Source organism: Mirounga angustirostris, unplaced genomic scaffold (genome assembly GCF_029215605.1).
Source record: "Mirounga angustirostris isolate CCGP_5_RB_7025 unplaced genomic scaffold, mMirAng1.0.hap1 SCAF_15, whole genome shotgun sequence".
Taxonomy (NCBI): Eukaryota; Metazoa; Chordata; class Mammalia; order Carnivora; family Phocidae; genus Mirounga; species Mirounga angustirostris.
The window spans coordinates 66789488-66912208 of NW_026991723.1; the positions used below are offsets into that span (position 1 = coordinate 66789488).

At 37.1% G+C, this 122721-nt stretch overlaps 4 protein-coding genes and 2 pseudogenes across 4 annotated transcripts; 4 read left to right on the forward strand and 2 right to left on the reverse strand.

Annotated features, from left to right (window-relative positions):
* Positions 1–2556: 2556 nt before the first annotated feature.
* On the reverse strand, positions 2557–3497 carry LOC123849863 (olfactory receptor 13C7-like; annotated as a pseudogene).
* A 14926-nt stretch (positions 3498–18423) lies between these two features.
* LOC123849862 (olfactory receptor 13D1-like) lies at positions 18424–19367 on the forward strand. Its single transcript, XM_045882815.1, is given in 2 exon segments — positions 18424–18730; positions 18733–19367. Coding segments are annotated over 2 exon segments (942 nt in total).
* Positions 19368–43457: 24090 nt separating this feature from the next.
* On the forward strand, positions 43458–44408 carry LOC123849860 (olfactory receptor 13D1-like; annotated as a pseudogene).
* A 22217-nt stretch (positions 44409–66625) lies between these two features.
* LOC135362689 (protein NipSnap homolog 3A) lies at positions 66626–81164 on the forward strand. Its single transcript, XM_064579301.1, has 6 exons — positions 66626–66843; positions 70288–70498; positions 72500–72658; positions 74172–74321; positions 80141–80227; positions 80320–81164. Exons 1-6 carry the CDS (start codon positions 66784–66786, stop codon positions 80394–80396), a joined length of 744 nt encoding a protein of 247 aa, XP_064435371.1. The 5' UTR covers positions 66626–66783; the 3' UTR covers positions 80397–81164.
* An 8182-nt stretch (positions 81165–89346) lies between these two features.
* On the reverse strand, positions 89347–109477 carry LOC135362690 (phospholipid-transporting ATPase ABCA1-like). Its single transcript, XM_064579303.1, has 5 exons — positions 109059–109477; positions 98302–98390; positions 97995–98095; positions 91973–92121; positions 89347–90510 (listed from the first exon to the last, which is right to left on the reverse strand). The coding sequence occupies exons 3-5, from the start codon at positions 98032–98034 to the stop codon at positions 90184–90186; spliced, it is 516 nt and encodes a 171-aa protein (XP_064435373.1). The 5' UTR covers positions 98035–98095; positions 98302–98390; positions 109059–109477; the 3' UTR covers positions 89347–90183.
* LOC123849864 (protein NipSnap homolog 3A) lies at positions 109470–121429 on the forward strand. Its single transcript, XM_045882816.2, has 6 exons — positions 109470–109713; positions 112443–112653; positions 114397–114552; positions 116759–116908; positions 120202–120288; positions 120381–121429. The coding sequence occupies exons 1-6, from the start codon at positions 109654–109656 to the stop codon at positions 120455–120457; spliced, it is 741 nt and encodes a 246-aa protein (XP_045738772.1). The 5' UTR covers positions 109470–109653; the 3' UTR covers positions 120458–121429.
* Positions 121430–122721: the final 1292 nt, after the last annotated feature.

Consider the following 122721-nt stretch of genomic DNA (forward strand, 5'->3'; position numbering starts at 1 on the left):
TTATCATTTTCTAATACTTTAAAGTCTCCAACATAAATGATCTTCACATAAATGAGTTCATTGGCTAGCCATCTCACATTGACCAACTGATCCATTGAAGTTGGATTTCAATAATTATGAAACTAAGGTTCCAGGGAATAAGTGGATTCAGAGATTGTTGAAGGCCATATACTATTTAACTCCAGGTCTCTTTGCAATGGCCTTTACATTGTCATATATGAAATATTTACAAGCACAAATGAATACATGTAAAGCAATGTGAGTTTAGAAGAAAGGAATTTAGAAGAAAGGAACAGAAACATATAGAAAGAATGAGGGAAGAAGCTTGCATTGAGGAGTCAAATTGGCTCTTTGCACCACATGAAGTATTTAATACCATTCTCAAACAATATAGAGCAAAATAGACATTGGTGCATGATTAGAGGCATTATTCTTTCAGACTTAAGGGCTGGGAAGATTTTCCACTGAGGAAAAAGATCTAACTCCTTGGAATGTACTCATCTGTGTGGAGCCCTGATGTACCCTCCTGGGTTCCAGAAAAAGGTGATCACTTCAAACCTATCGAAATATTGAATTCTCATCTTAGTATCTGAAGCCCCCACAATTTGGCTTTCCAATCCTCTCCCCTGTCACTAAGCAACAATACAACCCAAGTTCCAACTAACCTAAACTCTTAGTGGTAGTGCACATCTTGCCACATGCTGTATTCTCTGTCTGAAATATTCTTCTGCACAAGACTAAGAGAATTGTTTTTCCCAGTTCAGCCAAGGAGAAAGCCCTTTCTCTTCCTAGGACGGCCCCTTCTAGAGGAATTTTACACATCCTCCAATAATAGAACTTAACACACATTATAATTGTGACCCACTTAAGTTAACCAATCTTTTTTTTTAATAGATTTTATTTATTTATTTGAGAGAGAATGAGAGACAGAGAGCATGAGAGGGAGGAGGGTCAGAGGGAGAAGCAGACTCCCTGCCGAGCAGGGAGCCCGATGCGGGACTCGATCCCGGGACTCCAGGATCATGACCTGAGCCAAAGGCAGTCGCTTAACCAACTGAGCCACCCAGGCGCCCAAGTTAACCAATCTTAATAGCTAATCTCAGCATGGAGAGATTACAAAAGAAATGGAATCCATCACTAAATGTCTTAAAGAATACTGCATATCTTTACTGAAATTTCCAGGAGAGAGACACACTGAGGGTCACAGAACACCAGCATCAAAGCTTCCTATTTAGTCTTTTTTTTCCTTTTCTCTGATTATATTTTTATGGTATCTATTTAAATATCTCCTATATCTATCTTCCAAATCTCTAGTATGCACTACTTTCTTCCTCATTGCATTATCCCTTCTTTCTCATTGTCTTCTCTTATTTCTTTCCTAGAGCTGGTCCAAGTCATATATGAAGATCACTTTATCCCATTTAAACTACTCCAAGTCCACTCATTACTCTGTTCAGCCCAATAAAGATCTAATATATTATGAATGAAAATGAAGGATCCAGCTTAGAAAGTAAGGGGAAGGGAAAAGCTGTGAATAGTCCTTAATATTTTTGTCCTCAATTTAAGTGTCAGTCTGTATTCCACAGGACTGTGTACTCCTTGATCATGTTTTGGGTTTTGTCTCAATGTATTTAGTTTTTTGATATTACCAATAGTTAACATAATGTCTGAGACAAAATAGCTATTCAGTAAATACTGGTTGCTTGAATAATTGAATGAAGGAATATATGAATGATTAGAAAGTTCATATTCTACAGGAAATTCATGTAACTGCAAAAATACCTAATTTGTGACACTCTAAACCAATTATTACCATGTTCTCAAAGAATTATGCAAACAAGTTCCTTAGAAACTAATTTTTTGAGTCATTTAACAGTAACAATGGTATTCACTCAAAGATGCCACTGCTCATCTATTGAAACCTACAATAAGCCAAATCTCCCCATCAGCTGAGGTGTCTGCACAATGACTCACATTGCCTCAGACACTTCTGCACAGAAGTGTGCCTGCCAGTTTGCAGCTAAAAGGAAATCAGCCCTAAGAAAAATAGCTTCATTTTACTACTCTGGTTTCTCTTTGGCATAAACACAGGCTAGGTACCTAACACCCTAAAATGCCCATTCTTTTCCTTTATATGATCAAAGACTACCCCATTAGAAATTTTTTTTGTTGAGTTCTACTTTATCTTCCTAAAAAAGATAAGAGACTAGAAAACCAATGCACATTGAAGATAAGAAGTTAAGCCAGTAAAATGGCATTTCCTTTCACATAAGATTACAGAATTCATTATTCCAGACTTAAACTAAATTCAGTTATCCATGAGAAGGTGGATGATTTGGATGAGATCCTTTTACCCATAAACTGCGGTCCCAATTCTCCTTAATCCAGTCATGAAGGAAAATGGTAGGCTCTAAATTTCTCTCACATTTAAATATCAAGAACAGAAAAATGAGAATTTCAGGAATTAATGGTACCACCAACCCTTATATTTACTGTGGAACCTCTAGGTGAGAACTAGTCCTGCATTCAGAGTAAAGGAATTTCTTTAAAAAGCATTCACATTCCCTCTGAGGAGCATTTCTGACACAATACATTCTTCACAGCTTCCTTCACATCTTTGTTCCTCAAACTATAGATGAAGGGATTGAGCATAGGTGCCACAACTCCATAGAAGAGAGATGATTTTGTTTTTGCCTGCACTAGAAGAGTCTTTAGCCTTGGGTTTTGCATACAGGAAGAGGATGGTTCCATAGAATATAATCACCACTGTTAAGTGGGCGGAACAAGTGAAGTCTTTGTGCTTCCCCTCCGCAGAAGGAATCTTCAGGATGGTGGAGAGAATGAAAGCATAGGAAACAAAAACGAAAAGTACTGGGACCACAAGAAAAATTATATTAGCAATACCCATGCTAATCACATTTATAGAGATATCAGCATAGGCCAATTTTAAGACAGCCAAGATTTCACAAGTAAAATGATTAATGACATTATCAGAAAGGAAGCTGCATTGCAAGAGAGGTGTGCAACACAGAATTGACAGCCCCTGCAATCCAGGACCCAGCAGCCATGGGCACATATGAAGTCTTGCTCATAATAATGGAGTATCTCAGAGGGTTACAGAAGGCCACGTAGCGGTCAAATGCCAGCATGCTTAGAAGGACATACTCTGTGGCTCCTATAGCGAAGGAGAGAAACATTTGCACTCCACATCCAGAGAAGAAAATGGTTTTCTTTGAAGTTAAGAAACTGCTGAGAAATAGGAGAATAGAAGAACTGGTATAGCAAATATCCAAGAATGATAAGTTACTTAGGAAAAAGTACATGGGAGTGTGCAGGTGGGTGTCACAGACACTTACAATGATGATGACTCCATTTCCCAGCAGAATCACCAGGTACATACATAGGACCAGCACAAAATAAATGACCTCAAGTTCTGGATAGCCAGAAAGTCCCAAAAGGATAAATTCTGTCACAGAGGACTGATTGGTCTTTCCCATGTTAATATTTTCTTTCACTAAAATGAATTCTGTAGCAGCCAGAATACATGTGGATCTGTTACAGCAGTGTTTGCAAGAGTTGCTTCCATCCTTATGTGGCTTCCTTTATGGGTAACATGGACTTATAAATGGATACACAGCATAAGAATATGTTACAATCCTCTAAACTCAGAATTTTAGATCTCATGGAGACTAGCTCAAAAAAAAAAGAAAGTCCTTGTTAGAAAAGGGATTCAGAACACATACAACTGGGTTAGAATTATGTATCTCACTTACATTATGAATTTGAAATTATTTTGAATGCAACGTCATCGTAACATTTTGACCAAACAATCCAGAACACAACTAATATGTTACCATCAACAAAAATCACTGTTCTTCAGTTACTAAAACAAAATGGTGTATATAAGTCCTGCTTCAATGGTAATTTCATCTCAATTTCAGAATTTTGTGGCTAGAAAAACAAGCTGAAAAGATACATTTTTAGAAAAAGAACTTTTGGTTAATTCAAATCTGGGGGGAAATATATACCTGTAATATCCTAAAAATATTAACTATAGACATTACTAATGGTTGTAAAAGAAAAAGGAAAACATTTTTAGATAAAATTATTCTTGTCTTTTTCAGTACAAATTGGGATGTCTATTGTCCTGCCTAATATATATATAATGAATTACAAGTAGATTTCAGAAAAACTCCAGTGCACATGTCTCAATCTACAAACCATAATAAAGGTATAAACTGAGAAATTTAAGTGATGGGAGATTTACTCTTTTACTTGCAGGTATCAGAAAATACATATTATTTTTTCCCTGCACAGAAAGCTTCTGCTCAAACAGCTGCTCTGCCAATCTTTTTCTCACTGCATATTCAGAATACCCATAATAAAGAGGGATAGGTCATTCAAAATATTCTTAAGCATTAGTAATATGTTATAATTATTTATATCTCCACTTCACTAGAAATACAATGTTTCTATATTAAAATGCCGGAAACAGAAGTCCTACTTTTTTGTGAGATTGCTAGTCTCATAAATTCCACCTCAACAAGTTCAAATATATAACTAAAAAAACTATCTGCTTCTCAGTTTTCATTAATACCAAGTAGCTGTCATTGCTACAGTAAAAAAAAAAAAAAAAAAATTAACCAGTAGAAAAACAGAACTGACTTCCAGTAAAAGTAAAACTTGGGTCTCTTTATAGTCACTTCACTAGTAGAGGAGCCTTTAAAGGACCAGCCAAGAGACACCTGGGTGGCTCAGTTGGTTAAGTGTCTGCCTTCAGCTCAGGTCATGATCCCAGGGTCCTGAGCCCTGCCATGGGCTGCCTGCTCAGTGGGGAGCCTGCTTCTCCCTCTCCCTCTGCCTGCCGCTCCCCCGTTTGTGTGCTCTCTCTCCCTCTCTCTCCCTCTCTCTCTCTCCCTTTCTGTCTGTCAAACAAATAAATAAAATATTTTAAAAAAAAAAAGGACCAGCCAATGGAGCACCAAAGCAACTTAAAGTCTTGGCTGCTTTAAGGATCTTTCTAATCCCAAAAGTAATTTAAAGTTTGCAATGTGGATTAGTTAGAATTTAGGAACTCTCCAGTACTTTTGGGATGAAGTCCCCTAGAAGCAATTAAAACAAAGTTGCTAATATAATTAAACTTAAGTGTAACTCACACCACACACAAAAAATTCTTCTGTCTTTACACCCTCTGAGAGCAAATTTAGAACTACTACCCAAGTAAAATGGTCAAGACATGGACATTAGAATTGACTATTTCTGATAGAGAATATCCCATTAGAATAATTGGGATCCCAGAAGAAGAAGAAAGAGACAGAGGGGCAGAAGGTATATTGGAGCAAATTAGAGCAAAGAACTTCCCTAATTTGGGGAAGGAAACAGGCATCAAAATCCAGGAGGCACAGAAAACCCCCCTCAAAATCAATAAAAATAGGTCAATACCCCATCTAATAGTAAAACTTACGAGTCTCAGAGACAAAGAGAAAATCCTGAAAGCTTGGGACAAGAGATCTGTAACCTACAAGGGTAGAAACATTAGACTGGCAACAGACCTATCCACAGAGACCTGGCAGGCCAGAAAGGACTGGCAGGATATATTCAGAGCACTAAATGAGAAAAATATGCAGCCAAGAATACTCTATCCAGCTAGGCTGTCACTGAAAATTGAAGGAGAGATAAAAAGCTTCCAGGACAAACAAAAACTAAAGGAATTTGCAAACACGAAACCAGCCCTACAAGAAATCTTGAAAGGGGTCCTCTAAGCAAAGAGAGAGCCTAAAAGTAACATAGACCAGAAAGGAACATAGACAATATACAGTAACAGTCACCTTACAGGCAATACAATGGCACTAAATTCCTATCTTTCAATAGTTACCCTGAGTGTAAATGGGCTAAATGCCCCAATCAAAAGACACAGGCTATCAGATTGGATTAGAAAACAAGACTCATCGATATGCTGTCTGCAAGAGACTCATTTTAGAACCAAAGATACCCCCAGATTGAAAGTGAGGGGGTGGAAAACCATTTACCATGCTAATGGACACCAAAAGAAAGCTGGGGTGGCAATCCTTATATCAGACAAATTAGATTTTAAACAAAAGACTATAATAAGAGATGAGGAAGGACACTATATCATACTCAAAGGGTCTATCCAACAAGAAGATCTAACAATTGTAAATATCTATGCCCCTAACATGGGCAATTATATAAGCCAATTAATAACAAAATCAAAGAAATACATCAACAACAATACAATAATAGTGGGGGACTTTAACACCCTCCTCATGAAATGGACAGATCATCTAAACAAAAGATCGACAAGGAAATAAAGACTTTAAATGACATGGTGGACCAAATGGACTTCACAAATATATTGAGAACATTCCATCCCAAAGCAACAGAATACACATTCTTCTCCAGTGCCCATGGAACATTCTCCAGAATAGGTCACATCCTAGGTCACAAATCCGGTCTCAACCAGTATCAAAAGACTGGGATCATTCCCTGCCTATTTTCAGACCACAATGCTTTGAAACTAGAACTCAATCACAAGAGGAAAGTTGGAAAGAACTCAAATACATGGAGGCTAAAGAGCATCCTACTAAAGAATGAATGGGTCAACCAGGAAATTAAAGAAGAATTAAAAAAATTCATGGAAACAAATGAAAATGAAAACACAACAGTTCAAAATCTTTGGGATGCAGCAAAGGCAGTCCTAAGAGGAAAGTATATAGCAATACAAGCCTTTCTCAACAAACAAGGAAGGTCTCAAATACACAACCTAACCCTACACCTAAAGGAGATGGAGAAAGAACAGCAAATAAAGCCTAAACCCAGCAAGAGAAGAGAAATAATAAAGAACAGAGCAGAAATCAATGAAATAGAAACCAAAAGAACAGTAGAACAGATCAATGAAACAAGGAGCTGGTTCTTTGAAAGAATTAACAAGATTGATAAACCCCTGGCCAGACTTATCAAAAAGAAAAGAGAAAGGACCCAAATAAATAAAATCATGAATGAAAGAGAAGAGATCACAACCAACACCAAAGAAATACAAACAATTAGAAGAACATATTATGAGCAACTCTATGCCAGCAAATTAGATAACCTGGAAGAAGTGGATGCATTCCTAGAGATGTATCAACTACCAAAACTGAACCAGGAAGAAATAGAAAACCTGAACAGACCTATAACCACTAAGGAAATGGAAGCAGTCATCAAAAATCTCCCAACAAACAAAAGCCCAGGGCCAGATGGCTTCCCAGGGGAATTCTACCAAACATTTCAAGAAGAATTAATGCCTATTCTTCTGAAACTGTTGCAAAAAATAGAAATGGAAGGAAAACTTCCAAACTCGTTTTATGAGGCCTCCATTACCTTGATCCCCAAACCAGACAAAGTCCCCATCAAAAAAGATAATTACATACCAATATCCCTGATGAACATGGATGCATAAATTCTCACCAAAATACTAGCCAATAGGAACCAACAGTACATTAAAAGGATTATTCACCACGACCAATTGGGATTTATTCCTGGGCTGCAAGTTTGGTTCAACATCAGCAAATCAATCAATGTGATACAATCCATTAACAAAAGAAAGAACAAGAACCATATGATCCTCTCAATAGATGCAGAAAAAGCATTTGACAAAGTACAGCATCCTTTCTTGATCACAACTCTTCAGAGTATAGGCATAGAGGGTACATACCTCAATATCATAAAAGCCATCTATGAAAAACCTACAGCGAATATCATTCTCAATGGGGAAAAACTGAGAGCTTTCCCCCTAAGGTCAGGAACGTGGCAGGGATGTCCACTATCACTACTGCTATTCAACATAGTATTAGAAGCCCTAGCCACAGCAATCAGACAATAGAAATAAAAGGCATCCAAATCAGCAAAGAAGAAGTCAAACTCTCACTCTTTGCAGATGATATGATACTTTATGTGGAAAACCCCAAAGATTCCACCCCAAAACTGCTAGAACTCATACAGGAATTCAGTAAAGTGGCAGGATAGAAAATCAGTGCACAGAAATCAGTGGCATTCCTATACACCAACAACAAGACAGAAGAAAGAGACGTTAAGGAGCCGATCCCATTTACAATTGCACCCAAAACCATAAGATACTTAGGAATAAATCTAACCAAGGAGGCAAAGAATCTGTACTCAGAAAACTATAAAATACTCATCAAGAAATTGAGGAAGATACAAAGAAATGGAAAAATGTTCCATGCTCATGGATTGGAAGAACAAATATTGTGAAGATGTCAATGCTACCTAGAGCAATCTGCACATTCAATGCAATCCCTATCAAAATACCATCCACTTTTTCCAAAGAAATGGAACAAATAATCCTCAAATATGTATGGAACCAGAAAAGACCCCGAATAGCCAGAGGAATATTGAAAGAAAAGCAAAGCTGGTGGCATCACAATTCCGGACATCAAGCTGTATTACAAAGTTGTCATCATCAAGACAGTACGGTACTGGCACAAAAACAGACACATACATCAATGGTACAGAGTAGAGTGCCCAGAAATGGACCCTCAACTCTATGGCCAACTAATCTTCGACTAAGTAGGAAAGAATGCAGGCAGCAACCTCTTTGACCTCAGCCGCAGCAATATCTTCCTAGAAACATCACCAAAGGCAAGGGAAGCAAGGGCAAAAATGAACTATTGGGACCTCATCAAGATAAAAAGCTTTTGCACAGCAAAAGAAACAGTCAACAAAACCAAAAAACAACTGACAGAATGGGAGAAGATATTTGCAAATGACATATCAGATAAAGGGCTAGTATACAAAATCTATAAAGAACTTCTTAAACTCAACACCCAAGGAACAAATGATCCAATCAAGAAAGGGGCAGAAGACATGAACAGACATTTTTCCAAAGAAGACATCCAAATGGCCAACAGACACATGAAAAGGTGCTCAACATTGCTCGGCATCAGGGAAATCCAAATCAAAACCTCAATGAGATACCACCTCACACCAGTCAGAATGGCTAAAATTAACAAGTGAGGAAATGACAGATGTTGGCAGGGATGCAGAGAAAGGGGAACCCTCCTACACTGTTGTTGGGAATGCAAGCTGGTGCAGCCACTCTGGAAAACAGTATGGAGGTTCCTCAAAAAGTTGAAAATAGAGCTACCATATGGTCCAGCAATTGCACTACTGGGTATTTACCTGAAAGATACAAATGTAGTGATCCAAAGGGGTACGTGCACCCTGATGTTTATAGCAGCAATGTCCACAATAGCCAAACTATGGAAAGAGCCAAGATGCCTATCGACAGATGAATGGATAAAGAAGATGTGGTGTATATATATGCAATGGAATATTATGCAGCCATCAAAAGGAGATTAAGATTTTTCTTGTGCTTTTTTTGTTTGTTCCCATTGGTGTTTCCAAGTTTTAGGCTTATCTCGCACTCAGTCTGGGATATATAGAAGGCAAAAAGAAAACAGGAAACTCACCACACTTTTTGATTCCTGAGATCCTAAAGTTCCTAGCTGGTCTTTTTCTCTCCACCTTTCAGAGTCTTCTTATGCTTTCTTTATACACAATGTCCAGAGTTTTAGCTGTATTTAACAAAATAGGGAGAAGTGTCTATTCCATCTTGTCTGGAACTAAAAAACTCTATAACCATTTCAAAAGTCAATCATTATTATAATCTTCCCTAGAAAATACTCCAGCCAAAATGATCTCAAGAAGAATTATTTCACTCTTTTAAGGAAGAGGTAAATTAAATTTTACACAATCTATTCACAGATAGAAAACTCCCTTAATTCATTTTATGAGGCCAGCATAAACTTGATACCAAAATCTAACAAGGACATGGTTAAAAAGAAAAATTAAGAACCTAGTTCTCATGAACACAGTTGGAAAAAAATCCTAAAAAATAATTAGAACATTGAATAAAGTGTTACATAAAAAGAACAATAGATTACAGTTAAGTGGAGTTAATTCTACAAATGTAAGAGTGGTTTAACATTCAAAAACCAAATAATAAGATTATAATATTACTAAAAAAGATATATCACATAGCAACATTTATAGAAGCATAAAATTATTGTTCTGTGTTTTTAAACCTATGGAACAAGTTTCATTTTGCCTTTTCTTCTGTTCATGTAATTAGCTACTTGAAAGCACTCCCTTGCCTTTTTCATCTCTGTATTGCCCTACAATGTTAACATCAAGTGAAAGGTCTTTCATATAATTGGATCTCAAATAGGAATAAATTTAAAGAAATAGAACAAACGTCTATAATGTTATTAAAGTGTTGTTGGCTATTACTTTTTTAAAATTGTATTTGATATACAATGTTACATTAGTTTCGGGTGTACAACATAATGATTCAACAAGTCTATAGGTTAGGCTATGCTCACCACAAGTGTAGCTCCCACCAGCCGCCATTCAACACTATTAAAATACCATTAACTATATTCCCTGTGCTGTAACTTTTCTTCCATTGACTAACTTTTCTTCCAATGACTTATTCATTCATAACTAGAAGCTTGTATCTCCCACTCCCCTACACCCATTTTGCCCATCCCCACCCCCACCCCTCCAGCAACCATCAGTTTGTTCTCTGTATTTCTGGGTCTGTTTCTGCTTTTTGTTTGTTAGCATTTGTTTGTTTTTTAGATTCCATACATAAGTAAAATCATATGGTATTTGTCTTCCTATCCAACTTTTTCACTTAGCATAATACCCTCTAGATCCTTACCACATCTTCTTTATCCATTCATCTATAGATGGACACTTGGGTTGCTTCCGTATCTCAGCTATTGTAAATAACATCGCAATAAAGATAGGGGTGCATATCTTTTCAAATTAGTGTTTTCATTTTCTTTGGGTAAATACCCAGGAGTGGAATTGCTGAATTGTATGGTATTTCTATTTTTAATTTTTTGAGGAGCCTCCATACTGTTTTCCACAATCTGCATTCCCACCAACAGTGGATGAGGGTTCCTTTTTCTCCACATCCTCATCATTTTTTGTTTCTTGTCTTTGATTTTAGCCATTCTGACAGGTGTGAGGTGGTATCTCACTGTAGTTTTGATTTGTATTTCCCTGATGATTAGTGATGTTGAGCACCTTTTCATGTGCCTGTTGGCGATCTGTATGTCTTCTTTGGATAAATATCTATTCAGGTACTCTGTCCATTTTTTAATCAAATCATTTGTGGGTTTTTTGGTGTTGAGTTGTATAAATTCTTTATATATTTTGGATATTAACTCTTTATGGTATATATCATTTGCGAATATCTTCTCCCATTCAGTAGGTTGCCTTTTTGTTTTGTTGGTTTCTTCCATGTCAAAAGCTTTTTAGTTTGATGCAGTCCCAATAGTTTATTTCTGTTTTTGTTTCCTTTGTGTTGGCTATTACTTTTTAAAAAAATATTCATTCTATCTCCTTGCTTCATAGTTTATCTATTACAATGAGTCTCCTCATTAAAGTCATATCCCTCTTACTAATAAATGTACTCTAGAGGTGGTAGTGTAATGTAAATGTGAATGAAGTTAAAATAATAAGATCTAGAACCATCATAGCAGGGCCAGAGAGCCAGTTGAGTTAGAGGAGTTAGAGGAAACAGTTGGGAAGCCATGAAAATAGTGTAATGGAGTTAAAGGGGGTAGTTGGGAAGCAATGGAAATAGTGTATTGGCCATTCCCATGAGGCTGGGCACCATTAGCTTTGGTATCGCATCCTTGTGTTTTTCCAGCCACCAAGGAAAAATGTACTACACTGACTTTTCCATTCTATAAAAGGGGAATCTTAAGAAGCTCTATGAGGGGACTGAGGCTTTACTCATTAAAAATAGGGAATGAAGAGAATTTCTGATCCCAGTCTTTCTCCGTTGTCATTACTCTGAAAAGTCAAAGATAAGTGGAAAATTACTGTTTCACTCTCTATTTACTTTTCATTTCCTATTTTCCATTTACAAGTATTTTGACAACAGTTACAATTGCCTTAAAAAATGACACAGGATAATTCAAAATATACAATTATTTTTAAAAAGTAGGTTAAAAAGTCAGAACTGCACTATGCTCTTATGTTTACATGTAGTACATGTATATGAATATATTAAAATATTAATAGTTACTACAACTGAAATTACGGATGAATTTTTCTTTCTTTGCACTTTTCCAAGTTTCCCAGCTTTTCTGTGATAAGTATATATTCTTTATTTAATCAGGAAATTTTTAATTTATTAAAAAATAATTTCTTGCTTAATAGGCTATACTATAATTAGGTCTTTGAGACAATATCCCTAAAGCTTTAAGAGCTACTACTACCTCACACACAGTTTAAAGATACTCTTTAAATCACTTCTGGGATTACAAGGTTCCTTAGAGGAAAAGAAAGAAGTACTTAAATCGGCTACCAGAGCCATGGATAGGTCCTTTGGACATTTTTAGGGCCCAGAGATTAGAGAACACATATTTATTTACTGTTGATACAAATTCAAGACAGAACATTTGAGTAGGGATGACAGCCTTACCTTTGGTCTGCTCCCCTTGACACTACCCACAGTAATCTGAAATGGTGGTGTTCTTAACAGTGGGCCCCATAGCTCAAAAAGAAGAGAGCAAAGATGTCAGCTAGTTTAAGGAAGGGCAACAATGAATCTATCATCTGGACACAAAGAAGTTGGTAAAATACTAGAAAAAGGAATGATTTATAGGGATGAATGTGCCTGTGTCTAAAACTACAAGCTTTTTTAGAAACTGAAGTCTCAACAAGCCATGACACCTACTTATATGGGGAGAAGGTAAGAATCCTACACTAAGAACTGAATAGGAAGCATTGCACAGTTGTAAAGACTTGTTCCAGAAAGAGAAGGAGAAATGGAAATGATAAATCATAAGTAATTTATGTTTTATATTTTTAAATTTTTTCTTTCAAACTGATTTTAAACTTTCAGAAAAGTTACAAAATTGGTTCAAAGAGTTCCCTTATATATCTCACCTAACCTCAAATGTTAACATCTTACAGAACCATAGTACAATTATCAAGAATAAGAAATTAACATTGGTACATTATATTGACTATGGACTTTATTCAAATTTCACAAATTTTCCACTGTCTTTTCCTATTCCAGGATCCTCCTCAGGATCCCACATTGTATATACTTGTTCTTTCTCCCTTGTCTCTTCCATTCCAATTTATAACTATTCCTCAATCTTTTTTTTTACTAATTTGAAAAGTTCCAAATTAAAAAAATATGGACAAAAAGAATTATTAAATCAAGGAAGTATCTTGACTATCTATGAACATAATTTTAAATTATTCAATTCTCCTTAGGATGAAAAAGGGGGGAAAATGTCAACCTGAGAGACTGGATTAAATTAACATGTGTCGTATTCTTATTCTGTGCCAAGGATTATTACATATCACATATAATCTTCAAAACAATTCTATAAAATAGGTGCTATTATGCTAAAATTACAGATGACACATCATGTTCAGGCAAGTTAAGTGTCTTACCCAAGATCTATACAGTTATGAAGACACAGAGCAGAGACTGAACTGGACGTTTGCTGACTCCAAGTCAATTGTTCCTTCCTTTAAGACATGGTGTTGTTTCACAAATAAATCTTATCAGTGGTCCCGACAAAGGGATAAAGGGATTAGGGCACAGCAGACTTCCATAGCACAGCCTTAGAGATGGTCAGAGCATGCAAGGTGAGTTAAGGTGGATCAGTTCCAGGAGTGAGACTATTGCTCAGATAGAAGTTCCCACCAGATAAGAGCTAAACACTTTTGCTGTGTTTCCAGGAACAAAACAAACAAACAAAACCCAAAAAACTGCACTTGGTTTCCACAGTGAAGAAAAGCAAAAACCAACAACAGGATAATTCTCAATACCATGTAGAAAGAGGAGAAAAGGCCTTTGCTTTTTGTCTTTGCCTTTGTTCATTCCACCTCATCCATTATTATTTTCTTTTGAGGCATATAGGGCTTATTTATTCAGACAAGCACTGGGGATCTCCTGTGAGGGATGTTTCATATTGTGAGGAACAAAGTTGCTTTATAAACAATAGGGGACACTACGTCTAGAACTAGAATTCAATACCCAGTGCTAAGAATTTTCTCCTGAGGATGCTTTCTAGGATAGCTGTCATGTAGCCTGATATAAAAGGCTCATGGGGCAAAATATGAAATCCTGGCTGAATTTATATACTTTATAGACAAGCTTCTGTTGACAGATACAGATAGAAGACAGTAGATGCACATGATCCATGAGTTTCAGAATTTTCTTTCCTTCCATAGGTGGTGCCCAATGGTGAAAAATAATCTAAGGACAGGCCCTTTGGGGGAGATGAACAAAGCTCAGGGAGCCATGAAATTGAAACTTCACCTTTTTATGGACAAAGAGAAAGAAGCAAAAGTAACAGAAGCCCCCACTATTTCCCCATGGTCTTGTGTTTCAGGAAGGTATCTCCTCTTTCCTTTTACTACATGATACTGTTACTGCACCCTGTCTGTGTTGCTAACCTTGGTTACATTCCAAATAGTGGGTTCTAGCATCCCTTTGCAAAAACTGGGCTGTGTCAGTATGTCTTCTCAGAGTGGATATATTTGCGAGATTGACTGTTTGAAATTAGAATGTTAAAAGGCATTAATTAGTGTATGTAATAAAGCACCAGAACATCTCAAGTCAATTTCCAATCCATTGACTGTTCTTTTCCCTTCTTGGGTTTTAGAGGAAGCTGGGGCCAACAAATTCCTGGACCTTTTGGCTTCTTCAGTAATCTAATCATTTGAAAGAATACAAAGATATCAATCTTTGCCCCAGGGCAGTTCCCTGTTAAGAATTTAATTCTTTTTTTATTACTTCTACAATCAGAAATATAGTTTTATTAAAGAAAATATGAAAAATATGTAAAAGTTAAGAAAATTTTAAATACCTCAAAACCAAATCTGACAAAGAAAACCGTAGTTAATATTTTGATGCAGTTTCTTTCAGCGATACGTATACAAAATTTATATTTATGATAATTTATACTGTGTGAGACTTGTTTTTATCTGATAATATCATATCATGAGCATTTTTCCTTGTCCTTAACTGTTCTTCAAGACTGCAATTTTCCTTTTTTTTTTAAGATTTTATTTATTTATTTGAGAGAGAGAGAGAGCATGAGTGGGGGAGAAGTAGAAGGGGAGGGAGAGAGAGAATCTCTCAAGCAGACTTGTGCTGAGCACAGAGCCTGACACAGGGCTCAACTCACTGACCCTGAGCTCATGACCTGAGCCAAAAAGTCAGAGATGCTCAACTGACTGAACCACCCAGGTGCCCAGCAAGATTGAAATTTTCGATGGTATAACAAATGAAGGTATGCTTTCTCACATATTATAATATGTCCCACCACCACATACCAGATTTTCAGAATCCTTTTTAAAACTTTTTTTTAAAGATTTTATTTATTTATCTGAGAGAGAGAAAGAGAGAGAGAGATCTTGAGCAGGGGGGAAGGGCAGAGGGAGAAGCAGACTCTCACTGAGTGGGGAGCCCGATGTGGGACTCGATCCCAGGACCCTGGGATCATGACCTGAGCTGAAAGCAGATGTTTAAAAAACTGAGCCACTTAGGCGCCCAATTTTCAGAATCCTTAAAAAAAAAATTATGACTATCTATTGGTTGGATATTTCAGGAAAATAATTATTAAATGATGATGATGATGATGATGAAGATGATAAAAGTAATCATTGGATGACTTTTAGGGAAATACCTGCAGTTTCATCATTTAAAATCAAGTTGGCTGTCTAAATTTTTATTAAGAAAGAAAACTGAATTCCATCAAATGATTTTTTATTATCTATTGGGTGATCACATAGGGTTTTTTATTTACCTATTTGTTTGCCATATGATATTGATTGATTTCTAAATATTAATTTGGAATGCCTTGAATTTATGAAATTATTATTCAGTTGATTTGGTTTTATATTTATTTATGATTTTTACATGTATATTCAAATGAGATTAAACCATAGTTTTATTCTGTCTTTGACACTGGGGTATAAAAGTTATTTTAGCTTGATAAAATAATTTGAAAGCTGTTCCATAATTTTTTGGACATTAAACTCTTTATGTAGCACAGAAATTATTTGTTTCTTAAAAGCGTAACCTCTTTCCTAAGTAATCTGTGTCCAGTGTCAAAATGAGGATCAGTGTCTATCTTTATCCCAGTTGGATTTCTGATAATACTACAGTATCTACTATGCTAAAAATTGAATAAATGAAAGTTTCTATGAGAGAAGTCAGCACAGTTCTGTGAAAGCACTCAAAATGGGAACCCTACCCAAACTAGTTCACAAAGGTTTCCTAGAAAAAGGTGATAACAGGGAGGGGCCTTTCCAGTTTAAGATGAGAGCTTATACAAAAGCATGAAGAAGAATGAGAATGATGTTCAGGGTAAACTGTGAGGAGTTCAGTATGGCTATAACAGAGCATAAGGAAGAAGGGTCAATAGTAGCTCCAGAAGTTCTATATTAGCAACACTTAGGGGTGACAATCTGGTTGCAGGAGAGTCTTCTTCAAAGTACTATATCAGACAAATACAAAACAACTGGAGCACAGCTGAGTTTTCATACAGTATTAACATTGTATATCATAGGAACTTATACATGGAAAGATGAATGTGGGCTAGAAAAAAACAAGGCAAGAATGTTTAATTTCAACAGACCTGAGGACCATGTAGTATTTTCAGAGATAAAAAAGAGGATCTGTGATAGGTACTATAGTGTTGTGATAGGAAGGCTGATTCTTGATCTAGACTACCAGGTATTAAATCCTGGTTCTAGCTACAAGATGTTGGGGAAGCTATTTAACTTCCATTTATCTGTTTCCTCCTCTGTAAAACAGGGATAATAGTAGTATCTCATACTGCTATTATATAAATTACTTACCTCATAGGTTTGCAATGAATATTAAATGAGTTAATAGGGTAAAGTGCTTATAACAGTGACTTGCACAGACTTAGTTCTCAATAAATATTAGCTAGCTATTATTGGGCCAGCCATATGAATACTTACCAACATTCATAAAACCTTTGTTCCAGGAACTGTTATAAGCACATTTTATATATTCATTATCAGAAGGTTTCTTGCTATGAAAGAAAAATAATATAGAAGACACAGAGATAGGGGCACCTGGGTGGCTCACTTGGTTAAGCGCCTGCCTTCAGCTCAGGTCATGATCCCAGGGCACTGGGATTGAGCACCACATCAGGCTCCCTGCTCAACAGGGAGTCTGCTTCTCCCTCTCCCTCTGCTGCTCCCCCTGCTTGTGCTCTCTCTCTCTCTCTCTCTAATAAATAAATAAATGAAATCTTTAAACAAAGAAGAAGAAGAAAAAGACAGAGATACATTCCAACATAGTATATATAAAGATTAAGAGGAAAAAAAATACTTATCATTAAATACTAGTATTTTAGTATATTAACTTGCCTGAAAAAAAAAACATAAAATTTGCATCAAGGATTTTGGTGACAAAAAAGGAAGAGAATGATTACAAAATTTAAAGGAATACATGTGTTAGGAAGTGTTAGGAATACAAGTGACCTATACTGACAGAGGAGAAAGCCAGGTTCTGAAAAAATTGTACTTATGTGGACCCAGGCCACTTAACCCCTGGATGCTCCTTGCAATCAATCTCAAATACTTCTAGATTAACTCTAGACTGGTCCTTGAAAGAAGAATAGATACATGTCCATCTGAGAAGAGAAAATATTCAAAGTCTGTCCATTAGGACCTCAAACTTTAGTGGCATCACCTTAAACATGCTACACAAATTTTTCTGAGTCAGTCAAGAGACTTAATAATTATAATAAATGATATAATTATAAAAGTATTATAATTACATATATGGTGTTTTAACCATGTTATAATAGGCACTTCAGATATTTTATGTAATTTAATACTCACAACAAATTGCTAGAGTTATTTCTTTCCCACATCTTACCATGAACCAACTGAGGCTCAGAAAGTCACAACAAGGCTAAATGGCATGGTGTTAACTGTACATGATGTATTATTTTAAAAATAGAACCAGCTTCCTTTTTAAAAGATCTTATTTCAAAATATTCATTAATAATGAGATTTATACGTACATTTAGAATTACGCTGTCCCTATTACTTTATTAGAGGCCTGACACTTCACAGCACAATTCTTGGGGTTATTGGTCGCTTTTCCTCTCCTACTGCATGGCCATACAAAGTACTGAATCTCTCAGCGCTTCACTTTTGTCATCAATAAAGTTAAAATTGTATCCATGCCTTTCCTGATTCCCAGAGCTGAATGAAAAATCAAAATATTGCAGGTAAAAGTGATGTTTTAAACTAAATTATAAAATTAAATTTCCTGAAGTCATATACTTATCTGAACTGTGCCCGCGACATGGACACATGGAGATGGGGAATTACTCAGTGGTGACCGAATTCTTTCTGGTGGGACTTTCCAAATACCCAGTGCTCCAGCTTTTTCTGTTCATATTCTGCCTCATCATGTATGTGATAATCCTCCTGGGAAACAGTCTCCTCATTATCATTAGCATACTGGATTCTCACCTCCACACCCCCATGTACTTCTTCCTTGGGAACCTCTCATTCCTGGACATCTGTTACACATCCTCTTTCATTCCTATGATGCTCATCATATTTAGCTCTTAGACAAAATCCATCTCCTTCATTGGCTGTGCTCTGCAGATGGCTGTCTCCTTGGGTTGGGTTGCACTGAGTGTGTCCTCTTGGCTATGATGGCCTATGATCGGTATGTGGCCATCTGCAACCCACTGAGGTACCCCATCATCATGAACAGAGTGCTTTATGTGCACATGGCTGCTTGGTCCTGGATCATAGGCTGTCTGAATTCCTTAGTGCAAACAGTCCTAATAATGGTGTTGCCTTTCTGTGGGAATAATGTCATTGACCATCTTATCTGTGAGGTACTGCCCCTTCTTAAACTCATCTGCTCAGATATCACCGTCAACGTGCTTATTATGACAATGGCAAGTATTGTTTTCTTAGTGATTCTACTACTGTTAATTTTTATTCCCTATGTTTTCATTCTCTCTACCATCCTGAGACTTAACTCTGCTGAGCAGAGAAAGAAAGCCTTTTCAACCTGTTCAGCCCACCTTGCTGTAGTAGTTTTATTCTATGATTTAGCCCTTTTTATGTACATGAAGCCTAAGTCAAAGGACACAAAGACATTTGATGAGATCATTGGGTTAACTTATGGAGTGGTAACCCCAATGTTGAATCCCATCATCTACAGCCTGAGGAATAAGGAGGTGAAAGGGGCTGTGAAGAAAGTCTTGAGTAGATACTTACACTCAAGGAAAATATGAACGTGCTTAGGACATATGAACACATTTGGGGAGAAGATATATTTTTTGTAGTCACAGATGAAGTTGCAGAACTCAGTATAACGAGAACATTGTGTTTGTAAAGTCAAATATGGAATTCTCATTTTTACAACAGAGAATGTCCATGTAAATCTGTTCATATAATAGCTTTGCAGCTGTCCTTCTAGTTATATGGAACTATGCCTCTTGATCCCATAGAGGTCATGATGGATGCTGTTTATGATGAATATCTCTCTGTCACTATGTATTACCTTCTCTCTCTCCTCTTTTCTCCTTTTTTCTTCTTTTACCTTTCTCTTTCTTTGCTCTCTTCTTTATCTTCTTTCTCAGTCTCCTCAAGTACAGATGTATATATTGTTTTGGTCTGCCCAGCATCCTCTCATCTTGTAAAAGAACACATCTTTTTATTTTAAGGAATCATCTGTCTCCCACTCTCAGTCCATATTTGGCTGAGGCTGACCACACTCTCTGGATCAAATGATAAGCATGAAACACAGACTGGGGCCATGAAAAATGAACATCCCCTAGCCACAGTGATTTATTCAGGGTAGTCTGTGACCTAAGCCATGCTAATCACACTTAATTGCCAAAATGTTGCTTGAGTGTCAAAGAAGAATCACTCTTTTTTTCAAAGGTCTCTAACAGGTAGAACATATGCCCAGATCTTCTCCTGGCCATCTTTGTCAATATATGGGGAGAGCCAGACTGAAAATGAAATCACCAAAGAGGAAGGTAGAGCTGAGGGAGGAACTTAGGGTGTGCTTGATGTCATTATTAACTCCTGGTTCAAGGTGGGTCTAAAAATATTAATGCTTGGACTTTTCAGTTATGTGAGCCAATAAAGTTCCTTTAAAATAGATTGAATTAATTTCCACTGCTTATAACCATATAAATCCTTTTTAATGCATTTTTAATTCCAAAGGTAGAATTTAGTGATTCATCAGTTGCATATAACACCCACTGCTCATTACTTCAAATGCCCTCCTTAATGCCCATCACTCAGTTACCCCATCCCCCACCCACCTCCCCTCCAGCAACCCTCAGTTTGTTTCCTATAGTTAAAAGTCTCTTATGGTTTGCCTCCCTCTCTGTTTTCCTCTTATTTTATTTTTCCTTCCCTTCCCCTATGTTCATCTGTTTTCTTTCTTAAATTCCACATATGAGTGAAATCATATGGTATTTGTCTTTCTCTGACTGACTTATTTCACTTAGCATAATACCCTCTAGCTCCATTCATGTCATTGCAAATTGCAAGATTTCATTCTTTTTGATGGCTGAGTAATATTCCATTGCATATATATATATATATATATATATATATATATATATATACACCACATCTTCTTTATCCATTCATCTGTTGATGGACGTCTGGGCTCTTTCCATAGTTTGGCTATTGTGGACAATGCTGCTATAAACACTGGAGTGCACGTACCCCTTTAGATCCCTACATTTGCCAGAGGAATGTTGAAAAAGAAAAGCAAAGCTGGTGGCATCAGAATTCTGGACCTCAAGTTCTATTACAAAGCTGTCATCATCAAGACAGTATGGTACTGGCACAAAAACAGACACATAGATCATGGAACAGAATAGAGAACCCAGAAATGGACCCTAAACTCTATGGTCAACTCATCTTTGACAAAGCAGGGAAGAATATCCAATGGAAAAAAGACTCCTGGACTCCTGGAATGAAACTGGACCACTTTCTTACACCATACACACACAAAAAAAACTCAAAATGGATGAAAGGCCTAAATGTGAGAAAGGAGTCCATCAAAATCCTAGAGGAGAGGGGCACCTGGGTGGCTCAGTTGGTTAAGCATCTACCTTCAGCTCAGGTCATGATCCCAGGGTCCTGGAATTGAGCCCCACATTGGGCTCCCTGCTCAGCAGGGATTCTGCTTCTCCTTCTTCTTCTGCCCCCCCCCTTGCTTGTGTTCTCTCTCTCTCTCAAGTAATAAGTAAAATCTTTAAAAAAAAAAAATCCTAGAGGAAAATATAGGCAGCAACCTCTTTGACTTTGGCTGCAGCAACTTCCTGCAAGATATATCTCCAAAGCCAAGGAAAACAAAAACAAAAATGAACTATTGGGACTTCATCAAGATAAAATGTGTTTTCTTATATTACCTCATCCTCTCCCTCTCCCTCACTAGCTCCTAGCTCTAACTTTTCCTCTGTATATCCCTTTTTCCTGATTCTTTAGAAAACTGTTTGTGTCTCTCCCTCTCAGTCATTTTGTGATTCTCTTTCTGTTTCCATCTCTTTCTCACTCTTGCTCTTTCATCCTCTCTGTCTCAAAAACTTGTCATTTTTAAGAATCACTGTTGTTCCCAAATTCACCAGCACTCAGGAGTCACCTCTTCCTTTAGTACCAATTACAATAATACAATAATTACAATAATATAACCTTTATGTTGCATGAATGCACATAATTTATCTCCCCTTGCAAATATTGCTGAGGACTTTTTACATTTTCCTAGTTCTTGGTCAATTTTTCTACAGACAGCTCTACTATGCTTCTCCATCACTTTTCTGATTATCTTACAATATTTTTCATTGTATTTAAGCTCTCTACAGCCCATTTCACACCCCAAAGAGTATATACAAAACACGTACATTCAAGAGGTTGTCACATTTAACAGACTTATAAAATAAAGTGATGCAGAAAAAAAACTCCACCTCATTACTGAATATCACTGCTTCTATATCTACTAGACATACTTCCTCACAAGGGCCTCTTTTTTTCCCCCCAGATTTTATTTATTTATTTATTTGACAGAGACACAGTGAGAGAGGGAACACAAGCAGGGGGAATGGGAGAGGGAGGAGCAGGCTCCCCGCAGAGCAGGGAGCCCGATGTGAGGCTCGATCCTTGGTCCCCGGGATCACGACCTGAGCTGAAGGCAGACGCTTAATGACTAAGCCACCCAGGTGCCCCTCACAAGGGCCTCTTAAAGCTCCTGGCTAATCACCTTCTGTTTTCTCTACAAGCATTATGCTTAACCCAATAAAAACATATGGATAGACAACTAAAAGCACTCCTCCTTGTGGCCCTTCTCAAAGGAGTAAGTCTACCCCCAAAACAGATGGCAGCTTCTACTCTTTTAACTACAGAAAAGTTCAGGCACTTTTAAAAACAATGTGTCTTCAGGGTGCCTGGGTGGCTCAATCCTTGGGGCACCTGGGTGGCTTAGTCGGTTGGATGTCCAACTCTTGATTTTGGCTCAGGTCATGATCTCAGGGTTGTGAGATCAAGCCCCGCGTTGGTCTCCACACTCAGCATGGAATCTGCTTGAGATTCTCTCTCTCCCTCTCCCTTTGCCCCTACCCCCACTTGTGCTCTCTAGATAAAAAAATAAATAAATAAAATCTTAAAAAAAAAAAAAACTATGTGTCCCTACTATCATACCAGTAATTTAGAAATATTGGAGCCCTGCACCTTGAAGAGTGTAGATTTCATTCATTTCAAGAATAACAAACATGTGGGACACCTGGGTGGCTCAGTTGGTTAAGTGTCTGCCTTTGGCTCAGGTCATGATCCCAGGGTCCTGGGATCAAGCCCCGCATCGGGTTCCTTGCTCAGTGGGGAGCCTGCATCTCCCTCTGCCTGCTTATGCTCTCTCTCTCTGAAAATAAATAAAATCTTTTAAAAAAAAAAGCAAGAATAACAAACATGTAATAATAAAAAGATACTTTATCATCTTTACCCATCTAATGAAATAAAAGATTTTGTGGTGAAAAAAAAATTTCTTCAGGCAAACCTCTGAGACATACTATCAAATAAAACAGGCTATCTCCTCACTGTCACCAAAAATGATCTTGACTCCAATTATTTGTAGGACTTCACATACAATTACTAGATATAATATCAGATATCAAGTATGATAACCTCAGAGGGAAATAAGTTTCTAATCTACCAAATAATATTTAAAGGTCAGTTAACACAACAGTCAAATCTCACAGAATTAAAAGCACCTAGCTCAACACTTTAGGCTTGACTATCCTCTACCACATCCATAATTGGTGGTTATCCATGCTTTCTTGCACACCTCTAATAATGGGAATCTCACCACCTACTGAGAGACTGTAGTCATAGTTATTAGAAACATCTTCTTATATGAAGCCAAAATCTGTCTTTTATATTTTCTACTTTTTATTCTTAGTTGTATACTTTAGGAAAATATCACTTGAGTTTATTTTTAGAACTAGAATTAGTTTATATTTTAGAGTAGGCTACTAGTTCTTAGAATTCATAGAGTTCAATTCACTCATTCATTCAACAAATATATGAATATCTACACTCTTCTAGATAAGGGCAAACAATATGAACATTAGTGTCTGAGATGGAGTTTGAACACAGATCTGTTTATTCTGAAGTCCATTTCATACCTTTTGTTCCCCGCTACTATCCTGTGATTATAGTTTGGACAACCTTTCAGCTCGGATATTATAATAATGTTCTAAGTGGTTTCACAGTCTCTGAATTTTTCCTAATTTTAAGTAGTCTGTCTACTTTCCAGATTAATCTTTCTAATTCAAGGTGTTCATCATCACTAACTACTCAAAAACTTAGTCTGGTTTTCCAAGTAAAATGCAAACACACTGACATGATATTAATGTCCCTCCACAAAATGGTCACCACCTAAAATTCTAGTATTATCTCCTAGAGCAAACTCACCCATTCTTATTGTTTCAATGAATCACCAATAAAATGATGAATCCAAATCTACAGGTACATCCCACATTTCTCTCTGGGGGATTTTACAGTGTTATCTCATCTAAATGCAATAAATAAAACACATTTCTTTCATTCATCATGTTATCTTATACCATATTGTCTTACTGCCATTTTCCCATTACAAAATGCTTCCTGCTCTTTTGATAATTTCCAAAATTCTTAAAACGAAAGCATGACATCAGCAAGATGGCAAAATAGAAGGTCCCCAGTTCTAGTCCCCACACAGAAACACTATTTGGTAACCATCCATAGGGCAAAGTGTCTTTGTGCAAGCTTCAGGATCCAGTTAAGAGGATGCAACATATCAGTGGAGCCCACGAATGAGGGAAGTTATTTGAGAAAGCAGGCCAACACCCCAGTAGCAGGACCATCAACTGTGGACCTGGCAGACCCAGAAGCAGCCCAATCCACCTGTGGACTTAGCTCCAGCACTGCATGTTCTTGGACCTGCCACCAACCCTGCTCTTAAGCAGACCTGGCAGGAACCACACCCAAATGGCTTCCACTAATAGTCCCCACCCCAACCACAGTCTGACTGTGGACCTGGAAGCAGCCCCTTGTTTGAACACCAGTCCCATCCACCCAGGGACCCAGCATGAGCCACATATGCACAAATCCCTAGTAATAAGCTCACCCACCGCAAACCCAACTACAGACACAGAAGCAGCCCTGTGACCCAGCTCCAGCCCCACTTGACAGAGATCCCAGAGGTAATCCTGTCTGTCTGGAGATCCATCAGGAGAAGGTCATTACCTGCCAAAATCAGTCTGTAAAGACTGGAAGAGGTTAATGGCCCTTCAAATGCACAGACACCTACACAACGGTTACAAGGATAATGAAAAATCAGACAAAAATGATACAAAAAACAAAAAGGGAAAGAGAAAACTTTTGGAGGTGATAGATAAGTTTATGGTATTGATAGTGATGATGGTTTTACAGGTGTGTAGTTATCTCCAAATAGACCAAGTTGTACAAATTAAATATCTAGAGCTCTTGGTATATCAATCATACTTTAATAAAACTAGTTAAAGAATTCTTAAAATGACCTGAAAATTTGCCCAAGATCTAGATTCTTTGTAACTCTTCAGCTTATCTTTCACCCCTGTTTATCTCTCCCCACTGTTCTGCACCCTGTGTTCCAGCTGGATTTCTCTTAATTCTTAGAACTATCACTTCTTCTGTCTCTCTCTCTCCCTCTTACCCTCTCTCTCCCTCTCTCCCTCTCTCCCTCTCTCTCTCTCCCTCTCTCTCTCTCTCTCTCTCTCTCTCTCTCACACACACACACACACACACACACACACTTCTATCTTGATGAAGCTCTTTTTATCTCAAAATCTAAGTGCTTGGACTCCAGTCAATGTACTCTGCCATAATCCATACTAGTTTATTTGTTTTGTTTTTGCTGATAAAGAAAATAATGATTAATATAATTCCACTGCTAGAGTCACATCTTGATTGGAGTCCAAGCTAGAAGTCAGTTTCCAATTTCACACTGATATACTACTTACTGTGTTACACAGTTTGACACCCTAAGAGAAAAAATTGGGATCACATCATTTACTAATGTAATAACTAAAGAAATATATGATACGCTATGTTTGCAAAACTAGAAGTTAAAATCATTTTACCACTCTGTCCAGTGGCAAAACAGTCCCAGAGGATTCAAGAAATTTAAATTGTGACATACTGGTAGGAATTTTTGACTTGTGATCACAAATATTTCTGACAAAAATTTTTTAAAGGTTATACTCTATATAAAGAAACCATCCAATGTCTCATGATTATAAAAATAAATAAGTAAATGGTGGTAAATACTAAAGTTCTGAAATACTGTATCAATATGATTAGATAATTGGGTAACTTTTCAAGACATTTAAATGAAAATAAAGAAGTGTGTCATTGAGGAAGAAGCTAGTTTATGTTTCCTTTTTTGAGGAAACAAGGCAGCATTTTGTGTGACTAATAGAAGGTTCAAATATCTAAATGTATAAAATAAATAAAATAAAACAAAATAGAGGATTTTTTTTCACATCACCGAGAGTATTCTTTATTAAATCAGTCTGTACATTTCCTGAAATAGAAGATTTTTTTCCAATACTAAAAATGTATATCTTTTAAATTCACAGGAAACTTGTCAAGTTAAATGTGTGATGCAAAACAGACTCTAATGGAGGCAAGAGTGACAAATGAATTTTTTAAAAGTGTCATTATAAATGTCCTTACACTTCAGAAAAAAAGTTATCCTATTTAAAATGAAAAACTTTTTAATAGATTGTTTACAACTCCAACAAGGGAGTAATGAAAAATAAATTTTAATGGTCCCTTTGAAACTTAGTTTCCTATACTGAACAGTTAACAGTTAACAATGTTTCATTGTTATTCCTGGGGGATAGGAAGAACCAGAGAGGGAAGCAAGTTAAAATATCAGATGATTAAGCAAATTTAAACTCTAAGTAATGAGGAGAAAGTTATAAATAAACTTCTGTCACATAATATGTTTTCTTCTAAAGTCTTCCATCTGTTTTTAGCTATTTCTACAGGAACTACTGGTTCCTGTGACATGTGACATTGAATAGACCACAGCAAAATGATCTTTGTTATTCCTACGATATTTTTCTGCAGTCTCACATTCAATACCCACCCACAAAGCCATGAAGATACTTTTGATAATGCCATTCCTCTACATTCAAATGATAATCACCTATATAGCTTGCAATGTTGTTCTTCAAACAACTAAATTATATAATTACTAACATTTCTCAGGACCTATTCTAATACAGAACTGTAATGAGAACTAAGGTTTTGAAGTTCAACCCAAAGAAATAAAACTCTATGAATGAAAGAAGGAACTCTTTCTCTATGTTACTCATATTCTTACACAGATATGGGATTTAAAATGATTAAATTATGATATACTATTGATTAGAGACTATCTAAATTAATAGTAGTTACATCGTGACAATGACTGATACAGGATATCAGTATTAATATGTACATTATTGGTTTGTTAAAGAAAAAACTAGGACTTCGGCCAATATAATTAACACTACTGCAATTAGTGAGAAAGCTATTAAATATAAATTTTATGCTTCAAATCTAAAAGATTTAATTTTCAAAGGATTTTGAATGGTACAATAAACTGTTGCCTCAATGTTCAGAGCAGTGATGAAAGAAATTATTGAAGTAGACTAACAAGACTATACTATACAAAAGACTGTCATTTATGACAAACAGAATATTTATCATATTAATCTTTGTTAAAAATGAAATTCTGTCTTCATGGCAAATAGTTTTTAATCAAAACAAAGGCCAGCATACTATTTGAGATTAAAATCCATGAACATGAAGCAAAAGCAAATTATAGAAGAGAAGAGAGATAAGCGACAAAAATAATCATGTAAAAGAAGACAAAATTTTAAGAAAGTTCTTATGCTCTGTTTTTGCTAGTGTCAGGTTAAGGTAGGGAATTTCACTGCCTTGTCTTACCAGCTATGTTAAGTCCAATGATGAAATAAATCATAATAAATTCTAAGCATAATGATACAAGAGTATGGTGTGCACAGAGTTACATTTTCTTTCAATAAGTATATAACTTGTTAGTATTTTCCCTTAATATCATCTCTGTTTTCAAAACATAAAATACAGAATTTTCTTTCACTTGCCTTTTACAAAATAAAGAGCATGAACCCTAGACTATGGTTCTTTGTATAGTTGCTACAGAAGACCTCTTCCTGCTTTTTCTTTTGTGTGTACCATACATACATATCATATCTATACCTTATTTTATGACTTGGCAGGAACACTAACACTTCACATTTTAAAACATAAAGTTTTTCATCAATATTAAATAAATGAGCACTAATATTTATAATAAAGCAAAATATGTTAGCAAAGCTAATACCAGTAATAAAACATGGAAGTGGGTCTAAAAAGAAGTATTATTTTACACAAAGAGCATTTACTATAGTTTTTAAAACAGGAAGCACAGTCTGCTTTTAATAATAAGCGATCCTATTATATTTTAAGAGTGCTTTGTTATATGCATCAATGAATAAAATAGAAATGGAATCAAGAAAATAGAATTCAGATGATAATGGAATCATATTTTCAAATTTCTGAAGCAAAATGACTGTAAACTATAAAGTAGCTAAATTATCTTTCAGGACTAAAGACAAATAACTTTCCAGAAATTTTTTTTTTATCATCCATAGAAGTTATTGAATGAACTATTTTTTTAAGATTTATTTATTTATTTGAGAGAGAGAGCACATGTGAGCAGTGAGGAGGCACAGAGGGAGAGACAGAATCCTGAAGCAGACTCCCCATTGAGCGCAGAGCCCACACAGGGCTTGATCCCATGACCCCAAAGTCATGACCTGAGCCAAAATCAAGAGTTTGATGCTTAACCAACTGGGCCACCCAGACGCCCCGACTAAGTAAACTATTAAAGAATGTACCTAAGAAAGAAAAAAAATTCAATCTAGATGGAAAGAGTGGAATAAAAAAAAAAGGCAATAGTCAACAAAGAATTAATAAATATATGAATTTATAAAATTACTGCCTTTACTTTAAAAAGGCAAAAAATGTAAATTTAAAAACAAGGTCATGGAAATAAAATTCTAGAATGCAAAATACAGAAGATGATAAGAGAGGTTGGCAATCAGAAGTAAATGTTCTAAGATCCTTGTGGTTGTTCAGGAAAACTAAAGTATGTTAGTTACGTTTAGACTTTGCGATGTTAAGCAAACATCTTTAAAAATAAGTGTCAAGGTGCTTGGGTGGCTCAGCTGGTTGAGCACCTGACTCTTGGTTTCAGCTCAGGTCATAATCTCAGGGTGGTGAGATAGAGCCCCACGTCCAGCCCCATATAAGGCTCTGTGCTGTCTGCCCACCCCCTGCTCGTGTGCTCTCTCTCTCCCAAATAAATAAATTAAATATTTTCAAAATAAAACAATAAAAATAAGGGTTAATACAAAACAACAGAAACAAGATATCAAATTTTCAGGCCAGTCAAGAAAATAAAGAAAAGTTCACAATCTAACAGAAGTCAGGAAAGTTGGAAGAAAAAGCAGCAAATAAAAAAGTATAATAGAAAACAACAAATAAGGAAAATAAGATTAAAGATATATATTTGAACACATTAGTATCCATCACAATAGTTATAATTATGTTAAACATACCAATTAAAAGACAAAGATTCTCAGATTGGATTCTCATTAATCCCACTGTATTTTATTTATAAGGAAAGCATCTAAAACTTGACAAAAGGAGGTTGGAAGCAATGGAGTGGAAAAAGTCATCCAGACAAACACCAACCAAAAGAAAGTTATTGGCTTAGAGTAGACAAAATAGGCCTTGAAGCAAAAATCATAATAGCAGAAAGACCAGAAAGAAAAAATAATCTTCAACCTAGTCATACAAACAGCTTTGAAATAAAGAAAACAAAAATCCCCAGAATTAAAGACACAAATTTTGTAAAGACACTAAGTAAAAGTAAGTGATTTTAATACACACCTCTCTCAAACTGATAGGTATAAAAATGTGAAAATAGAAGATCTGAATTCCATAGTTATTAAGATTAATTAAAATATATAAACAGGAAGATATATATTCTAATATATAAATAGATAATATGTTAAGATCTATACAATTCTATATTCAAACACTACACAACACACATTGGTAATACAAAGCAACTCTTAATGAATATTAAAAAATTAAAAACACTCATCCATAATTTCTAGTTAACACACAATAGAATTAATTATTAGTAACAAAAAAATAAACCCCAAATATTTTATATTTAGAAATTTTGAAATGTGCCTCTAAATAATTCATTGGCTAAAAAAGAAATTATGATGGAAATTACAAAATATTTAGAACCTGACAATAAAATTACCATCAAAACCAGTTAATGCAATTTAACTCTAGAAGGAAATATATAGGCATAAAATAAATTGGTATTTCAGTCTTCAATATAAACATGAAAATAAAGATTGAAAATTAATGCACTAAGCATTCAATTCAAACATTACAAAAAAATGAAGAACAGAAAAAAATACTAAAGACAAGGAAGTATTGAAATAGTTGCTTAGAAAGATGCCAGGACATCATCATTTGGTTTCACTTATTTGTGGAACATAAGGAATAGCATGGAGGACATTAGGAGGAGGAAGGGAAAAATGAAGGCGGGGAAATCAGAGGGAGAGATGAACCATGAGAGACTATGGACTCTGAGAAACAAACTGAGGATTATAGAGGGGAGGGGGGTGGGGGGATGGGTTAGCCCGTAATGGGTATTAAGGAGGGCACGTACCGCATGGAGCACTGGGTGTTATACAAAAACAATGAACCGTGGATCACTACATCAAAAACTAATGATGTATTATATGGTGACTAACATAACATAACAAAATAAAATTTAAAAAAAGAAAGAAAGAAAGATGCCAGACCAAATAGTTTCCCTATAAAATTCTAATAAATTTTTTAAAACAGAAAAACTATCAAATCCATTTGTTTCAGAAAATTGGCTCATTTGGCTCAGTTGGTTAAGCCTCTGCCTTTGGTTCAGGTCATGATCTCAGGGTCCTGGGATCAAGCCCCACATCAGGCTCCCTGTTCAGCGGGGCGTCTGCTTCTCCCTCTCCCTCTGCCGCTCCCCCACCCCGACTCTCGTGCTCTCTCTCTCTTTCTCTCTCTCTCTCAAATAAATAAAATCTTTAAAAAAAAGAAAATAAAAAAAGAAGATCTTCACAAACTAATAGTTTGAGCCTAGTATAAGGTGAAACAAAAACTGCACAAAAACAATAAAAGAAAGAAAAATATATGTCACTCTACTACAAACATTGATATAAAAATCCTATATAACATACTAACAACATAAGCCAGCAATGTATAAAATAGTTAAAAATCCTAAATAATATATTAACAACATAACCCAGCAATGTATAAAATAGTAATACGTAATGTCCAAGTAAGATTTATCCCAGTGATCCAAGGAAGTTTTAACATAATAAAACATGGTAATGTAACTCACAATATCAATTAAAGGAAAAAAAAAAAAAGCATGCCCATTTCAGTAAATGCAGAAAAAGCATTTGATAAATTCAATATGCATTTATAATTTTAAAAAAATCTTAGCAAATTAGAACAGAAGGGAACTTCTTCAACCTGATAAATGATACCTATCAAAACCTCACAGCAAATATCACAGTTAATGAGGAAATATTAAACATATTACTTTTAATGTTCAAAATGAGATTTTAAAATGCCTTTTTTGCCTCTTCTATCAACACTGGACCAGAGTTCAACTTTAAAAAGAGTAAAAAATAGAATATATAAGGTTTACAAAGGAAGAAATGAAGTTATCACTTTCCTAGACAACGTAATTGTCTAATAGAAAATGAAGAAAAGTTACAAACAAATTATTTGAATTAACAATGGGGTTGCTGAGTCTAAAGCTCAATATTTAGAAAATCAATTGTGTTCCTTGTACCAATCACAATTCTATATTTTATACAGAGAAGTTAAATCACTATGGTGTACACCTGAAAATAATGTAACATTGCATGTCAATTATACTCAAAATTTTTTTAAATCATAATTAAAAATTTTAAATACATATTTTAAAAAGAATCTCACAATAACGACATATATGTCAAGTGCCTATGAATAAATCTAAGAAAAACATCACAAGTACTTATGAGGGAACTTATAAATCTTTATTAAAAAATAAAATAGAAATGGGGCACCTGACTCTTGATTTCAGCTCTTGAGATCATGATCTCAGGGTCATGAAATCGAGCACCATGTAGGGCTCTGCACTCAGTGGAGAGTCTGCTTAATATTCTCTTTCTCCCTCTCCCTCTGCCCCTCACCCGGCTCATGCTTTCTCTCTCTCAAATAAATCTTTTAAAAAAATAGGAAGCCTAAATAAACAGGGAGCTATATTTTATACATAGTTATGAAATTCAAAAATATTTATCCCAAATATTCTCTCTAAATTTAATAATATAATTCTATCAAAAGTCTAATGGAGGGGCACCTGGGTGGCTCAGTCTTTAAGCGTCTGCCTTCGGCTCAGGTCATGATCCCAGGGTCCTGGGATCGGGCCCTACACTGGGCTCCCTCCTCAGCGGGAAGCCTGCTTCTCCCTTTCCCACTCCCCCTTCTTGTGTTCCCTCTCTCGCTGTGTCTCTGTCAAATAAATAAATAAAATCTTAAAAAAAAAAAAAGTTTAATGGAATGAGTTTCTTTCCCCTCTTTGGATATTGTTAAGTTGATCCTAAAATTTACATAAATGAATAAAAGATCTAGAGTTTATTGCAAGAACAATATTGCAAGAAAATATTGCAGAATAAGAGTAAGAAGATGGTAGCTAATATATTACATATCAAGACTGATTATAAAGTTGTAGGTATTTAGATAATGTAGTATTGGTGAAGACAGAAAGACAACAAATCAATAGAATAGAGTAGAAAATCCAGAAATATCCCAGGCATCTCTAAGAGTTTGACAACAGATATCATCAGAGGGCTTGATAACTGATAAGGCATTGTAAATCAGTACATAGCAAACAGACTATTTGATAAATCATGTTCGGTTATTGCTTATTCATACTGACAAAAAAGATAACTATATAGATGCCTACCTTATACTATACCACATATAAATTCAAAAAAGATTTAATAGCCAAATGCTAAAAAGCAAAATTTTAGAATGTCTATAGGAAATTATGAAAGAATATTTTTATGACATACAAGCAGTAAAAGTATTTGTTAAACAAGCTAAAAAACAAAAAGAGAAAATGAGACATTCAGCCTCCTTGAAATTAAATGTTCTATATGACAAAAGACACCATTAAGAAGGTTTGAAAATTAGACATATATGGGAGACTTTATCTGTAGTACACAAAAACAAAAAAGGATTAGAGCCCAGAATATGTTTCTAAAAAACACAGACATCCAATTAAAAATATAGCAAATTCTACACCCAAAGTTCTACAACCAATATCAATAAAAATATGAAAGGATAATCAAATCAGAGAAATGAAATATTTATAAATGTGACATTGCCCACCTAAAACACAGTTAAATACAAAATTATGAAAATAATATGGAGAAACACAAAATCTAATTCATTGCAACTGGGAGTATGAATTAACGTTTTGAAGAGCAAACAAGCGAGACCAGTGGAGGTGATCCCATAATTCCACTTACAGGTTTGTACACAAAGGATGAAGAAAAAGCTAGTCTGTGCCACCATCTAGTGGCCTCAGAATATAATAGAAAATATGATTCCTTCAGCAATGTTTACAAAGAACTCTTGAAAGTACCTGCACAGGGGGGCGCCTGGGTGGCTCACTTGGTTAAGCGACTGCCTTCGGCTCAGGTCATGATCCTGGAGTCCCGGGATCGAGTCCTGCATTGGGCTCCCTGCTCGGTGGGGAGTCTGCTTCTCCCTCTGACCCTCCCCCCTCTCATGCTCTCTCTATCTCATTCTCTGTCTCAAATAAATAAAATCTTTAAAATAAAAAAATAAAAATAAAAAAAAAAGAAAGTACCTGCACAGGGATGCACCAACAACTTACAAACATGTAGAGTTTATACATGTAGTTAATGCCCCCACTACTCTATTGGGCCAACATTTGGCTCCACCTATTTGCTTCCTTCTACAGATTTGCATGAACCTAATCTCGCAACAAAACCAAACAGAGAAATCTTCAGGCAATGTTTCATATCTACCCCATATAATTTCCAAAACCCTTCAAATAATATCTACTTTATGTGAGGCTTAAAGAATGCTTCTCCAAATGAATCAGGCTGGATTGTTAATAATTCAAAAATTGGCCAATACTAAGTATTGACAAGAACATTGTGCAAAAGGAGCTCTCATACACTTCTATTAGGGTACAAAATTGGAAAGTTAGTAAAGATTAATGTATATCCCAAAATAAAAGAAACCATTAAACTTTTAAAAACTGTTAAAAACTAAACATTACAAAAAAAGAAAAGATGAATATGTGTATACACTATGACACAGAAATTCCTCTCCTATGTACACTCTCTAGCAGTGGTTCCTAACCCCATAGGATACCTATGAATAAAATTCAAGGGGACTGGTAACTTAGATGGGAAAAATATATATATTTTCATTAACCTCTAAATGAAATTTAGTAGTTCCTGGGGACAGTTTTACATAGAGTTTACCAAACTTTCAAGCTACAGATAGTCGTCATTTTATTCAAGTTATTTAGCAAAAACCAGAGCAAAACCTACCCCATCCTTTTATTTTTATCTCAAAACCAGATAAAGACAGTACAAGAAAATATAACTTTTTATTTTATTTCATTTATAACATAGATGTGTAAATAATACATAAAATATGAAATAGAATGTTCTAATAATGACAACAATTGGATCAACCATAAACTCTAGGCAAAAAAAAAATTTTACAACTTCCTGAAACCAGGATCTCAAAGAGATATTTGATTCCCCATGTTCATTGCAGCATTATTCACAATAGCCAAGATGATGGAACAACCTAAATGTCAATGGATGGATGAATGGTTAAAGAAAATGTGGTATATATACACAATGGAATATTAATCAGCCTTAAAAATGAAGGAAATCTTGCCACATGTGACAACACGGATAAAGTTTGAGGACCTTACGCTAAGTGAAATAAACCAGTCATAAAGGACAAATACTCTCTGATTCCATGATGAATCTAAAATAGTCAAACTCATAGAAGCAGAGTAGAATGGTGGTTGCCAGGGGCTGATGGGAGGAGTAAATGGGGAGTTATTATTCCACAGATATAAAGTTTCCGATATTCAAAATGAGTAAGTTCTAGAGATCTGTGGTACAACATTGTTCCTATAGCTAACAATATGGTGTTGTGGACTTAGAAATTTGTCAAGAAGGGTTAGATCTCATGTTAAATGTTCTTACTACAATAATGAAGATGTGGTATATATATAGTGTGCGCGCACACACACACACACACAATGGAATATTACTCGGCCATAAAAAAATGAAATCTTCAGTGGAGCTAGAGAGTATTATGCTAAGTGAAATCAGTCAGAGAAGGACAAATACCCTGTGATTTCACTCAGATGTGGAATTTAAGAAACAAAACAAATGAGCATGGGGGAAAAGAGAGAGGAAAACCAAGAAACAGACTCTTAACTATAGAGAACAAACTGATGGTTACCAGAGGGGAGGTGGGTGGGAGGATGGGTGAAATAGGTGATGGAGATTAAGGAGTGCACTTGTGATAAGCACTGGGTGTTATATATAAGTGTTGAATCACTAAATTGTACACCTGAAATTAATATTATACTGTATGTTAACTAACAGGAATTCAAATAAAAAAAATTAAAGATTTAAAAAAAAAAAATAAAACAAAACAAAACAAAAAAATACCTTCCTGAAGTGGCCAACAGCATCCAGACAATGAATGGGGCAGTCAACACTTGTAAGAAGGAACAGCACTAGGTGAGTTTCCCTTTTAGTGGTTTTAAGATAAGGGAAGGACAAAGTCCTTCTACAGGGTAACTAAAATTCAGATGGAAAATGCAATCTCATTGACTTGAAGAAACAGAGGAGAGTTTGGGAAGATCATAGAAGTTAAAAATTCAGAAGAAGAAAAAAACACACAGAAAAAAGAGCGAAAGAATGGGAGCCCCAGATTTCTGTATAACCTCTGCCTAAATACTGGCTAATCCCTAAACTACACATAAGCATAGCTAAACCTAAAATACCTGAGCAGAGATTTCAGTGGCTGCCCACCTCAGAGAAGACAAGTTTGAAATTTGAGCCCTGCCAAATTACTACTGCATATATATTTATAACATGATGTTTTTCCCTCTCCCTCATCACTACTAATAGTTGTGTGTGATTATGGAATACTCAACATAGGTTTTAGTTGGCTTTAGCTCTAAAAGGAAAACTAAGAAGTCAGTTCATTGAGGAGGAGCAGCAAATTGTCACAAAAAGTTGGTGAAACACTGATGAAAAACAAAGGAGAATGTTTTCCTTGCTTTGAAAACTGATATCACAATTAGCCATGCTATCTACTGTAGATCGAGAAGATGAAAATCCTATACTTAAGATTTAATGGGGAACATTAGGACAAGGTGAGAAGAGGTATTTCCAGAAAGGAAAAGATGAATGGGAACTGGGAATTATGAATAATTTATTTTATTTTAAAAGTGCTGAATAAGTGCAAAAATTAAGGAATTACTGGGTGAAGAAAATATCATGGATATACATGAACATCATAGATGTCACTTCCCCTTATCATGGAAAATGAAAGAATACCATCCCAGGGGCACCTGGGTGGCTCAGTTGGTTAAGCGACTGCCTTCGGCTCAGGTCATGATCCTGGAGTCCCGGGATTGAGTCCCACATCGGGCTCCCTGCTCAGCAGGGAGTCTGCTTCTCCCTCTGACCCTCCTCCCTCTCCTGCTCTCTGTCTCTCATTCTCTGTCTCTCAAATAAATAAATAAAATCTTTAAAAAAAAAAAAAAAAGAATACCATCCCAGGCATTCAGATTAACGAACATGTGCTATGCATTCAGTCTATGCCAGTGACTTTCAAATACGTCACATTAATCCTCAAAACAACTCTAAAAATAGGTATCATCACCCCATTTTAAATGACACATCATGCTGTGAGATAATGTTTTGCACAAGATTTATAGAGCCAATATGCCAAAGAGCCAAGATTGAAGTTTAGGTCCTTCAAGCCAAGTGCTTTCCAATAAGACACAGTGTGTCTCTTTAGCAGCAGCTAAGGGGACACAGGAGTAAGAGGACTGGGACATAGTAGGCTTCCAGAGACAGAGGGCTATGCACTGTACTATATAGCTCTACAGATGGTCAGAGCATGAAGAGGACGAGCTGGGTGAATTGATCCCAGCAGCGAGCCTAGCTCGTTGAAGCTCCCAGCAACAAAGACGTGTTCTTTGTTTCCACACAGAAATGAAAATGAGAAAACCCAGGATAATTCTCAACACCATGTAAGAAATGAAAAGAAGCCTTGCTCTAACTAGAACACTATTGCTCATTATCAGCAATCTTGGGGCTGCTATTTATTTGGACAAGCACTGGAGATCTAGCACATCAGGGATGTCTGATACCATGAAGAATATGTTGTTTCATAAACAGGAGGGGAAACTAGCTGAAGCAGGAGCTGGACGCAATAGTGCATTTTGTTTCCTTCTGAGGGGAACGAGGCACAGCCTGTTTCAAGAGGTTCCTCAGGTTAAAATCAGGAAGTCTGGGTGAGTACATGTGCTTTACAAACTTCTACTCTTTTTTCTTGGTAAACATGGGGAGAAAGGTGAATGCTTCATGATCCAAGTCCTCAAGCAGGGTTTGCTTTCCTTCTACAGGTAATCTCCGAAGATGAGTATCAATCTAAGGACAGACACTTTGGAGAGAGATTGACAAAAAACAACCAGGAAAGAAACTGAAACTTTACCTCTTTTGGCAGAAATAAAGAAGCTGCGGTAATAGTAATCACTAATATCCCACACACTCCTCACGTTGGGTCTCTCCTCTGCCTTATCTTTTTACTGTGTGATATACTTGCGTGCCTCATAAGGTACATCTTATCTATACTGCCCACCTGGACCATTCTAACTGGTGACCTCTAGAATCCTATTCCAAGAATTGGAATTGTTTCAGTGAGTCTGCTCAGAGTGCATATATTTGTGAATTGCTTGAAATCAAAACATTAAATGGCCTTAAGTCAGTCTGTGTAATAAATCAACAGAAAACTTCTCTCCAATATCCATTAACTGTTCTTACCCTTTCTTGGGTTTTAATGAAAAACTGAGGACAGATTTCCTTAAATCCTTGCCACGGTTTCCTTAAAAGGAATACTTTAAAATACTTCTGATTTTTAATTAAGTTTTTATTTTAATTCCAGTATGCTTAACATAGTGTTCTATTAGTTTCAGGGGTGCAATATAGTGAGTCAACAATTCTACACATTACACATTACTCAGTGCTCATGATAGTAAGTGTACTCTTTTATCCCCATCACCTGTGTCACCCACCCCTCCACCCACCTCCCTTCTGATAACCACCAATTTGTTCTCTATAGTCTGTATCTTGGTTTTTCTCTTTTATTTTCCTTTGCTCATTTGTTTTGTTGCTTAAGTTCCACATATGAGTGAGATCATGTGGGATTTGTCTTTCTCTGACTTATTTCACTTAGCACTATATAGCTCTATCTATGTTGTTGCAAATGGCAAGATTTAATTCTTTTTTGACTGAATAATATTCCATTGTGTGTGTGTATATATTTATATTGATGGTATATAATCATGTGGTATATATACATAAATATTCATTATATATATATACCACATCTTCTTTATCCATTCATCTATCAATGGACCCTTGGGCTACTTCCACAATTTGGCTATTGTAAATAATGCTGCAGTAAACATAGGAGGGCACGTATCCCTTTGAATTAATATTTTTGTATTCTGGGGGTAAATGCCCAGTAGTGTGATTACTGGATTGTAGGATGGTTCTATATTTAATTTTTTAAGGAAGCTCTTACTGTTTTCTGCAGTGGATGTACCAGTTTGCATTCCCACCAACAGTACATGAGGGTTCATTTTTCTCCAATCCTTCCCAACACTTCTTATTTCTTGTGTTTTTGATTTTAGCCAACCTGACTGGTATGAGGTAATATCTCATTGTGATTTAGATTTGCATTTCCCTCCTGATGAGTGATGTTGAGCATCTTTTCATGTGTCTGTTGGCTATCTGGATGTCTTCTTTGGAGAAATGTCTGTTCATGTCTTCTCATTTTTAAATTGGATTATTTTTTGGGGTGCTGAGTTGTATAGGTTCTTTATATATTTTGGATATTAACCCTTTATTAGATATGCCATTTCCAAATATCTTCGCCCATTTGGTAGGTTTTCATTTAGTTTTGCTGATTGCTTCCTTCACTGTGGAGAAGCTTTTGATTTTGATGTAGTCCCAAATGTTTGTTTTTGTTTTTATTTCCCTTGCCTCAGGAGACATATTTAGAAATATGTTGCTACAGCTGATGTCACAGAAATTACTGCCTGTTCTCTCTTCTAGAATTTTTATGGTTTTATGTCTCACATTTAGATTTTTAATCTATTTTGAGGTTATTTTCATGTATGCTGTAAAAAAAAAAAAAGGTAGTCCAATTTCATTCTTTTGCATGTAGCTGTCCAGTTTTCCCAACTGAACTTTGGTTAAGTTTATTCCATTTGTTGAAGAGACTTTTTCCCATTGCATATTCTTTCATGTTTTGTCAAAGACTGATTAACCATATATTTGTGGGTGCACTTCTGGGTTTTCTGTTCTGTTCTATTGATCTATGTATCTGTTTTTGTGCCAGTACCGTACTGTCTTGATGAATACAGCCTATAATAAATAACTGGAAGTCCGGAATTGTGATGCCTCTGGCTTTGCTTTTTTTTTTTTTTTTTTTTTTTTTCAATGTTGCTTTGGCTATTCAAGGTCTTTTGTGGTTCCATACAAATTTTAGGATTGTTTGTTCTAGCTCTGTGAAAAATGCTGCTGGTATTTGATAGGGATTGCATTAAATGTGTAGATACCTTTGGGTAGTATAAACATTTTAACAATATTTGTTCTTCCAATCCATGAGCATGGAATATCTTCCCATTCCTTGTGTCATCTTCAGTTTCTTTCATCAGTGTTTTATAGTTTTCAGAGTATAGGTCTTTCACCTCTTTGGTTAAGTTTATTCCTAGGTACTTTATTATTTTTGGTGGAATTGTAAATGGGATTGTTTTCTTAAATTCTCTTTCTGGTTCTTCATTATTGGTATATAGAAATGCAACAGATCTCTGTATATTGATTTTGTATCCTGTGACTTTACTGAATTCATTTATCAATTCTAGTAGTTTTTGGTAGTCTTTAGGGTTTTCTGTATATGGTATCATGTCATCTGCAAAAAGTGGAAGATTTACTTCCCCTTTACCAATTTGAATGCCTTTTATTTTTTGTTGTGTAATTGCCTTGGCTAGGATTTCCAGTACCGTGTTGAATAAAAATGATGACAGTGTACATTCTTGTCTTGTTCCTGATCTTAGGGGAAAAGCTTTCAGTTTTTCCCCATTAAGGATGATGTTAGCTGTGGGTTTTTCATAAGTAGCCATTATTATGTTGAGATATGTTCCCTCTACACCTACTTTGCTGAGGGTTTTTATCATGAATGGATGTTTACTAAGTCAAGTGCTTTTTCTACATCTGCTGAAATGATCATATGGTTTTTATCCTTTCTTGTATTGATGTGATGTATCACATTGATTGTTTTGTGAATATTGAAACACCCTTGCATACTGGGAATAAATTCCACTTGATTGTGGTGAATTATTTTTTTAATGTATTGTTGGATTCAGTTTGCTAGTATATTATTGAAGATTTTTAAAATACTTTTACAGTCATAAAATATATATGCTTCATGTTTTGAAAATTTGGGGAAATGAAGAAAAATTAAGAATATTAATAATGCTTCCAAATGCATTTCAGAGAAAGCTAGTTAACATTTTGCTGTGGCTTTTTTTCAGCCACATATATACAAATTGTAATCATTTATACTGCTATATGCTTCCTATTTTAATGTAACATTATACCATGAGCATCTTCCCTTCCCTTTACTCTTCTCCAAGATTACAATTTTTATTGGTTGTATAACATATGAAGGTATGTCATCTCATGAATATAGAATGACCCATGATCAACACAAACCAGACTTCCAGCAACCTAAAAGAAAAATTGCTGCAACTGTTCAAATCCTGATCAAATTTGAAACATGAAAGGACATGCAATAAAATATCAATAAATAAATATCATTTATTTCTCTTATTATTTCTATTTGGTGGATCATTCAGAAGAAAAACTGTTGAATAATAATGATAGTGCTAATACCAATCTTTGACGACTTTTACAAATACACTCCAGAGTTTCACCATTTTGAATTATGTGGCCCAATGATTTGAAAGAGATGATCTTTATTATATTAATTATGTATCATCCCATATCTAGATTTCTAAGAGATTTTACTGAGTATGGTATTTTATCAAATGCTTTCTGGCATCTTATTAGGTGAACATGTGTTTTGGTTTTTTGCCTAATTGTTTAGTGTATTATATTGATAGATTTTCAAGTATTAATTTGGACTTTCACTAATTCATGAAATAAATTATATCACTTTAGTATACAGTTTGGATGTACTTTATTGATGATTCTTAAATATATGCATAAGTAATACTGATCATAGTTTTCTTCTATCCTTGACAATTTGGAATAACAGGCTATTTTAGTTTGATAAATTGTTTTTGTAAAATATTCCATATTTTTTCACATTGAAACATGTCATATAGCACAGACATTGTTTCTTGAAAAAGAAACAATTTTTAACAATATTTTCAGCTTGAAATAAGCTTAAAATAACTCATAAGCATTCTGCATCCAGCTCCATTTTGAAAACCAAGTTCTCATAATGGGATCTCTATTACCTACGATAGTACATAATGCAGAGTAGGAGCTGTGTAGATGAATAAACAAAGGATTCTATGAGAGACATTACGTACAGAGTGCTGTGACAGTACTTACAAGGGGCATCCTCCTCACAAGAGGAGGTGAGATTGTTCTCCTAGGAAAGGTGAAGTCTAAGTTAGGAGGGGTTAAGAAAGCAACATGTACAAATGCATAAGAGGGGAGCCTAGGTGGCTCAGCCCGTTAAGCGTCTGCCTTTGGCTCAGGTCATAATCCGGGGATCCTGGGATCGAGGCCCTAGCCTGCTTCTCCCTCTTCCTCTACCCCTTCCCCCACTCATGCTATCTCTCACGTGCTCTCTCTCAAATAAATAAATAAAATCTTTAAATTAAAAAATGCATAAAGAGTATAGTATTATGGGGAGACTGAAAGAAATAGCATGGCCTCTGCAGAGCATTTAGGGTGTTAGTGGTGCCTCCAAAATTTCTACAGAAGAATCAAGGGGTAACAATGTGATTGGTGGAGAAGCTAGAGGACTTTTCTTGAAGTTGTGTTGCATAGGAAGCACATTATTTTACATGGATTATATTTTCCTATTAAAATATTTTTTGTGAGGGGCGCCTGGGTGGCTCAGTTGGTTAAGCCACTGCCTTCGGCTCAGGTCATGATCCTGGAGTCCCGGGATCGAGTCCCGCATTGGGCTCCCTGCTGGGCCGGGAGTCTGCTTCTCCCTCTGACCCTCCTCCCTCTCATGCTCTCTGTCTCTCATTCTCTCTCTCTCAAATAAATAAATAAAATCTTTAAAAAATAAAAAAATTAAAAAATTAAAAAAAATAAAATATTTTTTGTGCAGCTGCTGATGAAGATCATGAGGAAACAAAACCTCCCTTGACACCACCATAGCAGAAGAAATGGCAAAAGTGAAAGCAAAGGTAACTGAAGAAGTTCAGATAGGCCCACCTGACGGGTTGATTTGGTGTTTCTGGTAAACTTACTGTTTCCGTTTTCTCTTGTTTTGACCTAAATTCTGGTAAGAGGCTTCCTTCATCTGGGACCTTTTTTGAACACAGAGAAAGACATTGCTCTTTCATCTTTGTGTGTATATATGTATTATGTAATATACTATATTACATAGAGCAAATATAGTTATATATTATATATATGCCATGTTGGAACCACCCATTGTTGTAGGTGCCTAACATTTTATCTAAGTAGATTCTAATGACAACTTAACTAATAATTATTGCTTTTTCCCAGTTTACTATGAGCTAAGACCCTGAAAAAATAAACAGTTTACTAAAGTTACACCCAGGTTAAATGATATGGTGCTAGATCTACATAATCTTTTTTTTTTATTTTTTTTATTTTATTATGTTATGTCACCATACATAATTAGTTTTTGATGTAGTGATCCACGTTTCATTGTTTTCGTATAACACCCAGTCTACATAATCTTTTAAATAGAGACCAGCTTCATCAGAACAGTTTTAATTTAAAATTTTCCATTAATAAAGACATCCTTATATATCTACATTTGAAAGCAGTTTGTCCTAAATTTTATTTGGCACTTTCCAGGAGAATTTTTGGCCTTGACTATGTTGCTGTGTAGTCCTCAGATGTTCTGGGTTTCTCCAAAGCCTTACTACCATCCATCATGAATAAAATAAATATCATATCCCTCCTCTTTTGATTCCTAGGAGTGTTTCAAGATGAATCAAATGCAATATTGGAAGTGAAGGTGTACTAAAAATCTACATTATAAATTTAAATTTCCCTGAGTCTTCTCCTTTTCTAAACACTGAAAGTGACATGGAACTCATGAAGATGGGGAATTACTCGCCTGTGACCGAATTCATTCTGGTGGGACTTTCCCAATACCCAGTGCTCCAGTTTTTCCTTTTCATGCTCTGCCTCATCATGTATGTGATAATTCTGCTGGGAAATAGCCTCCTCATTATTATCAGCATACTGGATTCTCATCTCCACACCCCCATGTACTTCTTCCTTGGAAACCTCTCATTCCTGGACATCTGTTATACATCATCATCCATTCCTCCGATGCTCATCATATTTAGCTCTGAGATAAAATCCATCTCCTTCATTGGCTGTGCTCTACAGATGGTTGTCTCCTTGGGTTGGGTTGCACTGAATGTGTCTTCTTGGCTGTGATAGCCTATGATCAGTATGTGGCCATTTGCAACCCACTGAGGTACCCCATCATCATGAGCAGAGTGCTTTATGTGCACATGGCTGCATGGTCCTGGATCATAGGCTGTCTGAATTCCTTAGTGCAAATAGTCCTGACAATGGTGTTGCCTTTCTGTGGGAATAATGTCATCGACCATCTTTACTGTGAGATCCTGGCCCTTCTTAAACTCATCTGCTCAGATATTTCCATGAATGTGCTTATCATGACAGTGGCAAGTACTGTTTTATTGGTGATTCCTCTGCTGTTAATTTTCATCTCCTATGTTTTTATCCTCCATTCCATCCTTAGAATTAATTCTGCTAAGGGGAGAAAGAAAGCTTTTTCTACCTGCTCAGCCCACCTGACTGTGGTTATCTTATTCTATGGTTCAGCCCTTTTTATGTACATGAAGCCCAAGTCAAAGGACACCAAAGTATCTGATGAAATCATTGGACTGTCTTATGGAGTGGTAACCCCGATGTAGATTCCTCATCTACAGCTTGAGGAATAAGGAGGTGAAAGAGGCTGTGAAGAAAGTCCTGAGCAGATATCTGCATCTGTGGAAAATATAAAAGGTCTTCAGGCATGTGATATCCTCAGTGTGAAACCAGGTCAGATCTTTTGTGTTCACAGATGAAGTCACTGAACCCAGTGTTAAGAGAATTTATCTGCTCGTAAGTCCAAATACAGGACTTAACATTCTTTTCAACACAGAATTCTCATGTAAGCCTTCTGAATAGTGTCAAGTCTGCAGTTTCTAGTTGTATGCAGCTCTGCCATTTGGTCCCATACAGGGCACATGGCTTTTCCTCAAAATAAACCTCTCTTTCCTTTCTCTCTCTCTCTTGTTTTTCTCTCTTTTCTTCCCCATTTCCTCCTCCTTCTTTTCCTTTCCCCTTCTCCATCTACTTTGTTTCTCTACCTTCCTTCTGTTTTCCCGGTCTCCTTTCTCAGTCAGTTTGAACTGAACATCTATTATTTTGTTGTCTAGTATCCCCTATTCTGGTAAAAGAATACACTTTTTCTTTTGACATTCAACAGTGCCACTCACTGAGTCCATGTGTGCTGGATGGGGCTGACCATACCCTCTAGAAATAGTGGTACAGCTTGAAACAAAAGCAAATCCCTCTAGTTACAGTGATTCATTTAGCGTAGCAGGTGAGGTCTGCCAGGCTAATCAAACTCAATCCAAGAATGCTGTCTCAATCTAAGAGGCACTCTTCCTGCTGAGATTGCTAAACTGGTAAAATGTGAACCTGGGCCAATCTCTGTAAGAGCAGGGAGCCTATCTGAGAGGCAAAGAGGTGTTGAGAGAAGGAGGAGAGTGTGTTGTGTGATCCTACTATTTTTAGTCCTTGATCCAGCTGTACCTAATGTCAGCTCACAATTATTCTTTTTAGCTATAAAAATAAATTACCCTTTTATAAAAAACTAATTTTGAGTTGAATTTTCATCACTTACAATCATATAGTCTTAACTAAAGCATTTCTTTGTACTCCCTCTTTCCACTCATATTTTTGAGGCTAAATACTGAGGATATGTTCCCTAAGTGGTCCCAAGTTCTCCAGCCTTCAGGGGCTCTCTCCTTCCTTTAACAACTAAATAATCTAATTTCTATTCTGTGTGCCTACAGGCATTCCAGTCACCTACCCAATAATTTCTGAGGAGTGTTTACATTTTCCTAGTTTGTGGTTTTCATTTTATGTCAGACTATTCCAAATTTCTTTATCATTCCTCTCTGATAATTTTGCATACCTCTGTGTTGTTTAAGCTCTCAACAATACATTTTGCCCACAAAGAATAAACATAAATCTCCTAAATACCCACATTCAAAAGACCACTATGTTTAACACCTTTATTTAGGCTTGAAAATAACATAAAGGGACCATGATCACTATGAAAAATAAATCAGTATTAAATATTACTGTTCTTGGTATCTATTAGCCATCCCCCTTCACATGGGCCCTCTAAAGTCCATTTTCGTCTTTAGCTCCTGTCCTGCTACAAGATTGATAGTTTCTATTCATTTCCTTCCTCCATAAGAATCAGCACTTCTCTCAATAAAAATGAATGGATAGGTAACTCAAAGCACTCCTCAGCATGGTCCTTCTCAAAATGGAGAGTGAGCTTACCCCAAAAGCTTACCCCAGTAGACTGCAGCTTCTACTCTTAGAGCTACAGGAAAGAACTTCAGGAAATTTTTTTTAAAAACAGTGCTTCCTCACCAGCAATGATTTAGAAATACTGAAGCCCAATATACAACCACCTTGAATGATATGTTCTGTTTGTGAAAATACATCAATACACTTCCAATAAAAAGCCAAAGAAAGAAAGAATCCAACCATTGCCTGCCCTCAATTATTAGTATTAGAAGTATTATTACAACCTGGAATCCACATAGTTCATTCTTAACAAAGAAACAGAATCCAACAATCTAAAGGTGATGGGTATTAAAGAGGGCACGTTCTGCATGGAGCACTGGGTGCTATGCACAAACTGAATCATGGAACACTACATCAAAAACTAATGATGTAATGTATGGTGATTAACATAATAAAAAAAATAAAATAAAATGCTTACCAAAAAAAAAGGCAGCAGAACCTGTGTGTTATTTGTCTTACTAGTCCCACAAATATTAACAGAGTGGGCTTCAATCAATACACTAATAATTTGGATTTTGCTTTTTGTATAAAGTCTATTAGTTTTTAAAATAGAGTTTTCATACAATATGGGCAGTATACTGTTATATGTGACACATACAACTAACAATAATCCTGGTTAAAATAATATTCCATCTGTCATATATATGGTTTTGTTCATTCTAGGCATCAGAAGTTTGATTGTAATAAATCACACAGAGTCCATGTAACCACTGTACATACATATAATTCCTTAATTAGTTTAATGAGCTTATAGCTTGATAATGACAAAATTAAAAGATACTGATATACAGAATACTGACTCCTACATATGTCCTGAGATCTAATCTAATAAGCATTTCAAATATAGTATGTCCAAAACAGAAATCTTGGTTTTTCCCATCCCCAAACTATTTCTCCTCATCCTCCCCATCTCAGGAACTGGCAATGCCATACACTCACATCCAATCCACCACCAAATCCTACCAACTCTATCTTCAAAATTTACTCTGAATCTGACCACATCTATTGCTACCACTCTAGTTCAAACTACCATCATCTCATCTAAGCTACTACAGTGGCTTTCTGAATCACATCCCTGTTCTTCTTTGGTTTTCCTACAATCTATTCTCTGCACAGCAGCCACAGTGTTGTTTCTAGAAAAGTATATACTGAAGTTCTAGAACAGGTAAAAATTAATCAGTGGTATTTTTAAAATCAGAACAGTGGCTGCCTATGTGGGAGAGGGATTAAGCTGAGTATCTACTGGGTCGGGGCATGAGAGAACTTTTCTAAGGTTATGTTTATGTTCTATGTCTTGATAGGAATTTGAGTGACAGGCATGCATATGTCAAAACTATGAATATCACATTAATCATTATATCATGATTTTAATGTATGTAAATTTTAAATTAAAAGAGAACTGTAAACACATATAAGTTTAAACTCTAGCTAATGATACACGTGCTGAAGTATTTAGGGAAAAAGGTAATGACGTCTACAGTTTATTCTGAAAGGCATCCAAAAATGACACTGATTTAATGGGGGAACAGAAAGATGAACAGACACTTAGATATTAGATTTATTAACACTTAGATTTATTAACAAATTTAATAAAATGTTGGTGGTAAAATCTAGTTAGTAAATGTATGATGTTCAAAGTAAAATTGTTTCAGTTTTGCTTTATGTTTGAAATTTTTCATAATTCAATGGTGGAAAAAAATTATACAAAGCCTGTTAGAATACAGCTCTTGAATACATGTATCAGTGAATGAGGCAAGGGTAGAAACTGGATAAAAAATAGTACTATTATAGGGGCACCTGGGTGGCTTAGTCGTTAAGCGTCTGCCTTCGGCTCAGGTCACAATCCCAGGGTCCTGGGATCAAGCCCCGCATTGGGCTCTTTGCTCCGCGGGAAGCCTGCTTCTCCCTCTCCCACTTCCCCTGCTTGTGTTCCCTCTCTCGCTGTCTCTGTCTTTGTCAAATAAATAAATAAAATCTTTAAAAAAAAAATAGTACTATTATAAATTCTCTTAAAATTAATGTAGGAAAAAGTTCCACTATTTTAAAAAGGCAAAACTTTTAGTAAGTTATTTACAACTATTACAAGAGAGAAATTAAAAATAAATTTTAATGGTCTCTGTGAAATTTAATTTTCCATACTGAACTCTTAGGGTTTCAGTTGCAATTCTTGGGGGATGGATGCAAGGAGAGGAGAAAGAAAGGGAAGAAAAGAAATATATCAGAAGATTTACCAGAATGAGGCCCTAAGGCAATAAGGAAAAAGGAAACAGCAAACATTTCTGGCATGATGTGTTATTGCCATATTCCTTCATGTGTTTTTGGCTATTTCTGAGGGGACTACTAATTCCTTGAGAATGTCAGATTGCACAGACCTTAGCAAAAGAAATTTAGTTCTTTCTACACCATTTATTCTGCAATTACACCTTTTCAATATGATTAAGGCCATAAAGTTTTAAATGCCATTCCTATATATTCACCTAATAATCACCTATATATCTTGTAACATCACTATTCTTAAAATGATCAAGGTACATAATCACTTACATTTCCCAGGGTATTTTTTTGAAATGAAACTTTACTAAAAATTAAGAAGTTGAAGTTCATTCAAACAATGACAAACTATTTCTTTTCTATGCTGCTCATATTCATACCAGATATGAGACAAACATTGACCATAAATGTGAGGTACTGTATGTTAAAGACAACATACATTAATAGTGGTTGTATTATAATAATGATTCTGGTGATTACAGAATATAAATGTTAATGTGTATGCTATAATGCATAAGATTATTTAAAAATGGAAAATTAGACATAACTCGATGTAATACACACTATTGGTATTAGTGATAAAAGGAATATTGAAAATAAATTTTATACTTCTCAACAAAAGGTTTAAATTTCATAGCATTTTGAAAGATAGTGTAAGTGCACCAGTCAGTGCCTGAACAAATGAAAGAAACTATTGAAGTGAACCAGTTAAAACAACTACAAGGACTATGTATCATACTGATCTTGGTTCAGAATGAAATTATGTTTTCATAAAGAAATAAATGCCTGTAAATTTAGATATCTTTGTGTTTAATGTCCTTAATTTTTCATACAGTACATTAAAATTCAGGAACATAAGTCAAAAAACTTAAAAACTTCCAGTGAAAAAGAGACAAATACCAAAATAATTATATAAAGGCACAAGGCAAAATAGATTTTAAGGGAGTACTTGTATCGCTTCTCGGCCTTTTGGCTAAGATCATGTGTAAGGGAGTACTTGTGCTCTATATTTCTTAGGTTTATACTAGCCTAGGAAATTTTACATTTTAAAACTACTTGTCTTACTATAATGGTGAAATCATTAGAAGTCCTAAGAATGTGCAGATGTATACAGTATGTGCAAAACTGCATTATGTTTCAGTAGGTATGACATTAGTATTTGCCTTAAATTCCTTCTCTAAGATGTCAAATTAGGAAATCCAAAATGTACTTCTTTCTTTTCACAGTACAAAAAGAGAAATGATAATCCCTAGAATAAGGTTCTCTGTAAAGATGCTGCAAAAGATATCTTCCTCTCTGTTCTTTCATGTGTATAATATAGTTTAGATTTTTATAGTATGACTCACAAGATGCACTTAAATTTCAAAATCTAAAACTTATGAAAAGTTATTTTGAATTAGTATTTTTAAAATGTGTGATATTTACAAGAAAGGAAATCACTTTCTAAAAATAATATACAATAAATGTATAAGCATGTTTATAATTAGGCACGATATGAGTAAAATGAGTGCTAGAAAGGAATTATGGAAATTGGTCTAAGAATGTCATGATGCTTTCCACATAGAATATTTATTTAAGTTTTTCAAGAATGAAACAGTCTGTTTTTTAATGATGATCTTATTATATCATAATGTCATAAAACATATATTTTTCTCAAATGCTTCAAAATTAAGAATAGACTAAAGCTGACATCAGTGAGAATAGAGGCCCAAAGTCGATGAAATATATCTTCAAATTGTTCAAGCAAAATAACTGAAAACCCAGAATTTTGTATTAAGCTATCTTTTGAGAGGCAAAATAAAGACAGTTTTAGAAAAAATGAAGAGATTTTTCCAAAGACAAGCAAGAAAGAAATTGTCCCTAGATGAAAGAAATGGAATGAAAAAAACAACAGCTAATAAAGAAATTGGTAAAAACATGAGTGAATCCAAACTGCCACTGTAAAAGAGAGTGAAAGAGAGAGAACGAGACAGCACTTGCAATTGGGGGGACTTAAAAACAAGGTAAAAATGAAACAAATAATGTGGAAGATGATGGGAGGGATTAGAAATAAAAAATCAACATTTTAAGGTCCTCAGTATTATTCAGGAGGATTGTAGAGATATTAAGTAGAGATTATGTTAAGTTAAACATACATCTTAAAAAGTTACGGTAATCATACAAGTGTGCCTGTGTGTGTCACTCTGCACTCAAACAGTAGAGAATGTTTTTAAATATAATAAAATATGTTTATAAAGCTTATGATGCATTATAAAAAGAACCTAGTCTCAACAAATACAAGACAATTAATATCATTCAATCTATGGCCATAATGCAACATTAGAAATCAATATCGAAAAAAGAAAAGCAAAGCTGGAGATATCACAATTCCAGACTTCAAGTTCTACTACAAAGCTGTAGTTAATCAAAATAGTATGGTACTGGCACAAAAACAGACATACAAATCAATGGGACAGAAGAGAAAAGCTAGAAATAAACCCACAATTATATGGTCAATTAATCTTCAACAAAGGAGGAAAGAATATGCATTTGGAAGACAGTCTCTTCAACAAATGGTGTTGGGAAAACTGGACAGCTACATGCAAAAGAATGAAACTGAACCACTTTCTTAGACCATACACAAAAATAAACTCAAAATGGATTAAAAACCTAAATGTGAGACTTGAAACCATAAAAATTCTAGAAGAGAGCATAGGCAGGAATTTCTCTGACATTGGCCATAACAACATCTTTCTAGATATGTCTCCTGAGGTAAGGGAAACAAAAGCAAAAATAAACTATTGGGACTACATAAAAATAAAAATCATCTGCACAGCAAGGGAGACAATCAACAAAACTAAATGACAACCTACTGAATGGGAGAGGATATTTGCAAATGACATATCCAATAAAGGGTTAGTATCCAAAATATATAAAGAACCTACACAACACCCAAAAAAACCCAAATAATCCAATTTTAAAATGAGCAGAAGAAATGAACAAACATTTCTCCAAAGAAGACATACAGATGGCCAAAAGACACATGAAAAGATGCTCATCATCAGGGCATGCAAATCAAAACCATAATGAGGTACTACCTCACACTGGGCAGAATGGCTAAAATCAAAAACACAAGAAACAACAAATGTTGGCAAGAATGTGGAGGAAAAGGAACCATTGTCCATTCTTGGTGGGAATGCAAACTGGTGCAGCCAATGTGGTACTATGGAGGTTCCTCAAAAAGTTAAAAATAGAACTACCCTACAATCTAGTATTCGCACTACTGGGTATTTACCCCCAAAAAATACAAAAACATGAATTCAAAGGGATACATGCACCCTGTTTATGGCAGTATCATTTACAACAGCCAAACAATGGAAGCAGCCCAAGTGTCTATTGATAAATGAATGGATAAAGAAGATGTGGTGTGTGTGTGTGTATATGTATATATATATATATACAGGAGTATTATTCATCCATAAAAAAGAACATAATAAAAAAATAAAAAAGAATGAAATCTTGCCATTTGCAATGACATGGATGGAACTAAGAGTATAATGCTAAGTGAAATAAGTCAGTCAGTGAAAGACAAATACCATATGATTTCATTCATATGTAAAATTTAAGAAAAAAAAAAAAACAAGCAAAGGGAAAAAAAGAGACAGACAGACAAACCAAGAAACAGATTCAACTATAGAGAACAAACTGACGGTTACCAGAGGAGAGGAGAGGAGAGGAGAGGAGGGTGGAGGGATAGGTGAAATAGGTGATGGGGATTAAGGAGTGCACTTGTTGTGATAGCACCAGGTGATGTATGGAATTGTCGAATCACTATATTGTACACATGAAACTCACTGTATGTTAACTAAGTCTAAATGAGAGGAAAGGAGAGGAGATGAAATAAAATAAAATAAAATAAATCAATATTGAAAAGAGAAACCCAAAAAATGTCTTTTAAATGTGGAAACATTGAAACATACTTTCAAATAATTGATAGGTCAAAAAAATCATGACAGAAACTTCAACATATTTATAACTTTATGATAATAATATGATTATCAAAATTGGTGGAATGAAGGGATATACAGTCTTACATACATGTGCTGGAAAATAAGAAAGATTGAAAATTAATACACTAAGAATCCAATTCAAAGAGTTATAAAAAGAGGAAATGGAACAATCTAAAGATAGGTGAAGACTGAATCAGTAGTTTAAAATTTTACCAGGCCCAAACAATTTCACTGGTTAGTTCTAATACATTTTCCAAGAACAGTAACCCCTACCATAAAAAAATTATTTCATAAAATATAAAAAGGTGGTTGGGAGGTCCTCTAACTCTTTTTATAAGCTTGATAAAACACTGAAACAGGGCGCCTGGGTGGCTCAGTCATTAAGTGTCTGCCTTCAGCTCAGGTCATGATCCCAGGGTCCCGGGATCGAGTCCCACGTCGGGCTCCCTGCTTGGCAGGAAGCCTGCTTCTCCCTCTCCCACTCCCCAGCTTGTGTTCCTGCTCTCGCTATCTCTCTCTCTGTCAAATAAATAAAATCTTAAAAAAAAAAAAAGAAAAACACTAAAACATAAACTGAACAAGGACAGTATAAGAAAGAAAAAAAATTATCAGCCAATCTCACTTATGAACATAAACAGAAAAATTATAAATAAAATAGTAGCAAACAGAATATAACAATGTACAAAATAATAATGCTGAACATCCAAGTAGGGTTTATCTCAGGAATGCAAGGATGTCTTAACATTAGAAAATATTTTAATGTAATTCATCACAACAGCAATTAAGGGATAAAAACAAATGATTATTTTAGTAAATGCAGGAAAAGCTTTTGATCAAATTCAAAAGGCATTCATATATTTTTTAGAAAACTTAGCAAACTAGAAACAGAAGAAAACTTCTTTAACTTGATAAAGGGTATTTATCAAAAACTTATAACTAACAAGTTCCCTTTTCCCTTTAAAGTTCCAAACTCAACATCGTACAAAAATCCTATGCAACACAATACAGAGAGAGGGAAAGAGAAGAGGAAGTGAGGAAGGGAGAAGAAGGGAGGAAGAGGGAGAGGAGGAAAAGGAGAGGAGAGAGAAAGGAAAGAAGGAAAGGAAAGAAAAATAAGGAAGGAAAGAAGAAAGGAAAATAGGAAGGAAAGAAATAAGAAAGGGAAAGAGGAAGAGGAATGTGGGAGGAAAAATTGTCCTCAACCCTTCAAAGGTTCTTCCAGCTGGTCTGAGAATTAAACTGACATGAAACAGATTAATAAAAGAAAAGAAAATTTAATTTCATACATATAGGAACTCCACACATATGAGAAGTTCAAAGACAGAAAAATAAAATTAGGTATATATGCCATTCTGAGCTGGGGAATGGGATAGGGGTCTGGGGCTTCAAAGGTGAAGAGGGCAATAAGAAGGGGAGATGTTTGGTAATTAGATGTTTGCCCTGCCATACAGATAAGTTACTCAGATAAAATTCATCTCTGGTAATAATTCTTGTTCTGGGAAAGACTCCCAATCTAGATTCTTCTACATAGTTAAGAGAGGGGCAAAATGTTCTCTTGAGCCCTCAGGGTCTCAAATACCTTCAACTCAAAATTGTCCATATGCCAAAGTGGCACATTTTGGGGAGACTTGTTCTGAACCCCTTCAGGAGGAAGGAAAGGAGAAGAGGTGTAAAGATTGGAAAAGGAGAAACAAAATTATCATTATTGTCTGAAAATAAGGTTGTTTACACAGGAAGTGAGAAAAAAAATTATTTAAAAAAAAACACCTTAAAATTTAAACAGGCTATAGCAAGTCCACTAAATACATGATCAACATATAAAATTCAAAAGTATTTTTTACAGCAGTTACAACTGTTTAGAAAATGCACTTTAAAAAGCATCTCACAATAACCAGCAAAAGTATGAAGTGCCCAGGAATAAATCTATAAAAGCTGTATAAGGCATTTGTGAAGAATCTTCACTAAAGCACCTAGAACAACACTTCACACAAACTGGGGAGCTGCATTTTGTTCATATTATGAAATTCAAAAATAAGTATGTTAATTCACCCCAAATTTCTCTATAAATTTAGTGTAAATTTCAATCAAAATGAAATTGGAATTTTTTTTAATTTCTGAAGTTTACCCCCAAATTCAAATTGAATAGTAAAAGCCAAGAGTAGCCAAAATGATGTTAAAATAAGAATGATGTATTTACTTACCAAATGTCAAGATGGATGACAAAGCTATAGTAATTCAGATAGCACAGTATTGGTTCAGAAAAAGATAAATATATCAATGAAATAGGGTAGAGAATTCAGAAACAGTCCAGGCATATGTGAAAGTTTATATACTATATAAATAATACTTGATATAAATTGGTATTACAAATCAGTAGGGAACAAAGGAAGCATTTAATAAATTATGCTTTGGTAATGGACTACTAGTATTGAAAAAATAATTAAACCTTCACCTCACAGTGTTACCAAAATCAATTTGAGACTGATCAAATGCCAAAAGCAAAACTGTACATCTAGAGGGAAATATAAGATATAGGATATCTTTAGTTTAGGATGTCTTTATATACTGGGATAGGAAAAGTAGATCTTAAATGAGCAAAAAAAAAAAAAAAAAGAGGCAGAAAACAAAGGAATAATAATTCAAGATGAGAATCTATATGGCAAAAATGCATCACTAAAAGGTTTAAATAAAAGCACAAATGGAAGACTGTATCAGTAACAAATGCAACCAAAAAAGGATTAGCATCCAGAATATTAAAAAGAAAACCTATCACAGTAAGAAAAAAATTTACAACATAACAGATAACTGGGCACAGGGTATAAACAAGGACCTCAAAGAAAAGGAAAGCAGTATAACCTATAAAATTATGAAAAGATGCTCAATTCAGAGGTGCCTGTGTGGCTCAGTCTGTTAAGTGGTTGACTCTTGATTTAGGCTCAGGTCATGATCTCAGGGTTGTGAGACTGAGCCCTGCACGGGCTCTGAGCTCAGCACAGAGTCCACTTGAGATTCTATCTCCCTCTACCTCTACTTCTCCCCCGATTCACACTTGCTCACGCTCTCTCTAAAATAAATAAAATCTTTAAAAAAAAAAAAAAAAGGATGCTCAATTCACGTGAAATCAGAAAAATATAAATTAAATCAATGAGACATTTCTTTGCCAAAAGATAAGCAAATATTAAACTTCTACAAAAATTATCAAGAATATGAAGAGGAAATCCCACTCACTGCCATTAGGAGTATAAATCCATACTATAAAAAGTGTGAAGTTGACTCATCAATTCCACTTACAGGTATATTCCCAAGGAGATATTTACAGTTACTCACTGAAGCATAATTCATAAAATAAATGTACTGAAACATCTAAATATCAATATGGGAAAGAATAACTACATTATAGTATCCTATAACACAGCATTATAGGAGAGCAAGTAAAATGAACCAGCTCTAAACTAATCATTTTGTTAACCGTTAGCAGCTTCTTTGAGCTTCTTTTTGCTGCTTTGGTTTTAATCGGTACAATGGAAACATCAATGTCACAAAATGAAATGAAAAAGAGTAATAAAGAATTCAGTAGAAAGCATAACATACACAACAGCTCCTATGTGATACTAGACTCATCAGAACCTGATGTTCTCACATCTGGGAAACAGGTGTCACTGACACTCTCTGAAAGAGGGACAGGAATGGGATATATGACCAGAAAACTTGAAGTAAATATTTACTAAAACCTCTTAAAAAATGAGAAGAGCAGCTAAAGAGGAATGAGGATTAAACAATCAAATGAGGCCCTAGCTCCCATTAGGGTCTCATAAAGGAGACTTTAGAAACATGAATCTATTAACATGGCTCATTCCAAAACAGTTACAGGCTCAGGACCATCATTTAATTAAAAAAAAAAAAAAAACTATGAAATAAAAATTATACTGAGGAAGTGTGTAAAGTTCTAACTTCTCACTATTTTCAGTTTTTATTTTGTGCTGAGTGGGAGCTTCAGATGACTCCAAGCAAGTAGGAGAACTGGGAACTGTATTTTTTTAATACCCAGTGTCTTTATATATATAAAAAGAAAATCATCTTGAATAGTAAGCCTGTTTCTAGGAGTACTATTAAGCTATCTTGAGAAGTCAACTTCTGACATTTTCCAGAGGGAATTTCAATCTGAATAGTACTGACTTCCCATCAACTATGTGTCTGTCAACCTTCATAAGAGATAGAGGGACATTTGAACTTAGATCATAAAGTGACTTTGGGAAAATCCTAAACCATATCCTGAAGGACCTAACAAGGGACAGAAGAGAAAAGAGGCCCCCAGTGTTTGGACACAGCCTGCAAGACCCTTGCATTAATGCTCTGGCCCTTAATACAATATTGAGGATAAATGAAACAAAAAATTATAAAGATTCTGAAAAAACAATCAATAGTAGTCACGCAAAGCCAAAACAGATCAAAAAGTAAGTTAATTACTCAGCTAGTATCTATGACAACTTGTGGAGGTGAAGAGAAATACATCGGAGAGCACTAAATAATTGGTGTTCACTTGCAGAGGAACTTCATGAAAAAAGATATGTCAAAAAGTACCACAAGTGCCTAAAGTTAAAAGGTGTTTCAACTTACAGTGAGGAAAGAAACTAGCCATATTTAGTAATAAAAATCTAAAACATACAGCAAAAGTCCATAAATACTTCCCTCATAACATTTCTCCCCAACTACAGTTGTGAGGCACAAGGATTATTCAAAGCAATAGACTTGCAAAGCCTATTTTAGAAAATAATTGCATTTATTAATTAAAGATTTTAAAATATCATTGGTACTAGAATTCACTTTCAAATGTAAAACATTAAGTCCACTAATATATTTAAAAAGGAATATAATGGGTATATATTAAACTCACATTTATATGTTTCAGTAATAAAAATAATTCACTTTATCAATAGAAACATTAAATAAATTCATACTATATTTAATATTGAGCTGCTCACAAATCTTTCCTGCTACTTATTCTAATTAGACTAGCAGCAAAGAGGCTGATACAGAAATATCAAGACATGTTCACAAGCTCAAGGAGAGGCATCCAGTCCTTCTTCTTCCCCACAGCATCTAATCCAATGCTCAACACAAGAGGTGCTTAATAGTATTCACTGATATGAGCAGGATACTTGGGTTTTTTAAATTTTTTATTGTTATGTTAATCACCATACAGTACATCATTAGTTTTTGATGTAGTGTTCCATGATTCATTGTTTGTGCATAACACCCAGTGCTCCATGCAGAACGTGCCCTCCTCAATACCTATCACCAGGCTAACCCATCCTCCCACCCCCCCTTCCCTCTAGAACCCTCAGTTTGTTTTTCAGAGTCCATCATCTCTCATGGTTCGTCTCCCCCTCCGATTTCCCCCCCTTCATTCTTCCCTTCAGCAGGATACTTGTTAAGGAACATTTTGAAAACTTAATTGATACATTATTACCACTCATTTATATTAATAATAAAGCAATTAATAAAAGTTATGAAGGTAATTCATCTTCACTAAAGTTTTTCTCTCCAATATATAATCCCATATGGAAAAAAAAGAATTGTAAATTAACTCCACTCTATATCTTAAGTTACAGAACTCAAAAATTACAACAAAAATGGCACAGAGATTTTAATTAAGTAAAAGTAGTCTATACCACCATCTAGTGGCCTCAGAATATAATAGTACAAAGAAAAGTACTTACCCAGGAATGTCACCAAAATACAAGCATCTAGAGTTTACATGTAGAGCTACTGCCTCTTTCCTACTCAGTTGGGACAGCATGGGATCCACCTCTCCTTCCTTCTGTAGATCTGCATGAGCTGGACCTTTGGACAAAACCATGCAGGAATACCATCAAGTGGACTGTTGCCTTTGCCACCTCATATAATTTCTTCCACCCTTAAACTGATACCGATTTGTTACATGAGATGCAAAACTGCATCTTTATACTCATTAAACCAAATGAGCAATAATTAAAAACTGGTCAGAAAAACCTCATACACTGTGGTTAAGGGTATAAATTTATAAGACAGTTTGGCACTGTTTAGTAAAGCTAAATATGTGCATATCTTATGATCCAGCAATTTCACTCCTAGGTATATAAACTAGAGCAGTGGTTCATAACCTCTAGTACACAGATCCCAAAGGGGTCTAGGTACAGAATTCAGAGGGCCTGACAACTTGGATGAAAAAAAAGGTACATCTTTAATGTCATCAACTTCTAACTGAAAATAAGCATTTCTTTGAATATGAATGTAAGCAACAAATCACAGTATTTTTTGTACATATCACAATATTATTAGCAAGATAGAGACTTTGTAACCAATAAAAATCATAGTTATTGTCCAATTCCATTAACAGATCAAAATTTCTTATATACTTATCACTAATTCAAAATTACATCTCATATCTACTGATAGATCTTGCTATTTGGTACCCTAATAAAGAACTATGCCTATTTCTTTTTGAAGATTTGCTTTTATGTTTTCCAGCTTTTTTGAGATATAATTGACATATAACATTATATAAGTTTGTTTTCTTTGTATCTCTTTTTTTATAATTTATAATTTATTTTCTTTGTAACCCTATTCATTTGTTATACATTTAAAAACATCCAGAGGGAGCTCCTGGGTGGCTCAGTCAATTAAATGCCTTTGGCTCAGGTCATGGTCCTGGGGTCCCAGGATCAAGCCCTGCATTGGGCTCCCTGCCCCGTAGGGGGCCTGCTTCTCCCTCTCCCTCTGCCTGCTGCTCTCCCTGCTTGTGATCTCTCTCTCTCTCCCTCTCTGTCAAATAAATAAATAAAATCTTTTTTAAAAATAAAATAAAAAGTTTAATAAAAACATCTGGAGACTATAGACTCACAAGGTTTCCAAAGGGTTTTAAGACAAAAAAAAGGTTTAGAATGCCTGCCCTGAAAAAATACTTCCGTTGGAAGCCGGAAACATCTACAAAGAAAAAGAGCTTTGTCCATATAGTCAGATGGACAAATAAATTAAGGAATGGGATAGTAAGGAACACAGAAATTAATTACTACAACTACATTAAAATGGGTGATTTTCAAAAGTCTAAGGTTAAAGTTAAGAATTATGTAACAAAATTTTTAAAAATCTGATTCCATTTAAAGAAATGTCTAAAATAGACAAACCAAAACAATATCTTGTGTAGTATTATTTACAAATGTAAATTTTAAAGATATCAATGTAATGATTAACACAAAATTCGAGATCATGGTTAATTCAGGGAGATCAGAGAGGGTGTTATAGAGAAAATGGTACCAGGAAAGACCATGTATTGAGCTTCTAGGTTGCTGGAAATATTTTATTCCCTAAGCTTGGTGGCAGGGGCACAGATGCTCATTTTATTATTTTCTTTAAAATGTAGATACATTAAAGATGCGTTAAATATACTCTTGTACTGGGGTGCCTGGGTGGCTCAGTTGGTTGAGTGGCCGACTCTTGATTTCAGCTCAGGCCATGATCTCAGGGTGGTGAGATCATGCCCCCCATCAGGCTCTGTGCTTAGTGGGGTGTCTGCTTGAGATTCTCTCTCTCCCTCTCCCTCTGCCCTTCCCCCAGATCACACTCACACTCTCTCAAATGAATAAATAAATCTTTAAAAGAAAAATAAAAGTAAAAAAAGAAATGGTAATCTCAACAAATTCAAAAAAATCAAAGTCATACCATGAATTTTAGCTGACCACAATGCTATGGAAGTTAAATAACATACTACTAAACAATGAATGGGTCAACCAAGAAATCAAAGAAGAAATAAAAATTACATAGAAACAAATGAAAACGAAAACATAACAGTCCAAAATCTTTGAGATGCAGCAAAAGTGGTTCAAGATGGAAGTTTATAGCAATACAGGCCTAACTCAAGAAGCAAGAAAAATCTCAAATTAACAACCTAACCTGACACCTAAGGAAGTTAGAAAAAGAAAAACAAACAAACCCAAAACCCAGCAAAAGGAAGGAAATAATAAAGAGTAGAGCAGAAATAAATGATATAGAAGCTAAGAAAAAAAAAACAACTATAGAACAGATTGAAGAAATCAAGAGCTGGTTCTTTGAAAAGGTCTACAAAATAGATAAATCTCTAGTCAGGCTCATAAAAAGAAAGAGAGGACCCAAACACATAAAATCACTAATGAAAGAGGAGAAATGACAATCAACACCACAGAAATATGAAAAATTCTAAGAGAATATTATGAAAACCTATATGCCAACAAACTGGACAATGTAGATGAAATGGACAAATTCCTAGAAATACATAACCTACCAAAAATAAAGTAGGAAGAAATAGAAAATTTGATAAGACCAATTACCAGCAATGAAATTGAATCAGCAATCAAGAAACTCCCAAAAAACAAAAGTCCAGGACCAGACAGCTTCATAGGCAAATTCTACCAAATATTTAAAGAAGAATTAATGCCTTTTCTTCTCAAACTACTCCAAAATATAGAAAAGGAAGGAAAACTTAAGAATTCATTCTATGAGGCTAGTATCACCCTGATCAAAACTAGATAAAGACACCACAAAAAAGAGGACTACCGGACAATATTTCTCATGAATATAGATGAAAAACTCCTCAACAAATTACGAGCAAACTGAATCCAACAATACTTTAAAACAATCATATACCATGATCAAGTGGGATTTATTCCCAGGATGCAAAACAATCAATGTGACATGTCACATCAATAATAGAAAGGATAAAAATCATATGATCATTTCAACAGACACAAAAAAAGCATTTGACAAAGTACAACATCCATCCATGATTAAAAACCCTCAACAAAGTACGTTTAGAGGGAATATATCTCAACATAATAAAGGCCACTTATGAAAAACCCACAGCTAACATCATCCTTAATGGGGAAAAACTGAGAGCTTTTCCTCTATGGTCAGGAACAAGACAAGAATATCCACTCTCACCACTTGATTCAACATAGAACTAGAAGTCCTAGCCACAGCAATTGGACAACTAAAACAAATAAAAGGCATCCAAATTGGTAAGGAAGAAGTAAAATTCTCATGATTTGCAGATGACATGATACTATATATAGAAAACCCTAAAGACTCCACAAAAAAAAAAAAAAAAAATCAGAACGATAAATACAGTAAAGTGACAGGACACAAAACCAATGAACAGAAATCTGTTGCATTCCTATACACTAATAATGAAGCAGCAGAAAGTGAAATTAAGAAAACATTCCCATTTATAATTGTACCAAAAATTATAAAATATCTAGGAATCAACATAACTAAAGAGGTGAAAGACTTGTACTCTGAAAACTTTAAAACACTGGTGAAAGAAATTCAAGACAATACAAAAAATGGAAAGACATTCCATGCTCAAGGGTTGGAATAACAAATATTGTTAAAATATCTATGTTACCCAAAGCAATCTACAGATTTAATGCAATCCCTATCAAGATACCAACAGCATTTTTTACAGAATTAGAACAATCCTAAAATTTATATAGAACCACAAAGGACCTGGATAGCCAAAGAAATCTTGAAAACCAAAAGCAAAACTGGAGGTATCACAACTGAAGATTTCAAGTTATTACAAAACAGCAGTAATTAAAACAGAATGGTATTGGCATAAAAATAGACACATAGATCAATGAAATAGAATATAAAATACAGAAATAAATGCACAATTATATGGTCAATTAATCTTCAACAAAGGAGGAAAGAATATACAATGGGAAAAAGAGTCTCTTCAACAAATGGTGTTGGGAAAACTGGACAGCCACATGAGAAGAATGAAGCTAAACCACTTTCTTTCACCATACACAAAAATAAACTCAATGGATTAAAGATCTAAATGTAAGAACTGAAACCATAAAAATCCTTGAAGAGAGCACAGGCAGTAATTCTCTGACATTGGCCATAGCAACATTCCTCTAGATAGGTCCCCTGAGGCAAGGGACATAGAAGCAAAAATAAACTATTGGGACTATATCAAAATAAAAAGCTTTCAGCGAAAGAAACAATCAACAAAATCAAAAGACAACCTACTGAATGGGAGAAGATATTTCCAAATAACATATGCAATAAAGGGTTAGTATCCAAAATATATAAAGAACTTATACAACTCAACATCCAAAAGATAAACACTCCAATTAAAAAATGGGCAGAAGACATGAACAGACATTTCTCCAAAGAAGACATCCAGATAGCCAACAGACACATGAAAAGATGCTCAACATCACTCATCAGGAGGGAAATGCAAATCTAAACCACAATGATATATCACCTCACATCTGTTAGAATGGCTAAAATCAAAAACACAAGAAACAAGTGTTGGCAAGGGTGTGGGAAAAAAAGGAATGCAAATTGGTGCAGCCAATGTAGAAAACAGTTATGGCGGTTCCTCAAAAAATTAAAAATAGAACTATCCTACAATCCAGTAATCACACTACTGGGTATTTACCCCCCAAAATACCAAAACACTAATTCAAAGGGATACATGCACCATATGTTTATGGCAGCATTATTTACAATAGCCAAATTGTGGAAGGAGCCCAAGTGTCCATTGATAGATGAATGGATAAAGAAGATGTGGTATATATACACAATGGAATATAATTTAGCCATTAAAAGAATGAAATCTTGCCATTTGCAATGACATGGATGGAGCTAGAGAGGATAATGCTAAGTGAAATAAGTCAGAGAAAGACAAATCCCATATGATCTCACTCATATGAGGAATTTAAGCAAAACAAATGAGCAAAGGAAAAAGAGAGAAAGAGACAAAACAAGAAACAGACTCTTAACTATAGAGAACAAACTGATGGTTACCAGAAGAGAGGTGGATGGGGGGGGTGAAATAGGCGATGGGGATTAAAGAGTATATTTATCATGATGAAATAACATAAAATAAATATATATAAAGAAAAAATAAATAAAAATAAATGGTAGACTGAATTTGTTTTACAATCTGCCTTTAAACCCCGGCTGGTTCACTTAGCATCAGTGAATCTGGGGAAATTATTTAATCTCTCTGAGTCTTACCTTCCTCACTTAAAAAAGGTAGATATAGCTTAATTTACAGCATTTTGAGGATAATTAAATCCTGTGAGAAATTGAATAGGAGATTGTCTTAGGCACCTGATATCACTTAACAATGTTCATCTATCTCTAAGTTATAGCTGTGAATTTTACTCCTATCTCATAAGCATTTTCCTTTTAGAAGATCTTCTTGGAAGTTCTAGCTTTCTGCTGGCTAGGAGCAATTAATGATGAGGTTCTAGGGAATGGCAAAACCACAAAGTGAAAGAACTCTGTGTCCTCAATTCAACATGTATAGAAGAGCTACCTATATACTAGGAAAGCTCACTTTGGATTCTGACAAAAAATAAGTTTGAGTCATAATATACTTTTGGTGTTAATTTGTAAAAGCAAATTCGCCTATGTTAATTAATATATTCCTGAAAGAGACTACCAATATTGAGATCTCTGGCTTCCTTCTCTCCTCAACTTCAGGAACCTGGCAATAAAGATTATACCTCACAGATGGAACACTGAAAGTTTCTTTGCAGGGGAAATCTTACTAGACAAGAGAAATAACTGACAGACCGTAACAGTTGAGGTGAGGGAAGTACACTGAAGGTCCAGTTAAGTCACATTACAATAAAGTCCATTACTTAACAAGACCTAACCATACTCATAGAGCGTTCAATTTTTTTTTTGTCTCATTCCAAATATAAGCTGATAGACAGAGGTCATGAAACAATAAATTTTCATAACTTAAGGGTTTCCAGATTGGAGAGGGTCTATTGAAATAACAGATGGGGGGAAAAATTATTCCAAGGCACATTACTGTGAAATTTCAGAAAATCAGGAAAAGTGAGAAAAACATAAAAGCTTCCAGAGAGAAACAAGTCACATACATAAAAATCAGGAATCAGAGTGGCATAAATTTTTCACTAGAAGCTATAATGCAATGAAGCATTACCTTTAAAAATATGAGGAAAAATTATTGCCAATGTAGAATTTTATACCCAACCAAACTATAAATTAAGAGGGTTGATAAAATAAAGACAGTTTTAGAGATGAAGTTCTCAAAAGTTTAATTCCCATGTACCCTCTCCTAAAATTAGGAGGAAAAAAAAAAGACAAGATCCTGAAAACAGGAGGTCGAAACAAGGCAAATTATATTCCCCAGGATATTAGTGAAAGGAGATCCCAGAAGTACTACCATGCCACCTTAGAGAGCAACTAGTCTACACTGGAGCAAGAGAACAATGAATTCCCAAAAGATAACTCTATTAGATGAAACTGATAAGCTGATTAATAGGTTTTAATCACATTGACAAAAAAATGTACACTTTTGGCAAAGAATTTGGTGATTAGTAAATGACAGGTATAAAGAAAATAATAGAAACAAATGAAAGAGAGAGAAAAAAAAAATAGTCCCCCTGCTATTGATGACAGTTATAAGTTTAAGCCATATAGCAGTAGCTTAAACTAGAAGATGATTTCTCTTGTAAAATAAGTCCAGATATAGGCGGTCCACAGCTCCTAGCATGGTGTTCCCTGGTGTCAGAACCTAGGCTTCTTCCCTCTTGTTCCACCATCTCCAGCATGTGGCTTCTACCACACAGTCCAAGAGCTTTTCCCATTATATCCATATGTCAGCATGCAGAAATAAGAAAGGGCCAAAGAGGAGAACCATCTCCCCTACACTGCTTAAGATCACTTACAATTAAGTCATTAATGCTCTAAATAAATGCACTGGCCAGGACTTAGTCACATGACTGCACCAAGCTGCATAGTTTCTACTGCAAATTTTTTAAAACGGGGGCCTGTAGGAGAATGGATAATGATAAAACAGCTAACAGTCTCTGCTACCTCCCTCTAACACTTTCTAGTCTTCAGATCTTACTTTGTTCTTCTTCACAGTATTGATTAAGCTCTGACATATTTTCTCTTCATTTGTTTCCCCTAACCTTTAAGTTCTAAGAGGACAAGAACTCTTTTGTTCAACTCTGTACCCCAGTTACTGCAAATGTGCTTGAAACATAAAAGAAATTTAACAAATATGGGTTGAATGAGTCAATGAGTTAGTTAATTCAAGAGGGGATAAAAGCTAAGAAAATAAATTTAAACATTAAAGATCCAGTCTGGGTATAGATGATGCTTTGTTTTCTCTACATTAGTTAGAAATGGATGCCCATCATCCAGAAAAACTGACTCATCCCCTCTGGAATTATAATTTTTAAAAATCTACTTTCTGCTGAATAGATCATTGAAAAGTCTTTGCACAAGGCACAACTAATTCCCTGGTCCTAATAATGTAAGTAATATGATATTAATGTCTGCAATAATGTAATTATTAACAAGAATGTTAACATTAACATAATGTAGATAATGTAAATTAATGAAATCAATTAACTATTTTTAATGTAAGCATTAGACGCTGCCCCTCCCGGGCAATTCGCAGCAACCGCGAACAGGGTTTTTCTGGCCAAGGTGCCAGGCGGCCCTGAGGACACCCCTGAAGCTCCAGCTGCTGCGTTTGCCACGTTGGGGCCAGTGCCTGCGTCTAATGTAAGCATTAGAAGGAAAATTATTTTGATGGAGTGGTACATAAGAGACTTAAATCCTCTTCCTGAATAAAAGTCAATAGATACTATGTATAACTGAAAAAAATCAAGAAATAGAAAATGCCTATTATTTAAAAATATACAAACAGGCATTAGAAGAAACAGCTTGAATTGCTTAAGGTTTTATTTTGGTGACCAATAACCAGAGACAGGGACTACTGACTAACTAGATCAGAAGTCAGCTGTTTTGCTTTTAAGGTTTACAGAATTATCTAGTTTTAAACAGTGTATGTTTAACTTTGACTTTTTTCACGTCTGGTTCAGCGCCCTCATTCTTCTGAGCTCCTGAGAAATACAGTATTAATTATTTGAAGCCTTCGGAGGTCATGCTGGGGTGGCGATTAGGGAAAGAGGATGCACTTCATGAGGAAAAGTGAAGGCTCCCGGTCTTCACGTAAATCACCCCGACTAACGACCAACCAGGGCGAAAACCTCCACGATTTTAAATGCACAGCATTACCGTGCACGCATCATACTCCCTTCTCAAAGGACAAACACGCATTCTGCACACGAACTCAAGAACCGTTGCGCAACTGCGCATGGAGACGAGGTGATGGGCTCAGAAAGGTGGAACAGGAACGATCCCCGCCTTCGGTCACTCCTAATGTCCCCTCTGACGTTGGGTAAGAATGTCTGAGGAAACAGAGTACCAAAGGCCACGTGCCGCTCAAACGCGCCGGGCGCGGGGCCCGGGAAGGACGCGAGCAGTCGGGGCGGTGCCGCCACGCTCCTCGGCACCAGAGGCGGAGCTCACGCCGCGGAGTCCCGCCCCAGCCTGCGTCCGCCAGGAGTCCAGTCGCTGCTCTTTTCCAGGCGGGTAAGCCCTAACAGGAGGAATCTAAGGAAGAGTACCGGCTGGCTGTCCTTCCCAGCGCTCGAAGCCCCGCCATGCTCGTCCTCCGAAGCGGCCTGACTAGGGCTCTGGCTGCGCGGAAGCTGGCGCCTCAGGTACCGGCCGCGGAGACGCGCCCAAACCGTGCCTTGGGGGAGGGGAGCGGGCGTGAGCTGGGAGCTCGCCGCCCCGCGCATGCGCTACCCGACTTGCTCGCCCAAACGTGTGAGTGCCGCGCATGCGCCCAGGCGGTTCGTCCGTGCAGCTTGCGGGATGGGGCCGCCGCGGAAGTTCTAGTGGCGGTGTCAGGCCCGGAGGCGGGGCATTCCAGGACGCGCGGGAGGAAGCGGGGCGCAGTTCGGGGAGGTCCGGTGACCAGGGTCGCCTCCCGGGCAATTCGCAGCAGCCGCGAACAGGGTTTTTCTGGCCAAGGTGCCAGGCGGCCCTGAGGACACCCCTGAAGCTCCAGCTGCCGCGTTTGCCACGTTGGGGCCAGTGCCTGGTGCTTGCTGGTCGAACGTTCCTGTAGGTTTTGTCCTTTGACAAGCCATCGCCCCCTCCAGACAGAAGGTAGAAGAGAAATAGGTCAACCAGCCGCTGGCGAAAGAACAGGCCTCCCCCGTTTAAACGATATGTACACAACTTCTGAGCGTTTTGCAGAGAACCCTGAAGAGGAGGGCCAGGGTGCCAGTGGTGGAGCATCCTGCCCAGCTGCCCACTGCCTCGTGCGGGTGGTGGCCGAGCCAGGCAGGGCCAGGAACCTCGTAGCAAACAGAATGATAACCTCACTTAACCTTAGATGAGAAAAGCACACAACAGATTTTTGTGATTCATCCTGAACTGTCGGGACTTGGCCTATTCTGTGAATCTACAGATTTTTTCCTTTGATATTGAGGCTTGTACTTTCCTCGAAGGGTATAAGTGAAAGGGGATGAACCTACTCTTGAGACTGACTCTGCTGAAGACTGAGGAACCAATGATGGCCCATCAACCCAAGATTAGCAATCCAGTCTTAATCTTTCCTGATTGACACTCTACTGGGGCAGGGCCAAGAGTTACTCCTTACAGCTTTACTCTGAACTTTGATTATTAAATGTCAGCCAGTTGTTCTAATTGGAAAAAATTCCAGTGATGAGTTATATTCTCAGGGTCCTGGGATCTAACCCCACCTCTGGCTCCTGACGTTAGCACAGAGTCTGCTTGTACCTCTCCCTCTGCTCCTCCCCACCACCACCCCCACCCCTGGCTCATGTGCACTTTCTCTCTCTCGAATGGATAAATAAAATCTTTTTAAAAAATTTTTTTAAAAAAGCATAGTAACTCAAGACAATTGTGACTCATTGAAATTGGAAGTCAGTGCTGAGGAAAATGAGACTTTCTTTGGAGATTAGGGAGCCTGAAGCACTCATGTTTCCTTCCCTAGCATACTAGTCCTGTATTGTGGTTGCATAGTTCTAGTGTCCCTCAACAAAAATCACCTACCCCATCCCACACACATACACATCTCATTGCTTCATTGCTGTTAACCTCTCCCTGAGCTTTCCTATTGTACTCTTCTGCGAAAGGTAATAAAAATGTGTGCCTGTGATCACTTATTTTGTTCCCCAAATACAAATTCCCTGAAAAACAACTTAAAAGCAATTGTCACAAGTACCCCGTTGGCCTATTTTTGATACATTTATATTTTATTTATAATATTTTTAAGCTATAAATATTAGGCAGTTTTCATTTCCATAGCATTTTGTTATTAGAGTAGTAAAATGGCACAAAAAAGAATGTCTGCCAAACATAGGGGCTGCAATTGTTTTTGATGGCAAATGTCAGTCAGACAATAAGAATATAACTCATCATAGACATGAATGGGATGAGCTCAAGATAGATGATTATAATTCAGCCTTATACACAAGTAAAATACATACACTATTGTGCTTTGTAAAAAAAAATATATGTCAGAGCAAGAAGCATACTGCTTTTGATTGTTGGAGCAGGTAGTCAGCATAAGCCCAAAATTCATCCATAGCTTTACAGGTATGAAAACTGTTATAATAGATTATGCTGGGTGTAATCAGCTTTAGGAAATATGCACATGCTAATCAAACTTATGTAAGATGGATTTGTAAACTAGAATACCATATGAGTGTGTCTGTGTTTATATACATATATCTGTGTGTACATTTACACATATAAACACATACATATACACAGAGGATAATTTCTGGCAGAGCATTTCCCACTGAAAGTTCAGTTCACTCAGAGACCCAAATTAGAAATTTACATAGTGAACATATGACTATTACAAAAGGAACTAATGGTTCTTAAAAAGTATTTCCATTAACATGGTATAACTGGGTGGGTTAAATGCCCTTCTTCAGACTGCATCTATAATTAAAAACATAATGACTCAGGAGTACCTGGGTGGCTCAGGTGGCTAAAGTGTCCCAACTCTTGGTTTCAACTCAGGTCATGATCTCAGGGTCCTGGGATCTAACCCCACCTCTGGCTCCTGCCCTTAGCACAGAGTCTGCTTATACCTCTCCCTCTGCTCCTCTCCACCACCACCCCCACCCCTGGCTCATGTGCACTCTCTCTCTCTCAAATAAATGGAAAAATAAAATCTTTTTTAAAAATTAAAAAAAAAAAAAACTGACTCAAGACAATTGTGACTCATCGACTTTTTTTCCTTTTTCTAGCTTTACACATCCTATGACTATATTACAATGCAATTGGATAGGCCATAGTTTCCTATTACATTAGTTAAATTCCTATCCTATTTTTATTTTTTTAAGAGAGAGAGAGAGCACAGTGGGGAGGGGCTGAGGGAGAGGGAGAGTGAGAATGTTAAGCAGGCTCCATGCTCAGCACAGAGCTGGAGGCAGGGATCTCACAACCCTTAGATTAATCTCAGTGGCGATCAAGAATTTGGCGCTTAACCAATTAAGCCACCCAGATGCCCCTCTATCCTATTTTTTGACCAGTGGTTTACTTCATTGAATTTAGGAAATACTTTGACCTGACCAGCAATTTCCATTGTTTTAAGAACCTAAAAAGGAAGGAAGGAAGGGAGGGAGGGAAAGAGGAAAGGAAAGGAAGAAAAGAATTTTCTGCTAGTAAACACATTTCCATTGTGCCAGCCAAAATACTATATATTTTATAAAATTGTTTTTAATGCTTAACTCTAACACATACATATACTATTGACTAAAGATGGAATATTGACTAAATAAGGGATATTTAAACTATTTGCAAAACTTATTAGGATCCTAATTGTAGCTTTTGGGTAAAGAAATTGCCCCAGCGGCTTCTTAGAAGAAACTTCTCATGAAAAAGCAACTAGAGGTAGACTACCTACAAGGACATGGTAGCTATATATTTGGAATACTTAAAAGTAGTTTTCTTTACGGATATCTCTAAACAAATTATCTATGGAGAAAGGACCACAGAGTACAAACAGATTGTGAGTCTACTGAGTGTCGCTTGTTTTCAGACTCAGATTTGCTTGTAACATGATATTATAAGCCCTACTTTCCCAAAATATTTAAATTTGCCTTATCTTTCTTCAGGTGTGCTCATCTTTTGCTACAGGCCCCAGACAATACGATGGAACACTCTATGAATTTCGTACCTATTATCTTAAGCCCTCAAAGATGAATGAGTTCCTGGAAAATACTAAGAAAAACATTCATCTTCGGACAGCTCACTCTGAATTGGTTGGATACTGGAGTGTAGAATTTGGAGGCAGAATGAATAAAGTGTTTCATGTTTGGAAGTATGGTATGAGTCATCAGCTTAAGTATTCAGTACAGACTTTCATTCTGTTAGATGTTACCCACAACTTAGTGACTTAGTTCTTGGATCTACGTTACTATAAATACATACAGGTGAAGTAAAACTTTTAAATAGCAATACCAAAAAATAAATTCAGGGATTGTGCCTCCCAGTGGTATACCTGTAGTAACCCATTGCTGGAAACATTTATTAGCATATGAGAATGTGATAGTGAGAAAATGGCATCTCAGATTTCAAGTCATAAAATTTTGAACCACATTTAATTCTTAGGAAAAGTTAAGAATAGCTTATTGTAAAGATGGTTTATGAAAAATTTAAAGCAGTGATTGCAAGAACCCAAGTGGGTTAAGATCATAAAAGGGGAGTAGAATTTTTTTTTTTATTTTAGCTATAGCTGGATATCAGTGTTTTAACAGAAATCATTCTAATGTCTAGGGGCTTTAGTGAAATAGAAGTTAAAAGGAGATGATAGTAAACTTTGAAGCCCTCACCCTTCTGTAAGATATAATAAATCTGTCAGGTTTCGGACCACTTTTGTTTTATTTCTGTACCCCAGAGTTTCAAGGAATTCACTGTCATGATACTAGCTTAGGGAAGTAAAGGAAAAAGAATTAGAGTTCTTCCCATATTGAAGCTGATCCATCCCTGGTTTAGTAGAGGAAGGAGTATGGTTACTGGAATCCCCAGAATGTTTGTTACTCCATTGTTTAATCTGTCTGAAGTCTACAGTAGTACATCATGATATCCAAAAACTTTTAATAATTTCATTTAGTATTTGGTCATCAGTGTCCAAAGTTAATAGTCATAAAATAACATGAAAAGTGCTCATTCTGTACTTAGCATGTCCATAGTCTAGAGGTTTTCCCAATTGTAGTAGAATAAACCCCATTAAAATACAACTTATGCTTTAATGCACCGCCAGTTGAATCATATCCCAGTTAAAAAAAGAAAAAAACAAAACTGCTAGTAGTCCTGATAAAACTTACTTAAGCTCTAAGATAGATGTTATTCCTTATCCTCAGCATAAACCATAGAAAACTATTACCCCGTTCATCTTGCGAGGCCCTAATAGTTAAATGTAGTCCTGGGCCCATATGTTAGCAAATATATGTACTTGTTTGGGAAACAAAGAGAAGAGAAATAGTACTGAGTAAAAGAAGGGATGACAGGGGCGCCGGGGTGGCTTAGTCGGTTAAGCGGCTGCCTTTGGCTCAGGTCATGATCCTGGGGTCTTGGGATCAAGCCCCACGTCCGGCTTCCTGCTCAGCGGAGAGCCTGCTTCTACCCTCTCCCTCTGCCTGCCGCTCTGCCTACTTGTGTTCTCTCTCTCTCTGTCAAATAAATAAAATATTTTTAAAAAATAAAATAAATAAAAAGAAGGGATGACAGAGAATTAGCACTATTTCTTTGGAAGCTGTTAGTTCAAAGCAGCAGCTGTCAACGTGCACCTTAATTTCATTCACGTTAAATGTGATTCAAGGTGTATCTTGACTTGATCACCCACCACCATCACCACCACAGAAAAATACTCTAAACTGCTGCTATAATTTAAATGCCTCAATTAAATTAATAAGAATAGTTAATGTATATTGAGTTCTAACGAGTTGCCAAAAACTGTTGTGTACTAGTTCATTTAATCTTAACAACCTTAAAGGGAGATATTATATCATTATCCCCATTTTACAGAGTTAAGAAATAGGCACAGAAAGATTTAATAACTTAACCTAAGTCACACGACTGCCTATTAAGTGGTAGAGCCTATAAAGCCCACTACATGACATTATCATTAGTTGTTGACATTTCTACTGCCCTTTCAGGCCATGAGAAATTTGGGGACTGATGTCACATCTGTATGTTATCTCCAGTGATATAATACGGTGTCCTGTGCCCTTGATGAACACTTGGTGGATTGATTGAAACCCAGAAAAAGTACAGGTGATTTTAAATCAATAATTTTTGGTTTTCTTGCTCCTTCTTTTCCCATAGATAATTTTGCTCATCGAACTGAAGTTCGGAAAGCATTGGCCAAAGATAAGGAATGGCAAGAACAGTACCTCATTCCAAATTTGGCTCTTATTGATAAACAAGAGAGTGAGATTACTTATCTGGTGCCATGGTGCAAACTAGAAAAGCCTCCAAAAGAAGGCAAGTTGCCCCCTCTTAGTCACTTTGAATTCTGATAGAGAAAAAATTAAAGATTTTAAGCTATAAAAACTCAAGTTCTGCTGGAAAAGAAGTTAATCTTTGTTTAATATAGGAACATATGTTGATTGTTCAGATAAAAATGAATTGGTGCTCTTAGCTTATCTTTTAAAAAAATGACCATTGAATAATGAAGTGTTTTTCCATATTGGTATCTTACTGATTCTTAAAGCTTAGCTATATTATAGAAAAAGTTGACGTGGTCAGTAAAGGTTGAGAAGTTGGGCCTTAGGAGCAGAGAACACATCTGTGGGTAGGTGAGGGATAGTATGTGATACTTTGTCATAATTTTAAAATAATATAAACTTTTAAATATAAAAGTATTTTCCCATAAACTACAACTAATCTTAAATCTTAAGTATATATTTGCTTATAAAATTGACTAGGGGAACGAATTAACTGGAACTGCCAAGCTGCATTACTGTAGTCTAACTTTCATGTCTTCCTCTTTCTTATTTCTCAGTTTGAAAGTAATTCCTAAAGATTTGTCTTCTTGCTGATTTTACTTCTTGCTGACTTAAAGAAATTATTACCTCAATCCAGTTTTAAACAAAGGTCAGATTAGAAAAAGCATAAACTAATTTAAATGTTTTATTTCCCCCATTATTCCGAACTTCGTAGTGCATTTTAGATTATAAGAGATTTGAAGAATCTGATTTAGAAATTTATCCTCTTAGCTCCCCCTCAGCTTTCAGCACTAACTAAATGAACTAGTTGGCTTCTCAGAAAGTATCAAACCTTAGTTCTTTTCCTCTATGCTATTCATGATTCTTCAGTAACTTTTGCGTGTTTTTCTTTTACTTTCTAAATCTACTTGTCCCCTGGTTTCCTTCTCTTCACCTAGCCTCTACTTCCATCCAGAAGGTAAAATGCTTTCCAAGTAATTACCTGGATATTTAGGAATAATAAAACCATCTCCTTTAGAATTTTTTTTTTCCTCAGAACTCAGAGACAGTCACCTCGGGTTCATTATTTGCTTGCTGTTCCTGTTGGATATGGAATCTTACAGGGGAAATTATATAGAGAGATAAGTTAGTAGAAATTGGTAAACAGAATGGAACTATAAGATACTGGGAATACCTCCTTATTCATTTCTTTTATAAAAGTATAGACTCAGGCAACTAAAAAATACTATTACATTATAAATTCTCACTTTATTGACAAATTTTATAGATTAAAAATAGATAATACCTTAACTACAGATTCATCCATTTTTGTCTGTTCTGTATGATAAGTTTAACGACTGACCCTTAAACTAGGACAAGGACTTTCTAAACATAAAAGCAAAGAAAAACAATGCAAATTATTAGTAAATATGTCTAACATGTTAACATGTATACAGGTATGATCCTCAAAATCTACATGTGTAGTTAGCCTTCCACTGGAACCAAACTAAACATGATTGGAAATTGCTTGAATGTGTTCTATAAAATAATTATTTTTCTCCCTATTCTAGGAATCTATGAACTAGCTACTTTTCAAATGAAACCTGGTGGGCCAGCTCTGTGGGGTGACCCATTTAAAAGGGCAGTTCATACTCATATCAATCGAGGCTACACAAAACTAGTTGGAGTGTTCCATGCAGAATATGGAGTGCTCAACAGAGGTACAGTTGTCCATTTCTTCTTATGAAATTGCAAAATATATGGGTGATCCACATTAAGTTCCTTTTGTCAGTTTGTCTCTGTTCTCATTATGGAGTATATTTTGCTTTTTATTGCCCAAGTTTCAGCTTTGTAATTTTAAGGGTTGAGCAAACCTGTTTTACATCTTATTTAGAATGTTATTCACCTTATAAAGTTTTTTTAAATACTGAACTGTTCTTTTCCCTGATACATCAAAATGATAAAATTGTAAATACTGGAAGGAACCTGAAAAAGTCACCTGTTTCTTTCATCACCTTATTTTCCTCTGAATGTACTTTTAATGATTTTTTTTTTCCTTTTTTCAGTTTTATTGAGCTATAATTGACATATAAGTTTAGGGTATACAACATAATGATTTGATATATGTTGTAAAGTGATCACCACAATAAGTTTAGTTAACAGCCATCACCTCACAGTTACAAATTTTTCTCCTTATGATAAGAACTTTTAAGATCTACTCTCTTTCAGCTTTCAAATATACAATGTAGAATTGTTAACTGTAGTCTTCATGTTGTATATTACATCCCCAAAACTTATCTATCTTGTAACTGGAAGTTTGTGCTTCTTGTAATTTTTTTAAAAAATTTACTTATTTTGAGAGAGAGAGAGCACATGTATGCAAAAGAGAGAGCGGTGGGGAGGAGCAGAGGGAGAGAGGGTCTTAAGCAGACTCCACACTGAGTGTGGAGCCCAAGAAGGCACAATCTCAAGACCCTGAGATCAAGCCTGAGCCAAAACCGAGTCAGGCACTTAACTGACTGCACCATTCAGGTGCCCCTGTGATTTTTTTTTTTTTTTAATAACATTACTTGGGGTAGAAAGATTGTTTATGGGTAAAAAAGTAATACGTAATTATTATAAATATTAAAAACAAGCCCAAAGAAAAAAAATATGGTTAATCAATTTATTTAATAAAATATCTATTTGGGATATTTAATTTTTTAAAGTTGAATGATATTCCAATCAGAATTTCAGAGAGTTTTCTTGTGGCAAACTCTGAAAAATGTTTGTAAAATTTATCTGAAAGGATAAATGACTAAGAATAGCTAATGAATATTTGAAAGACTTGTAATATCCAGTTGCCTCTTCATCTTCTCCACTTTATGTCCAATGGACATATCCAAAACTGAGCTAATCATTGCTCAGAAAGTCAACTTCTACTAATATATATGTTATAGATGTATATTCAAGTTGGAAAATATATGAAGAGGAGAAAAAAATTTTAGATGCCTATCTCACACCATAATGCTAAAATAAAATCAAGATGGATTATGGATTTCTTTTTTTTTTTTAAGATTTTATTTATTTATTTGACAGAGAGAGACACAGCGAGAGAGGGAACACAAGCAGGGGGAGTGGGAGAGGGAGAAGCTGGTTTCCCGCTAAGCAGGGAGCCCGATGCGGGGCTCGATCCCAGGACCCTGGGATCATGACCTGAGCTAAAGGCAGATGCTTAACGACTGAGCCACCCAGGCACCCCTGGATTATGGATTTCAGTTAAAAAATTGAATTCATACAATTACTAAAACAAAATACAGATGAATTTATTTAACAATGTGTATGGAAACAATATTTCTAAGCCAAAAAGCAAATGAAGAAACTATGAAGGAAAAAAAGAATAATTTTATTATAAAAGAATGATTTTATTATACAAAGCTCAAGCTTTGTGCCTCTCAAAATATCTTAAATGAAATCAAAAAGCAAAAAATACATACATACATACTTCTACAAAGGTAGACACAGATGACTACCAAAAATATATTAAAGAAGATTCAGATTAAAACAATAATGAGATGCCAGTTTTTACCTAATAAGGATACATTATATAGATACAGTATTAGATAGGTCAAAGAAAAATGAGTTAAACTTGTAGGGTTCATATCTGCTTCATCTTCCCTCAAGAAAATTGGCAATATAAATAAAAAGGCTTATCTGTTTGTATTTGACATTTTTTAATTTTTTATTTTTTTAATTTCAGTATAAGTAACACACAGTGTTATATTAATTTCAGGTGTACAATATAGTGCTTCAACAATTCTATACATTGGGGCGCCTGAGTGGCTCAGTCGGTTAAGCGGCTGCCTTCAGCTCAGGTCATGATCCCAGGGTCCTGGGTTCGAGCCCCGCATCGGGCTCCCTGCTCGGCGGAGAGCCTGCTTCTCCTTCTCCCTCTGTCTGCCGCTCTGCCTACTTGTGCTCTCTCTCTATCTCTGTTAAATAAATAAATAAAAATCTTAAAAAAAAAAAAACAACAATTCTATACATTACTCAGTACTCATCATAAGTGTACTCTTAATTTCCTTCACCTATTTCACCCACCCTTCCACCCACCTCCCCCCTGGCAACCAAAGGTTCTCTATATTTAAGTCGGGGTTTTTTTTTTCTTTGTTTCTTAAATTCCATTATGAGTGAAATCATGTGGTATTTGTCTTTCACTGATTGATTTATTTCACTTAGCATTATATCCATCCATATGTTGCAAGTGGCAAGATTTCTTTTTTATGGCTGAGTAATATTACACACACACACACACACACACACACACACACACACACCCCTTCTTTATCCATTCATCTATCAATGGAACGTGGGTTGCTTCCGTATCTTGACTACTGTAATTAATGCTGCAGTAAACACAGGGGTGCACATATCTTTTCAAATTCATGTTTTCATATTCTTTGGGTAAATATCCAGTAGTGTAATTACTGGATCCTATGGTAATTCTATTTTTAATTTTTTGAGGAACCTCCATACTGTCTTCCACAGTGGCTGCACCAGTGTGCATTCCCACCAGTGGCGCATGAGGGTTCCTTTTTTTCCACATCCTTGCCAACACTTGTTGTTTCTTGTGTTTTTTATTTTAGCCATTCTAACAGATGTGAGGTGATACCTCATTGTGGTTTAGATTTGTTTTGATGATGATGAGTGATGTTGAGCATCTTTTCATGTGTCTGTTGGCCATCTGTATGCCTTGTTTGGAGAAATTCATGTCTATTCATGTCTTCTGCCCATTTTTTAGTTGGATTATTTGTTTTTTGGGTGTTGAGTTATATAGGTTCTTTATATATTTTGGACCTCCTTGGGATGATTTTGTTGGGGACTCTCTGTGCCTCCTGAATCTGGATTTGTTTCCTTCTCCAGAGTTTCCAGCTATTATTTCTTCCTAAATTTGCTGCCCCTTTTCTCTCTTTTCTCTGGGATTCCTGTAATGTGAATGTTATTACACTTGATGGTGTCAGTGAGTTCCCTTAACCTATTCTCATTTTTTTAATTAATCTTTTATCTTTCTCCTGTTCAGCTTGATTGCTTTCCATTACAGTCTTCCAGCTCACTGGTCCATTCTTCTGCTTCCTCTAATCTACTATATATTCCCTCTGGTGTATTTTTTAATTTCACTTACAGAGTTCTTCATCTCTCACTGGTTTTTTGTATTTTCTCTCTCTTTTGAGGGTCTCACTGAGATCCTCCACTCTTTTCTCAAGTCCAGTGAGTATATTTATGATCATTACTTTAAATTCTCTATGAGATATATTGCTTATCTCTGTTTCATTTTGTTCTCTTGCTGGATTTTGTCCTGTTGATTCATTTGGGACATATTCTTCTGTGTCTTCATTTTTTCTAACTCTCTGTGTCTGCTTCTATGTGTTAGGCAAGTAATGGCCTTATGAAGAAGAGCTCATGTAGTGCTCCGCAGTGCAGTGTCTCCTGTTGACCAGAACCTGGCCCTTCCAGAGTATCTCCTCTGTGTGTTGCATATACCTTACTATTGTGGCTGAGCCACATTTGCCTTCAGTCCAGTTGCCTGCAATGGCGCTTTTTGCCAGTTGTGGGCAGGGTTTGGTTCCTGTGTTGTTAGGAGGCCAGTCTGGGGCTGCCTTGGGCAAAAAGCCTTAATTTTTTAAATTAGTTTTGCTAATATTAAGGAAATATGCATGGATATGTAGGTGGGTTTAGTTATACAATAAGGAAATTTGAAATGACATAAAATATATAGCCATATTTAAATAATGAGATTAAAGGTTTTTTAAGTTTCCAATTTACTATAAAGGACATGTATAACTTCTACAAGAAAAAAATTATTGAAAATGTGTGTGCACACACACTGTAATCTTGGGGCGCCTGTGTGGCTCAGTCGGTTAGGTGTCCAATTTATGATTTCGGCTCAGGTTTTGATCTCATGGGTCGTGAGATTAAGCCTTGCACTAGGGTCTGCACTCAGCGGGGAGTCTGCTTGAGATTCTCTCTCTCCCTCACCCTCTGCCCTTCCCTCTATCCATGCACGTGTGTGCTCTCTCTCTAAAATAAATCTTTAAAAAAAAAAAAAATGTGTACACACACTTTTTAATCTTAATCCATTCTTAGTGTACTAGGAGAATGGTAATATGCTGAGTATAAATCAGTACTTAATATCTGGAGGACAGTGTATAATATATACACTGTATATTTGTAAGTGTATATATATATATATATATATGATATACGCTTTGGTTCTCTCAATTTAAATTTTAGGAATTTATATTAAGAAAATATTCAGATCCAGACTGCCTGGGTTTGAATCCCAGCTTCACCACTTATAACTTTGTGACCCTGGGTAAGTTACTTAACCTCACTGTACCTTAGTTTCCTCATCCAAAAAATGATGATACTAATAATCTACCACCGAAAATTATTATGAAGACTAAATAGACTAAATGAGTTAATACATGCAGAATGCTTAAAACCAGGTCTGGCACGTAATCAACACCCAGTAAATATTAGTAGTAGTTGTCATCAGCTTTGTTATTATTATAGATATATATGTAGATGCTACTCTAATGAGGTTTCTCTCAGTATTATTTACAATAAAGAAACATTTTTATGTAATATGCAGATTATCCAGAAAAAAATATATGTATCTACATCATGTATTTATATAACCATAAACTTACATGTTTATGTGTGTATAAATATTCATAAAAATACATATATATATACATAAATATGGAAAGAGATACAGCAAATATAAAAGTGGCTTTTTTTCTAGGTGGTATAGAAATGACTCCTCTTTTCTCTTTTTATCCACATTTTCCTATACAGCTAACATATCTTACATCGGAATTATTAAAAATTTTAAAATATTATACACAAAAAAATTTATTCCATATTTCAAAAAATATTACAATATTAATCTAATCAGTCAGGGGCTTGGATAAAAAGTTCTTATATCTATAGGGAGGAATTCACATAGCCATTAAAAATTAAGGTTACTGCCATGGGAAATATGCGTTGTTGATTTTTAAAAATCTACTGGTAAGTGTAATATATAGTACGACCCTAATTTGATTTTACTCATTTGTTTAAAGGAAATGCAGTAAATGTCAATAGAGGTTCTCTCGAGGTGGTTAAAATTATGCTACTTTTTATTTGCTTCTTCATATCATCAAGATTTTCAGTAGTAAACACAAATCTTTTATAATCTTCCTTTTTTAAATAAACTAAAATGTATTAGAAAGTCATGAAGCCTCATTATAGACTTAATTGTGTTTAGTGTGTTATTTACTTTCCCTTTCCAGATTTCTGTTTCTTCATCTATAAAACCAGTTTGATTAATTTACAAATTTCTCTCCCGAATCTCTGACCCCCTCTGAAATCTTATTACTAACATACTTAATTTTACCTTTTTGATATCCACTATTTTGATCTAAAGAACAAGACTTAATGTTTCTGATTAATTTTTCTGTATTTCTTACTTGTAGTAACGCCATAGTCTTTAGACGCTGTTTTTGGTTTATTTCTGCAGTTCATGTTCTTTGGTGGAATGAGAGTGCAGACAGTCGTGCGGCTGGGAGACATCAGTCTCATGAGGATCCCAGGGTTGTGGCAGCTGGTAAGCTATTTCACTAGGCATGAAGTATTCGAACCACAGATTCGATTCAGTCAATAACTTTATATGCCTTCTTATGAAATGTTTTTTTCCAGTTCGAGAAAGTGTTAACTTCCTTGAGTCTCAGAAGAATATGCTTCTGATTCCTATGTCATTTTCACCATTGAAATAGTTTTTCATTGAAATACGAAGCATTGCATTAACTGCTATAAGATGTGTCTGCTAATGGTACTTAAACTCTCCCAAGAGATTCTCATTTTTATATGAAGGAGATGGTAAGTTAATTTGCTATGTCCTTTGCATTTTTAAAAGCTGCCTCTGTCCATTGTCACCACCATGAGGAAATAGTTCTGTTCATTTTCCCTTTGGCATTTCAGTATCTGTCATACATTAAGAATTGTTGTCATTCCTACAAGATCTTGATTTTTCATTTGTTTCAGAATATCTCTTGTACTCTGTTTTGACAACCCTCTGCTTTTAAAGCATTTCCTTATGTTGAAATGATTATGTCACATTTCCATGCCTATGATAATATTTCTAAACTATTTATATACATTGTCAAACTTTTCATGTCTATTTTTCTGAAATATTAAAAGTTTTTGTCCAGTAAAGTTTATTTTGTAATACTAAATGGGATTCATAAAAATATTAAACATGTTTATTATGGAAAAGTACAATATCATCTGTATCATCTCTATTAATTTTGGTTTTTACATTAATAATTACTTATGTGGAAAATAATGTTATTAGATCCTCATATTAAAAACTGTTGAAGACTCATTGGTTTATATGCTGAAATGTCTTCATTTACAATTTATTTTACTAACTTTTACTTCACTTTGGATTACTATTTAACAAAGGTACTTGAGATAATCTATCTGTGATAATGAGATATTTATGGTTATGGAAATGTTTGCCCTAATAAAAGCCTACAGATACATTCTGATTCTTTTTATTGTGTTTTATATTTGTGTCCTCTTACCTGGAACTATTATGTTGCTATAAAGGTAATGAGACAGTAATAAATATACTGTCTTAAGTATTAAGTTACTTCAAGTAAATAGCATGCTAATAACCCCACAAGGAGAATTTCTTCAGTACTGTCACAGATGTACTAGGATTTTCCTACAAAAAAAACTTTAATTTTTATTTTAGTTGAGTACCTCAGCATTCTTAACTAGATTTGGTACTTACAAGCTCTTATGGTAGTCTATATTTATAGCTATATGATTTTATGTTTCTAATATATATTGCAAATACAACATAGTAAATTATTAGCTATCTGAGGGAAAACTGAAAAACAGGAAGCATATTCACCTCTCACTTATCTGGTCCTCAAGAATTCAAAGGACAGATAAGTTTTCCTAGTAAGGCAAAGAACATCATAACTCTGGAGGTAAAAACCTATCAGAGAGGTTTTGAGTTTTGACTAAGAGTCTTCTAGCTCAATTATATCTTTGAAAGTTGTCACTTAGCAAATTAGGTGACAGTGGTGTTATTTGCAGTCAGTGTAGACAGATTTTCTCTCTGGCATAAGATCAGCTCGGTGTCATGAAAATACACAGCTGCTTCTACCTTTCCCTTTTTCCTTCATCTTTACATTACCTAGAACACTTAGAAGAGACAGGGGCTCTTTCATCCAATCCATAGCCCTGATGGAGATTTAGAAAGCAGCAACAGATGGGTGTTCTTACCATATCCCACACAAAACTGGAGAGCCAGTACATGACAGTCTACACTCTGCTGATGAACTGCAGGTGCTTCGCTTCACTGACCCACGCCTGGATCAGGAACACAACAAAGCTGGCTGAGATGAAGCACATTTCAAAGATAACACAGGTGGGCACACGCTCTTCCTGGAGAGAGAAAGTCAGTGAGGATCTGAGGAGTCACTGATGCAGTTGAGAACACAGTCAAGGAGGACACACACACACACATAAATGCACACAAATATCTGATGAATAGCTCAGGGAAAAACATCTGTTCAATAAATAAATACATTTCTTTTACTCAGAGTTTAAACATGATTATTTTCAAGTCAAAAATCTGAAAAACAAATGCATAACATCTCATTGAGTTAAACAGTCCAGTACTGGGGCGCCTGGGTGGCTCAGTCAGTTAAGCATCTGCCTTTGCCTCAGGTCATGATCCTGGGGCCCTGAGATGGAGCCCCGCATCGGGCTCCCTGCTCACTGGGGAGTCTGCTTCTCCCTCTCCCTCTGCTGCTCCCCCTCCTTGTGCTCTCTCCCTCTCTCTCTCCCTCAAGTAAATAAAAAAAATAAATAAAAATTTTAAAAACCTAAAAAAAAAAGTCCAGTACCATAATGAAACTATTGAAAAAGGTCTGAGAATGGCCTAATGGCATTCACTTTGGTCCACTTTTCCTGACCTTATAAGAGCAGTAGGTTGTAAATTCTCACACACACAGTGTGGCTTGAAAACTTAGTAAGTACAAAAATAGTAATGTGAAACTACTCAGATAAGTTAATTCTTCCAGCTGTAGATAAATTTAAAACAACAGTATATAGCATATCAATCTAATAGATAACAGAAATTCTAAAAAAAAAAAAAAGAAATTCTAAGATTCTGGTTATAAGAATGGTCCTATAAACCCATTACAAAAGGTCTTTTTTTTTTAAGATTTTTTATTTATTTGAGAGAGAAAGAGCACAAACGGGGGAGGGGCAGAGGGAGAAGGAGAAGCAGGCTCCCCCACTGAGCAGGGAGCCCAACGTGGGGCTCGATCCCAGGACCCTGGGATCATGACCTGAGCCGAAGGCAGATGCTTAACCGACTAAGCCACTCAGATGCCCCACAAAGGGTCTTGAATAAAATTCCTAATGACCTGTATTGACACTGTGTAGGAAATAAGGGAAAGAATACCTGCCATGCGCCATATACAGGATATACACTTTCAAATATTAAATATACAGAGTAGCTCAGTCTTGGCCGGCCCAAGATCACTAAATACCAGGATGACTTTGTATGCAAAAGTCCTAAACGATAAGCTGCTAGGTGATCTGACTGACCTACAATGATTCCCACATACCAGCAACTCTGGGCCCACTTTCCTGACAAGTCTTGGGATAGATAAAGTACCTTGGCCAACTTCAAGTGTTTCTTTACTTGCTTAATGGAATCCTTTGACTCAGAGGAAGTGATTGAGAATTACTGGTACCCAGGGAAAAGCCACCGTACCTAAATAACAGCCTGACATAAAACATAGTGTGGAACACAATACCACTCAGCAGCAGATACCACATGAGTATGTACATGTTTCATTTAGTATTTCCTCTTCAAAGGAAATACAAAGTTAGAGTTTGTGAAAGTTACATCACAGCCACCTCTAATGGATTCTGGCAAACTTTTGACTCTTACAGTTCCTGCCCAGGGGGCTAATAGAAACTCCAGTGGGAAAGAGAAGGGACCTGGCCCTGATTATAGACTCTGACATCTGACACATTGAGGAATTAGTGGTTATTTGTCTCAGATGCTCCTCTAAACTTGGTAGCTCAGTCCTGAACACGGGTCTCAAGCAAGCAGATGCAGAGCCAAAGCAAACAGTGAGGGACACTGACCACAGTAGGCTAGAGAGGGCCGGACAGACAAGCCATGGCTCTTTCCTAGCATGATGGCCACGTTAGGGGTCCCACTCTGCACTGCTCAGAGTTCTGTGGGTACTGGCTCTTGGGGAAAAGGCAAAGGAGGAAAGTGGGAAGTAGTGACAGAGCTAAGTTTTGAGGCAGCCATATAAGGCATCTCATTTTCTAGGAGGTATGAGTGGACTTTAAGGATTCCTCCTTTTCTTCTCAAGTACCACTTGCTCCTTCAAAGCCCAGAGGAACAAATGGGTTGAAAAACAAGGAAAATAGGTAGTTTTAATGCCATTTCTTCAATCCCAGTCCTTGTTGGGTCCATGTAAAAAGTGAAAACTGAAAAACTGTCCTGGAATCCATACAACCCTCTGGGAATCTGATTTGGGAGAAACGTGTAACTGGGATAGGAGACTTATACTTTGAATTAAACCAATTTAAAAACCACCTTATTTAATAACATGACTGAACTAGAAGCTCTGCAAATTTAAAATAAACAAAGCACATGTGTCTTTATGGGCCACAATTGGGGCAGATAACAAAATGGGTAACAGTGACACATGTCCCTTGAATGTGGATCACAGTGTGACCAGACCCTGCCCACAGGGCCCAGGTGCTGCCATCAGCCAAACACAGAGGCCTGGTCCTTTCTGCCCTCAGCATCGGCCATTCACTTACACCAAGCCAAGATGTCCCCAAGGAAATTATTCTGAACTACTGAACAATAGACAGTGGAACATGATTCTTTATAGTCAAAAGGTTTTTAGGGAGCAGTATCATTGACTATGCCCAGTGACTTCTTCGGTCCATTGGACTTATACTGATGAATAGATTCACTGTTCTGTTAAAGAGAAGTAACCAGGACTTCTTCAAGTTCTCACACCCATTTACAACTGCTTGTCCTCACCCTGCAACCCAGATGCTGATAAAGCAACAGAGGGAGATCACAAGCAAGCCTCTTTCTGAAATTGTTCTCAGAAAAAAGGCTCAGAACTGCTCCCCACACGCACAGCCTCAGGGAATGTCAGAGTCTTAAGACCCGCAGAAGTTTTATGGGCCAGCCTCCCTAATTCAGAGGTGAGTGGCCTGTCTGAGGTCACCAGCTCATCCTTGGCAGAACCAGGGAGGGAGCCGGGCCTGTCACAGTATATTCCGTGACATGACCTCAGTGGGAGAAGCCAGACTGTGCCTTGCACGGCCCACTGATCCAGAGTGTTGTGATCTGGTTTTAACTCAAACAAGTAAGTAACCGAGGCTGACTTTGCAAAGTAGACAAACAAGCTAAGACATAGGAACTTGTAGACCAAGTCCCTTCCCCTCAAAACCCACAGGCCTTTCCCTATGATAAGAATTAAGATCAAGACTGAATCAGACAACCCCCTGACAGGAGAGGTCAGCCATTCCTTCTTCCCAAGCAGAAGCTCCCAGCCCCCCTGCACCGCCATCTGCTCAGTCACTCGGAGGGTGACTCACTTGTGGAGGAGGCAGCCCCCCTGCCCCCAGGGGACACACGGGCAGCATCTTCTTGATTTTGTCACTGCTACACTGGCAGGTGGGTGAGGGGTTCTCCATCGTCCAGTTCCCATTTTGGAAGAGGTCCGTGATGGTCTGGGGAACGGGGGCGGTGGTCCACTCCTCCTCCCCCACCGAGCAGGGTATGTGTCTGCAAAGGGAGGGCAGCAAAGGCAGCATCACCCAAGAGGACGCAGCCTTTCCTGGTGCCTCAGGAGCACAGACCAATCAATAACAGCCACAAACACGCATCTATCCATCCCCTCACCATTTGTTTGATCTCCCCACAGACCTGTAAGCTGCAAACTCACTTTACAGTTAAGGATGAAGGAACACAAAGAGGCCCTAAATGCTCATATACCAAACTCCAGTCAATCCAATCTGCCGGCATTTGGTCTCTTGCCCCTGTGTTCGCTCAGCGAATATTCACTGAGCATCTACTATGTGCCAGACACTGTTCTGCATATCTGAGAGTCTGGGGTGAACAAGACAAAGTCCCTGCCTTCTGGAGAGGAATTTGGCAATAAGCAAAGGTCACTTAGCCAAAAATAAAGCAAAATAAGAGGACATTGAATCGGGGGAAGAGGGACTACTGCCTTCTTCCAAGACATAAACGATTAGAAAGGAGTCAGGAAAAGATCTGGGGAGAAAGAACACAACAAGCAAAGGCAATAGAAAGTGTAGGTACAAAGTCTCTCAGAAGAAGTGAACTTTCCATGTTTGAGGAACAGCAGGGGGACAGTGTGGCTGGAGTGGGATGAGGTAGGGAGGAGAGTGATGGGAGTTGAGGGTGGAGGGAGGCAGGTGCCAGATGACCAGGGCCTGGGAAGGAGTCTGCATGTTATGCTCAATGTGCTGTAAATCTGGGGCAGAATGGCAAGATTCACTTTATGCTTTAAAATGAGTACAGAATTGGAGTTTGGAGGGGATGGGGTGAGGGTGCTCAGTACATGAAGAGCTAGGTTGTCTGCAAGCATCACAAGGCCTTGATGCCTGACTTGAGCTCTGAATCACTGTGGACCATCAACACAATGCTTGCCCTCGTGGGTCTTATCTTTTCCACCAGTAAAATAAAAGTACATAATGTCATGCTAAACAAGTCATTTCCAGCATCCCTTCCAGTTGCAAAATTCTACAATGCATAGCCACACTCTTTATGTTATTCTTGTACGTGCTAAAAATATCAAAGGAACAGATTTGTGGACTGCTCTCTAGTTCTCTCTAAAGCTCCGTGACTTGATGGAAAAGTCAAAGTAAGACACCGTGCCCTCCTGAAGCTCAATACTCTAAAACCTCCAAAAGATCATGGGCAGAGATAAAGTTAAAAGCCACTGGTAAGTGTCCCAGTCAAATTTCCCTTAGTTATACCACTTTTTGAAAAACTTAAAATCTGAATTTCAGTAAGAGTTGTCTGTACAGAGATGTCATCTTCAGACTGCCTCCAGTACACATCAATGGTGCTCTTCATCAGAGCTGTAGCATCTGAATCAGGCTCATGCTTCTTTTGTCTTTCTAGCCTGGAAAACTGAACCTACCTCTACCAGCACTGGGCTCTCATAAGCTTCTCACCTCTCTTCATTGTCTTTACTTAGTGATCCCTTGATGTACCTTTGGCCTCCCCTCCCAGACACTTAGAGGCTTATGGACATTCACTGAATTTGTTTATACAGTGCCGTAAAAAAAGGATTTTGAAGACAAATGTCATAAAAAATATATACATTAAAATAAGAAAATATGTATTATTATAAAAAGTGAATACATCATGTTTTCAGGTTGTCAAAGTGAAAAAGCTGATAAGCAAAACCAAAAATTATATATAATGGAGCAGCCCATTGTAAAACTTAGGTACAGGAGTTGATGGAAAGCATTTGACAGGTAAGTATAAGGTGCTATTAAATTAAATATTAATGTACTATATCAGTAAAAAAAAAAAAAAACAGCTATAATGATTCAGTTCGCAAGATGTTAGAACACTCTCCAAATGTTCGTTTCTAGATGTTCTGATTTTTTAAAATTGAAAAAAAAAAAAAAGATTCAAAGGGCAAATGATGGTAGTCACAGTGTGGCATGCAGCTGATAAATGCAATATTAAAGAGGAAATTAGAGGTGACAATGACAAGAAGCCAGTCAAGGAGGATCTAAAACGGCACTCAGAGGATTGGTTTTCCTTCCACATGTTGGATCCCAAAGCCAGCATCTTTGCTGAGGGCATTCAAGAGTTCCTGGGTGCCCACGTTCTCAGAAGTGTCATCACTGTGGGTACATGAGAAGCAGCCAATTTAGTAGTTCATTAAAAATAGGCCTGGGTGGCTCAGTTGCTGAGTGTCTGCCTTCGGCTCGGGTCATGATCCCAGGGTCCTAGGATCGAGCCCCACATCGGGCTCCCTGCTCCACGAGAAGCCTGCTTCTCTCTCCCCCACTCTCCCTGCTTGTGTTCCCTCTCTTGCTGTGTCTCTGTCAAATAAATAAATAAAATCTTTTTTTTTAAGATTTTATTTATTTATTTAACAGAGAGAGATACAGCAAGAGAGGGAACACAAGCAGGGGGAGTGGGAGAGGGAGAAGCAGGCTCCCCGCAGAGCAGGGAGCCCGATGTGGGACTCAATCCCAGGACCCTGGGATCATGACCTGAGCCGAAGGCAGACGCTTAACCGACTGAGCCACCCAGGTGCCCAATAAATAAAATCTTTAAAAAAGAAATAGGAACTGGGAGGTAAAAAAGTTTTTCAAAGTAACTGCTTTATTAAACACTTCCTGAGTGCTAGGTTCTTAACACAAAAATGAATAAAACACAGACTCACCTATAAGGACCTTAGATACTAGCCACATATTTGATATCAGGATGATAAACATCACTCCAGAGTGGAGACTGTATAAATATGTATAAGTTGTGTGTATGTGCTAACATATATCTGTATAAACACACATACATAATATATATTTACATAAGTATTTTAATGTGAAGTAAAGAAACTTATTAAAGAGCTGTATTCCGAAAGTACTTTCAGGGGCACCTAGGTGGCTCAGTCGGTTAAGCGTCCAACTCTTTTTTTTTTTTTTTTAAGATTTCATTTATTTATTTGTCAGAGAGAGAGAGAGCAGGGGGAGCAGCAGGCAGAGGGAGAAGCAGGCTCCCTGCTGAGCTGGGAGCCCCATCTGGGACTCAATCCCAGGACGCTGGGATCATGACCTGAGCCGAAGGCAGACACTTAACTGACTGAGCCACCCAGGCGTCCCTAAGCATCCAACTCTTGATCTCAGCTCAGTTCTTGATCTCAGGGTCATGAGTTCAAGGCCCACTCTGGGCATGGAGCCTACTTTAAAAAAAAAAGGGACTTTCACAAACTTAGTAAGGATCGGTATTTCAAAAGTACTTTCACAATTATCCATTAGGCATTGACAACGACTTTCTACAAAGGTCACGGAGATTTTATTGGCTGAATATTTGCATGGACAACTAAAAACTATAAACAATAATGAGCACAGATTATGAACACATTGCTACAGCCATGAGCAATACAAGGTGAGCCTAGAAAAGAAAGAATAAAGTAAACCTGAGCCATATATATATGTTTATATATATATATATATAAACAGATACACACATACACTATGCTATATATACTATAGCATATATTTACACACAACTATATATATAGCATATATACTATGTGTTTAAACTCTATGTGTATAAATTATATGTGTATAAACTATGTATATACACTATACATATATACTATATATATACTACGTGTATATAGAGTATGCATATATAGCATATATATATACACACGTGTGTGTGTGTATACATAGTATAACTTTTTTAAAAAAGCTTCCCTTGTTCTTTTTTAGAAGATTCATTTATTTATTTTAGGGAGAGAGAAAGAGAGAGATCGTGAGCCCAGGGAGGCAGGGCAGAGGGAGAGGGAGAGAGAGAATCTCAAGCAGACCACTGAGCCCAAAGCCTGATCTTATGACCCTGAGATCATGTCCTGAGCTGATCTCATGACCCTGAGATCATGTCCTGAGCTGATCTCATGACCCTGAGATCATGACCCTGAGATCATGTCCTGAGCTCGATCTCATGACCCTGAGATCATGTCCTCAGCCGAAATCAAGAGTTAGACGCTAAACCAACTGAGCCACCCAGGTGCCCCAGCTTCCCTTGTTTTTTATATCACTGACATGTTCTCCCCCATCTAAAGATCTATAAATCCTACAAAAATGAAGAAAATTTCTGCCTAACAAGAAATTCCTTTAATCTTTTGTTTGAAGTACTGGATTGTTTGTTATAAGTAAGGGCTATTTTTTTTTAATTTTTTATTCTTATGTTAATCCCCATACATTACATCATTAGTTTTAGATGAAGTGTTCCATGATTCATTGTTTGTGCATAACACCCAGTCAGTGCTCCATGCAGAACGTGCCCTCCTCAATACCCACCACCAGGCTAACCCATCCTCCCACCCCCCTCCCCTCTAGAACCCTCAGTTTGTTTTTCAGAATCCATCGTCTCTCATGGTTCGTCTACCCCTCCGATTTACCCTGCTTCATTCTTCCCCTCCCGCTACCTTCTTCTTCTAGGTAAGGGCTATTTTTGTCTAAAGGACAAATACTAGCTAATATCTACAACTTAACAGATAAAAAATGCAAGAATTGCATTGTGGAAAAAAACAAAGCATTAACTTCCTAGAGGTACAATGTGTATAAATCCTTTGACTTAACTACAAAATTCACATAGCTGTAAATATCCAAATACATTTATAACTTAATCCTAGATTTTAGAAGGGCAGATTATTTTCTTAAAATACATATAACTGTAGCTGGAAATACCAGTATAAAGAGGAGAAAAGTTCAAATATGACAAAAGAGGACTCTCATTTCAAGTTCAATTCCCTGCTGTTCTTTGCATACGATATTAGTCTGTGTCGGGGCTTTGGAATAGCTGATAAAATGCACTCCACTGCGTGATTCTCGAGTCCACCTGCCCTTGGCCCTCAGCAGCGTCAACACCCTCAGTCTGCCTGAGCTCTCTTCTCTCCAGGGGCACAGAAAGGAAACAAACGTGTACTGTTCGTTGTACATCCAGGGCTGAAGTTCCAGGCTGGGGTACTTGCCAAAGGGGGGCACAATCAAGCTGAACACCAGGGCAATGCAGACAAACACAGCTGGTAGGACGATCTGTAGCCAGCGGACAGAGGGGGTAAGGAAGTGGCAAAACAAGGCCAAGTGACAGAAAAAGGGGCCTGGGGCAAGCCCCTAAGAGTCCAGCCAGCCTCCCCAGCCCAGCCAGCACGCAAGTGAGCACCACGGGACCCAGAACAGAGCTCCACCAAGGCATTCATGGCAGGTGGGAAGCAGCAGATCCTGCCACCGAAACCTCTTCCCTCCAGGGCATTTCTGGAGGCTGGCAGCACAAGGCCAGAGGCTGTGGACACCTCTCAGTGGCACGAAGCTCAAAACTTCACAGAGTAAACAGTGGTCACAGGTCAGGGGGACTCAGAACTCTGGGTCCTGCTCTCTTCCCACCGAAGACCTGAGAAAGACCACGATGAGCCATGAGCCCGGCTCAGCTCAGAGAAAGGCCGAGAGATCAAGCCCTCCACCAGGAGCCAGAAGACCCGAAGCCTGGTTCTGTCCTACTACAAGTTTACCCATGTGAAGTCACTCCCGCTGCGGCCTCTCACTTGTAATCTACAGACCAAGACTAAGTGACCCAGCCAGACCCCACGCTCTGAAAGGGGACAGCGTCCGCTGTCACCATGGGATGGCCTCAAAATGCGTCATCACCCAAATCCTTCTTTATGGGAAAATACTCTATGACAATCATCTCATTTCATTATCGTTACAACTCTATCACCAATCAACGAACAAGGGAATTGAGCTCAGAAAGACTAAGCAACTTGCCCAAGGTCACACAGCCAATAAGTGGCAGAACCAGAATTCCAACCCAGGTCTGCATGCTCCAAATTCATACTCCCTGCATTACCCACAGAGTCTGCAGGGAAGAATCTCTACAGACACTTTCTCTATACTTCTCGATTTTATACAGCAGGATAATTTTATCCCTTCTGACCAAGCAACTTAGCATGCAAACACTGACATGCAGGCAACAGTGTAAGGAGTCTTCTCTGTTTGCCCATTTTTTTCTGACCTCTCCGGCTACCTTTCTGTCAATTTGCAGTTAAACATCACTTTAGAGAAAAGTCATGTTTCCAAGAAGTTTATATGTCAAGTGCATCTCAGCTTATGAAAACTGAATTTGCCCAGCCAATTTTCCTAAACTCTGTCCTTGTTACGCTGTCCTCTACCATAAACCTCACACACACACACACACACACACACACAGAGCACAGCACGACTTAATGCCAGGCCCCATTCTAAGCACTTACTCACTTTAATCCTCATAACAACCCTATGTCATAGGCACATTATCTTCATTCTAAAGATGAGGACACGGAGGCACAGAGAAGTAACTCGCCCGCAGATGCGTGAGCGGCAGGAAGCAGGACTGGGATTGAAATACGGAAAGTCTGGCTCCAGCTCCACCTCACAACCATGACCCTCCCCTGCCTGCACTGGTCAGGGAGCCTGCGGCCCACCCGGGGAGCCAGAGTCACTGGCCTGGAGCAGCACTTGTCACCTGAGCAAAGAATCCCTTCCGACTCCGTCTGGCAATCAGCAGCCTCTTCCACAGAAGGGCCACAAACTGCTGCTGTGTGAGCTTCCAGCCCTTCACCTGGTAGGAGCCTTTGCCGTCCATCCCGCTGAGCAGGTCTGTTTCTCTGGATTCTGCAAGAAGCCAACACTGAAGGTCACCTAGTATCTGAGGCAGTCTTGACCTCACCACGCTCTTCTTTTTCTGGCTTTTCCAGCAAGACTTCAAATCAGTAAGATAAAGATACAACAGAAAATTGGGCAATGGTAATAAAGTGAGATCTCGAAAAATGAAAACGATATGGCCTACAAAATTATGAAAAGATGAATTCACAAGAAATCAGAAATGTAAATTATTTCTCATATATAAATGAAAAAAATTATAAAGATGCTGTAAAAACAATGATGGTCAAGTAAAGCTAAAACACATTAAAAAGTGAATTCATTACTCAGCTAGTGGGTATCTGACAGCTTGTGGAAGTGAAAGTGAAAAGAAATATACTAGAGAACACTGGATAATGGGTCATTTGAAAGAGGAGCTTCATGAAAAAATATGTCATAAACTAAGTGCACGAGTGTTTTAAGCTAGAAAGTGTCTCAATTTATATGTAGGGGAAAAGCCAGCATATTTAGTAACAATCTAAAACAAGTAGCAAAGCTCCAGAAATACTTCTCCCATAACATCTCTCTCCAACTCCAGTTGGGAGGCACAAAGATCACTCAGAGCAATAGACTTGTAAAGCCTATTTCAAGGAATAATTACATTTATTAATGAGAAGTCTAAAACGTTACTGCCACTAGAATTCACTTTTAAAATCAAAACATAAAGAAAGCCAATTAATACAGGATATCTAAAAAGGGATATCATAATATTTAATATATATTAAACACAGATGTTCATGTGTTTTAGTAATGAAAGCAATTTTATAGAAACAACTTGGAAGAAATTCATACTATATTTAATACTGAGTTGCTCACAAATCTTTCCTACCACTAATTCGAAGAAGACTAGCAACAAGGAGGCTGATACAGAAATATCAAGACATGTTGACAAGCTGAAGCAGTGTATAGTCTATTTTCCTTCCCATGGCATTTAACTCAATGCTCAACATACAACAGGTGCTTAACAAAAATATTCACTGATATGAGTAGAAAACTTTTTAAGAAACTGAATGAAAATGGAAATTATTTTTTATTCCCAATTACTTTTAAAAATAATGATAAAAATAAAGAAAAGAAACCCATAAACACTGATAGTAATTCACCTTGTTGGAAAAGAAACAACAGACCCAAAGTGGAGTCATTTTCACCCATAACAGCAAACCAAGACTTAATTGCAGTTTCCACCTCTCCCAGAAATGTGACCTTGAACAGTCAATCTGAAATTTCCTGATTAGCACTAGTAAGGTAATCTGCATAAAACCCCTGCTTTTCCTTTCCCCCAAAATATGACCAGGCCTGAAACAATCCTGTCTTTTCTTTTGCTAATAGCTCCCTTGCCCCACCCTCCTTCTGCCTATAAAACTATTCCATTTTGCACAACTCTTCCACGTAGCTATTTACTCAGAGATGCTGCCCAATTCATGAATTGTTGAATAAAGCCTCTTCATATCTTCAAATTTCAAACTTGAATTTCTGTTAACAGCCTTTACTGAAATTTTTCTCTTCCAATACATAATCCTGTATCATGCATACAAAAAAAATGGAACTGTGAGATAACTCCATACTAAATAACTATAGCTTAAATTACAGGAACTCAAAAATTACAACAAAAATAGCACATGCTAGGTCACACTTCAATGAAGGAAAAGTAGTCTATACCACCATCTAGTGGCCTTATAAGACAGCACTAAGGTACTTAGCCAGGGATGTCACCAAAATACAGGCATCAAAGTTTACATGCAGAGCTATCGCCTTCCTTCCTACTCAGTTGGGACAGCATTGGATCAACCTCTCCTCCTTCCTTCTGCAGATCTGCATGAGCTGGACCTTTGGACAAAACCATGCAGGAACACCATCAAATGGACTATTGCCTTTGCACACGTCATATAATTCCCTCCACCCTTTACTTGATACCTATTTCTTATGTAAGGTGTAAAAATGCATCTTCATACTCATCAGACCAAATGGACAGTATAAAAAATTGGTCAGAAAAAACCCATACACTGTGATTAAGGGCATAAATTTATAAGATGGTTTGGCACTGTTTAGTAAAGATGAATATGGTACATATCTTATGACCTAGCAATCCCATTCCTAGGTATATACTCTAATGCAGCAGCTCCTAACCTCTGGTACACAGATCCTCAAGGTGTCTATGGAAGAATTCAGAGGGTCTGGTAACTTAGATGGGAAAAAAAATTTCATCTTTATTGTGTTAAAAAAACACAAAAACACAGGACCAAAATGGCATCAGTTCGGTTAAGGCCCCAAGTCAGTAAACCAAGGCTTAATACCCAATTTAACTGCAGTATCAATCTTCCCCAAAAATGTAATCTTAAGTGGTCAGTCAAGAATTTTCTGACAGGTGCCACTGAGTCTGTAACATAGCCCCCTCCAACCCCCCAAAGGAAGATGAGGTAATCTGCATAAGAACACCTGCTCTTCCACCAACCCCACCAAGAGAAAGTGACCTTGGGCGCCTGGGTGGCTCAGTTGGTTAAGCGACTGCCTTCGGCTCAGGTCATGATCCTGGAGTCCTGGGATCGAGTCCCGCGTTGGGCTCCCCACTCAGCAGGGAGTCTGCTTCTCCCCCTGACCCTCCCCACTCTCATGCTCTCTCTATCTCATTCTCTCTCTCAAATAAATAAATAAAATCTTTAAAAAAAAAAAAAAAGAGAAAGTGACCTTGCCGTGAAATATCCTTTTTCTGTTGTTTATAACTTTCTTGCCCCACCCTCCTTCCTATAAAAACCTTCCATTTTGTATAACTCCTCAGAGCATCCCTCTACTTACTAGAGTGAGATGTTGCCCAATTCATGGATCTTTTTTACATTTTACTTATTTGAGAAAGAGAGCGAACGTGTGACCAGAAGAAGGGGCAGAGGGTGAGGGAGAGAGAGAATCTTCAAGCAGACTCCCCACTGAGCATGGAGCCCAACATGGGGCTCCATCCCAGGACCCTGAAATCATGACCTGAGCCAAAATCCAAAGTTGGCTGCTTAACCGACTGAGCCACCCAGGTGCCCCATCATGAATCGTTTAATAAAGGCAATGAGATCTTCAAAATTTACTCAGCTGAATTTTCTTTTTTAACAATTGTCACCAACTTCTAACTGAAAATAAGCATTTCCTTTAAGTATGAATGTAGGCAACAAATCACAATGTGACCTGTGACTTTGTGACCAAAAAATATCATAGATATTGTCAAATTCCATTCAGAGGTGTTACAAATATATAAAAATTTCTTTTATGCTCATCACTAAATTATGATAGTTGTTAAATCCAATGATAAATCCTGTTATTTAGTACCCTAATAAAGAAGTATGTCTATTTCTTTATCAAGAATTTTCTTTCAGGGGCACGTGGCTGGCTCAGTTGGAAGAGCATGTGATTCTTGATCTCGGGAAAGTGAGTTTGAGTTCCATGTTGGATGTAGGGATTACTTAAATAAACTTAAAAAAAATATTTTCATATTTTGATCATTCTAGCTTAATCTGTTTTCTTTGTAAACCTATGTATTTGCTAAGCATGTAAAACATTAGGGTTGTGTTGGGGAGCAAGAATTCCTGTCCCCTTCAGGGGTTCTTCTAGCTGGACTAAGAATCAAATTGACAAGAGACAGATTAACAGGAGAAAATCAAATTTAACAGCATATGTATGGGGAATCCAAACAGATATGGAAATTCCAAAGACAGGCAAAATGAGGTATATATGTCATCCTGAATTAAGGAGAAGTGCATAGGGTTCCAGAACTTCAGAGGAAAAGAACGTAATTCACAGGGCAATAAGAAAAGCAGATGTTTGGTAATCAGCTGTTTGTCCTGCCATACAGATTGGTCACTCAGATAAAATTTATCTCTGGTAATAACCCTTATGCTGGCAAAGATCCCCAGTTTAGATTCTTCCATGTACTTAAGAGAAGGGCAAAAGTTTCTCTTGAGCCTACAGGGTCTTGATTGCCTTCAGCTCAAAATAATCTTCATGCCAAAGTGGCCAATCTTTTTTTTTTTTAAAGATTTTTATTTATTTATTTGACAGAAAGAGACACAGTGAAAGAGGGAACACAAGCAGAGGGGGAGGGATTGGGAGAGGGAGAAGCAGGCTTCCTGCTGAGCAGGGAGCCCGATGCGGGGCTTGATCCCAGGACCCTGGGATCATGACTGAGCTGAAGGCAGACGCTTAATGACTGAGCACCCAGGCGCCCCCAAAGTGGCTAATCTTGGAGTAACCTGCCCTCAGCCCCTACAGTTCCACAGGCCTACAAGATTTCCAAAGAGTTGGGGCGCCTGGGTGGCTCAGTCAGTTAAGTGTCTGCCTTCGGGCTCAGGTCGTGATCCCAGAGTCCTGGGATCAAGCCCCATGTCAGGCTCCCTGCTCAGTGGGGAGCCTGCTTCTCCCTCTCCCTCTGCCCCTCCCCCTGTTCATGCTCTCTCTCTCTCTCTCCCCCTTGCTCTTTCTCTTTCAAATAAATAAAATTACAAAAAAAAAAAAAAAAAGATTTCCAAAGGGTGCTATGGCATAAAAAAGTTTAAAAATCCCTGCCCTAGAGAAATTCTAAATATGGAAACAGGAACTATCTATTAAAAAATTCAAAACATCTTTGTTCATAACATCAAATGGACAAATATATATCCATACAATGTAACAGCATATAGCAGAGAAATGTACTAATTACTATGGCTGCATCAAAATACATGATTTTCAAAAACCTATGTCAAAGCTAAGAATCAGGGGCACCTGGGTGGCTCAGATGGTTAAGCGTCTGCCTTCAGCTCAGGTCATGATCCCAGGGTCCTGGGATCGAGCCCCGCATCGGGTTCCCTGCTCAGCGGGTAGCCTGCTTCTCCCTCTCCTTCTGCTCCTCCCCTGCTTGTGCTCTCTTGCTCTCTCTGTCAAATAAATAAATAAAATCTTTAAAAAAAAAAAAAAAAAGAAGCTAAGAATCAACTAACAGAAAGACAAAAATAGTCTGATTCCATTTATAGAAAGTTCTCAGCTAGGCAAACCAATGAAATATATTGTTTTGAGTTACACACAAATATAGTTGAATTTCAAAGAAAATGAATGCAATGATTAAAACAAAATTCTGAGTCATGGTTGTTTGAAGCAAGGAGGTCGGGGAAGGTGTCGTAGGGAGGAAAATGTGACCCGAAAGGAACATATATTGGGCCTCTAAATTACTGACAATATTTTATTTCTTTCTTGGCAGCAGGGTAATAGGCATTCAATGTATTATTCTTTAAAGTATACTGACACATTACATTTACCTTAGGCAACCTTAGTCCACCCAATCTAAAATAACTACCCAATTGGTCTATATCACATTAGCCTATTTTAATATTCCAGATTTATCTAGTTTTGGACTACTTGCCAGAAGTTTAAGATATACAATGATAATTTTCAACATACTTTGTGTATCTTCTAGACAGTTCAGGGATTTTTTTCAAAACAAAATGTCATATAAAAACATTTCATGTTTTTAAATGGTTTTTAGAGGCTATATTCTACCACACATATTTTAAAAATGAAAATTTTTAAAATGAACTGATTTTATAATCTGGCTTTAGACCCTGAATGTGCCACTTAGCAGCAGTGAACCTAAGAAACTTAATTCTCTCAGAACTTCACCTTGCTCACTTGGAGGTAAAGTTGAACTCACAGGCTTTTGAGGATGATTAAAACCTGTGAGTGAAAAGGAGATTGTCTTAGGCACCTAGCAGCACTTACCAATAATTTCCCTCTCTAAGTAATAGCCATGAATTTTACAGTGATAATGAATCACAGATAGTGATTCACAGATAGTGATCTGTTAGTTAAGTATTTTCATCTCGGAAAATTCTCTCTACCTTTCTGCTGGCTAGATGAAGTTGATGATGGGGTGTCCATGGATGGCAAAACCACTAGGTAGAAGTCTGGATCCTTAATTCACTATGTATGGAAGAGCTGCCTGCCAACAAGGAAAACCCATTTTAGATTCTTAAGGAACAAGAAATAAAATCCTGTTGTGTCTGAGACATTATACATTTGGTATCTATTTGTTACAGCAGTTTAGCCTATCCTATTTAATATATTCTTAAAAAGGTGAACCACATTCAGAAGTACCATATATAGCTGAAGGGGTCAGAACAAATTATTAAGTGAATGACTACCTACCAAATAGTGAGATATCCAGCCTTCTTCCCTCCTCAGTCACAGAAAACTGGCAGTAAGGAAGTTTCCACGCTTGGGGTAACTGACTAAACCTAAAAAAAATGACTATGGGTGAAAACAAATGGGAGTTTTTCCCCTCAATGAAATAACAAATAGCCTACAGAAAACCCTACAGTGAAGCCCACTATCTGACAGGCCACACCTATACTCAAAAAGCTTTAAAAAAAAATGGTTTTTTTGTCTCACTAAAAAATACGAGTTGATAACCAAGGATTAAAAATACAAAACTCGAGGGGGTGGAGCAAGATGGCGGAGGAGTAGGAGTCCTGGATTTCGTCTCCTCTCAGGAATTCAGCTGGATAGGGATCAAACCATTCTGAACACCTACAAACTCAACAGGAGATCGAAGAAAAGAAGAGCAACAACTCTCTCATCAGAAAAGCGACCACTTTCTGGAAGGTAGGACGTGTGGAGAAGTGAATCCGAGCCGATATTTGGGAGGATAGACAGCGGGGGAGGGGCCTCTGTTGGCCGCTTCCGGCAAGTGATAGAGCCGCGGAGCACAAAATCGGAACTTTTAAAAGTCTGGTCCGCTGAGGGACGTCACTCTGGTGGCTAAACTGGGGGTGGAACTGTCGCGGGACAGTGTGGTCTCAGGACCCTCGGGGTCACAGAAAGACCAGGGGTGCCTGAGTGCGGCAGAGCTCCCAGGTATCGGAGCAGGGAAGCTGGCTGCAGAGATGGAGCCCATGCGCGGGCTCTCAGCTCGGGGTTGCCATAAACCGTGATCCGTGGCACAGTCGGGCCACTGCTCCTCCAGCAGGGACCCAACAAGCGGCAGATCCGGGGAGGCTCCCCTTCCTCCCCCGGGAGGAGCCACGCGGGAGAGCACCGCAGGGATCTGTTGGGTTCGGAGACTCCAGACCGGGTTGGGTGCCAGCGATAGAAACGCGCGGTCACAGGCCGGTTGAGCACGGAGTGCAGCTGCAGACCAGGGAGACGGGAGTGACTGACGGCTTTTCTCTGGGGGCTCACTGAGGAGTGGAGCCCGAGTTCTCGGCTCCTCCGGGGCGGAGATTGGGAGGCCGCCATTTTCACTCTCCGCCTCCAAAGCTGTACGGAAAGCTCGCAGGGAACAAAAGCCCGGAGAGCAAACCCGAGCAGATTACTTAGCCGGGAGGGGGCAAGGGCGGGGCAATTCCGCCTCCGGCAGAGACATTTGGAAACCACGGCAACAGGCCCCTCCCCAGAAGATCAGCGAGAACAGCCAGCCAAGGCCAAGTTTACCGATCAATGAGAACAGCAGAACTCCAGCGCTAGGGGACTACTGCACATAGAATTCACGACTTTTTTACCATGATTCTTTAGTCTTTTAAAGTTAATTTTTTTTAACTGTCTTTTTGTCTTTTTATTTCTTTTTGAATTTTTCTTTTTCCCTTTTTCAACCAACATCTTATCAATCCCTTTTTTAAAAAAAAAATGTTTATTTTTCATTTTTAGAGTCATATTCTATCCCTTCATAGTAGTTACCCATATTTTTGGCTTATATATATAAGTTGTTCTCTCTTTAAAATTTTGAGATAGTTTCTTCTGACAGATTAAAATATACCCTAAATCTCTAGTATATGGTGTTTTCTATTCCCCTGCCTGATCACATCCTCTCCCTTTTTTTTTTGTTTGTTTTCTTTTTCCTTTTTTTAAACCCTCTTCTTTCTTTTTTCAAACAACTTCTTATCAATTCCTTTTATAAAATTTTTTATAATTTCCATCTTTACAGTCATATTCCATCCCTTCATATCAACCCTTATTTTTGTACATATATAAGTTTTTCTTTCTTTAAAATTTTGGGAGGCACTTTCTTCTAAAAGACCAAAATACACCCCAAATCTAGTGTGTGGCACTGATCTATATACCATATAGATCATATTTGATCACATTCTGGTTTTTTTTTGTTGTTGTTGTTGTTTTGTTTTGTTTGTTTTTGTTTTTATCTTTATCTTTTTCTTTTTCTTTATTTTCTTTTTCTTTTTTTTCGCTTTCCCTTTCTTATCCCACTGCTTCAGGTCTTTTCTGATTTGTTTAGAGTATATTTTCTGGGGACGTGGTTACTCTGCTAGCATTTTGTTCTCTCATTAATCTATTCTCCTCTGCACAAAATGACAAGACGGAAAAAATCACCTCAACAAAAAGAACAAGAGGTAGTACCGACTGCCAGGGACCTACTCAATACGGACATTAGTACGATGTCAGATCTAGAGTTCAGAATCATCACTTTAAAGATACTAGCTGGGCTTGAAAAAATATGGAAGTTATTAGAGAAACCCTTTCTGGAGAAGTAAAAGAGCTAAAATCCAACCAAGTAGAAATCAAAAAGGCTATTAATGAGGTGCAATCAAAAATGGGGGCGCTAAGTGCTAGAATAAATGAGGCAGAAGAGAGAATCAGTAATATAGAAGATGAAATGATGGAAAATAAAGAAGCTGAGAAAAAGAGAGATAAACAACTACTGGATCACGAGGGCAGAATTCGAGAGATAAGCGATAACATAAGATGAAACAACATTAGAATAATTGGGATCCCAGAAGAAGAAGAAAGAGAGAGAGGGGCAGAAGGTATAATGGAGCAAATTAGAGCAGAGAACTTTCCTAATTTGGGGAAGGAAACAGGCATCAAAATCCAGGAAGCACAGAGAACCCCTCTCAAAATCAATAAAAATAGGTCAACTCCCCGACATCTAATAGTAAAACTTACGAGTCTCATAGACAAAGAGAAAATCCTGAAAGCAGCTCGGGAGAAGAGATATGTAACCTACAAGGGTAGAAACATTAGATTGGCAACAGACCTATCCACAGAGACGTGGCAGGCCAGAAAGGACTGGCAGGATATATTCAGAGCACTAAATGAGAAAAATATGCAGCCAAGAATACTCTATCCAGCTAGGCTGTCATTGAAAATTGAAGGAGAGATAAAAAGCTTCCAGGACAAACAAAAACTAAAGGAATTTGCAAACACAAAATCAGCCCTACAGGAAATCTGGAAAGGGATCCTCTAAGCAAAGAGAGACCATAAAAGCAACATAGACCAGAAAGGAACACAGACAATATACAGTAACAGTCACCTTACAGGCAATACAATGGCACTAAATTCGTATCTTTCAATAGTTACCCTGAATGTAAATGGGCTAAATGCCCCAATCAAAAGACACAGGCTAACAGACTGGATTAAAAAACAAGACCCATCGATATGCTGTCTGCAAGAGACTCATTTTAGACCCAAAGACACCCCCAAATTGAAAGTGAGGGGGTGGAAAACAATTTACCATGCTAATGGACACCAAAAGAAAGCTGGAGTGGCAATCCTTATATCAGATAAATTAGATTTTAAACCAAAGACTGTAATAAGAGATGAGGAAGGACACTACATCATACTTAAAGGATCTAACCAACAAGAAGATCTAACAATTGTAAATATCTATGCCCCTAACATGGGAGCAGCCAATTATATAAGGCAATTAATAACAAAAGCAAAGAAACACATTGACAACAGTACAATAATAGTGGGGGACTTTAACATCCCCCTCACTGAAATGGACAGATCGTCTCAGCAAAAGATCAACAAGGAAATAAAGACTTTAAATGACACACTGGACCAAATGGACTTCACAGACCTATTCAGAACATTCCACCCCAAAGCAACGGAATACACATTCTTCTCTAGTGCCCATGGAATATTCTCCAGAATAGATCACATCCTAGGTCATAAATCAGGTCTCAACCAGTACCAAAAGCCTGGGATCATTCCCTGCCTATTTTCAGACCACAATGCTTTGAAACTAGAACTCAATCACAAGAGGAAAGTCAGAAAGAACTCAAATACATGGAGGCTAAAGAGCATCCTACTGAAGAATGAAGAAGAATTTAAAAAATACATGGAAACCAATGAAAATGAAAACACAACTGTTCAAAATCTTTGGGAGGCAGCAAGGGCAGTCCTAAGAGGAAAGTATATAGCAATACAAGCCTTTCTCAAGAAACAAGAAAGGTCTCAAGTACACAACCTAACCCTCCACCTAAAGGAGCTGGAGAAAGAACAGCAAATAAAGCCTAAACCCAGGAGGAGAAGAGAAATCATAAAGATCAGAGCAGAAATCAATGAAATAGAAACTAAAAGAACAGTAGAACAGATCAACGAAACTAGGAGCTGGTTCTTTGAAAGAATTAACAAGATTGATAAACCCCTGGCCAGACTTATGAAAAAGAAAAAAGAAATGACCCAAATCAACAAAATCATGAATGAAAGAGGAGAGATCACAACCAACACCAAAGAAATACAAACAATTATAAGAACATATTATGAGCAACTCTATGCCAGCAAATTAGATAACCTGGAAGAGATGGATGCATTCCTAGAGATGTATCAACTACCAAAACTGAACCAGGATGAAATAGAAAACCTGAACAGACCTATAACCACTAAGGAAATTGAAGCAGTCATCAAAAATCTCCCAAAAAACAAAAGCCCAGGGCCAGATGGCTTCCCAGGGGAATTCTACCAAACCTTTCAAGAAGAATTAATACCTATTCTTCTGAAACTGTTCCAAAAAATAGAAACGGAAGGAAAACTTCCAAACTCATTTTATGAGGCCAGCATTACCTTGATCCCAAAACCAGACAAAGACCCCATCAAAAAGGAGAATTACAGACCAATATCCCTGATGAACATGGATGCAAAAATTCTCACCAAAATCCTAGCCAATAGGATCCAACAGTACATTAAAAGGATTATTCACCACGACCAAGTGGGATTTATCCCTGGGCTGCAAGGTTGGTTCAACATCCGCAAATCAATGTGATACAATACATTACCAAAAGAAAGAACAAGAATCATATGATCCTCTCAATAGATGCAGAAAAAGCTTTTGACAAAGTACAGCATCCTTTCTTGATCAACTCTTCAGAGTATAGGGATAGAGGGTACATACCTCAATATCATAAAAGCCATCTATGAAAAACCTACAGGGAATGTTATTCTCAATGGGGAAAAACTGAGAGCTTTCCCCCTAAGGTCAGGAACGCGGCAGGGATGTCCACTATCACCACTGCTATTCAACATAGTATTGGAAGTCCTAGCCACAGCAATCAGACAACAAAAAGAAATCAAAAGCATCCAAATTGGCAAAGAAGTCAAACTCTCACTCTTTGCAGATGATATGATACTTTATGTGGAAAACCCCAAAGACTCCACCCCAAAACTGCTAGAACTCATACAGGAATTCAGTAAAGTGGCAGGATATAAAATCAATGCACAGAAGTCAGTGGCATTCCTATACACCAACAACAAGACAGAAGAAAGAGAAATTAAGGAGTCGATCCCATTTACAATTGCACCCAAAACCATAAGATACCTAGGAATAAATCTAACCAAAGAGACAAAGGATCTGTACTCAGAAAACTATAAAATACTCATGAAAGAAATGGAGGAAGACACAAAGAAATGGAAAAACGTTCCATGCTCATGGATTGGAAGAACAAATATTGTGAAGATGTCAATGCTACCTAGAGCAATCTACACATTCAATGCAATCCCCATCAAAATACCATCCACTTTTTTCAAAGAAATGGATCAAATAATCCTAAAATTTGTATGGAACCAGAAAAGACCCCGCATAGCCAGAGGAATGTTGAAAAAGAAAAGCAAAGCCGGCGGCATTACAATTCCAGACTTCAAGCTCTATTACAAAGCTGTCATCATCAAGACAGCATGGTACTGGCACAAAAACAGACACATAGATCAATGGAACAGAATAGAGAGCCCAGAAATGGACCCTCAACTCTATGGTCAACTAATCTTTGACAAAGCAGGAAAGAATGTCCAATGGAACAAAGACAGTCTTTTCAACAAATGGTGTTGGGAAAATTGGATAGCCACATGCAGAAGAATGAAACTGGACCATTTCCTTACACCACACACAAAAATAGACTCCAAATGGTTGAAAGACCTCAATGTGAGACAGGAGTCCATCAACATCCTAAAGGAGAACACAGGCAGCAACCTCTTTGACCGCAGCCAAAGCAACTTCTTCCTAGAAACATCGCCAAAGGCAAGGGAAGCAAGGGCAAAAATGAACTATTGGGACTTCATCAAGATAAAAAGCTTTTGCAAAGCAAAGGAAACAGTCAACAAAACCAAAAGACAACCGACAGAATGGGAGAAGATATTTGCAAATGACATATCAGATAAAGGGCTAGTATCCAAAATCTATAAAGAACTCATCAAACTCAACACCCAAAGAACAAACAATCCAATCAAGAAATGGGCAGAAGACATGAACAGACATTTTTCCAAAGACATCCAAATGGCCAACAGACACATGAAAAAGTGCTCAATATCGCTCAGCATCAGGGAAATCCAAATCAAAACCTCAATGAGATACCATCTCACACCAGTCAGAATGGCTAAAATTAACAAGTCAGGAAACGACAGATGTTGGCGGGGATGCGGAGAAAGGGGAACCCTCCTACACTGTTGGTGGGAATGCAAGCTGGTGCAGCCACTCTGGAAAACTGTATGGAGGTTCCTCAAAAAGTTGAAAATAGAGCTACCATATGATCCAGCAATTGCACTACTGGGTATTTACCCCAAAGATACAAAAGTAGGGATCCAAAGGGGTACGTGCACCCCGATGTTTACAGCAGCAATGTCCACAATAGCCAAACTGTGGAAAGAGCCAAGATGTCCATCGACAGATGAATGGATAAAGAAGAGGTGGTATATATATACAATGGAATATTATGCAGCCATCAAAAGGAATGAGATCTTGCCATTTGCAACGACGTGGATGGAACTGGAGGGTATTATGTTGAGTGAAATAAGTCAAACAGAGAAAGACATGTATCATATGATCTCACTGATATGAGGAATTCTTAATCACAGGAAACAAACTGAGTGTTGTTGGAGTGGGGGGTGGGGTGGGAGGGATGGGGTGACTGGGTGATAGACACTGGGGAGGGTATGTGCTCTGGTAAGCGCTGTGAATTGTGCAAGACTGTTGAATCTCAGATCTGTACCTCTGAAACAAATAATGCAATATATGTTAAGGAAAAAAAAAAAAAGAAGAAGAAGGTAGCGGGAGGGGAAGAATGAAGCAGGGGAAATCGGAGGGGTGGACGAACCATGAGAGACGATGGACTCTGAAAAACAAACTGAGGGTTCTAGAGGGGAGGGGGGTGGGAGGATGGGTTAGCCTGGTGGTGGGTATTGAGGAGGGCACATTCTGCATGGAGCACTGGGTGTTATGCACAAACAATGAATCATGGAACACTTCATCTAGAACTAATGATGTAATGTATGGGGATTAACATAAGAATAAAAAATAAATAAATAAATAAATAAATAAACAACAACAAAAAAAATACAAAACTATTTTAGGAAAAACACTAGTATCATGGCAGAAAACAAATCAAATGATAATAAAACTTGAAACAATTCAGGAAGAAGACCCACAACAATAACTAAAAAATAAACACCTGTAATTAATGTCCTCTGAGATAGAAATTATGAACCCATGAAACAAAAAGAGTATATTATTTCTGATTAAAAAAAGAGAGAGAGAGAAATAAAGAAATATTCTGGGGATGGGATAAAAAAGGGTCTTTTGGGAATAAATACTGTGAAAGTATAAGTTTAAAATAAATGAGTTAGAAGATAAAATTATGGTACTTTATCCCCAAAACCATAAGCCAAAAAAGTAGATATGTAAAACAGTAGAAAGAATAAAATTAGAAGATCAAGTGGAGGTACAATGTTTGATTAACAGAAGTTCCGAAAATTGAGAAGAAAATTTAAAAATCCAAGAAACAAAAAATTTTCAGGATTGAAGAGTGTCCACATTATGAGGTTACACTGAGTGAGGAACACTGTATGAAAAAAAATATCGACTCCATGGCACATGACTGTGAAATTTCAGAATACCCAGGAACAAAGAGAAAAACATAAAAGTTTCCAGCGAGACTGACAGAAACAAGCAAGTCACATACAAAGAATTAGGAATCAAAATGGCATGAATTTCTTACTAGAAGGTATTATACAATGGAGCACTGGGGGCCTTTAAAAATATGAGGAAAAGTTATTTCCAATGTAGAATTTTACACCCTCCCAAAATATGCATCAAGAGGGCTGGTAGAATAAAGCATGTTTTATAGATACAAATCTCAGAAGTTTAATTCCCATGTACCCTGTCCTAAAATCAGAAGTTAAAAGAAAAAGAAACAAAATCCGGACAATAGGAAGTCCAATACAAAGCAAAGGAGATCCCAGAATTGCTACCATGCCATCTTAGAGAACTAGTCCACACTGGAGCAAGAGAACAAAGAACTCCCTAAAGATAACTCTAAAAGATGACACTGAAAAGCTGATTAATAGGTTTAATCATATTTGTTACCAAAAGATCCATCACAGCTGCTAACTCAGTAAACAAATGGGTAAGCCCTGGTACATTGCCATGGCGAATTATTCCATCCCAGAGAATTCGGAGGGGACTGGACAAATTGAAAGCATAGCTCCTGTCTGGGTTTGCCAACACTGTTGGAGAACAGTCAGATAAACTCATCACAAGAGTTTATCTGAGAAGCCAGTAACTCAAGAGTTAAGGGTTTTGGGCGCCTGGGTGGCTCAGATGGTTAAGCGTCTGCCTTCGGCTCAGGTCATGATCCCAGGGTTCCGGGATCGAGTCCCGCATCGGGCTCCCTCCTCCTTGGGAGCCTGCTTCTCCCTCTGCCTCTCTCTCTCTCTCTCTCTCTCTGTCATGAATAAATAAATAAAATCTTTAAAAAAAAAAAAGAGTTAAGAGTTTCGAAAAGAGAAGGGAGAAATTTATTGTGGGTACTGGCAGCCAGGGGAGGTGGTAAGCTCAAGACTTAACAACCGACCTCTCTGCCCCCAACATGGACACTTAACAATTTTATAAGGAGAGGTTAGTGGGGGGATACATGCAAGAGAGCAGGCAGACAGCCTGTGATCGTGGGTGAAGGTTGGTATGTGTTCAGCCCATGATCACAGGCAGAAGAAGAGGACCTGTGGGTATGGTCTTCTAGGCATCACGTTGCTATCAGGGCTTTTCCGATGTGGTGTTTGGGATGTTCTGGGTCCTTGAAAAAGAACTTCATCATGCTTCAAGAAAGTACACTAAGAAATAAGCACAATTTTAGTTAACAGCATGAGTTAAGCAGTCTTGTCTATTTCTGGTTTTAACTGTTGGGGTCTACAGTTGAGCAAGAGGGCTCACTAACATAATGAAAGGTATATTCTTTTGGCAAAAAGTTTGGTGATTAATAAATGATAGGTATGAGGAAAATAATAGAAACAAAGCAAAGAGGGAGAGAAAAAAAGTAGTCACACTCCTATTGATTAAGATTACAGGTGTAACCCATTTAGCAGTGGCTTAAACTAGAAGACGATTTCTCATGTAAAAGAACTCCAGAGATGGGCGGTCCAGGACTCTTAGCTCGCTGTTCTATGATGTCAGAACCTAGGCCTCTTCTCTCCTGTTGTCCTGTCTCCAGCATGTGGCCTCTACCTCATAATTCAAGAAGTCAAGCCATTACACCCATATTCCAGCATGAAGAAATAAGAAAGAAACAAAGGAGAGAACTGCTCCTCCTACACCGCTTTAGATTCACTTATAGTAGGTTATAAATGCACTAACACATTACACTGGCCAGGACTTAGTCACACAGCTGCACCTAGATGTTTAATTTTTTAAAAAGAGAGCAGCAGGGAGAATGGATAATGGGAAAGAGCTAATAGTCTCTGCTATCTCCCTCCAGTACTTCCCACTGTTCATATCCTACATTGTTTTTTTCTCAGAGTATTTATTAATCGCTGATGTATTTTTCTCTTTATTGCTTAATATTTTCCCGGAACCAGTAAGTTCCAAGAAGACAGGGACTATGTCTTTTGCTCACCCCTGTACCCGTTTCTGGAAAAGTACCTGAGGCATAGAAGGAATTTAATAGTTAGGGGCCGAATAAGTGAATAAATTGTTAATTCCAGGGAGGGGGCAACGTCTAAGAAAATAAATTGAAACATAAAGATCCAGTCCAGGCACAGATCCAGTCCAGGCATATCATTCAAAACGATGCCCATCACCCAGAAAAATTTAATCACCCCCTTTGGAATTATAATTTTAAAAAGCCTCCCTCTGAACAGATAATTCAAGTCTTTGATGAAGGCACAACCAATGCAACCACTGGTGATATCCCTGTAATATTTCCCTATTCTTGATAGTATAAGCAGTATTATTTCAATGTATGCAATAATGTAACTATTGTGTAATTGTGAGTCTGATTATGCATTGTGTAATTGTGTTCTCTGTAATTAGTAATAAAAATGTAAACATTAATATACTGTAAATTAATAATGTGACCATTTTTAATGTACCCATATTCAGATGGGGAAGGGAAGGTTATTTTGAGGGAGTGGTATGTAAGAGACCTAAATCCTCATTTTCCAAGCAACAGATACTATCTATACCTGAAAATACTAAGACACACCAGGAAAAGCCTGTAATTTAGAGAAGAAAGCATTAGAAGAAACAAGTGGAAAATATTGATGTTGAAAATAGTTATTCTGAGGACCAATAATCAGGGATACGGAGAACAAGATCCGAGGTCTGCTGGTATGCTTTTTTAAGGCTTACAAAACTATTTGACTTTTCAATATTTAATTCGATGCCCCCATTCCAATGAGCTCCTGAAAAATACCATTTCAATCATTATTAGAAGCCTTCGGAGGTCATGCTGGGGTGGCGATTAGGGAAAGAGGATGCACTTCATGAGGAAAAGTGAAGGCTCCCGGTCTTCACGTAAATCACCCCGACTAACGACCAACCAGGGCGAAAACCTCCACGATTTTAAATGCACAGCATTACCGTGCACGCATCATACTCCCTTCTCAAAGGACAAACACGCATTCTGCACACGAACTCAAGAACCGTTGCGCAACTGCGCATGGAGACGAGGTGATGGGCTCAGAAAGGTGGAACAGGAACGATCCCCGCCTTCGGTCACTCCTAATGTCCCCTCTGACGTTGGGTAAGAATGTCTGAGGAAACAGAGTACCAAAGGCCACGTGCCGCTCAAACGCGCCGGGCGCGGGGCCCGGGAAGGACGCGAGCAGTCGGGGCGGTGCCGCCACGCTCCTCGGCACCAGAGGCGGAGCTCACGCCGCGGAGTCCCGCCCCAGCCTGCGTCCGCCAGGAGTCCAGTCGCTGCTCTTTTCCAGGCGGGTAAGCCCTAACAGGAGGAATCTAAGGAAGAGTACCGGCTGGCTGTCCTTCCCAGCGCTCGAAGCCCCGCCATGCTCGTCCTCCGAAGCGGCCTGACTAGGGCTCTGGCTGCGCGGAAGCTCGCGCCTCAGGTACCGGCCGCGGAGACGCGCCCAAGCCGAGCCCTGGTTTGGGAGGAGGAAGGGTGACAGCGAGGAGCTAGTAGTCCCGCGCATGCGCTACTCGGCTCGCTCGCCCAGAGTTGCGAGTGCCGCGCATGCGCCCAGCCGGTTCGCGCGCCGAGATTATTCTGTTTCCAGCGCGCGTCCCAGACCCCCGAGCTGGGGCGTTGTGCGTGGAGGGGTGTAGCCAGTCGGGAGGGTGCGCTGGCCAGTGTCTCCTCCCGGCCAGCTCGCCAGCAGCCGTGAACAAGACTTCTGTGGCCTAAGGTGCCAGGCGGCCCTGAGGACTCTCCTGGAGCTCGCGCTGCCCCGTATTTGCTTCCCAGCCCCGCTGCGTTCGCCAGGTTGGGCCGGTGCCAGGTGTTGGCTGGTCGAGCCTTTCCTTTTGATTTGTCCTTTGACAAGCCACCGCCCCCTCCAGACAGAAGGTAGAGGAGAAATAGGTCAACCAGCCGCTGGCGAAAGAACAGGCCTCCCCCGTTTAAACGATATGTACACAACTTCTGAGCGTTTTGCAGAGAACCCTGAAGAGGAGGGCCAGGGTGCCAGTGGTGGAGCATCCTGCCCAGCTGCCCACTGCCTCGTGCGGGTGGTGGCCGAGCCAGGCAGGGCCAGGAACCTCGTAGCAAACAGAATGATAACCTCACTTAACCTTAGATGAGAAAAGCACACAACAGATTTTTGTGATTCATCCTGAACTGTCGGGACTTGGCCTATTCTGTGAATCTACAGATTTTTTCCTTTGATACTGAGGCTTGTACTTCTTTTCTGGAAGGGTACAAGCGGAAGGGGATGAACCTACTCTACAGACTGACTGCTGAAAACTGAGGAACCAGTGATGGCCCATTAACCCAAGATTAGCAATCCAGTCTGATCTTTCCTGATTCTCACTCTACTGGGGCAGGGCCAAGAGTTATTCCTTACAACTTTACTCTGAACTTTGATTTTTAAATATCAGCCAGTTGTTCTCACAAGTGAATTGGAAGTGAATTGAAAGTATTTTGAAATACTTCACTTTATGGATAATGAGCCCGTATTTGGAGATAAGGAGCCTAGAACACTCATGAATCCTACCGCAGTTGTAGTTTCTGCCCTTAACAAAAATCACCTCTCCCTAAGCACACTCACTTATCTCACTGCTGTTACCCTTTCTGTGGGCTTTTCCCTCTTACTGTTTTTTCTTTGAAAGATAATAAAAATACGTGCCTTTGACCACGTATTTGTTTCCTAATACAAATTCCCTGGAAAACGACTTAAAAGCAATTGTTATAAATACCACACTGTCCCGTTTTCTGATATATTTTATTTATAATACTTTTTAAACTATAATACTAGGCAGTTGTTTATTTGGATAACATTCTCTTATTAAAATTTGGTTAAAATGACACAAAAAGCATGTCCAGCAAAAATAAAAGTATCTGCAATAGTTTTTGGAGGGAATACTTGCTTTTCAAGTAAGTTTAGACACTTGGGCAATAGGAACTTAACTCAGGGGACATGAATGGAATGAACTCAAATATATAATTATAATTATGATACTATACACAGATGAAATACATAGACAGTTGTGTGTTTTAACCTAAATTATGTCAGATAAAGAAGTCTACTGGTTTCATTTGATGTACCAGGTAGTCAAATAAGCCCAAAATTTGTCCACAGCTTTGTACCAAAGCTTTTGATAGTTTTGATTAATAAGCTCCATGAAACTAAAAAATAATAATAATAATAAGCTTCATGAAACTGGCACATGATAACCAAACCTACAGTAAGAAGAATTTGTAAGTGAAAATGCCATAGGATTGTGTGGGTGTGAATGTATACTCATGCACATGTATATATACACAGAGGATAATCTCTGGCAGGGCATTTCCTATCTAAAGTTAAGTTTATTCAGACTTGGAGGACTAAATTAGAAGAAAACTTATATATAAGTAGCATACAACTAATACAACAAGAACTAACAGTTCTTAAGGGATATTTTCGTCAATCTGGCAAAATTGGATGGATTAAATGCCCTTCTTCACATTGCATCTGTAATTAAACCTAATAATGATTCAGACAATTCTAACTTGTTGATTTTCCCTTTATAGCATTCATACAGTCCACCACTATGTTATAATGCAGTTGGATAGATTTTAACACTCCATTCCTATCTCTTACCAGGGATCTACTTCATTGGATTTGGGAAATACTTTGACCTGAATAGCAATTTTTATTTTTAAGAAAAACCTAAAAGGGAGTTTTTTGCAAGTAAACACATTTCCATTTTGCTTGCCAAAACACCTGCATATTTTATAAAGTTCACTTAAATGCATAACTAACATATATAGTATTGACTAAAAATGGAATATTGGCTAAATAAGGGAAGACATCTGCAAATTTATTAGAATCCTAATTGTAGTTCTTGGGTAAAGAACTCTTATTAAGACCCCAGTGCCTTCTTATGATTAAATTTCATGAAAAAAAGGCTAATAGTGGATCCCTGCTAAGAAACAGTAACTATATATTCAGCATACTTAAGACTACTTACCTTTATTGACGTTTCTCCAAACAAATGTCTAAAGAGAGATCACAAAAGAAGTACAAACATGGATTATGAGTCTAATGCGTGCCCTTTGTTTCTAGATTCAGATTTGGTTGTAACAATATTATAAACCCTACCTTCCCAAAATATTTAAATTTGCCTTATCTTTCTTCAGGTGTGCTCATCTTTTGCTACGGGCCCCAGACAATACGATGGAACATTTTATGAATTTCGTACCTATTGCCTTAAGCCCTCAAAGATGAATGAGTTTCTGGAAAATGTTAAGAAAAACATACATCTTCGGACAGCTCACTCTGAATTGGTTGGATACTGGAGTGTAGAATTTGGAGGCCAAATGAATAAAGTGTTTCATATTTGGAAGTATGGTATGATTTTTCCAGCTTCAGGGTTGGGTATAGATTTTCATTCTGTTAAATGTTACTTGACACTTAGCTCTCGGATCTAAATTAGTATAAATACCCACAGGTTAAAATAAACTTTTAAAAAGGGGAACAACAACAAAAAACGAATTCAGTGATTTCTCCTCCCAGTGGCACACCTTTAACAACCCTTTGCTCAAGTCCTTATGTTACCATAAATGAAAAAGTGTGGTATCTCGTATTTCAAATCATAAAATTGTGAGCTAGGCTTCAATGCTCAGAAAAATTTTACAATGGTTTGTCATAAAGACGATTTATGAAAAAAATTAAAGCAGTGATTGCAAGAGCCCAAATAGGTAAGATCATAAAGGAAGGGAGAGTTATTTTCTTATTATTGTTGAAGCTATGGCTGGATATCAGGATTTTAGTAGAAACAATTCAGATATGTAGGGGCTTTAGAGTAGTAGAGGTTGATGGGGATGATAGTTAACTTCTTGGCCTCACCCAATGCTAAGATTTAATAATTTGTTATGTTGAGAAAATCATTTTTGTGTTATTTGTGCATTCCAAGGTTCCAGGGAATTTACTGTTCTAGGGAAGTAAAGACAATCAGAGTTCTCCCCATATTGAAGTTGATTTACCCCTGGTTTAATATTCAAAGAAGAACAGGTTGCACGAATCCCCAGGATGTTTGTTACTCCAATGTCTAATCTTTGTGAAGTCCACATCAGGACTTGATGAAATCCAGAGAATTTCAATACCTTCATTTAGTGTTTGATCATCAGTGTCCAAAGTTAATAGTCATGAAGTATTTTAATATGAAAAGTGTTCATTCCATATTTAAAATGGCCCTAATTTAGGGGTTTTCCCTATTGTAATAGAATAAACCCCATTAAAACACAGTTTATGCTTTAATGTGCCACCAGCGGACTCAGGTCCCTTTAAAAAAATCACTAGTAAAGTCTTAATATAACTCACTTAAGCTCTGAGATCCCCAATGTAAACCATAGAAAACTCTTTTACCATCAGTCTTAATGAGACCCTCATAGTAAATATAGTACTAGGCCTAAATGTTTAGTAAATGTTTAAATATCAAACATAAGAGAAATAAATACTGGGTAAAAAGAATGGTGATAATAAGAAAATCAGCACTCCTTCTTTAGAAGCTGTTCAAAGAAGAGGCTTAAAAAGCACATCTTCTTTTCATTTATGTTAAATTTAATTCAGAGTATACCTTGACCTGACCACTCACCACCACCACCAAAGAAAAATAGTCCTTCTCTAAACGGGCGCCGTAATTTAAATGCCTCAAACAATAAGAATAATTAATATATATTGAGTGCTATCTAGGTGCCAAACACTGCTCAAAGCCCCTCTCGTGTACTAATTCATTTAATCTTCACAACAACCCTGGAAGGAGATACTATATCATTATCCCCATTTCACAGACAAGAAACGGGCACAGAAGGATTCAATAACTTAACCTAAGTCACACAACTACCTAGTAAGTGGTAGGGCCTATAAAGCCCACTACATGACATTATCATTAGTTGTTCAAATTTCTACTCCCCTTTTAGACCATGAGAAACTTGAGGACAGATGTCACATCTATTTATGTTGATAGCTGCAGTGATAGAACAGTGTCCTTATGTGGCCTCAATGAACATTTGCTGAGTTGAATGAAATCCAGAAAAGGTATAGGTGATTTTAATTAAGTTTTTATTTTTCTTACTCCTTTTCGTCCCATAGATAATTTTGCTCATCGAACTGAAGTTCGGAAAGCCGTAGCCAAAGATAAGGAATGGCAACAATCTGTCGTTCCAAATCTGGCTCTCATAGATGAACAAGAGACTGAGATCACTTACCTGGTGCCATGGAGCAAATTAGAAAAGCCTGCAAAAGAAGGTAGGTCCTTCCCTCTTAGCTACTTTGAATTCTGATGGAGAAAATACTAAAGATTTCAAGCTATAAAAACTTAACTTCCAGGGGTGCCTGGGTGGCTTAGTCAGTTGAGCGTCCGACTCTTGATATCTGCTCGGGTCTTGATCCCGGGTTGTGAGTTTGGGTCCCGAGTTGGGCTCCATGCTGGGCATGGAGTCTACTTAAAAAACTAAACTTCCCTAGGGAAAAGTAATGTTGTGTTTTATATAGGAATATATTATGATTATAGAGATAAATAAATTTTAGATCTTTGCTTATTAAAACAATGAACATTGAATGATGTTTTTTTCCAATTTGGAAAAGCTCTTAAATTTGAGGTATAAATATAAGAAGTTGACATGGTGGGGCGCCTGGGTGGCTCAGTCGTTAAGCGTCTGCCTTCGGCTCAGGTCACGATCCCAGGGTCCTGGGATCGAGCCCCGCATCGGGCTCCCTGCTCCGCGGGAAGCCTGCTTCTTCCTCTCCCACTCCCCCTGCTTGTGTTCCCTCTCTCGCTGTCTCTCTCTCTAACAAATAAATAAAATCTTTAAAAAAAAAAAAGTTGACATGGGGAATAAAGGTTGAAAAGTTGAGGGTTGGGAGCAGACAAGTATGGTTAGGTGAAAGATGATGTATGATATTTTGTCATAGTTTGGTATTTTTTAAACACAAGTTACAGTTAATCTTAAAATATTAAGGGTATTTTTGCCTGTAAGACTGTGTTGGGGAATGAATTAAAATGTTAAGCTATATTACTGTAGTTTAACATTTTTGTTTTCCTTTTATTTCTCATTTTAAAAATAATTACTAAAGATTTGTCTTCTTGCTGATTTTATTTTCTTGCTCATTTAAGGAAACCTTTACCTTAACATTGTTTCATTTATTTTTTTTTTAAAAGATTTTATTTATTTATTTGAGACAGAGAGAATGAGATAGAGAGAGCATGAGAGGGAGGAGGGTCAGAGGGAGAAGCAGACTCCCTGCCGAGCAGGGAGCCCGATGCGGAACTCGATCCCGGGACTCCAGGATCATGACCTGAGCCGAAGGCAGTCGCTTAACCAACTGAGCCACCCAGGCGCCCTACCTTAACATTGTTTTAAACAAAAGTCAGATTTTTTGAAATATTAATTAATTCAAATGTTATTTTATTTCCCCCATTTTTCCTAACTTTGTAGTATAGAGTACAAGAGATTTGAAAGTCTTGTTTGGATCCTTATCCACCTTTCCACAGGCCTTTCCACAGGCTTCCAGCACTATCTAAAAACTAAGTGGCTTCTCGGACAGTGTCAAATCTTGGTTCTTTTCCTCTTTGTTGTTCATAACTCTTTAGTAACTTTGTGCTTTTTTTTTTCTTCTCAAAGCTACTTGTCCCCTAGTTCCTCTTCCTCTACCTGCCCCATACTTCTGATCAGAAGGTAAAATGCTTTTCAAGTATTTACCTGGATATTTAGGAACAATAAAATCATCTCCTTCAGTTGTTTCGTTTTTTTTTCCCCTACTCAAAAACTCAGACATCATTGGCTCCATCGTTTGTTCCTATTAGAAATGGAATCCTGTAGGGGGAAATTATACAAACAAAAAGTATTTCCTCTGGAAAGAAGAGGAAATATGGGAGATCAGAAAATGCTTTTCTTATTCATTTCTTACCTGAAAGTGCAGGTTCAGGGAGCTCAAAAATCCTAGACTTACTATAAATGCTCAATATTTGTTTATTGACAAAACTTGGGCACCTGGGTGGCTCAAAGATGGTTAAGCATCTGCCTTTGGCTCAGGTCATGATCTCCAGGTCCTGGGATCGAGTCCCACATCAGGCTCCCTGCTCAGCAGGGAGTCTACTTCTCCTTTTACCTCTGCCTCTCCCCCTGCTTGTGCTCTCCCTCTGTCTCTCTCTCTCGAATAAATAAATAAAATCTTTAAAAAAAATTTTCAGATAATAGCTTTATATATCTTCCCTTTTTTGTTGTTCTGTATAAGCTTAACAAGTGATCCTTAAACTTGGACAAGGACTTTCTAAACATAAAAGCAAGGAAAACTAATGCCATAATTCATAAATACGTCTACATAAACATATACATGTCTATGATCCTCCAAATCTGTGTATGTAGATTAGTCTTCCAGTGGAACTGAACTAACCTGATTAGAAATTTCTTGAATATCTTTTGTAAAATAATTATTTTTCTCCCTACTCTAGGAGTCTATGAACTGGTTATTTTTCAGATGAAGCCAGGTGGGCCAGCTTTGTGGGGTGATGCATTTAAAAGGGCAGTTAATGCCCATGTGGATCTAGGCTACTCAAAACTCGTTGGAGTTTTCCACACAGAATATGGAGCACTCAACAGAGGTATAGTTGTCTACTTCTTCTATAAAATTGCAAAGTATATTGGTAATCTATTAAGTTTCGTGGGTCAGTTTGTCTCTTTTTTCCATTGTGGTATATATTTAAACTTTTATTGCCAAATTTTTAGGGTTTTTTTTAATAATTTTAAGGGTTGAAAAAACCTGATTTATATCTTATTTGTTTGGAACGTTAACACCTCATGAAGCCTTTTTCAAATGTTAAAATGTCATGTTTTCCATGACACATCAAAGTGATAAAAAACTGCAAAGAGCCTCAAGAAAGTATCTGTCCTTTCATCTTTTTTTTCCTCTAAATATACTTTTATTGACTTTTTAAAATAACATTATTTGGGGTAGAGAGATTGTCTTGAATGAAAAAGTAGTACATATTTTTACACATACTAAAGAGATGGAGATGCCTTAAGGGGGGAAAATATTTCCCCTACTTAAGAGATAATACTGTTAACATTTTGGTCTTTTTATGTCATCTGTGTGATACACACATACACAAACACGTCATTCATATATGTGTGTCTGTGTATAAATATATATAAATATATGTGTGTACACACACATATGTTCATATATGTATGAGTGACATAGGAATAAGAAAACCAAAATGTTATTTGATATATATATATATATATATATGCTAGAAATAATGCATTTGCATGATTAATAATGACCTCTTAACACTTCATTGTGGGTATACACAGCTTACAGGTAAATATACGTACCTGAATTTATTTATTTATTTGCTTTTAAAGTTTATTTATTTAAGTAATCTCTACACCCAATGTGGGGCTCAAACTCACAACCCTGAGATCAAGAGTCGCTTGCTCCACCAACTAAGCTAAGCAGGTGCCTGCTGAATTTATATTTAAAACATCTATTTGGGGCATTTAACTTTTAAAGTTGAAAGTTACTGCAGTCAGAATTTCAGAGAGTTTTTTATGGCAAACTCTTAAAAATGTATGTAAAGTTCATCTGGGAGGATAAATGACTAAGAATAGCTAATTAAATATTTGAAAGACTCATCATATTGATTTGCCTCCTTAACTTCCTATTTAATGTCCAATGGATATCTCACATCTAACACACTCAAAGCAAAGCTTCTGATCTTTACCCAGAAATTTAACTTCTAGCAGTGTATCCTAAGAAAATAATCAGAATATACAGAAAAAGGTATTTTTAAGTTGGAAAATATATCAAGAGGAGGAAAAACTGAAAATTATTAGATGTCTGTCTCACACCATACACTAAACTGGAATCCACATGGATTATAAAGTGTAGACAAAAAGTAGTCACAGAATTACTAAAATAAAATATAAATGTGTTTAATAAAATGGATGAGAACTATGTTTCTAAGCTAAAAAACAAATGAAACAATGAAGAGAAAAAAAATCAATTGATGATTTTATTTTTAAAAGGCTCAATCTTTCTGCATGCCCCAAGACACCATAAATGAAATTCAAAAGCAAAAAGAGAAATGAAGACTTAACGCAAAGCTAGATATACACATGACTACTAAATATATAAAGAAGATAGAGATTAAGACAATAATGAGATACCATTTTTACCTAATAAAGACATACTTATATAAAGTATTTGATAGGCTGGAAAAAATAAGTACTCAGATACTGTATAGGGTTCATACTGTGTTAATCTTTTCCCTCCCCAAAATTTGGCAATATAAATAAAAAGCTTTAATTTTAAAATAATTTTTGCCAATACTCTAGGAAATATGCGTAGGTGTGTAGTGTGTTAGGATATATAGGAAAGAAGTTTGAAAGGATGTTAAGTGATATTAATGATAATGTTTATTGTCTATTTTTTATAATGGACATCTATAACTTTTATAAGAAAAAACTACTAAAAACATGTGTGCACACTTTTTAATCTTAAATTACATTCTCAGCATAGGAGATAGTAATATGCTGAGTATAAATCAGGACATAATTTCTGGAGGACAGTGTATAATGTGTGCACTGTACATATAGAAGTATATACAAAATACTCTGTGGTTCTCTCAGTTCCAATTTTAGGAGTTCCTGTTGAGGAAATTAGATCCAAACTGCCTGGCTGTAAATCCCAGCTCCACCACTAACAATCTTCGTGACTTCACATGAGTTCCTTCATCTTACGGTGACTTATACTGCTCATTGATAAAATAATGGTAATAGTATCCTAAGATGATTGTGAAAATTAAATGAGTTAATACATGCAGAACTCTTAGAACCAAGCCTAGCAAATAGTAAGCACCCCAAAAATGTTAGTAGTCGTTGTCTTTGACATTGTTATTATTACAGCTACACATGTAGCTGCTGCTCTAAGGTTTATGTCAGCATTGTTTACAATGAGGAAATGTTGGAAACAATGTGGTATGACCCTATGTATATGTGTATATATGTACTTGTAACACACAGACACACATCATATAGGTCCTGTACCTTACAGAGTGTATACGCTTTGTGTATATAAATATGTAAACATATAAAAATACATATGTACATAAATATGGAAAGAGATGCACCAGAATAGAAAAGTAGTTGTTTCAGGGTGGTAGAAATGACTCCTACTTTCTGCTTATCTGCATTTTCCAAAATCTATACGGCTAACATATCTTACATTTAATTATAAAAAAATTTCAGTATTTTATAGAATCCTGAAATATTTTGAATGATATAAATAATCAACTATAAAGGGTTGGGATAAAAAAGTTGTCACATAGCAACATAGGAGGAATTCACATAGTCATTAAAAAGTAAGGTTACTGCCATGGAAAATAAGCATTAGTTGATTTTTAAAAATACTACTAAGCATAATATACACTAAGACCTTAATCTGATTTTACTCATTTTTTAAAAGAAATACACTAAATATCAGTAGAGGTTCTCTCTGGGTTGTTAAAATTATGCTACTTTTAATTTTCTTCTTTGTATCTTCCAAATTTTCAGTAATAAACATCTTCTTTATAATTTTTTAAAAATAAAGTAAAATATAGTAGAAAGTCATAAAATTTGGGTCTAGCCTTGATTGTGTCTTTAGTGGTGGTACTTTTTCTTTCCAGCCTTCCTTTTCTTCATCTATAAAACCAGTTTGATTAATTAATTAATTTCTCTCCCAAATCTCCGACCCCCTCTGAAATCTTATTACTAACATACTTAATTTTACCTTTTTGATATCCACTATTTTGATCTAAAGAACAAGACTTAATGTTTCTGATTAATTTTTCTGTATTTCTTACTTGTAGTAACGCCATAGTCTTTAGACGCTGTTTTTGGTTTATTTCTGCAGTTCATGTTCTTTGGTGGAATGAGAGTGCAGACAGTCGTGCGGCTGGGAGACATCAGTCTCATGAGGATCCCAGGGTTGTGGCAGCTGGTAAGCTATTTCACTAGGCATGAAGTATTCGAACCACAGATTCGATTCAGTCAGTAACTTTATATGCCTTCTTATGAAATGTGTTTTTCCAGTTCGGGAGAGTGTCAATTACCTCGTGTCTCAGCAGAATACGCTTCTGATCCCTACATCATTTTCACCTCTAAAATAGTTTTCCATTGAAATACGAAGCATTGCATTAACTGCTATAAGATGTGTCTGAATGGTGCTTAAATTCTCCTAAGAGATTCTCACTTGCATTTGAAGCAGGTGGTAAGTTAATTTTCTGTGTCTCCACTTCTGAAGCCATCTCTATCCTTCCTTCCTCTGTTCCTCTCCACCTTAGGAAATAGTTCTGTTCATATTCCCCTTGGCATTTTCAGTGTCTGTCACACATTAGAAATAGTTGCTACTGGGGCACCTGGGTGGCTCAGTTGTTAAGCGTCTGCCTTCGGCTCAGGTCATGATCCCAGGGTCCTGGGATTGAGCCCTGTGTCGGGCTCCCTGCTCCGCGGGGAAGCCTGCTTCTCTCTCTCCCACTCCCCCTGCTTGTGTTCCCTCTCTCCCTGTCTCTCTCTCTCTCTCTGTCAAATAAATAAAATAAAATCTTTAAAAAAAAAAAAAGTTGCTACTACTGGATCTTGATTTTTCATTGGTTTCAGAATATCTCTTGTACTCCCTTTTGACAACCCTCTGCTTTTATAATGTTTTCTTATATTCAAATGATGATTTTACATTTTGAACCCGGTATTTTAAAATCATTTATGTATAATGTCCATCTTTTCATGTCTGTTTTTTTCTGAGATTTAAAATATTTGTGCTCAGTAAAGTTTATTTTGTGATCAAATGGGATTCTAATCTAAGATCAAATATATTTCTTTATCTTGGCAAAGTCCAGTGTCACCTTTGTCATCCGTATTAATTATGGTTTTCACATTAATTATGAGTCCCTCGAACTTCGAAAATAATGTAACTAGGTCTCTGTTAAAAACTTCAGACTTGTTTTATGTGCTGAAATGTCTTCATTTATAGTTAATTTTTGTTCATTTTGGATCACTAACAGATACTTGGGACAGCTATTTGTTTTGAAGAGATCTTTATGGTTATGAGAATGGTTGCCTGAATAAAAGCCTACATACCCATTCTGCAGGTTTTTTTATTTGTGTTTTGTATTTATGCGCTCTTTTCTAGAGCTTTTACTGGGTCATTGTAGGGTAGTGACACGGTAACAACTTAACAACTTTATTGTAAATGTTAAGTTACATTAAGAAGATAACATAATCATCCCAGAAAGTTTTCAGTACCACCACATATTCTATCTAAGGTTTTTCTTCAAACACCTTTAATTTCCATTTTAGTTGAGTGCACCTGCCTTCTAAAACTAGGTTTAGTAATTACAAGCTCTCTTGATAGTCTATATTTCGAGCCATATTATTTTGTGTTTCTAAGACATATTGTGAGTATAAAATAGTAAATCATGAATTAGCTGTCTTAAGGGAAACTTGGAAAACAAAGTACAGCATAAGACTCCGGATAGAAGAAATGTCTTAAAGGATTAAAAAAAAAAAAAAAATTGAAAGGTGAGATGGGTGTTCAGGTGCAGCATATACTATTAACAGACAAGAATCCAAATAAAAGCTTTGTGATCCAGCTATTGTCATGTTTTCTGCTTCACAGTAAAGCAGAACTCAGTAGAGTTACACGTATATTCCCCATCTTTACCTCTTACTCTTCCCTCAACCTGATCCTTGTCAGTCTACTGAAAGGACTCTTTTCAAGGTCACCAAGGACCTCTGTCTTACCAAATTCAGTCGTCTTCTCTGCCTTTACCTTGCTTCTCAGCAGTGTTGGGACACACTGAGAGCAGTGTTTGCCTTCCTGAACACTTGATTCTGAGCTTCAGTATAGGGTGTCAAACTCAGGTTTTCCTCCTCACTGGCCAATCCCTCTCTTCCTTTTGCTGGCTTCTCTTCCACATGTGGGTAGGATCTCAGGGCTCAGGAATGTTCTCTATCTTCATTCTCTCTAGGTCAGCCCATTTAGTCGCAAGGCTTAAAAACCATATACGTACTGATGACTTACACATTTTTATCTTCTTTCCCATCATTGTTCCTGAGCACCAGACTGAAGTATGAATGGCCATTTTAACACAACCATTTACCTAGTTTGAGTCACAAACTAGAAGTCACCTTGATAGCTCTTGCCCTCAACCCCTACATGGAGCTTGTCGGTAATTCCTGTTGGCCCCGTCTCTAAAATAGATCCTGAACATTACTATTCCTATGTCTGTTGCTACACCCTTGCCCAACCCACCAACATCTTAGCCTCCCTTCTGTCCCTTTTCCCCATACAGCCAGCATTCTTTCTGAAACAGTGATTACATCAAACCACTACCTTGTTTAAAACTCTCCAGTGGTTCCTCATTGCACTAACAAT

Excerpts from the sequence above, each read along its gene's own strand:
- LOC135362689 (XM_064579301.1), top strand. The coding sequence starts at position 66,784 with ATGCTCGTCCTCCGAAGCGGCCTGACTAGGGCTCTGGCTGCGCGGAAG. Across the intron at positions 74,322-80,140 it reads ATATGGAGTGCTCAACAGAG|TTCATGTTCTTTGGTGGAAT; the intron begins GTACAGTTGTCC and ends TTATTTCTGCAG. Across the intron at positions 80,228-80,319 it reads TCCCAGGGTTGTGGCAGCTG|TTCGAGAAAGTGTTAACTTC; the intron begins GTAAGCTATTTC and ends GTTTTTTTCCAG.
- LOC135362690 (XM_064579303.1), bottom strand. The coding sequence starts at position 98,034 with ATGGACACCCCATCATCAACTTCATCTAGCCAGCAGAAAG. Across the intron at positions 92,122-97,994 it reads TTCATCTAGCCAGCAGAAAG|AATCCAGAGAAACAGACCTG; the intron begins GTAGAGAGAATT and ends GGCTTCTTGCAG. Across the intron at positions 90,511-91,972 it reads GGAAGGGATTCTTTGCTCAG|ATCGTCCTACCAGCTGTGTT; the intron begins GTGACAAGTGCT and ends CGCTGGCTACAG.
- LOC123849864 (XM_045882816.2), top strand. The coding sequence starts at position 109,654 with ATGCTCGTCCTCCGAAGCGGCCTGACTAGGGCTCTGGCTGCGCGGAAG. Across the intron at positions 116,909-120,201 it reads ATATGGAGCACTCAACAGAG|TTCATGTTCTTTGGTGGAAT; the intron begins GTATAGTTGTCT and ends TTATTTCTGCAG. Across the intron at positions 120,289-120,380 it reads TCCCAGGGTTGTGGCAGCTG|TTCGGGAGAGTGTCAATTAC; the intron begins GTAAGCTATTTC and ends GTGTTTTTCCAG.